Here is a 144179-nt window from a genome sequence, read left to right as displayed (position 1 = left end):
CATATCAGCAGGGGATAAATCCCACAGGGATGTGCTAAATATATGTTAAAAACATGATGTCCCTGTACCAAGAAGGCACATCCGCCACCCATATTAGTCGATGGATGCGACATTAAATTCAATATTAAGGCCAAACGGTTGTAGGGACCTGAGGGTATGGATCCATTTAATCTCCTTTTTCCTCAGGATTCCCTTTCTGTCACCCCCACGCCTTAAATATCCCACGCTATCAGTGGCCCGAAATCTCAATTGATTAATAGAGTGTTTAAATTCAATAAAATGTTTTGCCACCGGTTTGTCGAGTTCACCTGTTCTTATTGTACTTTTATGTTTGTTGATTCTTTCCCTCAGTTCCATCGTGGTCTCCCCCACGTATATCAAACTACATGGGCACTGTATCATGTACACCACATCCGTGGATCTACACGTATAGTGTCCTTTGATTTTGAACCGCTTACCGCTATATGGATGTGTAAAACCGTCACCTTTCATGATGCCACCGCAGTTGCAGCATGAAAGGCAAGGGAAATTACCACTCCTCAGCGGTGCCAACCTTTTCTGTCTCTCAGTGTCCTTCCCCCCTATGTCAGCCTTTACTATTCTGTCACGCAGATTGGGGCACCGTTTGTATGCCATCATTGGGGGAACAGTAAATTCAGTGACTGTAGGCAATCCTTTCTGTAAGATCTGCCATTCCTGTCTGAGGATAGTGGCAATATTGCCGCTGTCACTCCCAAAGACGGAGACAAAGGGAATCTGAGGGGTATTCTGCTTCTGTATTTTTCTTGTAAAGGTGGAGCTACGCTCAATGGATACAATCTTTTGTTTGGTACAGTTAATCAATTTTTTGGGGTACCCCCTCTGAAAAATTTATTACACATTTCATCAACTCTGTGTCCAAAAAGGGTGTCATCGGATACAATGCGCCGTACCCTGAGTAATTGACTCCATGGTAGGGAGTTTACCATATTCTGGGGATGGCTGCTGTCATACATCAACAAGGTATTCCTATCTGTAGGTTTTTGGAAAAGATCAGTAAGGATCTCTCCGTCCCGCACCTGAATTCGGACGTCAAGGAACTGCAGCTCACGGACAGAATGTGTCACAGTGAACTGCAGGTCCCGGACCCCAGAATTCAGGTGCGCGTGAAACTCATTTAAATCCGATGCAGTACCCATCCAGATCAGGAAAATGTTGTCGATGTAGCGCCACCAGCACAGAACTCTCTCAAAAATTGGGAGCGATATACCAGCCGATCCTCGACCTCCGCCATAAAGATGTTTGCATAGGTGGGGGCCACATTGGACCCCATCGCCACACCACGCTTTTGCTGGTAGAAGGCGTCCCCGAAGAGGAAATAATTCCTCCTCAGGACCACCTCCAAGAGGGCGAGGATCAGCCGGCGTGCCCCAAGAGAGAGGTCTGTGCTGGCCAGGGCCACATCGACGACATTAAGACCATATGAGTGATCGATAGATGTATACAGGGATACAACATCAAAACTCACAAGTAGAAAATCCGCCGGTAAATCAAGTGATCTCAACTTGGTTAAAAAATGGCCAGTATCCCTGATATAGGAGGGGGCCGTGGTCGCGTGGATCCGCAACACCTTATCTAGAAAGATTGATACAGTATTGAAGATGGAGCCCCTGCCCGACACAATGGGTCGGCCAGGAGGATCCACCAGACTCTTGTGGATCTTTGGTAATACGTATATCAATACCTGCAAATATATTGATGAGATCAAAAGACAAGTAGAAGACAATAATGTCTATGAGATTTTGACTAGGGATCCTAAATTTGACATAGCGGATATCATAGGGGTGATATTGGATGAGGCTCTGAGCCAAGGAATCATCGATGATGAGCTAAATAGTTATTTGCGTGTGAGCCATCCTATCACCCCTGTGATATACGTATTACCAAAGATCCACAAGAGTCTGGTGGATCCTCCTGGCCGACCCATTGTGTCGGGCAGGGGCTCCATCTTCAATACTGTATCAATCTTTCTAGATAAGGTGTTGCGGATCCACGCGACCACGGCCCCCTCCTATATCAGGGATACTGGCCATTTTTTAACCAAGTTGAGATCACTTGATTTACCGGCGGATTTTCTACTTGTGAGTTTTGATGTTGTATCCCTGTATACATCTATCGATCACTCATATGGTCTTAATGTCGTCGATGTGGCCCTGGCCAGCACAGACCTCTCTCTTGGGGCACGCCGGCTGATCCTCGCCCTCTTGGAGGTGGTCCTGAGGAGGAATTATTTCCTCTTCGGGGACACCTTCTACCAGCAAAAGCGTGGTGTGGCGATGGGGTCCAATGTGGCCCCCACCTACGCAAACATCTTTATGGCGGAGGTCGAGGATCGGCTGGTATATCGCTCCCAATTTTTGAGAGAGTTCTGTGCTGGTGGCGCTACATCGACAACATTTTCCTGATCTGGACGGGTACTGCATCGGATTTAAATGAGTTTCACGCGCACCTGAATTCTGGGGTCCGGGACCTGCAGTTCACTGTGACACACTCTGTCCGTGAGCTGCAGTTCCTTGACGTCCGAATTCAGGTGCGGGACGGAGAGATCCTTACTGATCTTTTCCAAAAACCTACAGATAGGAATACCTTGTTGATGTATGACAGCAGCCATCCCCAGAATATGGTAAACTCCCTACCATGGAGTCAATTACTCAGGTTACAGCGCATTGTATCCGATGACACCCTTTTTGGACACAGAGTTGATGAAATGTGTAATAAATTTTTCAAGAGGGGGTACCCTAAAAAATTGATTAACTGTACCAAACAAAAGATTGTATCCATTGAGCGTAGCTCCACCTTTACAAGAAAAATACAGAAGCAGAATACCCCTCGGATTCCCTTTGTCTCCATCTTTGGGAGTGACAGCGGCAATATTGCCACTATCCTCAGACAGGAATGGCAGATCTTACAGAAAGGATTGCCTACAGTCACTGAATTTACTGTTCCCCCAATGATGGCATACAAACGGTGCCCCAATCTGCGTGACAGAATAGTAAAGGCTGACATAGGGGGGAAGGACACTGAGAGACAGAAAAGGTTGGCACCGCTGAGGAGTGGTAATTTCCCTTGCCTTTCATGCTGCAACTGCGGTGGCATCATGAAAGGTGACGGTTTTACACATCCATATAGCGGTAAACGGTTTAAAATCAAAGGACACTATACGTGTAGATCCACGGATGTGGTGTACATGATACAGTGCCCATGTAGTTTGATTAACGTGGGGGAGACCACGATGGAACTGAGGGAAAGAATCAACAAACATAAAAGTATAATAAGAACAGGTGAACTCGACAAACTGGTGGCAAAACATTTTATTGAATTTAAACACTCTATTAATCAATTGAGATTTCGGGCCACTGATAGCGTGGGATATTTAAGGCGTGGGGGTGACAGAAAGGGAATCCTGAGGAAAAAGGAGATTAAATGGATCCATACCCTCAGGTCCCTACAACCGTTTGGCCTTAATATTGAATTTAATGTCGCATCCATCGACTAATATGGGTGGCGGATGTGCCTTCTTGGTACAGGGACATCATGTTTTTAACATATATTTAGCACATCCCTGTGGGATTTATCCCCTGTTGATATGACAATTATATATTGTAGGTCATGTCTATCAAGGTACTAATATGGTATGTATATGTATCATGCTAGATACACCTTTGATGCAGATGATTGATGTGCACCAGATGTTGTGGGACATACGTCTCCTCCACCATTGCTATATGTACTGCTATATGCGATGAACTGCGATGTTTCTGCAGAAAATATTAATGTGGTGAGGACGTGTATGTCATAGTATCACTGATCGGAAGTATTGCATATATATCTGCTATATGTTTGCTATATAGGGATTGAGTTTCGCTCACCTATGTGTATATGAAGTTACCATGATGGATGCGTCATCGTTACCATATCACCGGCGCCTGCGCTGCACTGACGTTGGATGCGGGCACTCACGTGATTCCAGGTGATGACGCACAGACGTGCGCATTCTGATGACCTTTGTAATGAGGTCGCATCACTAACGACGTCAGCGGCCATTCGCGACCATTGATTGGTTGAAGGTACGGGCGCCGCCGGGTACCATGGAGACGAGTGACACATCCGGTGACGCAAATATATTGAGACGCAGCTGCGCATTACACACTGGAGAACGGCGATTTCAACAACATGACAGCAGCGGATTTACAACCAGGTGCAATCTAGTTTGTGGACATGTGCATCCCATTATGTATTCTACATTGATGATGTTAAGGGGCGTGCATTTTATGTGGGGGGGGAATATATATGCCTAAGGCTTTTGGTGTCATTAGGCTTGACAAAGACTGCTTGGCAGTCGAAACGTTGCTGTATTGTGTCTTGAGGTTACAATAAAAGAATATTGGATGTTGCGGAATGCTGCCGGAGCCATTTCTTCTTTTCTATGTTCCAGTGGTGGGTGACGTGAAGCCTGATTCTCTGCTATGACATGAAGACTGATTCTCTGCTGACATGAAGCCTGAATCTCTGTTACGGGACCTCTCTCCTCTGCCTGGGTGCCAGGGCCTAAATATCTGACAATGGACTGTTACAGTGTTGGGTGACGTGAAGCCTGATTCTCTGCTATGACATGAAGACTGATTCTCTGCTGACATGAAGCCTGAATCTCTGTTACGGGACCTCTCTCCTCTGCCTGGGTGCCAGGGCCTAAATATCTGACAATGGACTGTTACAGTGTTGGGTGACGTGAAGCCTGATTCTCTGCTATGACATGAAGACTGATTCTCTGCTGACATGAAGCCTGAATCTCTGTTACGGGACCTCTCTCCTCTGCCTGGGTGCCTGGGCCTAAATATCTGACAATGGACTGTTGCAGTGTTGGGTGACGTGAAGCCTGATTCTCTGCTATGACATGAAGACTGATTCTCTGCTGACATGAAGCCAGATTGTCTGTTACGGGACCTCTCTCCTCTGCCTGGGTGCCGGGGCCTAAATATATGACAATGGACTGTACCAGTGGTGGCTGACATGAAGCCTGATTCTCTGCTATGACATGCAGACTGATTCTCTGCTGACATGAAGCCAGATCCTCTGTTACGGGACCTCTCTCCTCTGCCTGGGTGCCGGGGCCTAAATATATGACAATGGACTGTTAAAGTGGTGGGTGAAGTGAAGCCTGATTCTCTGCTATGGGACCTCTCTCCAATTGATATTAGTTAATTTTTATTTATTTTATTTTTATTGTTATTCATTTCCCTATCCACATTTGTTTGCAGGGGATTTACCTACATGTTGCTGCCTTTTGCAGCCCTCTAGCCCTTTCCTGGGCTGTTTTACAGCCTTTTTAGTGCCGAAAAGTTTGGTTACCCATTGACTTTAATGGGGTTCGGGTCGAAGTTCAGGTCGGGTTCGGATCCTGAACCCGAATATTTCCGAGAAGCTCAGCCGAACTTCTCGAACCCGAACATCCAGGTGTTCGCTCAACTCTAGTGGTGACGTCAGATCACATGCTCCAATCACATGATCCATCACCGTGATCATCATCCTGAACATATTCCATATGTTTGGATTTCTCTCAATGTGGAGGAGTGAAGCGCTGAGATCTCTGTCCACTGTCCTCCAGATATCATAGTGGACGTATCGTTCACATCAACCTCATGCTATACAGGGAGTGCAGAATTATTAGGCAAATGAGTATTTTGACCACATCATCCTCTTTATGCATGTTGTCTTACTCCAAGCTGTATAGGCTGGAAAGCCTACTACCAATTAAGCATATTAGGTGATGTGCATCTCTGTAATGAGAAGGGGTGTGGTCTAATGACATCAACACCCTATATCAGGTGTGCATAATTATTAGGCAACTTCCTTTCCTTTGGCAAAATGGGTCAAAAGAAGGACTGACAGGCTCAGAAAAGTCAGAAATAGTGAGATATCTGGCAGAGGGATGCAGCACTCTTAAAATTGCAAAGCTTCTGAAGCGTGATCATCGAACAATCAAGCATTTCATTCAAAATAGTCAACAGGGTCGCAAGAAGCGTGTGGAAAAACCAAGGCGCAAAATAACTGCCCATGAACTGAGAAAAGTCAAGCGTGCAGCTGCCAAGATGCCACTTGCCACCAGTTTGGCCATATTTCAGAGCTGCAACATCACAAGGTGTGCAATACTCAGAGACATGGCCAAGGTAAGAAAGGCTGAAAGACGACCACCACTGAACAAGACACACAAGCTGAAACGTCAAGACTGGGCCAAGAAATATCTCAAGACTGATTTTTCTAAGGTTTTATGGACTGATGAAATGAGAGTGAGTCTTGATGGGCCAGATGGATGGGCCTGTGGCTGGATTGGTAAAGGGCAGAGAGCTCCAGTCCGACTCAGACGCCAGCAAGGTGGAGGTGGAGAACTGGTTTGGGCTGGTATCATCAAAGATGAGCTTGTGGGGCCTTTTCGGGTTGAGGATGGAGTCAAGCTCAACTCCCAGTCCTACTGCCAGTTTCTGGAAGACACCTTCTTCAAGCAGTGGTACAGGAAGAAGTCTGCAAGGTAAGAAAAACATGATTTTCATGCAGGACAATGCTCCATAATACGCGTCCAAGTACTCCACAGCGTGGCTGGCAAGAAAGGGTATAAAAGAAGAAAATCTAATGACATGGCCTCCTTGTTCACCTGATCTGAACCCCATTGAGAACCTGTGGTCCATCATCAAATGTGAGATTTACAAGGAGGGAAAACAGTCCACCTCTCTGAACAGTGTCTGGGAGGCTGTGGTTGCTGCTGCACGCAATGTGGATGGTGAACAGATCAAACACTGACAGAATCCATGGATGGCAGGCTTCTGAGTGTCCTTGCAAAGAAATGTGGCTATATTGGTCACTGATTTGTTTTTGTTTTGTTTTTGAATGTCAGAAATGTATATTTGTGAATGTTGAGATGTTATATTGGTTTCACTGGTAAAAATAAATAATTGAAATGGGTATATATTAGTTTTTTGTTACGTTGCCTAATAATTATGCACAGTAATAGTCACCTGTACACACAGATATCCCCCTAAAATAGCTAAAACTAAAAACAAACTAAAAACTACTTCCCAAAATATTCAGCTTTGATATTAATGAGTTTTTGGGGTTCATTGAGAACATGGTTGTTGTTCAATAATAAAATTAATCCTCAAAAATACAACTTGCCTAATAATTCTGCACTCCCTGTACAGTGACCCATAATTACAAGTGTCTACACAAAAACATCTTACTTGTAGTTTTCAGATGAGATCCTGACACAGTATTACCCATGACAATAACCCCAAGTAGATGAGAACCCACCTGTGTCCTCTGTCCCTGCATCTTATATCTAAGAAGAAACCACAAATATCTGATACAAACTAAAGCTTTTATTCTAGTATTATGGTCAAGAAGCAAAATCAAGAGGGACAAGTCCCAGGAATCAGGATCCTGGAGCCTTCAGCTTAGGTCCTCGGCATCTTCAGGGTGTGAGGTCTTTTTTTTTTTTTCTTTATTGTTTTCTTAGCCAAATATATAAATTTTTATTACATACAATCTAAATATAACAGATAAAATTACAATAATCAATATAATTGACCCCATTTACCCACCCCCCTTCTTGATTCACTGCTGCACGGCCCGACTGCACCCTCGTTACCACTTGCTATCAATTTCCCATGCTATAAATGACCGAAATCTTAGGAGCGAAATACCCACTCTTTCAACCATTATTCTGATTTTCTTGCTATTCTTCTATAGGCATCGATGGTGCCTAATATTTCCAGCATAAAACAACAATTTAATTTAATCTTATATCTCCTATATAGTTCTTCGTAAATGCTGGTCCAGAAACCACCTATCTCAGGACAATTCCATAACAAGTGACTTAGACCAGCACCTTCTGCCGAACACTTCCAACACGTATCTTTCTTTTCCTTATAGATTTTGGCGAGGAAGGCGGGGGAGTAGTATAGTCGATGTACAATTTTAAACTGCATCAATCTATAGTTTTGGGAGATCAATACTTTTTTTATGTTTTGATAGACTATATTCCAGTCCAAATTGCTCCTATCGCCCAGTTCAGCTTCCCAGCCTTCCTCGCTTTTGAATGTTGTTATTTCCCCTAGACAGTCCCGAAATCTGTGATATATTTGAGAAAGGGTGAGTTGTGTATCCTAAAATTTAAAACAGTAATCCAAAAAATAATTTGCCCTAATAGTCAAAAGACTTTTATCCCGAGTGCTCATAAATGCATGACTAATTTCTGAATATCTATATCTGTCTAAAAAAGTCACATTTGTATCCTTCATGGTAAGCACCCGACTGTATAAGGAGGGTGATTAGGGACTGATGGTCCCCCCTCCTCTTTCCCTCCTTAGGGCGTTAGTGAGCTGGCCCCATTACATTAGTGCTTAAGAAGGTGGTTGTTTAGGGCCATTAAGGGTTAATGCACTGGGGAGCCTTCTTAGACAGGATGTGGGCGGTTCAGGGGATCCTAGAGATACATATACTCCCTCCTGGTGCTGGCACTTCCTCTTGCCAGTGGAAGCAGATTGGCCCTCCCTCCCTCTGTGGTGATCCTTGGGAGACAGATCAGGGTTCAGGGTTATGTTTGGCTATGGAGACTTGGTTATTCTGTTTTGTTTTTTTCTATTCTTAAGAATCCACGCTGGGAGTCCAGCATTTTGGACATCGCTCCGATGATTACAGCTTTGGAGAAAGACGAATTATGGTCAAGTTTATGAAGTCACAGCTGGCGGCATTTGAGTTCAGCAGAGATATGGTGGTGGCAGATGGCGTACTTGCCCGCTGTAATGACCGGTGTCACGCACAGGGAGGAAAACAGGGAAAGCCCTGCCTAAGGGAGAGGGAAAGGTGGTGACCCCTAACTCACCTTGCGGCTGGCACCTGACTGCCCTGACGTCCCTAGACGGGTTCCTCACCCGTGCGGCGATCACGTGCCTAAACCCTGGCTTTCCCTGAAATGAGCCCTAGATAGTGAACGGGCCGGTGGAATCGCTAGTCCTCACCACTGCACTAAGAGGGAAACACCAGGGAGAGGACAGACAAACACAGACAAACACAAACACCCAGGTGGACGACAACAACTGTCCACAAAGGTCAAACAGGGATCCGGAGGGTAGCGTTCTGAATCAACAGTCAGAGAACGCAGCAACACAGCTCCAGTGGGTCAGGATAGATGTCCAGGCAGGAAGCTCTATCTCTGGCAACCAGAGAAGTGTGAGAGAGGAATATAAGGAGGTTTGGGAGTGCTGGACAAGGAACAGCTGAGGAGAAGGAGCTACGGATCCCTGAGTGAGCCAAAAGGGTTTGCAAAGCAAACCCAGAAAGCTACCATAAGGAAAACAGCCCTATCTTAAATAGAGCGTGCAGCCAACCGCTGCGACTTCCTGACCCCGGGTATAACGGAGTCAGGCGTGGTTCTCGATACCCTCGTGACAGTACCCCCCTCTCTACGAGGGGCCTCCGGACACTCAGGACCAGGTCTCTCAGGATGAGAGGCATGAAAAACCCGAACTAACCTGTCGGCGTTTACCTCAGACGCAGGAACCCACATTCTTTCCTCGGGACCGTAACCTCTCCAATGCACCAGATATTGAAGAAAGCGGCGGACCCGACGAGAATTAACAATTTTGGATATCTGAAATTCTAGATTACCATCCACGACAACAGGAGGGGGTGGCAGCGGTGATGGTTCTAGAGGTGGAACATATTTTTTGAGTAACGACTTATGAAAAACATTATGAATTTTAAAAGTCTGAGGTAACTCCAGGCGAAAAGCCACGGGGTTGATGATGGCTACAATTTTGTAAGGGCCAATAAACCTAGGACCCAGTTTCCAAGAGGGAACCTTCAATTTAATATTCCTAGTAGACAACCACACATAGTCATTCACTCCTAGGTCCGGACCTGGCGACCGTCTCTTATCAGCCATGCATTTGTATTTACCTCCCATATTTTTCAAGTTAGCTTGCACCTTCTGCCATACCAATGAAAGAGATGACGAAAAACGTTCCTCTTCGGGAACCCCAGAAGACCCCCCCTCTTTGAAAGTACAGAATTGGGGATGAAAACCATATGCACCAAGAAATGGTGACTTACCAGTGGATTCCTGACGACGATTATTTATGGCAAACTCAGCTAACGGTAAATATGATGACCACAACTCTTGGTTTTCAGACACAAAACATCTTAGATATGTCTCAAGGTTTTGGTTGGTTCGCTCAGTCTGTCCATTCGACTGAGGATGGAAAGCTGAGGAAAAGGACAAGTGTACCCCCAAACGGGAACAAAAAGCTTTCCAAAATTTAGAAATAAACTGGGTACCCCGATCCGAAACAACATCGGAGGGGACCCCGTGAAGCTTCACGATTTCACTGACGAATACCTGAGCAAGAGTCTTAGCATTAGGTAGTGCGGGTAACGCAATGAAGTGTACCATTTTGCTAAACCTGTCCACTACTACCAAAATCACTGTTTTACCCGCAGACAAAGGTAAGTCAGTGATAAAATCCATTGACAGATGTGTCCACGGTCTATTGGGAATGACGAGTGGTAATAGAGACCCTGCAGGACGTGTATGTGAAACTTTTGCGCGCGCACAGGTAGAACAAGAAGACACAAAATCCAATACATCCTGACGCAACCTTGGACACCAAAAACGACGAGACAATAGCTCCAAGGTTGCTTTACTACCCGGGTGCCCAGCAAGTGCCGAATTATGATGTTCCTTTAATAATTCGAAACGTAGGTTCAACGGTACAAACCATTTCTCTGAGGGGCAAGAGACCGGGGCGTCCCCCTGGGCCTCTAACACCTTTCCCTCTAGAACAGAGTGTACCGCAGAGACAACCACTCCTCTTTGTAGAATGGGTACCGGATCACTAACATTACCCCCTGCAGGGAAACAACGAGATAGTGCATCAGCCTTGGTGTTCTTTGCCCCAGGACGATAGGTAATAACAAAGTTAAACCTGGTAAAAAATAGCGACCACCTAGCCTGTCTAGGGGTGAGACGCTTAGCTGATTCTAGGTACAGGAGATTTTTGTGGTCCGTAATCACAGTGACGGGGTGGACTGCCCCCTCTAAGAAGTGGCGCCACTCCTCAAACGCAAGTTTAATAGCTAACAGTTCCCTATTGCCAATATCGTAGTTCTTTTCTGCTGCAGATAGTTTTTTCGAAAAGAAAGCACAAGGGCGCCATTTGCCAGGAGACGGACCCTGAGACAGCACTGCCCCAACTCCCACCTCTGACGCATCGACTTCAACAATAAAAGGCTGAGAGACATCAGGTTGGACTAGTACAGGTGCCGAGGTAAACCTCTCTTTTAGAGAGGAAAAAGCAACTTTAGCGGCGTCAGACCATTTAGAAAAATCAGTCCCCTTCCTAGTCATGTCAGTAAGCGGTTTTACAATAAGTGAATAATTTTTAATGAATTTCCTATAGAAATTCGCAAAGCCCAAGAACCGTTGTAGTGCTTTGAGGTTCTCAGGAAGATCCCAATCTAAAATTGCCTGGACCTTCCTAGGATCCATACGGAAACCTGAAGCAGATAAAAAATAACCCAGGAATTGTATTTCCTGAACGGCGAAGACACATTTTTCAATCTTAGCATATAATTCATTCGTCCGTAGGACCTGCAGTACTTGTCTGACATGCGCCTCATGTGTTCTCAGATCAGACGAACAAATTAAGATATCATCTAGGTATATTACCACAAACCTGCCGATTAGATGACTAAAAATGTAACTAACGAAATGTTGGAAGACGGCAGGAGCATTGGTCAGACCGAAAGGCATAACTAGATTTTCATAATGCCCCTCAGGGGTGTTAAACGCTGTCTTCCACTCATCCCCCTCCTTAATACGAATCAGATTGTAGGCCCCCCTAAGATCAAGTTTGGAGAACCACCTAGCACCCGCAATCTGGTTAAACAGGTCAGGAATGAGAGGAAGAGGGTATGGTTCTCGGATGGTTATCCGATTTAATTCGCGAAAATCTAAGCAAGGACGCAGGCCCCCATCTTTCTTTTTAACGAAGAAAAACCCTGCAGCCACGGGTGAAGAAGAGGGCCTGATGTGTCCCTTAGCCAAGCTCTCGGAGATATAATCTTTCATGGCTTGTCTCTCTGGACCCGAAAGATTATATAACCTGGTCTTGGGTAATTTTGCGCCGGGAATAAGGTTAACCGGGCAATCATAAGGACGATGAGGTGGTAACTTCTGACAACCCTTTTCAGAAAAAACGTCCTCAAAATCCGAAATAAATGTAGGTAGGGTAGTTATGGAGGCGACTAAGCAATTGCTATTTAAGCAATTTTCTCTGCACGGCTCACTCCACTCCAATATCTCCCTGGCCTGCCAATCCACCACTGGATTCTGCGCTACCAGCCAGGGAAGGCCCAGCACTACCGGAGTGGGAAGCCCCTCCAGAACATAACATGAAAGCATCTCGTTATGGTGGTCCCCTACCCGAAGGTGTAAATTATGAACGATGTGGGTGAGGTTTCTCTGAGACAGAGGAGCAGAATCTATAGCAAATATGGGAATGGGTCTCTGTAACGTACAGAGAGACAAACCCATAGTGCAGGCAAAATGGGCATCTATCAAATTTACCCCTGCTCCACTGTCTAAAAAGAAAGAAATAGTCTCTGTCTTATCACCAAAAACAATAACCGCTGGCAACACAAATTGCGATGTACGTATGGAGGAGACGTATACCCCCCGGCTGACATCCTCCACACAGCCTGGGGTTAGTAGTTTTTCCGACGGTCTTTTGTTTCTGAAGAAAGAAGGACAGACATTAATGAAATGACCCCTCTCCCCACAAAAAAAACAAACCCCATGCCTACGGCGAGCCTCAGGAGGACGGACCTGACGAGTGGTTCCTCCTAGCTGCATAGGCTCGTCTAAGTCCGTACAGACTAACTGCTGCTTGAGAGGAGTTACCTATTTCTCCGGTTCTTTCAACCTGTCCCTAAGGCGTCTCTCTATACGGATAGAAAGGGACATAACCGCATCAAGGGAAAAGGGGGTCTCATACAATGCAAGCGCATCCTTAACCCTTTCGGATAACCCAGAGCAGAACTGACTCCTGAGAGCCGGGTCATTCCATTGGGTATCCGTAGCCCACCTACGGAATTCAGAGCAATACTCCTCTACCGGCCGCTCTCCTTGTAGGATTCTCCGTAATCTTGATTCAGCCAGTGCTACTCGGTCAGGGTCGTCATATATGAGACCCAAGGCCCCGAAAATCTCATCCACTGACTGAAGAGCCTGGGAATCAGTAGGTAAAGAGAACGCCCAGGACTGCGGGTCCCCCTGCAGCAGGGAAATAACAACCCCCACCCGCTGATCTTCATTACCAGAGGAGTGAGGGCGCAGTTTAAAATATAACTTACAGGCCTCACGGAATGCCAAAAACTTGTCCCTTCCCCCAGAAAATCTGTCAGGGAGAGGGACCTTGGGTTCCGCAACAACCTGGTTACCAGTAGCAACCGCTGGGCTTGCGGTCAGTTGTAATTGCTGCTGTTGCTGGAGGACCGACGCCTTCAATCCTACCACCTCCAAAGACAGGCCATGAAATTGCTTGGACAGAGCAGCAATTGGATCCATACTGGATTCTAAGTAGGTAAAAAAAAAGTAATATAAATATATATATTTTTTTATTTATTTATTTTTTTACCTACACAAAATAAGGGCCAGAGATAAATGTAATGACCGGTGTCACGCACAGGGAGGAAAACAGGGAAATCCCTGCCTAAGGGAGAGGGAAAGGTGGTGACCCCTAACTCACCTTGCGGCTGGCACCTGACTGCCCTGACGTCCCTAGACGGGTTCCTCACCCGTGCGGCGATCACGTGCATAAACCCTGGCTTTCCCTGAAATGAGCCCTAGGTAGTGAACGGGCCGGTGGGATCGCTAGTCCTCACCACTGCACTAAGAGGGAAACACCAGGGAGAGGACAGACAAACACAGACAAACACAAACACCCAGGTGGACGACAACAACTGTCCACAAAGGTCCAACAGGGATCCGGAGGGTAGCATTCTAAGGCAACACTCAGAGAACGCAGCAACACAGCTCCAGCGGGTCAGAATAGATGTCCAGGCAGGAAGCTCTATATATGGCAACCAGAGAAGTGTCAGAGGGGAATATAAGGAGGTTTGGGAGTGCTGGACAAGGAACAGCTGAGAGAAGGAGCTACGGATCCCTGAGTGAGCCAAAAGGGTTTGTAAAGCAAACCCAGAAAGCTACCATAAGGAAAACAGCCCTATCTTAAATAGAGCGTGCAGCCAACCGCTGCGACTTCCTAACACCGGGTATAACGGAGTCAGGCGTGGTTCTCGATACCCTCGTGACACCCGCTGGGAGTACAGCGGTTGGCATACTGCTCTGATGATTACGGTTTAACTTGCCCGCTGGGAGTCCGGCGTTTGGCATACCACTCCGTTATTATGGTTTATTAAGGTTTGCCGCTTTATTAAAGAAGCTGTGGCCGATCACCAACCAGCAATAAAAGTGACACAGTTGTCAATGTTTTTGTTATGGGTCAAGGTTGGGTAAAAGGGCCAGAGGTGAGTAAATGGTGGTCCCCTTCCCCTTCGTCCCTAGATACCAGAAGTCTTAATACATCTATAGAAATAATACTACCGTGTGATATTACATGAGTTAAGCGGTTAATACCGCGTGCATTCAAATATTTATAATCTTCAATCAACATAAACTCTTTCAAATTATTTTTGTGCCGAAGTGGAGTAAAATAAGTGGGACTTCTTACACCCAGTATCTAACGTATCACTGATTAAACACAGTTTTTTCCTTTTCCCCGGATGTTCAGTCTCCAGAATAGAAAAAATATCTCCATACGGCCCCTGAAAATCCCTTGATATAATACTTGTAACAGATCTCCTGGCACCCCGACCGGGTACCTCCGTTAATAGATGCTCCTAGTGCTTTCCGAGGACTCCAAGCACTCCACTTGACACCATACGCACTGCAGACCCCACGAACCGCTGAAGCTTGGTTGAGGTCTCACCGTCTCCTACCCCCCTGGACCTACGACAAGGCTCCAGGCTCCAGTGGGTGAACCTCTCCTAAAACCAAAGAGCAGGAACAGCTCTTACAAGAGCTAGTAGTTATGCCAGGGGAGTATTGCAAATCTTCAGCGTATAGCAATCGCTCAGTGTCGATCAGTTACCCAAACACCAGCCTCAACTTGGTAAAGGGTAAAAACAGGAACTCTTTATTTGAACACACAGCATTGATTTATACACATCTTCCAACAAGGTTACCACACACAGGGTTTTGTAAAAACAGCCAATCACATGGATTTACAGTATTGACACCTTCCCAGCAATTGTACACAAAACCCTTCCCTCTGTCTGTAACACAATCAACAAAATACAATGAGCATTGTCTTTGATGCAATTAACTAACACACTGGCATTGTCTGAGACGCAATTAACTAACACACTGGCCTTGTCTGAGACGCAATCAACAAAATACAATTACCAATTGTAATGGGCTAACTTAATCACTCACAGACAGAAACAAAACATTTTTCCGAAAACACCTCAAAACCCCACATATCCCCATAATGTATACATCCATGGATAGCTCTGATCTGGGTGAACAACATATCCAAAAATCACCCAGATCCGAGCAGGGGTTCCCGAATTCCATGGAAGTCAAATTTGGCCGGCCACAAGCATGGCTTTCCTGCCCAAAACATTTCCACAGATTTAAGCTGTGCGGCTGGTCTGTCTTCTCCTTCAAAGTTAGTATAGGCCATAATCCTGGGGCAAGAGACTGGCAAACAGGCCCCTCCAAAACCAAGTGACGAGGTTGGTTTCGCCACAATACTCATCAGCGTCGCAGACTGGTGGTCTCCCCCTCGTCCAACCCACCACGTTATCTGAGCTGCAATATAGTAACCCTGAAGGAATGGAAGGGAAAGACCGACATCTCTCTCAGAGAGCCAAATATATTTTTGCTTGATCCTAACCCTTCCCCTCCCCCAGATTAACTCATTCAGTAATCTATCCAGCAGACCAAAGAATGAATCATCAATCCATATCGGACAAACTGTCAAGGGGTATAGAACCATGGGGAGAACCACCATCCTAACCAATGCAATCCTTTCTACCTGTGACAGAGGCAACTTCTGCCAAGTGCGAATCTTCTCCCTCAGCTTATTAATCATAGGAGTTATATTTAGAAGATTATATCTAGTCAAATCTGCACTAATTCTAATACCCAAATATCGTATAGAGTCGGTAAGACTGAGTGGCCTGATACCTAAAACACCATCGGGGGGTATTCGAGAAAGGGGAAGAAATTCAGACTTATCCCAATTTACTTTATAGCCTGATAGTAAACCATATCCTTCCAAAATATTCATAACAGATGGAACAGCTTTCCACCCCTGCCTCAAAAAAACTAGAATGTCATCCGCATACAAGCAAATTTTATCTTCCTCTCCTCTCCCTCCAAAGCCAACAATCTCTTTAGACTGTCGGATTCTACATGCGAGTGGCTCTAGCGCCAGGGCAAATATCAGGGGTGAAAGGGGACATCCCTGACGAGTGCCTCGCTGTAGGGGGAACTGTTCGAAGTCAGTACCATTTATCTTTACACTGGCAGTGGATCCACAATAAAGCAACTGTATCCATTTAATGAAGTATTCGCCCAGGTTCATTCTGTTCAGGGTTCCCCATAGGAAGGGCCACTCCACCCTGTCAAAGGCCTTCTCGGCATCCAAAGACAGGATGGAGCGGTCCTCCCCCTCTCCAACATATTAGATTGTATGTTTCGTTTTGAAATGAAACCCGTCTGATCTGGATGGATCAGACAGTGTATAACCCCCCTCAGCCTATTAGCAAGCAGATTAGCCAATATCTTGTAGTCGGTATTAAGTAATGAAATTGGGCGATACAACCCAACTTCGGTCTTATCTTTATCCTTCTTCAAGATTAGAGAAATAGAAGCTTCCCTCAAGGACGGAGGGAGTAAACCACTCCTCCAAGATTCAGTAAACATTTGAAGAAGGAGAGGCAATACCATTTTACGATATACTCTGTATAATTCAAAAGATAATCCGTCTCGGTCCGGGGCCGTATTGCTTTTTATACTATCAACGGCAGACTCCAACTCTTCAAGAGTGATTGGAGAATTTAATTTTAAACGATCTTGTTCGGAGAGGCGAGGGAGAATCAGGCTATCCAAAAAAGATGCCAAGGCTCCATCTTCCACCCCAAGCTCCGACTGATATAATTTAGAAAAATGTCCTATGAAGGTAGATTGGATATTTAAATAATCGTTAGTTAGCACACCAGAAGACAGCTTAATTTGCTTTATTGGGATTTGGGTCTTTTGATTAGCGACTACAGATGCCAGCATTCTGCCCGTTTTCCCTTTTTCAAAGAAGCCACGCTGTCCCGCAAAAAAGGATTTGTGTCGCGCTTTTTCATATAGGAAGGTCTGATATTCCCTCTTAGCCTCCATTAATAATAATCTAGCATTTTCCCCGTTCTGTCTGGCCAAATCTACCTGCAAAACCCCAACCCTCTGCCAATTCCTTTTCAGTGTTAGCATATTCCGCCCTTTTTTCCCTGATTCTCTTCCAATATACCCCTCTTATCATAGCATTCAGGGAGTCCCACACAAAGTGTATATGTGTGGACCCGTAGTTTAGTGCCCAAAATTCAAAAAATATCTTCCCTAATTCTTTCTTGGTCACCGACAACCTGGATCCAATGTGGATTTAGCCTAAAGGGTTTTCTCCACTTTAAAGACACAGTATCAGCCATCGACAATGTAACGGACCGTTTTAGCAGACAAGGGGTTAAAATCCGTTTAGGCGATATGCCCCTTTCTGAGAGACAGGCACAGCTACTGCAGAACACCAAACTCCCGAACTGGATACAAAATAGGACTCCAAACTGGCACCTCGCGAATAGCTGCTAGCAGACGAACAGGAAAAGCATACAATCAGCTTACACTCCTGGCAATCGGTCTCCAACAGCATACAGGGAATCCCCCCAATAACGAGACAAGGCTCCGTGTTGAGGGTCAAGCAGTGATCTGACGTGCTGGCACACCCAGCCTGGTTTTTATTACTGTTGTTGCAAATACAGAACAGATACAACACATCCCCACAATGCATCACGGTTTCCTCCTCTCTGTCCCGGAGACAACCGAGGGCAATCCAATTATCTCTCAGGACAAAGCGAGATCGCCAATACACATGTGGAGACAACAGGACAGACATCACCATTTAAACACACAATGGGACAATAGAAACACACCCACACAAAATCCTCCCCTCTGCCGGTGATGATTATTGAACACAAGGGCGAATATAATTATCAAAGGCAGAGAAATACAGTTTTATAAAACATATCACAGGAACCCCAAAACATGCAATATCCCCATAACCAATATATCCTCGGAACCGGGGGATCTGGGTTAACCACATATCCAAAATTCACCCACATCCATTCAGTAGTTTGGAAGATACAGTTTTATGCCAGTTACATCGAAAATATACAAGTTATACAGAAAATAGTCACTAATAAATGTGTCCCCTGTTTGATAGTTTTTTTTTTTTTGATTTAAAATTTTTTATTTTTCAACATGAAACAGGGGATTACAAAAATCAAGGTATCAAAGCATAGGCATGCAAGCCTTTACATATCTGGGCATTTAAAGAGACAGGTATTATGCAGGTGTATGGGTGATACAGCAAGGGTCCAGACAGGACACATAAAGCATTTTATAACGACCTCTAGGCGACACAGAAAGGTGAGGAACAATGTTATGGGGACAATTGAAGCATTGCTGGAGGAATGGGTTCTTCTGGACAAGCGGGTCTTTAGCTCGGGAGCCAAGAGGTCAGACAATAGTGCTTACAACTCTCTAGTCCGGGTTTCTGAAGTTCCACCATGGTGACCATTTTTTGAGGAATTCCTTATGGGATCGCTTTTCCCAGGAGGAAAGTTCTTCAAATCTGTGGAGTTGGTCCATTTTTTGGATCCAATCCTCCAAGGTTGGGACTTGGGCCTGGAGCCAGTAGGTGGGAAGCAATAGGCGGGCAGCTATTAACATTTGCATAAAGAGATATGATGGTTTTACCTTCTGATCTGCAGTATGAAGGGATAGGAGGGCTAGTTGTGGAGAGGGTAGGACAGTTGACCCACAGATCTTATTAGATGATGCAAAGATCTCCATCCACCACTTGTGTATGTTGGGACAAGACCACCAGATGTGTAGGAAAGTGCCTTTATCCCCACAGTGCCTCCAGCAGGCGCCCGAAGCGGTGTCAGAGTAGAGTGATGTTTTATCGGGCGTGTTATACCATCTGGTTAGAATTTTATAACAGTTTTCCTGAATTCGAACACAGCGTGAGGCACCATGGGGGTAACTAAGGAGACCATGTAAACTATCAAACGAGAAGACTATGTTGAGGTCTTTCTCCCAGCTACTCACGAATGAGGGTTTGGCAAGTAAAGGTGGTAGATGTAACTTGCTATAAATAAGTGAAATTAATTTCTTAGGAGTAGATTTTTGAGATATAATTGATTCGAACCAGACTATGGGTCGAGTTAAGTCGCCTATATTAATGTGTTGTTTCAAGTAAGCTCTTAAATATGCTATGGTAATGATATCGCATGGATGCGGATTTAAGATAGAATTGAGTGCTTGTAGGTCGAGCCATTCTCCCGAGGGGAGAGTCAAAGTGTTTATCTGAATGGGTGAAGATTTAAGAGCCTGGGAGGTTGCAGATTTTAATGGTGAGGGGGCTGTATCAACTATATCCCTTACCGTCAGGAGGGGAGAAGGGAACGGTATGGCGCAGTGTGAAGAGGAGAACCATTTCCAGGCTTCTAATGTAGCCTTTATTAATGGATAGTGGGAAAATTGCCCCGGGAAAACTGCCTGGTTACCAAGCAACAGCGCTTTAGGGGATTTCTGCAGGATATCTAACTCCATGTCAACTAGGAGGGAGGGCGTTGTGGGTCTCAACCAGGCCACTGCTCGAGTCAAGAGGATAGCCCTGCCATAGATTTCGGGATTAGGTAGCCCGATCCCCCCCGCGTGTCTAGGTTTGGTGAGTAGAGAGAATGGGAGTCTCGCTCTCTTGCCGTTCCAGATAAATGACCTAAATTTTTTAAAGACTTGGTCATAGTAATGTTTGGGAACTGGGATAGGTAGCACTTGCTGGAGGTAGGTAAGGCGAGGAAGGATCAGGGAGGTAAGTAGGTTTTTGCGTCCAAACCACGAGAGGGTTGGGTTAGATCTAGCTAGGTTATCAATAGCCTCAAAAATGGATTCCCTGAGAGGGGTATAGTTAAGAGAGAAGAGGTCCTGTATGTTTGGACTCAATTTGACTCCTAGGTAAGTGATTGTTGTTGAGGACCAGTTAAATGGTGAATCTACCATAAGAAGATTCTTTGTGGGGTCGGGAATTCCCATGCACAATACCAGAGATTTGCCAGCATTTATTTTAAAATCGGAGGCTAAGCTAAAACAGTTGAGATAGCTCTGGATCCGAGGTAAGGAAGTTTTGGGGTTCGTGGTCATCATTAGGACGTCATCGGCGAATGCTGCCACTTTTTGTTCCTTGCCTCCCAAACACAGACCTGAAATCTCCCCGTCCAATCGCACGTTAGCAAGAAGCGGTTCGAGTGCCAGGATGAAAAGGAGGGGTGAAAGGGGGCAACCTTGTCTAGTCCCATTGCTTATTGGGAATGGGGCGGACAGATTTCCATTGACTTGCACCCTTGCTGACGCCTGTTCGTACATGGCAAAAGTGGCTTGTACAAAGGGACCAGGTAGGCCAAACCTCACCAGGGTGTGTTTTAGGTATTGCCAATTGACCCTGTCGAATGCTTTCTCCGCATCAGTACTAAGGAGAAGCAGTGGGGAGGAAGTTCTTTTGGCGTGGCATATGGTGTTGATCACCCTGGCTGTGTTATCTTTCCCCTCTCTGGTGCGGATGAAGCCAACCTGGTCCCCGTGGACAAGGGAGGGGAGGAGGAGGGCCAATCTATTAGCTAGCATTTTGGCCTGGAGCTTGAGGTCTGTGTTTAGGAGGGATATGGGCCTATAGTTGGAGCACTGTGCGGGATCCTTCCCTTCTTTTGGAATGAGGGAGATATGTGCCGTGGTCATGTCTCTGGAAAGGGGGTGGCCCAGCAGTGACTGGTTACAGACATCTAGGAGGTAGGGGAGGAGTATCTCCCCGAAGGTTTTGTAATATGAAAGGGGAAGGCCATCCGGGCCTGGGCTCTTTCCTGATGGAGTTTGTGACATGGCACTTTTGAGTTCTGTTATGGTGAAAGGGGCTTCCAGACTCAGTCTTTGATCGGAGGAAAGGTGAGGTATTTTGGATGAATCCAGGAAGCTCCCTATAGCAGACGTTCTCTCCTCGGGTGTCTCAGGGGGGGGGGAGATTGTAGAGGGTGTTATAAAAGGTCCGAAACTGGTCAGTGATCTGGGATAGGGAGAAAATCGGTTTACCATCCGGTGTGGCTAGTTGATGGATATAGTTGGAGGACCGTCTCCCTTTAATCCTGCTCATCAGAAATTTGGTAGCTTTGTCACCATGAGCAAAAAACTTATGCTTAGTGCTCATGTAGTATTTAGCCGCCCTAGAGGAAAGAAGGGATTTTAGTTTCGCCCTATTTTCTGATAGCTCTTTAAAATTGGGGTCTGAGGCAGAGAGTTTATGGCGGGCTTCTAGACATTGAATTCTTTTGAGGGTTTCATCTAGGGCTTTGTCATGAAGTTTCTTTTTATAGGATCCAATGCTTATGAAATGGCCTCTGACGACCGGTTTGTGGGCGTCCCAGAGGGTGTTGGCAGAAATCTCTGAGCTTTTGTTTAGAGAGAAGTAGTCTGTTAGATGCTTGGAGATCTGTTCCGTTGAGTCCTGGAAGCCTAATAAAGACTCATTTAGGCGCCAGCTAAAACAGGAGGGGCTTTTTGTAGGGGCTAGTATTTGGATAAAAATAGGGGAATGGTCCGATAAATGTATAGAGCCTATCGTGGAAGTACTACATAAATGAAGGTGTTCTTTGGAGATAAATAAGTAATCCAATCTATGATAGGTGGCATGGGTGGAAGAGTAGAATGTGTAGTCAAGAGTATCAGGATGATGGGCACGCCAGGAATCAACCAGGTTTAGGCTCCAAATGTTATTTCTAATGGATTTAAGGGCTCTGCCTGAGAGGGATGACTTGTGGGATGAGGCGTCTAATTGTGGGAAAAGTGTAACATTTAGGTCTCCGCCCAATACCACTATACCCTCTTTAAAGGGGGTTATAATTGGGATTAGGCTTGACAACCACTGAGATTGGTTGGAGTTAGGGGCGTATAAATTTGCAAAGGTGTATATTTGCTGGCCAATTGAGCTTTTTATGAGGATGAACCTTCCGTCTGGGTCGAGTTTTTGGTCAATGAGTTTAAATGGAACTTTTTTATGGAACCCTATGTGTGGCGAAACCAACCTCGCCACTGGGTTTTGGAGAGGGCTGTTTAAAAGCCTCTTGCCTCAGGATTATGGCCCATAGTAACTTTAAAGGAGAAGACAGACCGGCCGCACAGCTTAAATCTGTCTGTAGAATTGTATTTTATGTTATTATGCGTTCGGTTAAATTGTATGTTATGTGAGGGCACCCAGATAGCTAATATTATTGTATTCGTGTATTCTGAGTGCCATTCACCTAATGATATGCACTCAGACTTGAGCTATCTGGGGATATGTTAAATGTCTGTGTTTGCTGTGGGGGTGTGCCATTGTGTGTTTGGGTGGTGATGTCTGTCCTGTTGTCTCCACATGTGTATTGGCGATCTCCCCTTTGTCCTGAGAGATAATTGGATTGTCTTTGGTCGTCTCCGGGACAGAGGGGAGGAAACCATGATGCATTGTGGGGATATGTTGTATCTGTTCTGTGTCGCAGTCTCCATTCTGGTCCTCTAGGGGGCGGGAACGATTGGTTGCTGTATTTACATTGTGTGTGTTGTGAATTACTGATTGGTTGGATTTCAAACCCCTGTGGGCAGTGCTATGTATGTTTTTTGTCAATAAAAGGGGCTGTACTTGAAGTACAGTCAGATCACTGCTTGACCCTCAACACGGAGCCTTGTCTCGTTATTGGGGGATTCCCTGTATGCTGTTGGAGACTGATTGCCAGGAGTGTAAGCTGACGGATACGCTTTTCCTGTTCGTCTGACTGACAGCTACTTGTGAGGTTCCAGTTTGGAGTGCTATTTTGTATCCAGTTCGGGAGGTTGGTGTTCAGCAGTAGCTGTGCCTGTCTCTCGGAAAGGGTCATATCGTCTACACGGATCTTAACCCCTTGTCTGCGGAAACGGTGCCGTTACATTGGTGGCAAGCAGTGGGATCGTTCCTACAGCCAGAAGGACAGCTACAGGAGACACCATTTCTGTGGATTCTACAATTTAAGGGCAACGCATGTCTCAGTACAGTGACCCTAAAAGCACCAGGATGGAACCAGCAGTGGAGTACAGATATTCTGTGGAGGAATTTGACCGTATGATGTGGTTGCGGCTGAACTTCTTCGGACCCAATCCAGCTGAGAAATACGTGAAGTTCGTGAGGAATCTAGTGTCTAAGACCCTACTATACCGGGCAGAAGGTGACGGTCAGCTGCCACGTTGGGTGGACCTCCATCGGAGGTTACGGTTGCGGGACAGTGGGAGCCTAGTCTCCATTCCCCAGCGACAGTGTGAAGTGCAGGGAGAGGAGAGCAGCGGCCTCCCTCCCCAGCGGCAGGCTGAGTTACAGGGGGCAGAGGTAGTTGTTCCTGCCCCCCAGCAGCAGCATGATTTTTGGGGAATTGGGAGCCTAGTCTCCATTCCCCAGCGGCAGTGTGAAGTGCAGGGAGCGGAGAGCAGCGGCCTCCCTCCCCAGCGGCAGGCTGAGTTACAGGGGGCAGAGGTAGTTGTTCCTGCCCCCCAGCAGCAGCATGATTTTTTTGGAATTGGGAGCCGAGTCTCCATTCCCCAGCGGCAGACGGAGTTACAGGGGGCAGAGACAGTCGGTCCTGTCCCCCAGCGGCAGAGTGTCCTACAGGGAATAGAGAGCCCAGTCTCCTTTCCCCAGCAGCAGGACACTGTATTGGGAGCGGAGGCGGTCGGTCGCCCTCCCCAGCGGCTGGAAGTATGTATGGGAGAGGAGCTTGTTACCCCCTCTCCCCAGCGGCAGATTAACGCACCAGGGGGAGACAGTAAGCCCCACAACTGTGCAGATGGGACCGTGGTCTCTGCACTTACAGCACAGGGGGTAGGGACAGTCGGTCCTGTCCCCCAGCGGCAGAGTGTCCTACAGGGAATAGAGAGCCCAGTCTCCTTTCCCCAGCAGCAGGACACTGTATTGGGAGCGGAGGCGGTCGGTCGCCCTCCCCAGCGGCTGGAAGTATGTATGGGAGAGGAGCTTGTTACCCCCTCTCCCCAGCGGCAGCTTAACGCACCAGGGGGAGACAGTAAGCCCCACAACTCTGCAGATGGGACCGTGGTCTCTGCACTTACAGCACAGGGGGTAGGGACAGTCGGTCCTGCCCCCCAGCAACAGGACTGTTTAGCCAAAGGGGAGACAGTCAGTTTCCCCCTCCAACAACCAGACTCCAACCAGGCTTCTTCCGTGGTAACGCTGGCACCAGGGCAGAGTACCGCTGATCCCTGCCCACAAAGCAACCTCCACTCCAAGCCAGGGAGCAACTCAGAGACCGGGAGTACCAGCTACAAATATAATCTTGGTGGATTCACTGGACAGAGACAGGCTACGAAATTCAGCAGGTCCAGTATTTTGTTGTGGGTGGGCTGCCAGACTAACTCAGGTACCGACCGGCGTGAGGTCAGGTATCTGGTTAGTCTACACTGGGGGGGGGGGAGATGTGTGGCGAAACCAACCTCGCCACTGGGTTTTGGAGAGGACTGTTTAAAAGCCTCTTGCCTCAGGATTATGGCCCATAGTAACTTTAAAGGAGAAGACAGACCGGCCGCACAGCTTAAATCTGTCTGTAGAATTGTATTTTATGTTATTATGCGTTCGGTTACATTGTATGTTATGTGAGGGCACCCAGATAGCTAATAGTATTGTATTTGTGTATTCGGAGTGCCATTCACCTAATGATATGCACTCAGACTTGAGCTATCTGGGGATATGTTACATGTCTGTGTTTGCTGTGGGGGTGTGCCATTGTGTGTTTGGGTGGTGATTCCTGTCCTGTTGTCTCCACATGTGTATTGGTGATCTCCCCTTTGTCCTGAGAGATAATTGGATTGTCTTTGGTCGTCTCCGGGACAGAGGGGAGGAAACCATGATGCATTGTGGGGATATGTTGTATCTGTTCTGTGTCGCAGTCTCCATTCTGGTCCTCTAGGGGGCGGGAACGATTGTTTGCTGTATTTACATTGTGTGTGTTGTGAATTACTGATTGGTTGGATTTCAAACCCCTGTGGGCAGTGCTATGTATGTTTTTTTGTCAATAAAAGGGGCTGTACTTGAAGTACAGTCAGATCACTGCTTGACCCTCAACACGGAGCCTTGTCTCGTTATTGGGGGATTCCCTGTATGCTGTTGGAGACTGATTGCCAGGAGTGTAAGCTGACGGATACGCTTTTCCTGTTCGTCTGACTGACAGCTACTTGTGAGGTTCCAGTTTGGAGTGCTATTTTGTATCCAGTTCGGGAGGTTGGTGTTCTGCAGTAGCTGTGCCTACATCTCGGAAAGGGGCATATTGCCTGAACGGATCTTAACCCCTTGTCTGCTGAACGGTGCCGTTACACTATGCTAACCCCACACGATGCAGACGAATTGCCTCCGCAGTGAAACCAGTCCGAGAAGTGGGAGAACTGCATGTTGGGGTAGTGGTTGAAGCGGTAGTGAGTCTCCTGGAGGAGCACAACCTCTACTTTAGCTTTTCTTAGAATGGTAAAGACTTGGCTCCTTTTTGATGGGGAGTGGAAGCCTTTAACATTGTAAGATGCAATGTGAAGGTCAGCCATTTGGTGAGGTGTGAGTGGAAATACCTCTGAGCTGGAAGTGCCTCCTCCAGGAGAGATAGCAGGGAGTGTGCGGGCTCATCTCCAGGTGCACAATCCGGGTCCGAGCGGTGTTGGGGTCTCTTATAGCCAGTTTGGGTACGACATACCTTGAGGGAAGAACAGGGTAAGAACATAGAACAAAACATAAGAGTACAAACAAACAATAAATCAGCATTAAGGAGCATGCTGCATACATGTGGGGGGATAGGATGGTCTAGAGACCAGTGAGGAGGTCGAGATAACACCTCAAGTGAGGCCAATGGACTATTGGGGAGAATGGGTCAGCCTAAACGACAAAGCAGGTGACTTTACACCGGTGGGAATCCAGCGCTAAGACAGATTAATCGCATGAAAATAGCAGTCTAGATCAAATTAGGGAGTTCAAGCAGTTATAACGATAGAAGGTAAAGAGTTCCTATGGTTTACTTAATGTTCCTGAGAGAGGCTTCTAGGAGTTAGTTGCATGCTTCTCTTCTTGGATCTGGAGGATTTCGGGGTACGAAGGACTTCAAATGGAACCAGCTTGGGGAGGTCCGGAAGATCGCGCAGGTCCTGGAAAAGTTCCCAATTCTCGATCGGCAGGGGATCTATATTCAGCAGGCTGTAGGTGGCTTGGAGATCAGTGAAGGACTTGATAAAGAACTTGTTCCCTGCAGCCGAAAACGCAAGTCCAAAAGGGTAGGACCAACGATATGGTATTTTATTGGATCGGAGCCAGTCGGTCAGGGGTTTGAGCACCCTGCGTTTCTTTAAGGTAGAAGGCGCCAGGTCTTGGTAGATCTCCAACCTTGAATCTTCATAAGTCAGGTCGGCTGTGTTGCGGGCAGCTTCTAAGATGGCGGATTTCGTCGGGAAGTGTAGGAACTTGCATATAACATCCCTGGGCGGGTCGGAGGGCTTGGGTTTAGGGCGGAGGGCTCTATGGGCCCGTTCTATGACCACATCTTGCGGGAAGTCGGGGCCTAGTAGCGAGCTGCAGATTGCAAGAACGGCCGCCGGTATATCTCCGGGCAAAACCGCCTCCGGGATCCCACGAAACCAGAGGTTGTTCCGGCGCCCTCTGTTTTCTTGATCTTCAATAGTGCTGTGCATCTCGTTGAGATAAGTTGAGCAGCGGCGAAGGGCGTCCGACACAGCTGAATGGTGGTTCAGGGACGCTGCCTGATGTAGTTCCAGGGTCTCTACCCTGTCTCCTATTTGCCGCACCTCCTGCCTGAAGGCTGAGAGTTCGGAGAGGATGGGCTCCATAACAATATTTAGGGCACGGTCCAGGTATTTCCTCGTTAGAGGTAGGTCGGTGCTAACCTGTGTATCCTCTGTTTCGCTCTCGTCGTCTGAGAGGGTAGGGGCCCGCTTCGGCGCCTTAGGATGTGCTGCCGGCGCCATCTTTGTCTCCCTCGCTGCGACCGTGGCTGCAGCCTTTTTGAGGAATTTCTCCATATCGCCGGTAGTAATCTGACCCTTGGAGTTAGCGGGGTGGTCTCCTTGTTTCTGGTTGCCAATTTTCACCATTCTCGGCCGAGTGTGCTACTGTAAGCTGGTGTTATATTCGATTCTCCTAGGAGAGCAGCGGACTATGCAACCATCACGGTTCGGCGCTAGCTCCGCCCCCCCCCCCCTGTTTGGTAGTTTCAAACTACTGAATGATGTCTCTGTGCACCAAATACAGGCAAGATAGCACCATGTTGAAAAGTCAGAACAGTGTCTGTGAGTTACAATGGCCGCTATCTATTGTTCTCACCATGTGCTTCATCCATTGTTCTCACCATGGGAATAGTAAAATCCAAGCAAGTAAGGCAAAGGATGCAATCCAGGGACAGAGGGCTCCGTCCCAAGTGCCTTAAGACCCAATAACTTAAGGGACCATAATCCCAGGGCAGGAGGCTGGCAAACAGCCCACTCCAAAACACCGTGGCGAGGTTGGTTTCCCCACACATCCCCCCCCCCCCCCAGGGAAGACTAACCAGATACCTGACCTCACGCCGGTCGGTACCTGAGTTAGTCTGGCAGCCCACCCACAACCCAATACTGGACCTGTTGAATTTAGTAGCCTGTCTCTGTCCAGTGAATCCACCAAGATTATATTGGTAGCTGGTACTCCCGGTCTCTGAATTGCTCCCTGGCTTGGAGTGGAGGTTGCTTTGTGGGCAGGTATCAGCGGTACTCTGCCCTGGTGCCAGCATTACCATGGAAGAAGCCTGGTTGGAGCCTGGTTGTTGGAGGGGGGAGACCGACTGTCTCCCCTTTGGCTAAACAGCCCTGTTGCTGGGGGACCGACTGTCCCTACCCCCTGTGCTGTAAGTGCAGAGACCACGGTCCCATCTGCACTGTTGTGGGGCTTACTGTCTCCCCCTGGTGCGTTAAGCTGCCGCTGGGGAGAGGGGGTAATGAGCTCCTCTCCCATACATACTTCCAGCCGCTGGGGAGGGCGACAGACCGCCTCCGCTCCCAATACAGTGTCCTGCTGCTGGGGAAAGGAGACTGGGCTCTCTATTCCCTGTAGGACACTCTGCCGCTGGGGGACAGGACCGACTGTCTCTGCCCCCTGTAACTCTGCCTGCCGCTGGGGAATGGAGACTGGGCTCCCAATTCCCTGTACATCACACGGCCGCTGGGGAATGGAGACTGGGCTCCCAATTCCCAAAAAATCATGCTGCTGCTGGGGGGCAGGAACAACTACCTCTGCCCCCTGTAGCTCAGCTTGCCGCTGGGGAGGGAGGACGTTGCTCTCCTCTCCCTGCATTTCACACTGCCTTCCCGGCATATCACTCTGCTGCTGGGGGGCAGGAACAACTACCTCTGCCCCCTGTAACTCAGCCTGCCGCTGGGGAGGGAGGACGCTGCTCTCCTCTCCCTGCATTTCACACTGCCTTCCCGGCATTTCACACTGCCTTCCCGGCATATCACTCTGCTGCTTGGGGGCAGGAACAACTACCTCTGCCCCCTGTAACTCAGCCTGCTGCTGGGGAGGAAGGACGCTGCTCTCCTCTCCCCGCACTTCACACTGCCGCTGAGGACTGGAGACTGGGCTCCCTCTGTCCCGCAACTGTAACTTCCGATGGAGGTCCACCCAACGTGGCAGCTGACCGTCACCTTCTGCCCGGTAGAGTAGGGTCTTAAACACAAGACTCCTCACGAATAGGGATGAGCGAACCCGAACTGTATAGTTTGGGTTAGTACCGAATTTTGGGGTGTCAGTGACACGGACCCGAACCCGGACATTTTCATAAAAGTCCGGGTTCGGGTTCGGTGTTCGTCGCTTTCTTGGCGCTTTTTGAAAGGCTGCAAAGCAGCCAATCAACAAGCGTCATACTACTTGCCCCAAGAGGCCGTCACAGCCATGCCTACTATTGGCATGGCTGTGATTGGCCAGAGCACCATGTGACCCCGCCTCTATTTAAGCTGGAGTCACGTAGCACCGCCCGTCACTCTGCTCTGATCAGTGTAGGGAGAGGTTGGAGCTGCGACAGTAGGGCGAGATTAGGCAGATTAACTCCTCCAAAAGACTCCATCCATTGATCGTTCTGCAGCTGTGGATGATTGAGCTGCTGCTATTGAATTGCTCACTGTTTTTAGGCTGCCCAGAGCGTTTGTCAGTCACTTTTTTCTGGGGTGATCGGCGGCCACCTTGTGTTGCGCCAGCACAAGCTGCCACCAAGTGCATTTAACCCTCAATGGTGTGGTTGTTTTTTGGCTAAAGCCTACATCAGAGTTAAGCTGTCACACCAAGTGCATTTAACCCTCAGTAGTCTGGTTATTTTTTGGCTAAATCCTACATCAGGGCAAGCTGCGCCTGTCACCAAATGCATTTAACCCTCAATGGTGTGGTTGTTTTTTGGCTAAAGCCTACATCAGGGTGAAGCTGTCACACCAAGTGCATTTAACCAGCAATAGTCTGTTTATTTTTTGGCCATATACTACATCAGGGGCAAGCTGCGCCTGTCACCAAGTGCATTTAACCCTCAATGGTGTGGTTGTTTTTTGGCTAAATCCTACATCAGGGTCAAGCTGTCACACCAAGTGCATTTAACCAGCAATAGTGTGGTTATTTTTTGGCCATATCCCAGTCTAATTCTGTCAGTAAACGTATACCTGTCACCCAGCGCCTAAATACTAGGCCTCAAGTTTATATCCAGCTAAATCTGTCGTTACTGGTGTGGCTGGTCAAGTTATTTAGTGTCCGTCAAAGCACATTTTTTGTTCTGGGTTGAAATACAATTCCCAATTTAGCAATTTCCTAATTTAGTGGTTTCTGCTGTATCAGAGCTATTTTATATCTATCCCTAAAAGGGTATATAATATTCAAGGTGCTGATAGGGTCATTCTTAATAACTTCACACACGCTACTGTGCATATCCCAGTCTAATTCTGTCCGTAAAACGTATACCTGTCACCCAGCGCCTAAATTCTAGGCCTCAAATTCATAGTCAGCTAAACCTGTCATTACTGCTGGGCCTGTATTAGTGTAATACGGTACCTAAATATATGCCAGATAGTGTTTGGTGTCTGTAAAAAAAGGCCTGAATTTGAATTCAATACATTGGGCCAAATAATATTTTTGTTGTTGTGGTGAACGATAACAATGAGGAAAACATCTAGTAAGGGACTTGGACGTGGACATGGTCGTGGTGGTGTTAGTGGACCCTCTGGTGCTGGGAGAGGACGTGGCCGTTCTGCCACAGCCACACGTCCTAGTGTACCAACTACCTCAGGTCCCAGTAGCCGCCAGAATTTACAGCGATATATGGTGGGGCTAAATGCCGTTCTAAGGATGGTAAGGCCTGAGCAGGTACAGGCATTAGTCAATTGGGTGGCCGACAGTGGATCCAGCACGTTCACATTATCTCCCACCCAGTCTTCTGCAGAAAGCGCACAGATGGCACCTGAAAACCAAGCCCATCAGTCTGTCACATCACCCCCATGCATACCAGGGAAACTGTCTCAGCCTCAAGTTATGCAGCAGTCTCTTATGTTGTTTGAAGACTCTGCTGGCAGGGTTTCTCAAGGACATCCACCTAGCCCTTCCCCAGCGGTGGAAGACATAGACTGCACTGACGCACAACCACTTATGTTTCCTGATGATGAGGACATGGGAATACCACCTTAGCACGTCTCTGATGATGACGAAACACAGGTGCCAACTGCTGCGTCTTTCTGCAGTGTGCAGACTGAACAGGAGGTCAGGGAGGAAGACTGGGTTGAAGACGATGCAGGGGACGATGAGGTCCTAGACCCCACATGGAATGAAGGTCGTGCCACTGACTTTCACAGTTCGGAGGAAGAGGCAGTGGTGAGACCGAGCCAACAGCGTAGCAAAAGAGGGAGCACTGGGCAAAAGCAGAACACCCGCCACCAAGAGACTACGCCTGCTACTGACCGCCGCCATCTGGGACCGAGCACCCCAAAGGCAGCTTCAACGAGTTCCCTGGCATGGCACTTCTTCAAACAATGTGCTGACGACAAGACCCGAGTGGTTTGCACGCTGTGCCATCAGAGCCTGAAGCGAGGCATTAACGTTCTGAACCTTAGCACAACCTGCATGACCAGGCACCTGCATGCAAAGCATGAACTGCAGTGGAGTAACCACCTTAAAAACAAGGAAGTCACTCAGGCTCCCCCTGCGGCCTCTTCTGCTGCTGCCGCCTCGGCCTCTTCTGCGGCTGCCGCCGCATCGGCCTCTTCCTCCGCCTCTGGAGGAACGTTGGCACCTGCCGCCCAGCAAACAGGGGATGTACCACCAACACCACCACCTCCGTCACCAAGCATCTCCACCATGTCACACGGCAGCGTTCAGCTCTCCATCTCACAAACCTTTGAGAGAAAGCGTAAATTGCCACCTAGCCACCCTCGATCCCTGGCCCTGAATGCCAGCATTTCTAAACTACTGGCCTATGAAATGCTGTCATTTAGGCTGGTGGACACAGACAGCTTCAAACAGCTCATGTCGCTTGCTGTCCCACAGTATGTTGTTCCCAGCCGCCACTACATCTCCAAGAGAGCCGTGCCTTCCCTGCACAACCAAGTATCCGATAAAATCAAGTGTGCACTGCGCAACGCCATCTGTAGCAAGGTCCACCTAACCACAGATACGTGGACCAGTAAGCACGGCCAGGGACGCTATATCTCCCTAACTGCACACTGGGTAAATGTAGTGGCAGCTGGGCCCCAGGCGGAGAGCTGTTTGGCGCACGTCCTTCCGCCGCCAAGGATCGCAGGGCAACATTCTTTGCCTCCTGTTGCCACCTCCTCCTTCTCGGCTTCCTCCTCCTCTTCTTCCACCTGCTCATCCAGTCAGCCACACACCTTCACCACCAACTTCAGCACAGCCCGGGGTAAACGTCAGCAGGCCATTCTGAATCTCATATGTTTGGGGGACAGGCCCCACACCGCACAGGAGTTGTGGCGGGGTATAGAACAACAGACCGACGAGTGGTTGCTGCCGGTGAGCCTCAAGCCCGGCCTGGTGGTGTGCGATAATGGGCGAAATCTCGTTGCAGCTCTGGGACTAGCCGGTTTGACGCACATCCCTTGCTTGGCCCATGTGCTGAATTTGGTGGTGCAGAAGTTCATTCACAACTACCCCGACATGTCAGAGCTGCTGCATAAAGTGCGGGCCGTCTGTTCGCGCTTCCGGCGTTCACATCCTGCCGCTGCTCGCCTGTCTGCGCTACAGCGTAACTTCGGCCTTCCCGCTCACCGCCTCATATGCGACGTGCCCACCAGGTGGAACTCCACCTTGCACATGCTGGACAGACTGTGCGAGCAGCAGCAGGCCATAGTGGAGTTTCAGCTGCAGCACGCACGGGTCAGTCGCACTGCGGAATAGCACCACTTCACCACCAATGACTGGGCCTCCATGCGAGACCTGTGTGCCCTGTTGCGCTGTTTCGAGTACTCCACCAACATGGCCAGTGGCGATGACGCCGTTATCAGCGTTACAATACCACTTCTATGTCTCCTTGAGAAAACACTTAGGGCGATGATGGAAGAGGAGGTGGCCCAGGAGGAGGAGGAGGAAGAGGGGTAATTTTTAGCACTTTCAGGCCAGTCTCTTCGAAGTGACTCAGAGGGAGGTTTTTTGCAACAGCAGAGGCCTGGTACAAATGTGGCCAGCCAGGGCCCACTACTGGAGGACGAGGAGGACGAGGATGAGGAGGAGGTGGAGGAGGATGAGGATGAAGCATGGTCACAGCGGGGTGGCACCCAACGCAGCTCGGGCCCATCACTGGTGCGTGGCTGGGGGGAAAGGCAGGACGATGACGATACGCCTCCCACAGAGGACAGCTTGTCCTTACCCCTGGGCAGCCTGGCACACATGAGCGACTACATGCTGCAGTGCCTGCGCAACGACAGCAGAGTTGCCCACATTTTAACGTGTGCGGACTACTGGGTTGCCACCCTGCTGGATCCACGGTACAAAGACAATGTGCCCACCTTACTTCCTGCACTGGAGCGTGATAGGAAGATGCGCGAGTACAAGCGCACGTTGGTAGACGCGCTACTGAGAGCATTCCCAAATGTCACAGGGGAACAAGTGGAAGCCCAAGGCCAAGGCAGAGGAGGAGCAAGAGGTCGCCAAGGCAGCTGTGTCAAGGCCAGCTCCTCTGAGGGCAGGGTTAGCATGGCAGAGATGTGGAAAAGTTTTGTCAACACGCCACAGCTAACTGCACCACCACCTGATACGCAACGTGTTAGCAGGAGGCAACATTTCACTAACATGGTGGAACAGTACGTGTGCACACCCCTCCACGTACTGACTGATGGTTCGGCCCCATTCAACTTCTGGGTCTCTAAATTGTCCACGTGGCCAGAGCTAGCCTTTTATGCCTTGGAGGTGCTGGCCTGCCCGGCGGCCAGCGTTTTGTCTGAACGTGTATTCAGCACGGCAGGGGGCGTCATTACAGACAAACGCAGCCGCCTGTCTACAGCCAATGTGGACAAGCTGACGTTCATAAAAATAAACCAGGCATGGATCCCAGAGGACCTGTCCGTCCCTTGTCCAGATTAGACATTAACTACCTCCCCTTAACCATATATCATTGGACTCCAGGGCACTTCATCATTCAATCCTATTTTTATTTTAATTTTACCATTATATTGCGAGGCTACCCAAAGTTGAATGAACCTCTCCTCTGTCTGGGTGCCGGGGCCTAAATATATGCCAATGGACTGTTACAGTGTTGGGTGACGTGAAGCCTGATTCTCTGCTATGATATGCAGACTGATTCTCTGCCGACATGAAGCCAGATCCTCTGTTACGGGACCTCTCTCCTCTGCCTGGGTGCCGGGGCCTAAATATATGACAATGGACTCTTACAGTGGTGGGTGACGTGAAGCCTGATTCTCTGCTATGACATGCAGACTGATTCTCTGCTGACATGAAGCCAGATTCTCTGTTACGGGACCTCTCTCCTCTGCCTGGGTGCTGGGCCTAAATATATGCCAATGGACTGTTGCAGTGGTGGCTGACGTGAAGCCTGATTCTCTGCTATGACATGCAGACTAATTCTCTGCTGACATGAAGTCAGATCCTCTGTTACGGGACCTCTCTCCTCTGCCTGGGCGCTGGGCCTAAATATATGCCAATGGACTGTTGCAGTGGTGGCTGACGTGAAGCCTGATTCTCTGCTATGATATGAAGACTGATTCTCTGCTGACATGAAGCCAGATTCTGTGTTATGGGACCTCTCTCCTCTGCCTGGGTGCCGGGGCCTAAATATATGCCAATGGACTGTTGCAGTGGTGGCTGACGTGAAGCCTGATTCTCTGCTATGACATGCAGACTGATTCTCTGCTGACATGAAGCCAGATTCTCTGTTACGGGACCTCTCTTGTCTGCCTGGGTGCTGGGCCTAAATATATGACAATGGACTGTTGCAGTGGTGGCTGACGTGAAGCCTGATTCTCTGCTATGACATGCAGACTGATTCTCTGCTGACATGAAGCCAGATCCTCTGTTACGGGACCTCTCTCCTCTGCCTGGGTGCTGGGCCTAAATATATGACAATGGACTGTTACAGTGGTGGCTGACGTGAAGCCTGATTCTCTGCTATGACATGCAGACTGATTCTCTGCTGACATGAAGCCAGATCCTCTGTTACGGGACCTCTCTCCTCTGCCTGGGTGCTGGGCCTAAATATATGACAATGGACTGTTCCAGTGGTGGGTGACGTGAAGCCAGATTCTCTGCTATGGGACCTCTCTCCAATTGATGCTGGTTAATTTTTATTTATTTTATTTTTATTTTTATTCATTTCCCTATCCACATTTGTTTGCATGGGATTTACCTACATGTTGCTGCCTTTTGCAGCCCTCTAGCCCTTTCCTGGGCTGTTTTACAGCCTTTTTAGTGCCGAAAAGTTTGGGTCCCCATTGACTTCAATGGGGTTCGGGACGAAGTTCGGATCGGGTTCGGATCCCGAACCCGAAATTTTCCGGGAAGTTCGGCCGAACTTCTCGAACTCGAACATCCAGGTGTCCGCTCAACTCTACTCACAAATTTCACGGATTTCTCAGCTGGATTGGGTCCGAAGAAGTTCAGCCGCAACCACATCATACGGTCAAATTCCTCAACAGAGTATCTGTACTCCACTGCTGGTTCTATCCTGGTGCTTTTAGGGTCGCTGTACTGAGACATGCATTGCCCTTAAGTTGTAAAATCCAAAGAAGTGGTGTCTCCTGCAGCTGTCCTTCTGGCTGTAGGAACAATCCCGCTGCTGCCACCAATTGTAACGGACTGTTTCAGCAGACAAGGGGTTAAAATCCGTTTAGGCGATATGCCCCTTTCTGAGAGACAGGCACAGCTACTGCAGAACACCAAACTCCCGAACTGGATACAAAATAGGACTCCAAACTGGCACCTCGCGAATAGCTGCTAGCAGACGAACAGGAAAAGCATACAATCAGCTTACACTCTTGGCAATCGGTCTCCAACAGCATACAGGGAATCCCCCCAATAACGAGACAAGGCTCCGTGTTGAGGGTCAAGCAGTGGTCTGATGTGCTGGCACACCCAGCCTGGTTTTTATTACAGTTGTTGCAAATACAGAACAGATACTACACATCCCCACAATGCATCATGGTTTCCTCCTCTCTGTCCCGGAGACAACCGAGGGCAATCCAATTATCTCTCAGGACAAAGGGAGATCGCCAATACACATGTGGAGACAACAGGACAGACATCACTATTTAAACACACAATGGCACAATGGGACAATAGAAACACACCCACACAAAATCCTCCCCTCTGCCGGTGATGATTATTGAACACAATGGCGAATATAATTATCAAAGGCAGAGAAATACAGTTTTATAAAACATATCACAGGAACCCCAAAACATGCAATAACCCCATAACCAATATATCCTCGGAACCGGGGGATCTGGGTGAACCACATATCCAAAATTCACCCACATCCGTTCAGTAGTTTGGAAGATACAGTTTTATGCCAGTTACACCGAAAATATACAAGTTATACAGAAAATAGTCACTAATAAATGTGTCCCCTGTTTGGTAGTTTCAAACTACTGAATGATGTCTCTGTGCACCAAATACAGGCAAGATAGCCCCGTGTGGGAAAGTCAGAACAGTGTCTGTGAGTTACAATGGCCGCTATCTATTGTTCTCACCATGGGAATAGTAAAATCCAAGCAAGTAAGGCAAAGGATGCAATCCAGGGACAGAGGGCTCCGTCCCAAGTGCCTTAAGACCCAATAACTTAAGGGACCATAATCCCAGGGCAGGAGGCTGGCAATCAGCCCCCTCCAAAACACCGTGGCGAGGTTGGTTTCGCCACAGACAACAACATTGGAGTATGGTCGGATATGCCATGTGGCTCATACTTCTATTTTTGTATCCGTACCAAAAATTCAGGGCTCGCCAGGGATAGGTCTATCCTAGACATGACCCTGCAGGATCTGCTAAAACAGGAGAAGGGGATTTTTTTGCCATACAGATTCTGCCACAAGTCCGTGAGGCCCAACTCCTGACAGATCCTTCTAAGGGTCGTAGACTGATCACTGGCGCCCCCCCCCCCCTCCACTAATCACTGATACGCTATCCTTATTATCCATTACGGAGTTAAAATCTCCCTGCACTAATATGGGGCACGGATCCCTCTTACAGACGTATTCCGCAAGTTTTCTCAATACCTCAGAAGAGAAAGGGGGAGGAATATATACAAACGCGAGTACGCACCCCAGTCCCTCCACCGGCCATGTAAAAATACAAATCTTCCCTCTTTATCAATCCATTGGTCATATGGATCATAATCTACACTTCTATGGATAAATACACTTACTCCTCGCGAGTAGCCGAATAGTGGGAGTGGTACTCGTACTGTGTCCATAATTTTAGCATATAATACATTTTTTCTGCAGTTTAATGGGTCTCAAGTAGCGCCACAATAGCGGGTAAATGTCTGGAAATTATATCGTAGACCACCCTCCGTTTAACCTTGTCCGCCAATCTGCGGACATTCCATGTCAGAATACGTGACATTTACTCTGCAATGGTGGGTGGTCAGTATTATCTGCTCCCTTTCCGGTTCTGCATCGGGTCCCGCAGCAGTGAACCCACCCTCCCCCCTCCTCCCCATGGTGCATAGGGCAATTAAGACCCATGCTCCTCTTACACATTGCCCTATGACGTATTTTATCCATATCGTCCCTAATGAGAGAGATATCAGTTTGCATTGAGCACACGGTAGTTGTCAATGTTCCTAAGGCTTGATTAGTAATTTTTTAAGTATCCAGAATATCCCCAAATTTTTGCTCAATTATTTCCATACGTATATATATCCGGGTATCCGTAGCCTCCTTATCGCTGTTATCGCTGTTATCAGGAGGCATTACAGCTTTCCTAAGTTCTTCCTTCTCCTCCGGGCGGGCAGTGGGTTTCGATGTACCTCTTGTGTTTGTAGGGGACAATCTTAAGTACCTCTCTATATTGGCTCTAGGGCTTTTATTTTCTGACCCTTTTGGGGACATAGCGCCCAAAGATTTCCTATTTTGTGTTTTAGGGGCCATATTCACCCTTTTAAGCTACCACAGTAATCTCAACCCGGGAAGTGACTCCAAACACTGAGAACCTTCAGAGGTATACAACTTGTTAATGTTTGTTTGTAGACTAATCAGTGTAACCCCTGGGTTAGAGGCCTTTTAACATACAGTTCAGTTAGTTGGGTGTTAAAGACACAATTAAAGGGTTAAGCAGGTAGCAATCACACTTGCCCATCAGGGGATCATTCAATCGATAGGTCCAAATCAACGAGGTGGCTCCAGGCCAGGGATCAGGTAAGCAGAGGAGATAGGCAGGGATTTCAAGGGCTCATCATAATTTTTCTGCCTCATAGCTCAGATAGGCCTTCAGAGATTTCACTGGACCACTCAAGCCTGCTTCGGTTTCATGGGGCACCTCATCTCCTGTGATGCAGACAATGCTGCGCCCACTGATTGTGGCACCATCACCATATGATCCCCTCCGGCGTAATACTGCCATTTTTTGTTTGGTTGTTCTAGTGAACTTTTAAGCGACCAGAACTGTTGGGCTATTATAATTACCTATGGATTTATCTGCCCCCCGATGACTTGGCTTATCACTTGGCCATTGAAACTCGTCAGGTCAAGTGTTTTTGGTATTTATGTGTGTGACCCCTGTTGTGTGTTCTTCCCTGACGAAGCTGGGCAGTCATCGCCGCAATTTAAAATAGACCCCCAGGGACATACAGAGAGGGTATGAGTGAGAGTTAGAATGTAGGGAGATATAGGGGAAGAGACCCGGCATCTGTCTCCCTCTTGATTTATATCCCTATTTCTCTAACTCGCCCTCATAGCATTTGTGAACATCCTACATCTGCCTATACTTTCACCATCTGGTGTTGCATGGTCACTGATGCATGCATGTTTTAACTTGATTATTGTTTATGGGCCTATTATATTAGGTTTAACTATTACAAGTTAAGTGTTCAGGTAACATTTCTTTGTAGTTGGCCTCAGAGTACACGATCCAGGTTCCACTATTAACTCTAAGGGATCTGACGTCAGGCCGGCTGCTGACAGACTTATAATCGGACGTGTCAATTGCGTCGTTTTCAGAAGACCCAGTAAAGTCTTCTACAGCATACAGCATGATCGCGCTCATCTTGGCTCTTGTTCTGGCTTCTGGAGTATCAGTGAAGGCTTCAGCTTGGAGTGGTTGCTGGTCCACGGGGAGTCTGGCTTTCTATTGGGTGCTGGGGATACACCTCTACCCTGAGTCACAATTCACTGGAAGAAGTTTATGATTTATAAGATAAGTAATTACACAACATGGTGGGTGGAGGTGATGCTTCTGCCTTTATTACTTTCCTGTTTACTTTGGCAATGTGTCCTTCTCCTCACTAGTTGGCCATGAGGACGAGAAGATATCTGGTTGTATATCTGAGACCTTCCATGAACTCTGTAGCGTGAACCATTTCACATTTAGGTTTATTTGCCTGTGATGAACGTCTTCTATGTTGGATCTCCTTCTCTCCTCTCATCGTCCTTTGATTCACCCTCTGCATCGGACCTCAGCGAGGAGAAGATCTAGATACAGCAGGACTCAAACATGGAGCTATCAATTCCAAGATTAAGACACTGTCCCTGGATGAATGAGAAGATTGAAAGGGACGAAAAAGCTGATTAATATCTTGGGTTCTGCAGTGTGTTCAGTGGTGGGTTACTCCATTACCTCTGTACCCTGTATACCGCCTGGTGGCTGCAGTGTGTTCAGTGGTGGGTTACTCCATTACCTCTGTACCCTGTATACCGCCTGGTGGCTGCAGTGTGTTCAGTGGTGGCTTACTCCATTACCTCTGTACCCTGTATACCGCCTGGTGGCTGCAGTGTGTTCAGTGGTGGGTTACTCCATTACCTCTGTACCCTGTATACTGCCTGGTGGCTGCAGTGTGCTGGGTGGTGGTGGGTTACTCCATTACCTCTGTACCCTGTATACCGCCTGGTGGCTGCAGAGTGTTCAGTGGTGGGTTACTCCATTACCTCTGTACCCTGTATACCGCCTGGTGGCTGCAGTGTGTTCAGTGGTGGGTTACTCCATTACCTCTGTACCCTGTATACAGCCTGGTGGCTGCAGTGTGTTCAGTGGTGGGTTACTCCATTACCTCTGTACCCTGTATACTGCCTGGTGGCTGCAGTGTGTTCAGTGGTGGGTTACTCCATTACCTCTGTACCCTGTGTACCGCCTGGTGGCTGCAGTGTGTTCAGTGGTGGGTTACTCCATTACCTCTGTACCCTGTATACCGCCTGGTGGCTGCAGTGTGTTCAGTGGTGGGTTACTCCATTACCTCTGTACCCTGTATACCGCCTGGTGGCTGCTGTGACATTAGAAGAATTCTGATATCTCTGACTGTTAGTCTAACCAGACCGTCTGTTACTCTGTAATTCCTCTAGCGCCGTTCTATGGAAACAGTATTATTATTATTTTTTTATAATTCTCTTTGTTTTCTAAAACATATCATTCATCTCTCATCATATTAACTTTTAACTTATTACACATTACAGTTAAATCATCATAATATACATATTACCCCTCCCCCCCCTCATATCTGCCGTCTCCGTGGAAAAGCACAAGGGAAACACACACAAAAAAAAAAAAACTGAACCCCCCCCCCCCCCTCCGCTCTCGCCTCCTCGCCTCATATGAACCATCTCCTCCATTGCTTTTTAAACACCCGTTTTTTACTCTGGGATGTAATACTATATAATTCACAGGTAATTGCACATTTTTCTTGGTTCTCCCATTCTCTCAAAGTGCGAGATCTTTTTTTACCCAATGTTTAATTATGGATCTCCTTGCCTGAAATAGTAATTTAGTCACAATCTCCTGAGATATTCTATCGCCTTCACTTCCTACTTATCCCAAAATGCATTCTTCTATATTCCTAGTGATTTTAACCCGATACTCTTGTTCTATCTGCAAAATCACCATATTCCAAAATGCCTGAATATGGGCACATTCCCATAATAGCTGTACATCGTCTACCCCCTTTTCCCCACATTTCTGACATCTAAATTCTTTGTTCTTATAGATCCACATAAGCATTTTTGGGGAATAATATAAACAATGCATCGTTCTATGAGAAGGGTTTCTTGTGAGTCTCCTTGTAGCCCCCACAATCTGACCCCATCTTTCTTCACCCATTTGTGCATTATCCACCTCCCACTTTTGCTTTACATTTATTATCCCTATTCTCTCCGATCTTTGGGATATGAATATATTATAAACTCTTGATATCTGCTTCCCTTCTCTTGGTAAATGTAGTATCTTTATTAATGGTTGAGGGAGTCTATTGATTTTATTCCCCTTCCCTATTTTCTCTCTTAATGCATGTCTCCGCTGGAAATAATCTATGATTTCCCTATCCAGAAAACCATACCTTTCTTCAGTTTCTTGGAGTCCTATCATATCCCCGTTTTCCCATACCTGTCCTAAGCTGAAGACTCCATGTTTCATCCATATTTCCCTATCTATTGTATCGAGTTCTTCCAACCTAGAATTATACCATATCAGGGAATCATCATGTATCGAGTTCTCATGCCAGGGATTTTACCTCCTGACAGCTTTTGGCCATTCATTTTATTGTAGGGGATTTTGGAAACTGATATTTTAAAACCACTCCTGCCTCCAATAAAGAACAAATATTACACTTTATCATTGTTTTATTAATTATTGCTATACTTGATCTATACATCTGGAGAGCACTATATTCTTGAATCTTCTTTATTTGACCTGCCAAAAAATAAAGTTTTAAATCCGGAACCGCATTCCCCCTTTTTCTTCTGGGCATTGCAATATTTGTTTCCTAAGTCTGGGCTTCCGTCACCTCCATATTAGTTCACCCAACAGATTCTCTATAATCCTAAAGGTTCTCCTTGGAATCTCCATGGGGGAATTCCAGAGTACGTAATTAGTCATTGGCTTCCAGCCATGGAGGGAGGGATCCTTTTCCACACCTTTATTTTACTTTTAATTTTATTAATAAGGGGGTCACGTTTAATCTTATATAATCTTGTACAGTACAGACCAAAAGTGTGGACACACCTTCTCATTCAAAGTGTTTTCTTTATTTTCATGACTATGACAATTGTAGATTCGCACTGAAGGCATCAAAACTATGAATTATCACATGTGGAATTATATACATAACAAAAAAGTGTGAAACAACAGAAAATCTGTCATATTCTAGGTTCTTCACAGTAGCCACCTTTTGCTTTGATTACTGCTTTGCACACTCTTGACATTCTCTTGATGAGCTTCAAGAGGTAGTCACCTGAAATGGTCTTCACTTCACAGGTGTGCCCTGTCAGGTGTAATAAGTGGGATTTCTTGCCTTATAAATGGGGTTGAGACCATCAGTTGCGTTGTGGAGAAGTCAGGTGGATACACAGCTGATAGTCCTACTGAATAGACTGTTGGAATATGGATTATGGCAAGAAAAAAGCAGCTAAGTAAAGAAAAACGAGTGGCCATCGTTACTTTAAGAAATGAAGGTCAGTCTGTTCCGAAAAATTGGGAAAACTTTGAAAGTGTCCCCAAGTGCAGTCACAAAAACCATCAAGCGCTACAAAGAAACTGGCTCACATGCGGACCGCTCCAGGAAAGGAAGACCAAGAGTCACCTCTGCTGCGGAGGATAAGTTCATCCGAGTCACCAGCCTCAGAAATCGCAGGTTAACAGCAGCTCAGATTAGAGACCAGGTCAATGCCACCCAGAGTTCTAGCAGCAGACACATCTCTAGAACAACTGTTAAGAGGAGACTGTGTGAATCAGGCCTCCATGGTAGAAGATCTGCTAGGAAACCACTGCTAAGGACAGGCAACAAGCAGAAGAGACTTGTTTGGGCTAAAGAACACAAGGAATGGACATTAGACCAGTGGAAATCTGTGCTTTGGTCTGATGAGTCCAAATTTGAGATCTTTGGTTCCAACCACCGTGTCTTTGTGCGACGCAGAAAAGGTGAACGGATGGACTCTACATGCCTGGTTCCCACCGTGAAGCATGAAGGAGGAGGTGTGATGGTGTGGGGGGGCTTTGCTGGTGACACTGTTGGGGATTTATTCAAAATTGAAGGCATACTGAACCAGCATGGCTACCACAGCATCTTGCAGCGGCATGCTATTCCATCCGGTTTGCGTTTAGTTGGACCATCATTTATTTTTCCACAGGACAATGACCCCAAACACACCTCCAGGCTGTGTAAGGGCTATTTGACCATGAAGGAGAGTGATGGGGTGCTGTGCCAGATGACCTGGCCTCCACAGTCACCGGACCTGAACCCAATCGAGATGGTTTGGGGTGAGCTGGACCGCAGAGTGAAGGCAAAAGGGCCAACATGTGCTAAGCATCTCTGGGAACTCCTTCAAGACTGTTGGAAGACCATTTCAGGTGGTGAATGCCAAAAGTGTGCAAAGCAGTAATCAAAGTAAAAGGTGGCTACTGTGAAGAACCTAGAATATGACATATTTTCAGTTGTTTCACACTTTTCTGTTATGTATATAATTCCACATGTGATAATTCATAGTTTTGATGCCTTCAGTGTGAATCTACAATTTCCATAGTCATGAAAATAAAGAAAACTCTTTGAATGAGAAGGTGTGTCCAAACTTATGGTCTGTACTGTATATTCAGTACCGTTGTAGCTGGCGAGCGTTATTCATTTACTCTCGCTGGTTGGGCAACTTTACTTATCTAAGTCCTTCAGTGTACTTTGCTTCAGGCTGTTAAATCGTTCCTCCTCCGAAGATGTCCCGGTGGTGGTCTGGATGTTCTAAGTGCAGGGAAGCATCTCACTGCTGCCACCAAATGTGACGGACTCCCTGATACCCCGACTGGGCACCTCCTTCAGTGATATGGCTTCCCAAATGGAACGTATTCCAACCGCTGTTACCATTACCCCAAGAATCAGGCGGCACTTATTTTGAGTTACTTTTAAGAACTTTATTAACACAAAGTATTTGAGTTTTACAGAAAGAAACCCACCCCCTCCTGGTCTAGAAGAACCGGCATCAACCACTTTGTAGGAGTCTGATTGTCCCAATACACATTTCGCGTTAACAGGGCAAACACCATGACACAGACTCTAACAATGTCTGATTAGTTTAACAGATCAATGTGGATGGGGGATGGGAGGGTAAACTAAGAGACATACACACAGTGCGTTCCCCCGCACCCACAATGAGCAGCATTCCCCAGCATTAGCAATACTCATCCTGGATTTTTCACACCCACCACCACCCAGAACACTGCAGCCACCAGGCGGTATACATGGTACAGAGGTAATGGAGTAACCCACCACCACCCAGCACACTGCAGCCACAGGGTACAGAGGTAATGGAGTAACCTACCAACACCCAGCACACTGCAGCTACCAGGCGGTATACAGGGTACCAGTGGCGTGCCCGGGGGGTGCCAAAGCCTAGAAGCAATTAGCGCTACCATCAATATACAGATGTAGTACAGTTAACACTCATGCTTTATTAGATGTGTGTCTAAACTAAATGCGTTAAGCAAACACCTTCAATTGCTTTTTTAATGGCTTTTGTTTCAAGATAACGCGATGAGTTACACAATTTGAGTTAAGAGTTTGAGTGGTAACCCTGCTACATCTGTAGATGGAAGCGTTCATTGCTGGAGCACAGGGGGCTGCGGTCCTGTCACTCAGCTCCCTGCGCTCTGTCTCTCCCGCACTGAATGGTGAAGCAGGAAGACTACTTCCCGCTCCACCATTCAGCCTGCAGACATAGATCTTGCTACTGGCATGTGTGGGTGGAGCCTGCAGCCCGGAAATCTGCATAAGCTCCGCCCACACAGTGCTGCAGAGCGATCTGTGTCTGTAGGGGAGAGAGGACTGTGAGCTTCTGGAACGGGACAAGGTGAGTAGGTACAAGAACGGGACAAGGTGAGGAGGTATAAGAACGGGACAAGGTGAGTAGGTACAAGAACGGGACAAGGTGAGTAGGTACAAGAACGGGACAAGGTGAGTAGGTACAAGAACGGGACAAGGTGAGTAGGTACAAGAACGGGACAAGGTGAGTAGGTACAAGAACGGGACAGGTGAGGAGGTATAAGAACGGGACAAGGTGAGTAGGTACAAGAACGGGACAAGGTGAGTAGGTACAAGAACGGGACAAGGTGAGTAGGTACAAGAACGGGACAAGGTGAGTAGGTACAAGAACGGGACAAGGTGAGTAGGTACAAGAACGGGACAAGGTGAGTAGGTACAAGAACGGGACAAGGTGAGGAGGTACAAGAACGGGACAAGGTGAGTAGGTACAAGAACGGGACAAGGTGAGTAGGTACAAGAACGGGACAAGGTGAGTAGGTACAAGAACGGGACAAGGTGAGTAGGTACAAGAACGGGACAAGGTGAGGAGGTACAAGAACGGGACAAGGTGAGGAGGTACAAGAACGGGACAAGGTGAGTAGGTACTGTGTTTTTATTTATTTAACAGAGGGTATTTCTACCATGGTGGGGCACAGAGGGTATTTCTTCCATTGAGGGAGCACAGAGGGCAAAATTACTACAAAATAGGCACAGAGGGCATAACTACTACACAAGGGGCACAGAGGGCATTATTACTAGTTCAAAGGGGGCACAGAGGGCATTATTACTACAAAGGGGGCACAGAGGGCATTATTACTACAAAGGGGGCACAGAGGGCATTACTACTACAAAGTGGGCACTGAGATAATACTACTACAAAGGGGCACAGATGGCAATACTACTACAAACGGGGCACAGAGGGCAATACTACTACAAAGTGGGCACATAGTGCATTACTACTACAAAGGGGGCACAGAGGGCATTACTACTACAAAGGATGCACAGAGGGCATTATTACTACAAAGGGGGCACAGATGGCATTACTACTACAAAAAGGACATAGACTTTTAGTCTAACCAGAGTGTCTTTTACTCTGTAATTCCTTAAGCGCCGTTCTATGGAAGCAGTAGGTGTAAAGAGCACATCAAACACTTGAAATAACTTCTTTATTAACTTCAACTTTTCTTCATAGATAACACGGCCGCCTCCGCAGCAGATAGTCCTTGTGCATAACACGTGTTTAATAAAGTATCACACAATGGCGGTATGCATAAGATGGGGGTTCAACTGTTTAATCTTGTCATTCAACATAAACTGGTGGATATATTTCTCTCTTCAGTATCTGTACTCTCACTTAAAGTTATTTAAGCACTTTATGATCTCTCTGAGAGGTATATCTGAGGTTAACCAATAGTTCACTTGCTCTACTTGGTTTGCAGTTTGCTCTATACAATTGCTTATGATTTGGTATGAGCAGTTCGCATTTGCATGCCATTTGTTTGGATTGTATGATTGTATGGCTCTGTAGTTAATAAGTATGGTGGAACTGTAAGTAAACACACATATAACTGGTTCAGTATACAGTTGTAATCACTATATTAACAGTAGGAACATTATATAACATTTTTCAATACATATTTGGCCTCTTGCTTCCATAAAACACAGGTCTTAGTGGAGTGAATGTCTGTTTAGCTCCTCTCTCTGGTAAATAATGATTCCAGCAGCTCCTGCTAGGGGAATTTCCCACACAGGCTATGTGTGAGGCCGGCTATGATTGGTCAAGACTAGGGTTGAGCGAACCCAAACTGTAAAGTTAACTGTCTGACCTTAGAAGCCATCACAGCCCTTCCTACTAATGGCATGGCTGTGATTGGCCAGAGCAGCATGTGACCCAGGCTCTATATAAGCTTGGGTCACGTAGCGCCGCACGTCACTCTGATGTTACTAGTGTAGGGAGAGGAAGCTGCTGGACTTGTGATTTCAGGGAGAGAATAGGAGAGAATCGAACTCAGCGATCTACAGACAAATAGTTGTGTGGGTGCAGGGCACAATCGTTTTACCCTGCCCTGAGGCCATTGACCCAAATTTTTTTCTTATAATTCTGTTATTTAGGTGGGTGGCTTCGGCGGTGGCCATTTCATGCAAGCTCAGTGCACCAGCACTTCATCTGAGCTTTTGGGACATTGCAAATCACCATTTTGGGGAAAACTACAACATCTGGATTAGTCAGTGTGCAATTTAAGCTAGAAATACACCCATCATTTTCTGGGGTTTGAAAAACACACTTTTTTTTTTACAAAAAACACTATTTTCAGGCCTTGCAGCATCAGCACATGTGAAATTACAGGCTTATATACTGCTGTCAAATTCAGTTGTTAAACAAACAGTCGTTTGGGCACATTTTTTTTGTTGGCAGCCTTTGATGAAGATGTCATTGTGAGATACACCCTTAATACATTTGGGTTACATTCAGAGATTTTAAATACCGCCATTTGGTGCGCCAATATTGGATTTAGGCCTACACTGATTCAGGCCCTGTGAGATACCCCCTCTACATACAGGGGTTTGATTCAGGTATTTGAAATACAGCCATTATGGGCAAAGAAATATTTACTTCAGGCCTACACTGGTTCAGGCCCTGTGAGATACTCCCTCTACATTCTGTCATTCTATTCTACTATTAATTAAAAACACCCATTTAGGGCAAGATCCTAAATTAAAAAGATATGAGGAGAGCGTCAAACAAGGGACGTGGCCCAGGTCGTGGTGCTGCTGGTGGAGCTCCTGTTGCAGGGAGGACGTGGTCGATCTGTGCCAGCTACACGCACAAGTGAACCCCTTCCTCAGGTGTGAGTAGGCGACAGAACCTGCAGCGGTATTTGGTCGGGCCTAATGCGGCTCTACGAATGGTGAGGCCTGAACAAGTACAGGCGATAGTAGATTGGGTTGCTGACAGTGGATACAGTTCCTTTACATTGTCTCCCACCCAGTCTCCTGCTGGAGGATGAGGAGGAGGAGATGGAGGAGGAGGAACCATGTTCACAGCAGGGTGGCACCCAGACCAGCTCATGGCCATCACTGGTGCGTGAATTGGGGGATACAGAGGACACAGACGATACACCTCCTACAGAGGACAGCTTTTCGTTGCCTCTGGGCAGCCTGGCACACATGAGGGATTACATGCTGCAGTGTCACAGCAACAACCGCCGAGTTGCCCACATGCTAACTTGTGCTGATTACTGGGTGGCCACGCTGCTGGATCCCCGTTACAAGGGCAACATACAGTCCTTATTTCCTTCACTGGAGCGTGATCGTAAGATGCGTTAGTTCAAGCGCACACTGGTAGACGCGCTGCTGGTGGCATTACCACCTGACAGCAGGGGCACAGTGGAAGCACAAGGCGAAGGCAGAGGACGAGGAAGAGGTCGCCAACGCAGCTGGGGCACCGCCAGCACTTTAGAAGGCAGGGTTAGCATGGCCGAAATGTGGACAAGCTCACGTTCATTAAAATGAACCAGGCATGGATCCCTCAGGACTTGCCCGTACCTTGTGCAGATTAGACATGTTTACCGGCCTTAACCAGCTATTGTTACACTGCAGCGCAGATGTTTGTATTTTGGATATTTCACACTCTTTTGGAGTGTACCCTAATTTAAAAAAATGTAATTAAAACCAAAAACCTGTGTTGGCTACCTCGTCCTCCTCCACCGTCGCTTCCACCTATTCCGCTACGTCCACTGCCTCCTCAAACTCCTACTCCATATGGAACTTCACCTCATAAATCAATTTTTTTTTTTTTGTACGTGTTTTATTTTATATAATTTCACTACATTGTCATTAACATTTTCGGGTGAAATTCAACAAGTTTTTGGGTGTTTAGTACCACTGCTATACCTAGTAGACTGGAAAAGAATTACATAAATTGTCTGTTACATTTTCTGGTGAAATTCACCAATTTTTGGGTCTCGAACATCACGGGGACGTGGTGGGGGAATATGTGTGCTCACGCCTACACGAACTGACTGACAGCGGTCAGCCCCTGCAACTTCTGGGTCCCCAAACTGGGCACATGGCCTGAGCTTGCCCTTTACCATTGGAGGTGCTGCCCTGCAGCCGGTGCACTGTCTGAACGTGTGTTTAGCAGGACTGGAGGGGGTTATCACAGGTTATATTTCCCAATGTTTTGCGGTGGACCCTAATTTAAAAAAGATAAAAATAAATTTAAAACCAAAAAGCAGTGTAGACTACCTCCTCCTCCGCCACCTACACCGCCACATCCACCGCCTCCTCAACCTCCTACTCCATATGGACCTCGTCCTCCTAGACCAAGAATAATACTTTTTATTTTTACGTATTTTATGTTTAAGTCATTTCCCTGTCCACATTTCTTTGCAGAGCACTCGCCAGGCTCTTAACCACATTTTTACAGCCATTTTAGTGCTCAAAAGTTCAGGCCCCCAAGTTCGGGTCAAGTTCGGGTCCCGATCTCAAACTTTTTTGCAAAGTTTGGCTGAAGCCGTTGAACCCGAACATCCAGGTGTCCTCTCAACTCTAGTCAAGACTCCTCCCCAGCAACAACAGTTTAAGGGTCCAGTCACACGTCTATTATAGTGTCTGTGTTGTGCGGTTTACAAATTGCAGATCGCACTTTGCAGGTGTCTGTGTTTTGCGGATCCGCAAAACACTTACGGACGTGTGAATGGACCCTTACTCTATGCTTTCTGCTGTGTCTGCTGTGTCACTGAGCTTACCTCACATCCATATAATGAGTCTTAGAGGCTTATTATCTGTTCTGCTTCTGTGAACACAATATATAACAGTTATATGGCGTCCAAACACGAAGTCACTGGAAATAACTGTAAACATAGGAACCGTATCAAGGTTATTGTCAGGTCCAGCTGTATAAACATATAAGCTATACTAGCAACCTAGGACAGGTCAGAGATATCAGAATTCTTCTAATGCCACAGCGCAAAAGGCTCTTCATATTGCTGCACCTGCCACATCAGCCACCAGGCGGTATACAGGGTACAGAGGTAATGGAGTAACCCACCACTGAACACACTGCAGCCACCAGGCGGTATACAGGGTACAGAGGTAATGGAGTAACCCACCACTGAACACACTGAAGCCACCAGGCGGTATACAGGGTACAGAGGTAATGGAGTAACCCACCACTGAGCACACTGCAGCCACCAGGCGGTATACAGGGTACAGAGGTAATGGAGTAACCCACCACTGAACACACTGCAGCCACCAGGCGGTATACAGGGTACAGAGGTAATGGAGTAACCCACCACTGAACACACTGAAGCCACCAGGCGGTATACAGGGTACAGAGGTAATGGAGTAACCCACCACTGAGCACACTGCAGCCACCAGGCGGTATACAGGGTACAGAGGTAATGGAGTAACCCACCACTGAACACACTGCAGCCACCAGGCGGTATACAGGGTACAGAGGTAATGGAGTAACCCACCACTGAACACACAGCAGCCACCAGGCGGTATACAGGGTACAGAGGTAATGGAGTAACCCACCACTGAACACACTGCAGCCACCAGGCGGTATACAGGGTACAGAGGTAATGGAGTAACCCACCACTGAACACACTGCAGCCACCAGGCGGTATACAGGGTACAGAGGTAATGGAGTAACCCACCACTGAACACACTGAAGCCACCAGGCGGTATACAGGGTACAGAGGTAATGGAGTAACCCACCACTGAGCACACTGCAGCCACCAGGCGGTATACAGGGTACAGAGGTAATGGAGTAACCCACCACTGAACACACTGCAGCCACCAGGCGGTATACAGGGTACAGAGGTAATGGAGTAACCCACCACTGAACACACTGAAGCCACCAGGCGGTATACAGGGTACAGAGGTAATGGAGTAACCCACCACTGAGCACACTGCAGCCACCAGGCGGTATACAGGGTACAGAGGTAATGGAGTAACCCACCACTGAACACACTGCAGCCACCAGGCGGTATACAGGGTACAGAGGTAATGGAGTAACCCACCACTGAACACACAGCAGCCACCAGGCGGTATACAGGGTACAGAGGTAATGGAGTAACCCACCACTGAACACACTGCAGCCACCAGGCGGTATACAGGGTACAGAGGTAATGGAGTAACCCACCACTGAACACACTGCAGCCACCAGGCGGTATACAGGGTACAGAGGTAATGGAGTAACCCACCACTGAACACACTGCAGCCACCAGGCGGTATACAGGGTACAGAGGTAATGGAGTAACCCACCACTGAACACACTGCAGTCACCAGGCGGTATACATGGTACAGAGGTAATGGAGTAACCCACCACTGAACACACTGAAGCCACCAGGCGGTATACAGGGTACAGAGGTAATGGAGTAACCCACCACTGAACACACAGCAGCCACCAGGCGGTATACAGGGTACAGAGGTAATAGAGTAACCCACCACTGATCACACTGCAGCCACCAGGCGGTATACAGGGTACAGAGGTAATGGAGTAACCCACCACTGAACACACTGCAGCCACCAGGTGGTATACAGGGTACAGAGGTAATGGAGTAACCCACCACCACCCAGCACACTGCAGCCACCAGGCGGTATACAGGGTACAGAGGTAATGGAGTAACCCACCACTGAACACACTGCAGCCACCAGGCGGTATACAGGGTACAGAGGTAATGCAGTAACCCACCACTGAACACACAGCAGCCACCAGGCGGTATACAGGGTACAGAGGTAATGGAGTAACCCACCACTGACACACTGCAGCCACCAGGCGGTATACAGGGTACAGAGGTAATGGAGTAACCCACCACTGAACACACTGCAGTCACCAGGCGGTATACAGGGTACAGAGGTAATGGAGTAACCCACCACTGAGCACACAGTCAGCCACCAGGCGGTATACAGGGTACAGAGGTAATGCAGTAACCCACCACTGAACACACAGCAGCCACCAGGCGGTATACAGGGTACAGAGGTAATGGAGTAACCCACCACTGAACACACTGCAGCCACCAGGCGGTATACAGGGTACAGAGGTAATGGAGTAACCCACCACTGAACACACTGCAGTCACCAGGCGGTATACAGGGTACAGAGGTAATGGAGTAACCCACCACTGAGCACACAGCAGCCACCAGGCGGTATACAGGGTACAGAGGTAATGGAGTAACCCACCACTGAGCACACAGCAGCCACCAGGCGGTATACAGGGTACAGAGGTAATGGAGTAACCCACCACTGAACACACTGCAGCCACCAGGCGGTATACAGGATACAGAGGTAATGGAGTAACCCACCACTGATCACACTGCAGCCACCAGGCGGTATACAGGGTACAGAGGTAATGGAGTAACCCACCACTGATCACACTGCAGCCACCAGGCGGTATACAGGGTACAGAGGTAATGGAGTAACCCACCACTGAACACACTGCAGCCACCAGGCGGTATACAGGGTACAGAGGTAATGGAGTAACCCACCACCACCCAGCACACTGCAGCCACCAGGCGGTATACAGGGTACAGAGGTAATGGAGTAACCCACCACCACCCAGCACACTGCAGCCACCAGGCGGTATACAGGGTACAGAGGTAATGGAGTAACCCACCACTGAAAACACTGCAGCCACCAGGCGGTATACAGGGTACAGAGGTAATGGAGTAACCCACCACTGAACACACTGCAGAACCTAAGATATTAAGCAGCTTTTTTCTTCCCTTTCAATCTTCTCATTCATCCAGGGACAGTGTCTTAATCTTGGAATTGATAGCTCCATGTTTGAGTCCTGCTGTATCTAGATCTTCTCCTCGCTGAGGTCCGATGCAGAGGGTGAATCAAAGGACGATGAGAGGAGAGAAGGAGATCCAACATAGAAGACGTTCATCACAGGCAAATTGTTGAGGAACGGTTGAGACGTATGCATATGTATCCATGCATGCCTGCAAACACGTGCATACATATAGACATAGCATCATGGGACGATGTGCGCAGATGTGCCCAGCATCTGCGCACGCCTGCCCATGGTGATCCCCAGGGGCTCATGTTGGCCCCTGTGGGAAATATGTGTCCCCTGGGAGCCGTGCCCCCTGATAATGTAGGGGCTTGTGATGTGCTCCTTATTGTATGTGGCCCCTCATATAATCCCCCTTAGATATGATTAATGTATACATGTGTATGGATGTGCCCCAAGCATCAATACACATGTATATTCATATAAAGCCCCCTTGTCATATCCCCATGGCATATATAATCCCCCCTCCTACACCTGAAACCAGGTGCATCGGTGTGAATGTGCCCCAAGCATTTAAACCGATGCAATCTGGCTAATTACATCAGAATGGCCGGACGAGGGTCCGGTCATCCTGATGGATACAAAGAGCTCAGATTCAACAGAATCGGAGCCCTTTGTTGTAATTATCTCCAGCGCCGCTGGAGATAATTACGCATGATAGAAGAAGGGGAGAAGCTTCCCCTCCTCCTATTATGCGCATTCCGACAGTGCGATTACTATCGCACTGTCCGGAATGCTAAGGGCAGCAGGCGGGAGATCAAAGGCATCTCCCGCCTGTCTGCAGCGCGTCCCCGATGTGCGGGCCGGCGCAGTGACGTCATATCACTGCGCCGGCCCACGTGGATGATGGGGGCGCGCGCGCGCCCCCTGGTGGGCGGCGCAGCGCGGGAGTGCGGGCGGCCGGGTTTAAATATCCGGCGGCCCGGCACTCAGTAGGTGAGTTAGGGTCAGGACCCACATGAAGAGGAGAGCGCGTCCTGCGCTCCGGACGAGTCAGGACCCCCCAGGAAAGCGCATCCTGCGCTAAGTTAGTTGGAGTGAGGGCACCCTCGTGGAAAGGAGCGCATCCTGCGCTTAGCCGGGCGCCTGACCGGACCCCCCCTCTGCCGTGACCGGACCTCCCCCCCTGGAGGAGAGCGCATCCTGCGCTCAGGAAGAGAAACCCCTGGACACGAGCATAAGTATCACCACCCTATCCCACCAACTCCATTATCCTGACCCATCCCTGATTAACCCCTGCTCTGGCCCACCAACGCTATACCCCCCCTATGTCCTGCTGCCCTGCAGCACAGAATTAACCCCTGCTGAGGCCCTGGCAGATAACCCCCTCACTGCCAGTTCCCTGGTCCCAGCTGCACCCCCTCACCTAACCCTTCTCCTACACCCCTGACCCCCTGGTAAACCCTTGTGGTCCCCCTATCGCCACCCTGTGTATAACCTACTGTACACCCTGGTGGCCCTGATTCCCCTGGTTAACCCCTGCATTGCTGTGCTGTTGAGCATGCAGGTGCTCTGCAAACAATATTTCATGGCCTGCAAGTATTAACCCCTGCAGAGCCATTGATGTGTGTATTGTCTTGTAACCCCGTAGGGACAGTATAGAGCTAGGCGGGTGGGTTGTTATACTTGTATGTGTGTATTGTATAGTTAGTTTATGGGTGGAATTTGGGAACGTGTAGCGTAGTTTGAGTATTGTATATGTGTAGTGCTGTGTAATTACTGTATTGCGTGCTTAGTGTGTTAAATAAATACCGTTATATTTGTACCCTTTGTGTAGCGTGTACTTGTTAGCGGTAGCGAGTTAGTAAGGCGCATGCAGCTAGCATTAGTGATTAGTGTAAAGCATAGCGAAAGTATTGTGTATTTATTATATAAAGGCATAAATAGGCGGAGTCATCACCAGGTGGCTCCTCCTATTTAGGAATATTAATTATCGATATTCGCATAATATTGGTGATTAATATTCCCCCTTTACACAAATAAACCTAATTGTAAACGGTTCACGCTACAGAGTTCATGGAAGGTCTCAGATATACAACCAGATATCATCTCGTCCTCATGGCCAACTAGTGAGGAGAAGGACACATTGCCAAAGTAAACAGGAAAGTAATAAAGGCAGAAGCATCACCTCCACCCACCATGTTGTGTAATGACTTATCTTATAAATCATAAACCTCTTCCAGTGAATTGTGACTCAGGGTAGAGGTGTATCCCCAGCACCCAGTAGAAAGCCAGACTCCTCGTGGACCAGCAACCACTCCAAGCTGAAGCCTTCACTGATACTCCAGAAGCCAGAACAAGAGCCAAGATGAGCGCGATCATGCTGTATTCTGTAGAAGACTTTACTGGGTCTTCTGAAAACTACGCAATTGACACGTCCGATTATAAGTCTGTCAGCAGCCGGCCTGACGTCAGATCCCTTAGAGTTAATAGTGGAACCTGGATCGTGTACTCTGAGGTCAACTACAAAGGAATGTGACCTGAAAACTTAACTTGTAATAGTTAAGCCTAATATAATAGGCCCATAAACAATAGTCAAGTTAAAACATGCATGCATCAGTGACCATGCAACACCAGATGGTGAAAGTATAGGCAGATGTAGGATGTCCACAAATACTATGAGGGCGAGTTAGAGAGATAGGGATATAAATCAAGAGGGAGACAGATGCCGGGTCACTTCCCCTATATCTCCCTATATTCTTACTCTCACTCAAACCCTCTCTGTATGTCCCTGGGGGTCACTTTAAAATTGCGGCGATGACTTCCCAGCTTCGTCAGAGAAGAACACACAACAGGGGTCACACACATAAATACCAAAAACACTTGACCTGACGAGTTTCAATGGCCAAGTGATAAGACAAATCATCGGGGGGCAGATAAATCCATAGGTAATCACAATAGCCCAACAGTTCTGGTCGCTTAAAAGTTCACTAGAACAACCGAACAAAGAATGGCAGTATTACGCAGGAGAGGATCATAGCTGGGCCATGGACATCTATACACGGAGGGCTGAGGATCTGCGGAAAGCAATTTAATACTGCCATTTTTTGTTCACACATTACAGACGTGTGAATGGACCCTGATTGTTTATGGGCCTATTATATTAGGTTTAACTACTAAAAGTTACGTTTTAAGGTAACCTTAGTACTTAATGTGATTTTTATAGTTTTTGATTGGGTGCCTATAATACGACACATTTTTGACTGGTGCACATTCCGGTTGTGTGAATACTTACAACTACAAAGGAACCATCGCTGTCTACAAGGCAGGGGGTATCCATCTGGTCTAAAGATCAAAACAATTCGATCTTTCTGGATACTTTCCGGAACACTGGAGAATCATGAGATCACTGTGTTTCAGCAAATCAACTACCAAGGACCACAGAAACTATTTAAAGAGGTTAACTACTCAAATGTGCCGACCCCCATTACGTATCACAAAGTCGTCAATGGAGTTTGGATCCTGAGTGATGGTGCCACAATCAGTGGGCGCAGCATTGTCAGCATCACAGGAGATGAGGTGCCTAATGAAACCGAAGCAGGCTTGAGTGGTCCAGTGAAATCTCTGAAGGCCTATCTGAGCTATGAGGCAGAGAAATTATGATGAGCCCATGGAATCCCTGCCTATCTCCTCTGCTTACCTGATCCCTGACCTTATTATCTGCAATCTCCAGAGCCTCCAGAGAAGGACCTTCCAGACATCATCTGACCAGAGATATTTCATCAGTCCTGTCCTCACACCATCACTGAGGCCTCATACATGATGTTGGAGAACCAGCCATCTAGAAACTAGATAGACATTGCGCTCCACCTCACACCATGAAAATGCCGAGGACCTAAGCTAAAGGCTCCAGGCTCCTGATTCCTGGGACTTGTCCCTCTTGATTTTGCTTCTTGACCCTGATACTAGAACAAAAGATTTTGTTTGCATCAGATATTTGTGGTTTCTTCTGAGGTATAAGATTCAGGGACAGAGGACACAGGTGGGTTCTCATCTACTTGGGGTTATTGCCATGGGTAATACTGTGTCAGGATCCCATCTGAAAACTACAAGAGGTTTTTGTGTAGACACTTGTAATGATGGGTCACTGTATAGCATGAGGTTGATGTGAAGGATACGTCCACTATGATATCTGGTGGACAGTGGACAGAGGTCTCAGCTCCTCACTCCTCCACATTGAGAGAAATCCAAACATATGGAATATGTTCAGGATGATGATCCGAGAACTGGGATGGTTAATAGGGGGGCAAAAATTCCTGAAAACCAATGAAAATGGGCAAAATAATTAGTCACTAATGCAGTATAAGTGATCAGTGGGGGTCCGACACCCAGGACCTCTGCCGATCAGCTGTTTGAGAAGGCACCACTTCTCGCAGTATCTCCATGGCCTTCTCTTATCTTTCGCCAGGCCAGTGATGTCACATTCATTGGTCATGTGGCCTAGGAGCAGCTCAGGCAGACTGGAGTGAATGGAGCTGAGCGAGATACCAAGCACGGCCACTATACAATGTACAGCGCTGTGCTCGGTGAGCTGAGAGAAAGCTGTGGAGCTCAAACAGCTGATCGGGGGGTTCCAGGTGTTGATCCCCCACTGACCAGATACTAATGATCTCCCCTGAGGAGAGCTCGTTAGTATAGAAGGAAAAAGCTGAGACCAGTGAACACTGACAACTCCGGTCCTCGGGACAGACACCTTCAGTCCCCGAACACTGACACCTCCAGTCTCCTAACACTGACACCTCCAGTCTCCTAACACTGACACCTCCAGTCCCCGATCACTGACACCTCCAGTCCCCGATCACTGACACCTCCAGTCCCCGATCACTGACACCTCCAGTCCCCGATCACTGACACCTCCAGTCCCCGATCACTGACACCTCCAGTCCTTGACCACTGACACCTCCAGTCCGCTATCACTGACATCTCCAGTCCCCGAACACTGACACCACCAGTCCCCGATCACTGACACCTCCAGTCTCCGAACACTAACACCTCCAGTCCCCGATCACTGACACCTCCAGTCCCTGACCACTGACACCTCCAGTCCACTATCACTGACATCTCCAGTCCCCGACCACTGACATCTCCAGTCCCCGCACACTGACACCTCCAGTCCCCGAACACTGACACCACCAGTCCCCGAACACTGACACCTCCAGTCTCCGAACACTAACACCTCCAGTCCCCGATCACTGACACCTCCAGTCCCTGACCACTGACACCTCCAGTCCACTATCACTGACATCTCCAGTCCCCGACCACTGACATCTCCAGTCCCCGCACACTGACACCTCCAGTCCCCGAACACTGACACCACCAGTCCCCGACCACTGACACCTCCAGTCCCCGACCACTGACACCTCCAGTCCCCGAACACTGACACCTCCAGTCCCCGAACACTGACACCTCCAGTCCCCGAACGCTGACACCTCCAGTCCCCGAACGCTGACACCTCCAGTCCCCGAACGCTGACACCTCCAGTCCCCGAACGCTGACACCTCCAGTCCCCGAACGCTGACACCTCCAGTCCCCGAATGCTGACACCTCGAGATACAAGATAGCACAAGATACAATTATATATTTAATCGCCTTAAGGGCACACTAGATATAACACTATACACAGAGACTATATACAGTGGTCTGAGGTTACAGATACAGGTTATGTAGGTACAACAAGGTTAAGCAGAGCAAAAGTCAGTTACAGGGTAAGATTAAAGTTCCTTTCGGTTGTGGTGTGTTCTTTGCTTTAGTCACACGAAGGGCAATGATCTCAGCTAGTTCCTGGGTCCCCCTAAACACATTACACAATGTGACCCTTCTTCAGAGAAAGACACGCCCGCTTGCTGGCACAAGCCTTTTAACCTGTAGCCGGCCCCTCCCCTCCCGGCCTTTGTGAGGGGTCCACCCCCCCTCTGCTGGACTAGCTGCAAATGACCCACAAAACCCTTTAGGGTTCATAGCTCCAGTCCAGAAGGTCACAGGGAGATGGTTTTGGGACCAACGGATCCCCCTGGGTTTTGGCTACAACTAGAGTCCAAACATGGTACCGTTAGTTGGTTTCTGTGGGGAGATATGTATATCTTCATTCCCTGGCATCCCACTAAAAAACCAAGAACATGGGCACCGGGACACAAATATGTATCCGGTTTGCGCCTTTGATGGCCGGGCAAATCATAATTCCTTATAAAATGTAGGTGCCAACATGTCTGGGAGGTAGCATTGATCCTGGCAAGGGCTGATACCTCCTGCTGGGGGGTTTTCCTGCAGGATCCATGCTGTCTGACTGGAGGTGTGAAATGTAACAAAGGGTGGCCTGCTAGGAGTTTTCTACTAACTGGATTCACCTTTGAAGCAGGGCCCCCCGGTGGAGCTTGATTTTCTCTGCCATCTTTCAGCAAATGGTGGGCTGACAGTAAATATTTATCCATATTCCTCACACCTCCCTCTTTTAGAGGGCACTAGGGGAAGCATATTTCTGTATTTACCCGTGCGCCCATCTGCACCCTCTCTCTGGTGGCGAATGGCAAAGTGGTACGGCTGGAGCGCCAGGCTCCCGCGTATGCACCTCCCATTAGTATCTGAGTCATTGAGTCACCCGGACTGAGCCTGACACTGAGGACACAATTACTGACATCAGTCGGTACTATAAACGGCCATGCAAAGTCGGCTGCTTGTAGTACCGGGAACCTAGAAAGGGCGTCCTCGAGTGCCTGGAAGGCCATCTTGCAGTCGTTTGTCCAATTGACTGCAGAGGGCAGCTTCTTCCTGGTGCGGTCCATCAGGGGCCTCCCAGGCTACTATAGTGGGGTGCGAACTCCCTAAAGTACCCGGCGGTGCCTGGGGAGGACTAAATCTGGTGCTTGTCCCTGAGGGTGAGCCCGGACTGTGTTTCGAAGCTTCCCCGTCTGCCCGGGCCCCTCACTCACGCCCAGCTGGCACTTTCCTGGTGTAATGGTCAAGCCTGCCTGGCATATCTGCCCAAGCATCTGCGCCAGATATTTCTGGGGGTCCTCCCCTGTGGGACCGAACATGGCAACAATCTCCAGGTACATGGCCTTGTACCCTTCGAGTGCCTTAAGCAGGTGAACCGATACATTTATGAGGGGGCAGAGTTAGCGTCGGTAGTGTTCGGTCGCATGCAGCAGTAGCTTCGGTCATTATATCGCCCAAACAGTTTGTTTTTCCAGCCTGTCGGATCCAAGATGGTAAAGATAGGAGGTTCTAAAGCAGCCGATTCCTCCAACCAGCACAGATCCTCATCGAATGAAGGAGAAATCGATAAATTCTTTAAAAAAGCAGCCTCTGCATATGCTGCCAGGGAAACCAAGATGGCGCTGACCTCACCGCATGCCGCTGCACACAAACTGACAGAGACCTCTGGCACGTCTCAAAGAGATGAGGTAGACACTGACTCCCTTTTAGAGTTGAGCGAACACCTGGATGTTCGGGTTCGAGAAGTTCAGCCGAACTTCCCGAAAATGTTCGGATTCGGAATCCGAACCCGACCCGAACTTCGTCCCAAACCCCATTGAAGTCAATGGGGACCCGAACTTTTCGGCACTAAAGAGGCTGTAAAACAGCCAAGGAAAGGGCTAGAGGGCTGCAAAAGGCAGCAAAATGTAGTTAAATCCCCTGCAAACAAAAAAGAATAGGGAAATGAATAAAAATAAAAATAAAATAAATAAAAATTAACCAATATCAATAGGAGAGAGGTCCCATAACAGAGATTCAGGCTTCATGTCAGCAGAGAATCAGTCTTCATGTCATAGCAGAGAATCAGGCTTCACGTCACCCAACACTGGAACAGTCCATTGTCAGATATTTAGGTCCTGGCACCCAGGCAGAGGAGAGAGGTCCCATAACAGAGATCCAGGCTTCATTTCAGCAAAGAATCAGACTTCATGTCATAGCAGAGAATCAGGCTTCACGTCACCCAACACTGGAACAGTCCATTGTCAGATATTTAGGCCCCGGCACCCAGACAGAGGAGAGAGGTCCCATAACAGAGATTCAGGCTTCATGTCAGCAGAGAATCAGTCTTCATGTCATAGCAGAGAATCAGGCTTCACATCACCCAACACTGGAACAGTCCATTGTCAGATATTTAGGCCCTGGCACCCAGGCAGAGGAGAGAGGTCCCATAACAGAGATTCAGGCTTCATGTCAGCAGAGAATCAGTCTTTATGTCATAGCAGAGAATCATGCTTCACGTCACCCAACACTGGAACAGTCCATTGTCATATATTTAGGCCCCGGCACCCAGGCAGAGGAAAGAGGTCCCGTAACAGAGAATCTGGCTTCATGTCAGCAGAGAATCAGTCTTCATGTCAAAGCAGAGAATCATACTGCATGTCACCCAACACTGGAATAGTCTATTGTCATATATTTAGGCCCCGGCACCCAGACAGAGGAGAGAGGTCCCATAACAGAGATTCAGGCTTCATGTCAGCAGAGAATCAGTCTTCATGTCATAGCAGAGAATCAGGCTTCACGTCACCCAACACTGGAACAGTCCATTGTCAGATATTTAGGCCCAGCACCCAGGCAGAGGAGAGAGGTCCCATAACAGAGATTCAGGCTTCATGTCAGCAGAGAATCAGTCTTCATGTCACCCAACACTGGAACAGGCCACTGTCAGATATTTAGGCCCCGGCACCCAGACAGAGGAGAGAGGTCCCATAGCAGAGATTCAGGCTTCACGTCACCCAACACTGGAACAGGCCACTGTCAGATATTTAGGCCCCGGCACCCAGACAGAGGAGAGAGGACCCATAGCAGAGATTCAGGCTTCATGTCATAGCAGAGAATCAGGCTTCATGTCACCCAACACTGGAACAGGCCACTGTCAGATATTTTTAGGCCCTGGCACCCAGACAGAGGAGAGGTTCATTCAACTTTGGGTTGCCCCGCAATATAATGGTAAAATGAAAATAAAAATAGGATTGAATGAGGAAGTGCCCTGGAGTACAATTACAGGTCCTTCTAAAAAAATTAGCATATTGTGATAAAGTTCATTATTTTCTGTAATGTACTGATAAACATTAGACTTTCATATATTTTAGATTCATTACACACCAACTGAAGTAGTTCAAGCCTTTTATTGTTTTAATATTGATGATTTTGGCATACAGCTCATTAAAACCCCAAATTCCTATCTAAAAAAATTAGCATATCATGAAAAGGTTCTCTAAACGAGCTATTAACCTAATCATCTGAATCAACTAATTAACTCTAAACACCTGCAAAAGATTCCTGAGGCTTTTAAAAACTCCCAGCCTGGTTCATTACTCAAAACCGCAATCATGGGTAAGACTGCCGAACTGACTGCTGTCCAGAAGGCCATCATTGACACCCTCAAGCAAGAGGGTAAGACACAGAAAGAAATTTCTGAAAGTATAGGCTGTTCCCAGAGCGCTGTATCAAGGCACCTCAGTGGGAAGTCTGTGGGAAGGAAAAAGTGTGGCAGAAAACGCTGCACAACGAGAAGAGGTGACCGGACCCTGAGGAAGATTGTGGAGAAGGACCGATTCCAGACCTTGGGGGACCTGCGGAAGCAGTGGACTGAGTCTGGAGTAGAAACATCCAGAGCCCCCGTGTACAGGCGTGTGCAGGAAATGGGCTACAGGTGCCGCATTCCCCAGAAACAGCGGCAGAAGCGCCTGACCTGGGCTACAGAGAAGCAGCACTGGACTGTTGCTCAGTGGTCCAAAGTACTTTTTTCGGATGAAAGCAAATTTTGCATGTCATTCGGAATTTAAGGTGCCAGAGTCTGGAGGAAGACTGGGGAGAGGAAAATGCCAAAATGCCTGAAGTCCAGTGTCAAGTACCCACAGTCAGTGATGGTCTGGGGGCCATGTCAGCTGCTGGTGTTGGTCCACTGTGTTTGATCAAGGGCAGGGTCAATGCAGCTAGCTATCAGGAGATTTTGGAGCACTTCATGCTTCCATCTGCTGAAAAGCTTTATGGAGATGAAGATATAATTTTTCAGCACGACCTGGCACCTGCTCACAGTGCCAAAACCACTGGTAAATGGTTTACTGACCATGGTATTACTGGGCTCAATTGGCCTGCCAACTCTCCTGACCTGAACCCCATAGAGAATATGTGGGATATTGGGAAGAGAAAGTTGAGAGACGCAAGACCCAACACTCTGGATGAGCTTAAGGCCGCTATCGAAGCCTCCTGGGCCTCCATAACCCTCAGCAGTGCCACAGGCTGATTGCCTCCATGCCACGCCGAATTGAACCAGTCATTTCTGCAAAAGGATTCCCGACCATGTATTGAGTGCAGAACTGAACAGAATTATTTGAAGGTTGACTTTTTTTGTATTAAAAACACTTTTCTTTTATTGGTCGGATGAAATATGCTAATTTTTTGAGATAGGAAATTTGGGTTTTCATGAGCTATATGCCAAAATCATCAATATTAAAACAATAAAAGGCTTGAACTACTTCAGTTGGTGTGTAATGAATCTAAAATATATGAAAGTCTAATATTTATTAGTACATTACAGAAAATAATGAACTTTATCACAATATGCTAATTTTTTGAGAAGGACCTGTATATATGGTTAAGGGGAGGTAGTTAATGTCTAATCTGCACAAGGGATGGACAGGTCCTGTGGGATCCATGCCTGGTTCATTTTTATGAACGTCAGCTTGTCCACATTGGCTGTAGACAGGCGGCTGCGTTTGTCTGTAATGACGCCCCCTGCCGTGCTGAATACACGTTCAGACAAAACGCTGGCCGCCGGGCAGGCCAGCACCTCCAAGGCATAAAAGGCTAGCTCTGGCCACTTGGACAATTTAGAGACCCAGAAGTTGAATGGGGCCGAACCATCAGTCAGTACGTGGAGGGGTGTGCACACGTACTGTTCCACCATGTTAGTGAAATGTTGCCTCCTGCTAACACGTTGCGTATCAGGTGGTGGTGCAGTTAGCTGTGGCGTGTTGACAAAACTTTTCCACATCTCTGCCATGCTAACCCTGCCCTCAGAGGAGCTGGCCGTGACACAGCTGCCTTGGCGACCTCTTGCTCCTCCTCTGCCTTTGCCTTGGGCTTCCACTTGTTCCCCTGTGACATTTGGGAATGCTCTCAGTAGCGCGTCTACTAACATGCGCTTGTACTCGCGCATCTTCCTATCACGCTCCAGTGCAGGAAGTAAGGTGGGCACATTGTCTTTCCACGTTAAAATGTGGGCAACTTTGCTGTCGTTGCGCAAGCACTGCAGCATGTAGTCGCTCTTGTGTGCCAGGCTGCCCAGAGGTAAGGAGAAGCTGTCCTTTGTGGGAGGCGTATCGTCATCGTCCTGCGTTTCCCCCCAGCCACGCACCAGTGATGGGCCTGAGCTGCGTTGGGTGCCACCCCGCTGTGACCATGCTTCATCCTCATCCTCCTCCACCTCCTCCTCATCCTCGTCCTCCTCGTCCTCCAGTAGTGGGCCCTGGCTGGCCACATTTGTACCTGGCCTCTGCTGTTGCCAAAAACCTCCCTCTGAGGGGCGGAGCCTACGCTGAGAACGGATGGTTGTGTGAAGCGTCGCTCTGCTACTCCATCTAGCCTTCACAGCCTTTAATCATAAGCAGACCAGGCCGAAAATGGTCAAGATCGGCGGACAAAAGAACACTGATCTCCCTGCTCCCATCAAAGCGGCGACTCAGCCCGGAGAAATGGACAAATTCATTAAAAAGGCTGCCGCTGTGTACGTGGCTAAAGAAACTAAAATGGCGCCCGGAACTCCGAAGGCCGCCGGCCACAAACAACATGCTGTCGCAGGTGCGGAAGGACGCAGAGAAACATCCCTTAGCCCAGATGCTCTGCCGATATCCAGAGGATTCCTCAAAGAATCGCTCGCTGAAGCCCTGGAACCCCTCAGCTCTGAGTTGGCTGCAATTAGGGGCGACATCCGCCATATCGGAGCCAGAGTGGAAACTCTGGAAGAAAACCAGCAAAAAATCGCTGCGCATCAAAAAGAAGTGGCCACGAACCTGGCTGATCATGAAGCACACATAAATCTCCTGTACACGGCGTTGGAGGATCAGGAGAATAGGGGACGAAGGAATAATCTCCGGTTTAGAGGTATTCCAGAATCCGTTGGCCCCGGTGATATTCCTGAAACCATAACGCAACTATGCCTCCAACTGCTGGGCCCGGACACTGCGCATGAAATTACTATTGAAAGAGCGCATAGAGCTCTGAGGCCCAAACCGAATCCTAACGAACCCCCTCGTGACATCATATGCAAGTTTCTCTGCTTCCCGGTCAAAGAAGCGATATTATCCTTGCGCCAGGAACAACACTCGCTGATGTGGGAAAATAATGAAGTCGAAATCTATCAGGACTTAGCGCAATCTACTCTCCGAAAGCGCAGAGCGCTTAAGCCCCTCACGGACTGGCTGCGCTCCCAGAGGATTCCTTACCGTTGGTCTTTCCCCTTCGGCCTTTCATTCTCCCATAATGGCCGCCGCCTATTCCATCGCTTCCCCCAAAGACCTGGAAATATCTATGCGCACCTCCAGATTCAGCCGCTCCCAATAGACAACTGGGACACGTTCCAATCTGCAATTACTCTGCCTGCTCTACCTGTCTTTGCTCCATGGGAACCTCCTTGTACCCCAAGAATGCAGAGGGGAAGAAGACCGAAAACTCCCACACCGAGGAGACTGCCACTTACCGATGACTGAGGTGGACTACCAGCGTGGTATCTACTGTAGATTTTTCCCCCTTAATACGTTAGGTTAAACCTTATTCTAATTAATACAGAGTTGTCAGGGACTCTCAGAGACTCGATTCAGGAACGAATCCTGGGAGGAGACGGTATGCCTCCTTTGTTGTTTATTATGGACACTTATTTAAATCGCCCCTCACATGTCCGTTCAACATGATATAGGCCTAGTTAGCTTTCTGTATAAGATCATTACTTACTGCATAATATCCACACTGTCTGGTCTTCATTATCCTGTAGAAGGTTAGATGGAGGAAATTTAAAAGGAGTGACTCTCTTTCCCCCCCAGTATTGGCAGAACCTTAGGACCCTGCCGTAATGTTATATTCCTACTACTGTGCGGTTAATACTGACACTCCTTTTTATTGTCTTCCTTTCCCCCCACCTATGTTCTTCCATGGGAATATTCGTATTCTCTTTCATTTTTCTGGTTTTAAGTTACATTTTATTCTTATGTTATGTAGATGTCCCTCATACTGTGTCTATGCCTCAAATATCTCACAAAAGCAGTTATTTACAATCACCCTGTCATTACATGTGTTTCCAGCTTTGCAAACGGTAGGAGCTTCGGATCGGCAATGGTGCTACCCACAAACGGAAGCGATATGGCGGATCTTATAGTAACTTCATTTAATGTTAAAGGATTTAATGCTCCGGCTAAAAGGTGCCAAATTTTCTCCTTACTAAAAAAGAGGAACACCTCTATTTTGTTTTTACAAGAAACTCATTTTAAGTTTAATAGGTATCCAGATCTCTCCCGTTCCAGTTATCCTGAGTGGTACCATTGCGGATCGGGCTCCTCTTCCTCTAAAGGGGTCAGTATAGGGTTTAGCAAGCATACACCATTTCAATATTGTTCTCATTTACAAGATGTGGAGGGAAGATATTTATTGTTAAAGGGAACCATAGCTAACCAGCTATATACCTTAATCAACATATACGCTCTAAATGTTAATCAGGCGTCCTGGCTTCAAGGATATCTACCCTATTATAGAATCTTTCCAAGAAGGTATAGTTATAATGGGAGGAGACTTCAATGTCGCCATGAACCCCATCTTAGATTCCTCAACAAAAAAGTCTGTTCTCTCACAGAAATCCCTACACTCCATTAGTGATACTCTCTATAATTTGGGCCTGGTGGACGTGTGGAGAGTGCTCAATCCCACTGAGAAGGACTACACATTCTTCTCCTAATGCCCACGGTTCTTACCAAAGGTTGGACTACCTTTTTCTTTCCAAAAAACATCTCCAACTATGCCCCAAAGCCCACATAGACTCTATCCATTTATCTGACCACTCCCCGATTTTCCTCACCATATCTACCTCCCAATTCATCCCCCAAAGTAACTAACTGGAGACTTAATGAACAACTTATCTCCTCTAAAGAAAATAAAGACATTATCCAGAAGGCTATTACTGAGTTCTTCTCCTTAAATGCCCTCCCAGGTACCTCCCCACACGTCCTTTGGGATACCCATAAAGCATACATAAGGGGCCAACTCATTAGCCTAGGATCCCATCTTAAAAAGCTGAGAAAGGCCAGAATAGACAACCTTCTAAAGGAAATAAAAGATCTTGAACGAGCCCACAAAAAATCCCTCTCTGACCTCCATCTCTCCAGACTCAACGACCTCCGCTCTGAACTTAAAAACCACCTGAATTCCATGTCAGCCAAATTTTATCTAAATTCCCAATTTAAATATTTTGCTCATGGTGATAAGGCGTCTAAATTTGTTATGAACAGAATAAAGAGAAGGAGAAACCACAACCACATTTGTAAAATCCTTAAAAGCGATGGTGATTTGGCCTTAACTTCTAAAGATATTGCTTCTCAATTCCAAGCCTTCTATCAAGCCCTATACAATATACCCCAACATACTCATGCGGCCAACCCTGCTTCCAATATAGAAGCCATAAATAGCTTTCTTGAGGGAATATCACTCCCTAAACTTCTCCCCTCCCATATACAGACGCTAGAATCCCCCTTTTCTTTAGAAGAACTGAAGGACGCCATTAAACGACTGCCAATAAACAAAGCCCCAGGCCCTGACGGCCTCTCAGCCCTTTACTATACCACATTTAGGGGATTCCATCTCCCCCTATCTCCTGTCTATATGCAATCACTCGCTTAAGGCACGCCACTTACCTTAGACATGACAAGGGCTCTTATCACCATCATACCCAAAGAGGGTAAAGACCCCTCACACTGTGCCAATTACCGCCCCATTTCCCTACTAAACCTTGATTTAAAAATTTTGGCCAAGATGCTAGCTAACCGACTCTCCCCAATTCTCCCGTCACTGATTCATGGCGACCAGACAGGCTTCGTGATCGGCAGGGAGGAAAGGACAATTCAGTTAGAATCCTCAATGCCATTCATTACTCCACCAGAATTTCATGTCCTTTAAGTTCTCCTCAGCACCGATGCCGAAAAGGCTTTTGATAGAATCAGCTGGGATTTTCTACCCCTCACTCTGCTTAAATTCGGCCTACCAGCACCTTTCATTGAGGCAGTTTTTTCCATGTATACTAATGCCTCGGCATCGGTGCTGGTGAATGAAACCTCCTCCCCCCCCTTCCCCATAAGAAATGGTACACGCCAGGGGTGCCCACTCTCCCCCTTAGTTTTTGTTTTAACTATGGAACCTCTCCTTCAGTCTTTCCGCCAAAATGATAAAATTAAAGGTATTAAACTAGGTACCCATGAACACAAGGTTGCAGCATTTGCTGATGACCTTCTAATCCTTACATCCAACCCTAAGATATCCCTACCTTTAATATATGATACACTTGAAAAGATTAGCCCGTTGTCCAACCTCAAGATCAATATGAAGAAATCCCATATATTAAGTCTGGGTCTGAGTGCTCAAACCAAAAAAGCCCTTGCAGCACAGTCTCCATTCAATTGGGACACCCCCTACATAACGTATTTGGGAGTTAAGATTGGAGTCGATCTCACCAAATTATTCCAACTTAATTACATTCCTCTTTTACAAAATATGCAAACCCAACTAAACAATCTTCACCTTCAAACATTCTCCTGGTTTGGTCGAAAGAATTTATTCACTTCACTGATCCTCCCTAAACTGACCTACCTGCAACAGGTCCTACCGCTCCCTATTCCAGATTCCTTCTTCCAATCCCTTAATAAAGAGATTAGATCTTTTATATGGAGTCGTAAGAAAGCCCGCATAAGACTCCCCATCCTACAAAGCCCGAAAACCTTTGGAGGCATTAACCTCCCGAACCCTCCGCTCTACAACACCGCTATCCTGCTGGCCAGGGTATTAGACTGGTTCAGAGAACCCCCCCATAAATCCTGGACTAGTATGGAATCTGCCCTTAATAACACCTCTTTTAGGACTCTTCTAATTCTTTCTCCAACAGAATGAATTAACCGCAAGAATGGTAGCCCGGTTGTGCAAGCGACCTTAGAGGCCTGGGACAAATTTCAAAATTCAGCCAACGGTATCCTCTACCTCCCCACTTATCAAGGTGACAGATCTGATTAATCTAGCCTCACCAGAGTTAAGACAAAGCCTTCCATTATCTGTCAGGAATTCTGAAATTGGGGTTATCTCCCTCTTTGGGAGGAATGGCAAAATACTCCATAAAGAACATCTAGCTTCCATTTTTCCCGAGATCAAGTCGTTCCCCTCCCTATACTCCTTTATACACTCTAGTCTAACGAAATTTATCCCCTATCAAGCCCTTTTGAGGCCCCTGACCTGGTTTGACAGCCTTATTACTCAGAACCCTATCCCAAGGAAAATCATTTCCCAGCTCTATAGAAGACTAAGCACTCCTATCTGCCCTCCTAAATTAGCCTTCATTGGCGCCTGGGAGAAAGGATTTAGGGGACTTCGTTCTCCACAACTGACCTACTGAAACTTTTTAAAGAACCTCATAAATCCTCCAGATGTGTCAGAATACAAGAAAACGGCTATAAATTACTCTCCAGGTGGTATAAAACACCCGATATTACCTGCAGATATAATGAAACGGTTCTGACGCATGCTGGAGGTGTGGAAATGAGGGTGGCAAATTCTTCCACATTTGGTGGTCTTGTCCACCTCTGCTTAAATGGTGGTCTGAGATTTTCAATCAATGTAATACCATCTGCAAGTCTAAAATTCCGGCCTCACCCCAGCTGGCTCTATTAGGCCTCTCCCCTCCCTCCACACACATTACTGTTACATTACTGTTCAAAAAACTGATATCCGCAGCTCGCCTCCTAATCCCTAGACATTGGCTGTCGCCTGATCTCCCCTCATTAGATCATCGGATCAATAAGGTGGATGCCATTTATAGATTTGAGGACCTGGCTGCTTGGGAGAACCGTTCCCATGGTAGCTTTTCTGCTCTATGGAAACCATGGGAGACCTATAGGCACTTTAATACTGCTACCTGAGACTCTTCCGGTTTACTTCACTATGGCAAGTAATGAGGCACGAATATCCATGCTAACCTTGTGTGACCACATAGGAGATCTACTATGTTTGATTTTGCTGGAATAACGGTAGCCAAGTACTGTGATATTGTATACTCTGTATGCTGATGATTGATGTGTAATTACTTGTACTACTGTTTTATTACTTAATAAAACGTTAAAAAAAAAAAAAAAAATAAACCTCCCTCTGAGTCACTTCTAAAAGACTGGCCTGAAAGTGTTAGAGATGACCCCTCTTCCTCCTCCTCCTCCTCCTCCTCCTCCTGGGCCACCTCCTCTTCCATCATCGCCCTAAGTGTTTTCTCAAGGAGACATAGAAGTGGTATTGTAACGCTGATAACGGCGTCATCGCCACTGGCCATGTTGGTGGAGTACTGGAAACAGCGCAACAGGGCACACAGGTCTCGCATGGAGGCCCAGTCATTGGTGGTGAAGTGGTGCTGTTCCGCAGTGCGACTGACCCGTGCGTGCTGCAGCTGAAACTCCACTATGGCCTGCTGCTGCTCGCACAGTCTGTCCAGCATGTGCAAGGTGGAGTTCCACCTGGTGGGCACGTCGCATATGAGGCGGTGAGCGGGAAGGCCGAAGTTACGCTGTAGCGCAGACAGGCGAGCAGCAGCAGGATGTGAACGCCGGAAGCGCGAACAGACGGCCCGCACTTTATGCAGCAGCTCTGACATGTCGGGGTAGTTGTGAATGAACTTCTGCACCACCAAATTCAGCACATGCGCCAAGCAAGGGATGTGCGTCAAACCGGCTAGTCCCAGAGCTGCAACGAGATTTCGCCCATTATCACACACCACCAGGCCGGGCTTGAGGCTCACCGGCAGCAACCACTCGTCGGCCTGTTGTTCTATACCCCGCCACAACTCCTGTGCGGTGTGGGGCCTGTCCCCCAAACATATGAGATTCAGAATGGCCTGCTGACGTTTACCCCGGGCTGTGCTGAAGTTGGTGGTGAAGGTGTGTGGCTGACTGGATGAGCAGGTGGAAGAAGAGGAGGAGGAAGCCGAGGAGGTGGCAACAGGAGGCAAAGAATGTTGGCCTGCGATCCTTGGCGGCGGAAGGACGTGCGCCAAACGGCTCTCCGCCTGGGGCCCAGCTGCCACTACATTTACCCAGTGTGCAGTTAGGGAGATATAGCGTCCCTGGCCGTGCTTACTGGTCCACGTATCTGTGGTTAGGTGGACCTTGCCACAGATGGCGTTGCGCAGTGCACACTTGATTTTATCGGATACTTGGTTGTGCAGGGAAGGCACGGCTCTCTTGGAGAAGTAGTGGCGGCTGGGAACAACATACTGTGGGACAGCCAGCGACATGAGCTGTTTGAAGCTGTCTGTGTCCACCAGCCTAAATGACAGCATTTCATAGGCCAGTAGTTTAGAAATGCTGGCATTCAGGGCCAGGGATCGAGGGTGGCTAGGTGGGAATTTGGAAGGCAGGTTTTGCTGGACTGGTTTTTTTGACACCATGTCCCATTTGAAGCCCCCCTGATGCACCCCTAGAGTAGAAAATCCAAAAAAGTGACCCCATTTTAGAAACTACGGGATAGGGTGGCAGTATTGTTGGTACTAGTTTAGGGTACATATGATTTTTGGTTGCTCTATATTACACTTTTTGTGAGGCAAGGTAACAAAAAATAGCTTTTTTGGCACCGTTTTTTTTTGTTATTTACAACATTCATCTGACAGGTTAGATCATGTGGTACTTTTATAGAGCAGGTTGTCACGGACGCAGAAATAACTAATATGTATATTTTTTTTTTATTTATGTAAGTTTTACACAATGATTTCATTTTTTAAATAAAAAAATCATGTTTTAGTGTCTCCATAGTCTGAGAGCCATAGTTTTTTCAGTTTTTGGGCGATTATCTAAGTTAGGGTCTCATTTTTTGCGTGGTGAGATGACGGTTTGATTGGCACTATTTTTGGGGTGCATATGACTTTTTGATCGCTTGCTATTACACTTTTTGTGATGTAAGATGACAAAAAATGGATTTTTTTACACAGTTTTATTTTTATTTTTACGGTGTTCATCTGAGGGGTTAGGTCATGTGATATTTTTATAAAGCCGGACGATATGGACGCGGCGATACCTAATATGTATACTTTTTTTTATTTATGTAAGTTTTACACAATAACAGCTTTTTTAAAACAAAAAAAATGATGTTTTAGTGTCTCCATATCCTGAGACATAAATTTTTTTTTGGGGCGATTGTCTCAAGTAGGGGCTCATTTTTTGCGGGATGAGCTGACGGTTAGATTAGTACTATTTTGATGGGCGTACGCCTTTTTGATCGCTTGCTGTTGTACTTTTTGTGATGTAAGGTGACCAAAAAATTGTTTATTTAGCACAGTTTTTTTTGACAGTGTTCATCTGAGGGGTTAGGTCATGTGATATCTTTATAGATCTGGTCGATACGGATGCAACGATACCTAATATGTCTATATGTCATTTCCCTATTTTTCTTTTACTATTTTTATTTTATTTTTGGAAATGACGCTTTTTTAATTATTTTTTACTTGAACTTAAATTTTTTTTGTAAAACTTTAATTTTATTAACTTTTTTTTCACTTTATTTTTTTGTCCCACTATGGGACTTTAACATTACAGGGTCTGTTCCTTGTTTCAATACAGCACAATACATCTGTATTGTGCTGTATTGAACTGTAAGACACTAACAGTTGCCTAAGGCCCCGCTCACTCGGGCGAGTATTCCGCGCGGATGCGATGTGTGAGTTGAACACATTGCACCCGCACTGAATCCCGACCCATTCATTTCTATGGGGCTGTTCACATGAGCGGTGATTTTCACTTATGAGTTGCGTGAAAATCGCAGGATGCTCCTCTTTGTGCGTTGCGGTGCGATAATCCACGCAACGCAGGCCCCATAGAAGTGAATGGGGTTGTGTGAAAATCGCAAGCAAGTGCGGATGCGGTGCGATTTTCACGCACGGTTGCTAGGAGACGATCAGGATGGAGACCCGATCATTATTATTTTCCCTTATAACATGGTTATAAGGGGAAATAATAGCATTCTGAATACAGACTGCATAGTACAATAGCGCTGGAGGGGTTAAAAAAAAATAAAACATTTTTTAACTCACCTTAATCCACTTGCTCGCGCAGACGGCATCTCCTTCTGTCTTCATCTGAGCTTTGTGCAGTAACAAGGACCTTTGGTGACGTCACAGTCATCACATGGTCCATCACATGATCCATCACCATGGTAAAAGATCATGTGATGACCGGAGTGACGTCACCACAGGTCCTGTTCATGTAATTATTGCTCACCCCAGGTCCTGTTCAGCAAAGGAGCCAGAAGGAGATGCCGGCTGCGCGAGCAAGTGGATTAAGGTGAGTTAAATTTTTGAATTTTTTTTTAACCCTTCCAGCGCAATTTTACTATGCATTCTGTATTCAGAATGCTATTATTTTCCATGTTATAAGGGAAAATAATACAATCTACAGAACACTGATCCCAAGCCTGAACTTCTGTGAAGAAGTTCGGGTTTGGGTACCAAACACGCGCGATTTTTCTCACGCGACTGCAAAACGCATGACAATGTTTTGCACTCGCGCGGAAAAATCGCGGGTGTTCCCGCAACGCACCCGCACGTTTTCCCGCAACGCCCGTGTGAAATGGGCCTAAGAGACCCAGCCTGGGGGCTGGGCCTCTTAGGCTTCCGTAGTTAACAGGCCCCAAGCCTCGGAATGGCTTGGGGGTACCATGGCAACGATCGAGTCCCCACCACAGCACAGCGGGGACCCGATCCATCAGGTGAAGAAGCGCAAACCTCCCATATGCCGCGGTCAGCGATGACCGCGGCATATGAGGGGTTAATCCACTGGCATCGGCGTTATCGCCGATGCTGGTGGATGCAGCAGGGATCCGGCGGTCAGTAACCACCGGATCTCTGCTGCTGACCGGGGGGACTGCACGCGGGGGGAGGGGCGACTCCAGGACGAGAGCGCTCGTCCTCAAGCGCTAAGTGCCGGCGTTTGAGGACGAGCATTCTCGTCCTGGGGCGTTAACGTGTTAAGGTTATTGTCAGGTCCGGCTGTATAAACCTATAAGCTATACTAGCAACCTAGGGCAGGTACTAGCTGGCCCGCTACACAGCTGAACCACCATCTTATGCATACCGCCATTGTGTGATACTTTACTAAACACGTGTTATGCTCATGGACTCTCTGCTGCGGAGGCGGCCGTGTTATCTATGAAGAAAAGTGGACATTAATAAAGAAGTTATTTCCAGCATTTGTTGTGCTCTTTACACCTACTGCTTCCATAGAACGGCGCTAGAGGAATTACAGAGTAACAGACGGTCTGGTGAGACTAACAGTCAGAGATATCAGAATACTTCTAATGTCACAGCGCAAAAGGCTCTTCATAGCGCTGCACCTGCCACAGCAGCCACCAGGAGGTATACAGGGTACAGAGGTAATGGAGTAACCCACCACTGAACACACTGCAGCCACCAGGCGGTATACAGGGTACAGAGGTAATGGAGTAACCCACCACTGAACACACTGCAGCCACCAGGCGGTATACAGGGTACAGAGGTAATGGAGTAACCCACCACTGAACACACTGCAGCCACCAGGCGGTATACAGGGTACAGCGGTAATGGAGTAACCCACCACTGAACACACTGCAGCCACCAGGCGGTATACAGGGTACAGAGGTAATGGAGTAACCCACCACTGAACACACTGCAGCCACCAGGCGGTATACAGGGTACAGAGGTAATGGAGTAACCCACCACTGAACACACTGCAGCCACCAGGCGGTATACAGGGTACAGAGGTAATGGAGTAACCCACCACTGAACACACTGCAGCCACCAGGCGGTATACAGGGTACAGAGGTAATGGAGTAACCCACCACTGAACACACTGCAGCCACCAGGCGGTATACAGGGTACAGAGGTAATGGAGTAACCCACCACTGAACACACTGCAGCCACCAGGCGGTATACAGGGTACAGAGGTAATGGAGTAACCCACCACTGAACACACTGCAGCCACCAGGCGGTATACAGGGTACAGAGGTAATGGAGTAACCCACCACTGAACACACTGCAGCCACCAGGCGGTATACAGGGTACAGCGGTAATGGAGTAACCCACCACTGAACACACTGCAGCCACCAGGCGGTATACAGGGTACAGAGGTAATGGAGTAACCCACCACTGAACACACTGCAGCCACCAGGCGGTATACAGGGTACAGAGGTAATGGAGTAACCCACCACTGAACACACTGCAGCCACCAGGCGGTATACAGGGTACAGAGGTAATGGAGTAACCCACCACTGAACACACTGCAGCCACCAGGCGGTATACAGGGTACAGAGGTAATGGAGTAACCCACCACTGAACACACTGCAGCCACCAGGCGGTATACAGGGTACAGAGGTAATGGAGTAACCCACCACTGAACACACTGCAGCCACCAGGCGGTATACAGGGTACAGAGGTAATGGAGTAACCCACCACTGAACACACTGCAGCCACCAGGCGGTATACAGGGTACAGAGGTAATGGAGTAACCCACCACTGAACACACTGCAGCCACCAGGCGGTATACAGGGTACAGAGGTAATGGAGTAACCCACCACTGAACACACTGCAGCCACCAGGCGGTATACAGGGTACAGAGGTAATGGAGTAACCCACCACTGAACACACTGCAGCCACCAGGCGGTATACAGGGTACAGAGGTAATGGAGTAACCCACCACTGAACACACTGCAGCCACCAGGCGGTATACAGGGTACAGAGGTAATGGAGTAACCCACCACTGAACACACTGCAGCCACCAGGCGGTATACAGGGTACAGAGGTAATGGAGTAACCCACCACTGAACACACTGCAGCCACCAGGCGGTATACAGGGTACAGAGGTAATGGAGTAACCCACCACTGAACACACTGCAGCCACCAGGCGGTATACAGGGTACAGAGGTAATGGAGTAACCCACCACTGAACACACTGCAGCCACCAGGCGGTATACAGGGTACAGAGGTAATGGAGTAACCCACCACTGAACACACTGCAGCCACCAGGCGGTATACAGGGTACAGAGGTAATGGAGTAACCCACCACTGAACACACTGCAGCCACCAGGCGGTATACAGGGTACAGAGGTAATGGAGTAACCCACCACTGAACACACTGCAGCCACCAGGCGGTATACAGGGTACAGAGGTAATGGAGTAACCCACCACTGAACACACTGCAGCCACCAGGCGGTATACAGGGTACAGAGGTAATGGAGTAACCCACCACTGAACACACTGCAGCCACCAGGCGGTATACAGGGTACAGAGGTAATGGAGTAACCCACCACTGAACACACTGCAGCCACCAGGCGGTATACAGGGTACAGAGGTAATGGAGTAACCCACCACTGAACACACTGCAGCCACCAGGCGGTATACAGGGTACAGCGGTAATGGAGTAACCCACCACTGAACACACTGCAGCCACCAGGCGGTATACAGGGTACAGAGGTAATGGAGTAACCCACCACTGAACACACTGCAGCCACCAGGCGGTATACAGGGTACAGAGGTAATGGAGTAACCCACCACTGAACACACTGCAGCCACCAGGCGGTATACAGGGTACAGAGGTAATGGAGTAACCCACCACTGAACACACTGCAGCCACCAGGCGGTATACAGGGTACAGAGGTAATGGAGTAACCCACCACTGAACACACTGCAGCCACCAGGCGGTATACAGGGTACAGAGGTAATGGAGTAACCCACCACTGAACACACTGCAGCCACCAGGCGGTATACAGGGTACAGAGGTAATGGAGTAACCCACCACTGAACACACTGCAGCCACCAGGCGGTATACAGGGTACAGAGGTAATGGAGTAACCCACCACTGAACACACTGCAGCCACCAGGCGGTATACAGGGTACAGAGGTAATGGAGTAACCCACCACTGAACACACTGCAGCCACCAGGCGGTATACAGGGTACAGAGGTAATGGAGTAACCCACCACTGAACACACTGCAGCCACCAGGCGGTATACAGGGTACAGAGGTAATGGAGTAACCCACCACTGAACACACTGCAGCCACCAGGCGGTATACAGGGTACAGAGGTAATGGAGTAACCCACCACTGAACACACTGCAGCCACCAGGCGGTATACAGGGTACAGAGGTAATGGAGTAACCCACCACTGAACACACTGCAGCCACCAGGCGGTATACAGGGTACAGAGGTAATGGAGTAACCCACCACTGAACACACTGCAGCCACCAGGCGGTATACAGGGTACAGAGGTAATGGAGTAACCCACCACTGAACACACTGCAGCCACCAGGCGGTATACAGGGTACAGAGGTAATGGAGTAACCCACCACTGAACACACTGCAGCCACCAGGCGGTATACAGGGTACAGAGGTAATGGAGTAACCCACCACTGAACACACTGCAGCCACCAGGCGGTATACAGGGTACAGAGGTAATGGAGTAACCCACCACTGAACACACTGCAGCCACCAGGCGGTATACAGGGTACAGAGGTAATGGAGTAACCCACCACTGAACACACTGCAGCCACCAGGCGGTATACAGGGTACAGAGGTAATGGAGTAACCCACCACTGAACACACTGCAGCCACCAGGCGGTATACAGGGTACAGAGGTAATGGAGTAACCCACCACTGAACACACTGCAGCCACCAGGCGGTATACAGGGTACAGAGGTAATGGAGTAACCCACCACTGAACACACTGCAGCCACCAGGCGGTATACAGGGTACAGAGGTAATGGAGTAACCCACCACTGAACACACTGCAGCCACCAGGCGGTATACAGGGTACAGAGGTAATGGAGTAACCCACCACTGAACACACTGCAGCCACCAGGCGGTATACAGGGTACAGAGGTAATGGAGTAACCCACCACTGAACACACTGCAGCCACCAGGCGGTATACAGGGTACAGAGGTAATGGAGTAACCCACCACTGAACACACTGCAGCCACCAGGCGGTATACAGGGTACAGAGGTAATGGAGTAACCCACCACTGAACACACTGCAGCCACCAGGCGGTATACAGGGTACAGAGGTAATGGAGTAACCCACCACTGAACACACTGCAGCCACCAGGCGGTATACAGGGTACAGAGGTAATGGAGTAACCCACCACTGAACACACTGCAGCCACCAGGCGGTATACAGGGTACAGAGGTAATGGAGTAACCCACCACTGAACACACAGCAGCCACCAGGCGGTATACAGGGTACAGAGGTAATGGAGTAAATCACCACTGAACACACTGCAGCCACCAGGCGGTATACAGGGTACAGAGGTAATGGAGTAACCCACCACTGAACACACTGCAGCCACCAGGCGGTATACAGGGTACAGCGGTAATGGAGTAACCCACCACTGAACACACTGCAGCCACCAGGCGGTATACAGGGTACAGAGGTAATGGAGTAACCCACCACTGAACACACTGCAGCCACCAGGCGGTATACAGGGTACAGAGGTAATGGAGTAACCCACCACTGAACACACTGCAGCCACCAGGCGGTATACAGGGTACAGAGGTAATGGAGTAACCCACCACTGAACACACAGCAGCCACCAGGCGGTATACAGGGTACAGCGGTAATGAAGTAACCCACCACTGAACACACTGCAGCCACCAGGCGGTATACAGGGTACAGAGGTAATGGAGTAACCCACCACTGAACACACAGCAGCCACCAGGCGGTATACAGGGTACAGAGGTAATGGAGTAACCCACCACTGAACACACTGCAGCCACCAGGCGGTATACAGGGTACAGAGGTAATGGAGTAACCCATCACTGAACACACTGCAGCCACCAGGCGGTATACAGGGTACAGAGGTAATGGAGTAACCCACCACTGAACACACTGCAGCCACCAGGCGGTATACAGGGTACAGAGGTAATGGAGTAACCCACCACTGAACACACTGCAGCCACCAGGCGGTATACAGGGTACAGAGGTAATGGAGTAACCCACCACTGAACACACTGCAGCCACCAGGCGGTATACAGGGTACAGAGGTAATGGAGTAACCCACCACTGAACACACTGCAGCCACCAGGCGGTATACAGGGTACAGAGGTAATGGAGTAACCCACCACTGAACACACTGCAGCCACCAGGCGGTATACAGGGTACAGCGGTAATGGAGTAACCCACCACTGAACACACTGCAGCCACCAGGCGGTATACAGGGTACAGAGGTAATGGAGTAACCCACCACTGAACACACTGCAGCCACCAGGCGGTATACAGGGTACAGAGGTAATGGAGTAACCCACCACTGAACACACTGCAGCCACCAGGCGGTATACAGGGTACAGAGGTAATGGAGTAACCCACCACTGAACACACTGCAGCCACCAGGCGGTATACAGGGTACAGAGGTAATGGAGTAACCCACCACTGAACACACTGCAGCCACCAGGCGGTATACAGGGTACAGAGGTAATGGAGTAACCCACCACTGAACACACTGCAGCCACCAGGCGGTATACAGGGTACAGAGGTAATGGAGTAACCCACCACTGAACACACTGCAGCCACCAGGCGGTATACAGGGTACAGAGGTAATGGAGTAACCCACCACTGAACACACTGCAGCCACCAGGCGGTATACAGGGTACAGCGGTAATGGAGTAACCCACCACTGAACACACTGCAGCCACCAGGCGGTATACAGGGTACAGAGGTAATGGAGTAACCCACCACTGAACACACTGCAGCCACCAGGCGGTATACAGGGTACAGAGGTAATGGAGTAACCCACCACTGAACACACTGCAGCCACCAGGCGGTATACAGGGTACAGAGGTAATGGAGTAACCCACCACTGAACACACTGCAGCCACCAGGCGGTATACAGGGTACAGAGGTAATGGAGTAACCCACCACTGAACACACTGCAGCCACCAGGCGGTATACAGGGTACAGAGGTAATGGAGTAACCCACCACTGAACACACTGCAGCCACCAGGCGGTATACAGGGTACAGAGGTAATGGAGTAACCCACCACTGAACACACTGCAGCCACCAGGCGGTATACAGGGTACAGAGGTAATGGAGTAACCCACCACTGAACACACTGCAGCCACCAGGCGGTATACAGGGTACAGAGGTAATGGAGTAACCCACCACTGAACACACTGCAGCCACCAGGCGGTATACAGGGTACAGAGGTAATGGAGTAACCCACCACTGAACACACTGCAGCCACCAGGCGGTATACAGGGTACAGAGGTAATGGAGTAACCCACCACTGAACACACTGCAGCCACCAGGCGGTATACAGGGTACAGAGGTAATGGAGTAACCCACCACTGAACACACTGCAGCCACCAGGCGGTATACAGGGTACAGAGGTAATGGAGTAACCCACCACCACCCAGCACACTGCAGCCACCAGGCGGTATACAGGGTACAGAGGTAATGGAGTAACCCACCACTGAACACACTGCAGCCACCAGGCGGTATACAGAGTACAGAGGTAATGGAGTAACCCACCACTGAACACACTGCAGCCACCAGGCGGTATACAGGGTACAGAGGTAATGGAGTAACCCACCACTGAACACACAGCAGCCACCAGGCGGTATACAGGGTACAGAGGTAATGGAGTAACCCACCACTGAACACACTGCAGCCACCAGGCGGTATACAGGGTACAGAGGTAATGGAGTAACCCACCACTGAACACACTGCAGCCACCAGGCGGTATACAGGGTACAGCGGTAATGGAGTAACCCACCACTGAACACACTGCAGCCACCAGGCGGTATACAGGGTACAGAGGTAATGGAGTAACCCACCACTGAACACACTGCAGCCACCAGGCGGTATACAGGGTACAGAGGTAATGGAGTAACCCACCACTGAACACACTGCAGCCACCAGGCGGTATACAGGGTACAGAGGTAATGGAGTAACCCACCACTGAACACACAGCAGCCACCAGGCGGTATACAGGGTACAGCGGTAATGAAGTAACCCACCACTGAACACACTGCAGCCACCAGGCGGTATACAGGGTACAGAGGTAATGGAGTAACCCACCACTGAACACACAGCAGCCACCAGGCGGTATACAGGGTACAGAGGTAATGGAGTAACCCACCACTGAACACACTGCAGCCACCAGGCGGTATACAGGGTACAGAGGTAATGGAGTAACCCATCACTGAACACACTGCAGCCACCAGGCGGTATACAGGGTACAGAGGTAATGGAGTAACCCACCACTGAACACACTGCAGCCACCAGGCGGTATACAGGGTACAGAGGTAATGGAGTAACCCACCACTGAACACACTGCAGCCACCAGGCGGTATACAGGGTACAGAGGTAATGGAGTAACCCACCACTGAACACACTGCAGCCACCAGGCGGTATACAGGGTACAGAGGTAATGGAGTAACCCACCACTGAACACACTGCAGCCACCAGGCGGTATACAGGGTACAGAGGTAATGGAGTAACCCACCACTGAACACACTGCAGCCACCAGGCGGTATACAGGGTACAGCGGTAATGGAGTAACCCACCACTGAACACACTGCAGCCACCAGGCGGTATACAGGGTACAGAGGTAATGGAGTAACCCACCACTGAACACACTGCAGCCACCAGGCAGTATACAGGGTACAGAGGTAATGGAGTAACCCACCACTGAACACACTGCAGCCACCAGGCGGTATACAGGGTACAGAGGTAATGGAGTAACCCACCACTGAACACACTGCAGCCACCAGGCGGTATACAGGGTACAGAGGTAATGGAGTAACCCACCACTGAACACACTGCAGCCACCAGGCGGTATACAGGGTACAGAGGTAATGGAGTAACCCACCACTGAACACACTGCAGCCACCAGGCGGTATACAGGGTACAGAGGTAATGGAGTAACCCACCACTGAACACACTGCAGCCACCAGGCGGTATACAGGGTACAGAGGTAATGGAGTAACCCACCACTGAACACACTGCAGCCACCAGGCGGTATACAGGGTACAGAGGTAATGGAGTAACCCACCACTGAACACACTGCAGCCACCAGGCGGTATACAGGGTACAGAGGTAATGGAGTAACCCACCACTGAACACACTGCAGCCACCAGGCGGTATACAGGGTACAGAGGTAATGGAGTAACCCACCACTGAAAACACTGCAGCCACCAGGCGGTATACAGGGTACAGAGGTAATGGAGTAACCCACCACTGAACACACTGCAGCCACCAGGCGGTATACAGGGTACAGAGGTAATGGAGTAACCCACCACTGAACACACAGCAGCCACCAGGCGGTATACAGGGTACAGAGGTAATGGAGTAACCCACCACTGAACACACTGCAGCCACCAGGCGGTATACAGGGTACAGAGGTAATGGAGTAACCCACCACTGAACACACTGCAGCCACCAGGCGGTATACAGGGTACAGCGGTAATGGAGTAACCCACCACTGAACACACTGCAGCCACCAGGCGGTATACAGGGTACAGAGGTAATGGAGTAACCCACCACTGAACACACTGCAGCCACCAGGCGGTATACAGGGTACAGAGGTAATGGAGTAACCCACCACTGAACACACTGCAGCCACCAGGCGGTATACAGGGTACAGCGGTAATGAAGTAACCCACCACTGATCACACTGCAGCCACCAGGCGGTATACAGGGTACAGAGGTAATGGAGTAACCACCACTGAACACACTGCAGCCACCAGGCGGTATACAGGGTACAGAGGTAATGGAGTAACCCACCACTGAACACACTGCAGCCACCAGGCGGTATACAGGGTACAGAGGTAATGGAGTAACCCATCACTGAACACACTGCAGCCACCAGGCGGTATACAGGGTACAGAGGTAATGGAGTAACCCACCACTGAACACACTGCAGCCACCAGGCGGTATACAGGGTACAGAGGTAATGGAGTAACCCACCACTGAACACACTGCAGCCACCAGGCGGTATACAGGGTACAGAGGTAATGGAGTAACCCACCACTGAACACACTGCAGCCACCAGGCGGTATACAGGGTACAGAGGTAATGGAGTAACCCACCACTGAACACACTGCAGCCACCAGGCGGTATACAGGGTACAGAGGTAATGGAGTAACCCACCACTGAACACACTGCAGCCACCAGGCGGTATACAGGGTACAGAGGTAATGGAGTAACCCACCACTGAACACACTGCAGCCACCAGGCGGTATACAGGGTACAGAGGTAATGGAGTAACCCACCACTGAACACACTGCAGGCACCAGGCGGTATACAGGGTACAGAGGTAATGCAGTAACCCACCACTGAACACACAGCAGCCACCAGGCGGTATACAGGGTACAGAGGTAATGGAGTAACCCACCACTGAACACACTGCAGCCACCAGGCGGTATACAGAGTACAGAGGTAATGGAGTAACCCACCACCACTCAGCACACAGCAGCCACCAGGCGGTATACAGGGTACAGAGGTAATGGAGTAACCCACCACTGAACACACTGCAGCCACCAGGCGGTATACAGGGTACAGAGGTAATGGAGTAACCCACCACTGAACACACTGCAGCCACCAGGCGGTATACAGGGTACAGAGGTAATGGAGTAACCCACCACTGAACACACTGCAGCCACCAGGCGGTATACAGGGTACAGAGGTAATGGAGTAACCCACCACTGAACACACTGCAGCCACCAGGCGGTATACAGGGTACAGAGGTAATGGAGTAACCCACCACTGAACACACTGCAGCCACCAGGCGGTATACAGGGTACAGAGGTAATGGAGTAACCCACCACTGAACACACTGCAGGCACCAGGCGGTATACAGGGTACAGAGGTAATGGAGTAACCCACCACTGAACACACTGCAGCCACCAGGCGGTATACAGGGTACAGAGGTAATGGAGTAACCCACCACTGAACACACTGCAGCCACCAGGCGGTATACAGGGTACAGAGGTAATGGAGTAACCCACCACTGAACACACTGCAGCCACCAGGCGGTATACAGGGTACAGAGGTAATGGAGTAACCCACCACTGAACACACCCCAGCCACCAGGCGGTATACAGGATACAGAGGTAATGGAGTAACCCACCACTGAACACACTGCAGCCACCAGGCGGTATACAGGGTACAGAGGTAATGGAGTAACCCACCACTGAACACACTGCAGAACCCAAGATATTAATCAGCTTTTTCATCCCTTTCAATCTTCTCATTCATCCAGGGACAGTGTCTTAATCTTGGAATTGATAGCTCCATGTTTGAATCCTGATGTATCTTGATCTTCTCCTCGCTGAGGTCCGATGCAGAGGGTGAATCAAAGGACGATGAGAGGAGAGAAGGAGATCCAACATAGAAGACGTTCATCACAGGCAAATAAACCTAAATGTAAACGGTTCACACTACAGAGTTCATGGAAGGTCTCAGATATACAACCAGATATCTTCTCGTCCTCATGGCCAACTAGTGAGGAGAAGGACACATTGCCAAAGTAAACAGGAAAGTAATAAAGGCAGAAGCATCACCTCCACCCACCATGTTGTGTAATGACTTATCTTATAAATCATAAACTTCTTCCAGTGAATTGTGACTCAGGGAAGAGGTGTATCCCCAGCACCCAATAGAAAGCCAGACTCCTCGTGGACCAGCAACCACTCCAAGCTGAAGCCTTCACTGATACTCCAGAAGCCAGAACAAGAGCCAAGATGGGCGCGATCATGCTGTATGCTGTAGAAGACTTTACTGGGTCTTCTGAAAACTATGCAATTGACACGTCCGATTATAAGTCTGTCAGCAGCCGGCCTGACGTCAGATCCCTTAGAGTTAATACTGGAACCTGGATCGTGTACTCTGAGGTCAACTACAAAGAAATGTTACCTAAAGGGCTTAACTTGTAATAGTTAAGCCTAATATAATAGGCCCATAAACAATACTCAAGCTAAAACATGCATGCATCAGTGACCATGCAACCCCAGATGGTGAAAGTATAGGCAGATGTAGGATGTTCACAAATACTATGAGGGCGAGTTAGAGAGATAGGGATATAAATCAAGAGGGAGACAGATGCCGGGTCTCTTCCCCTATATCTCCCTATATTCTAACTCTCACTCAAACCCTCTCTGTATGTCCCTGGGGGTCACTATTAACCCCTTAAGGACACAGGGCGTACCGGTACGTCCTGACTTAAAATCGGCATTCCGGCGCCGCGGGGGTTAATCGGAACGGGATTTCATTCCATTCAGCCGGCATCCCGTAACAACGTGGGGGGTCATTTGACCCCCCCCCCCCCCCCCCGTATCGACGATCGCAGAAAACCGCAGGTCAATTCAGACCTGCGGTTTTCTGCGTTTCCGGTCCATTCGGGTGTCCGGTGACCCGATGAACCGGAAAAAGACTGCGATCGGTGGCGTAATTATACACCACCAATCGCAGTCCGAGGATTTGAGGAGGCGGTGCTGGCCCTGGTGCTGAACACTGCTGTCCAGGGTGCTGATTGGTGCAGGGGAGAGAGGCGCGAGATTCAAACTTCCTGCGCTCCTCTCTCCCCTCCTCTTCCTGTTCTGCACGAGCACCCGGCAGCATCGTCCAGCACCAGCTCCTGTGTCCCCCTAATCGCCATCCATCACCCTCCTGCACCCATCGCCACCCAGGTAGGTTAGGGTCAGTGAGGGAGAGGCACCATTAGGAAGGGAAAGAAGGGAAAAGTTAGTTAGGAAAAAAAAAAAAACTTTTAACTTTTACACAAAACTTTTTTTGATCCATCTATCAGACCCCAGACCCCCCCCTGCCACTTGCCCCCCCAACCAGCCCCCCACCACCACCAGCCCCCCCACCCCCTCCACCCATCCCCCCACCACTCCCCCCAACCCCCCCCCCCCCACCACCACCACTAGCCCCCTCACCACCACCACTAGCCCCCTCACCACCACTTTTTTTTCTGCGTTCGCTGACTGGTCGGCACTTTTTAGCGTCCGTCCACTGTTAGCGCATCGCCTGCCCCACCGCTGATCAGCGTTGTACCGCTAATCAGCAACTTTTTTTTTTCCTAACACTTGCCCTTTTTTCCTTTTTTTAGTACGCGAACACCCGTTGCCCCCACACACACGCACATATAATAAAGTTTTACACACACGCACACCTACACGCACACACACCCATGGCCCGCCGGGTGTTCTCGGCCGAGGAGGCATATGCCCAGATTGCCTCCGACTCCGAGAGCCCCAGTGAGGATGAGGATGACCCCACATTCCTCTTATCATCAGCATCCTCCTCATCATCATCGGATGACGATGAGCCACCAAGGCAGCGGAGACGCCGCCAGGCGGAGCCAGGGGCCGCACATGCTAGGGATCCTGTGGCCCACCCTAGTACGAGCCGCCCTGGGGTTCGTACTGGTTTCCCGGCCCACCAAATAAGTTCACCGGAGCCCCCTGCCGATGAACTTAGCTGGTGTCCCCCAGTGGACTTTGAGCCTGAGATTCCGGATTTCGCTGGCAATCCTGGAATCCAGATTCCCACAGTGGGGTTTACTGAAATAGACTATTTTAGTTTTTTTTTCAGTAACCCACTGGTGAATTTGATGGTGGAGCAGACGAATCTGTACGCCCAACAGTTCGTCGCTCAAAACCCAGGCTCAGTTTTGGCTAGACCCGGTGGCTGGACGCCGGTCAGTGCAGCCGAGATGAGGACATTTTGGGGCCTCGTGCTGCATATGGGTCTAGTCCAAAAACCCAGTGTCAGGCAATACTGGAGTGGGGACATACTCTACCAGACCCCACTGTACAGTATGGTCATGACACGCTCCCGGTTTGAGGCCATCCGGAAATGTCTGCATTATTCCGATAATGCAGCATGTCCACCCCGAGGTGATCCTGCCTATGACCGGCTGTATAAGATACGGCCTGTCATCGATCACTTTGGGGCCACATTTCAGCAGGCCTACGTACCTGGAAGGGAGGTCGCGGTTGATGAGTCGCTCATTGTGTTCAAGGGGAGACTCAGTTTCCGCCAATATATTCCCACAAAGCGAGCGAGGTATGGCGTGAAGCTATACAAAATTTGTGAGAGTACCTCAGGGTACACTTACAAATTTCGTGTGTACGAGGGGCGAGATTCCCGTATTCAACCCCCAGAATGTCCCCCCACTCTGGGTGTTAGCGGGAAACTCGTGTGGGACCTTATGTACCCACTGCTGGATAAGGGTTACCACTTGTACGTGGATAACTTTTATACCAGCATTCCCTTGTTCAGGTCCCTTGCCGCCAGATCTACGTTCGCTTGTGGGACCGTGCGGAAAAATCAGCGCGGCCTCCCTGCCTACCCCCTCCAGGTACCTATCCCCAGGGGTGAGACCCGTGCACTTACCAGTGGAAACCTGTTGCTGGTCAGGTATAAGGACAAGAGGGATGTCCTTATGCTGTCCACAATCCACGGTAACGGCACCACCCCAGTCCCTGTGCGAGGTACCGCGGCAACGGTCCTCAAGCCCGATTGTATCGTCGACTACAATCGGTATATGGGAGGAGTTGATCTCTCGGATCAAGTCCTCACGCCATATAACGCCATGCGCAAAACCCGGGCATGGTACAAAAAAGTTGCGGTCTACTTGGTGCAGGTTGCCATGTACAACTCTTTTGTACTATCCCGAAGCGCTGGCAGCACAGGGACATTCCTCCAATTCTATGAGGCAGTCCTCAAGGACCTGATCTTTTCGGACCGGGAAAGAGCAGGCCGGAGTACCTCGGGAACTGGAGGCGCCCGGATCGTCCCTGACCAACACTTTCCAGGTGTGGTCCCCCATACTGGAAAGAAGGGACGAACCCAAAAAAAGTGCAGAGTGTGTCGCAGGAGGGGGATATGGAAGGACACCACCACTCAATGTGACACGTGCCCCGATCATCCGGGCCTCTGCGTTATCGATTGCTTCAGGGAGTATCACACTTCCATGGAGTACTAAATTTTTATAATCCCCAACAGTTCACTAGAGAACATAAAACACTATGGCTCTCAGACTTTGGAGACACGAAAACAATTTTTCTTTCCCCAAAAAGTATTAGTTTTAGTGCAGGCATCCTCAAACTGCGGCCCTCCAGATGTTGTAAAACTATAACTCCCAGCATGCCCAGACAACCTACAGCCATCATCAGGGCATGGTGGGAATTGTAGTTTTACAACATCTGGAGGGCCGCAGTTTTAGGATGCCTGCTTAGTGTCTCCAAAGTCTGAGAGCCATACATATTGGGCATCGTCGCGTGCGTAAAAGTCGTCGCTATAAAAATAACTTTTGACCAAACGCCTCGGATGAACGGTGTTAAAAATATAAAATAAAAACGGTGCCAAAACACCTATTTTTGGGCAAAATTTCAATTTAAATCCATTTTGCCGGTAATAAAAGCAAGGGTTAACAGCCAAACAAAACTAAATATTTATTGCCCCGATTCTGTCGTTTGCAGAAACACCCCATATGTGGTCGTAAATGGCTATATAGCCGCACGGCAGGGCATAGAACGAAGGGAACGCCATACGGTTTCTGGAAGGCAGATTTTGATGGACAGTTTTTTTTTTGACACCATGTCCCATTAGAAGCCCCCCCTGATGTAGCCCAGACTAGAAACTCCAAAAAAGTGACCCCATCTAAGAAACTACACCCCTCAAGGTATTCAAAAGTTACTTTACAAACTATGTTAACCCTTTAGGTGTTCCACAAAACTAAATAGCGAATGTAGAAACAATTTTAGATTTTAATTTTTTTGTTACATTGCCTCAAAAAAGAGTAATATAGAGCAACCAAATATCAAATTTACCCCAAAAATAGTCCCAAAACAACAACCACCTTATCCCGTAGTTTCCTAGATGGGGTCACTTTTATGGAGTTTCTACTCTAGGGGTGCATCAGGGGGCTTGAAAGGGTACATGGTGTAAATAAACCAGTCCAGCAAAATCTGCCTTCCAAAAACCATATGGCGTTCCCCTTCTTCTATGTCCTGCCGTTTAGCCAAATAGTAGTTTACCACCACATATGGGGTGTTTCTGCAAACTACAGAATCAGGGCAACCCATTTTGAGTGTTGTTTGGCAGTTAACCCTTGTTTTACTCCTAGAAAAAATTGATTATATTGGAAAATTTTCCAAAAAATTGAAATTTCATAATTGTTTCTCCATCTGCCATTAACTCTTGTGGAACACCTAAAGGGTTAACAAAGTTTGTAAACCCAGTTTTGAATACCTTGAGGGGTGTACTTTCTTAGATGGAGTCACTTTTTTGAAATTTCTATTCTAGGGGTGCAACAGGGGGCTTCAAATGGGACATGGTATAAACAAAACCAGTCCTGCAAAATCTGCCTTCCAAAACCCATATGGTGTTCCCCTCCTTCTATGTGCTACCGTTCGGCCAAACAGTAGTTTACGACCACATATGGGGTGTTTTTGCAAACTACAGAATCAGGGCAACCCATTTTGAGTGTTGTTTGGCAGTTAACCCTTGTTTTACTCCTAGAAAAAATTGATTATATTGAAAAATTTTCCAAAAAATAGAAATTTCAAAATTGTTTCTCCATCTGCCATTAACTCTTGTGGAACACCTAAAGGGTTAATAAAGTTTGAAAAAAATGTTTTGAATACCTTGAGGGGTGTAGTTTCTAGAATGGGGTCATTTTTGGGAGGTTTCTATTATCTAAGCCTCACAATATGACTTCAAACCTGAACTGGTCCATAAAAAGTGAGATTTTGAAGATTTCTCAAAAATTTGCTTCTAAACTTCTAAGCCTTGTAACATCCCCAAAAAATAAAATATCATTCCCAAAATGCTACAAACATGAAGTAGACATATGGGGAATGTAAAGTCATCACAATTTTTGGGGGTATTACTATGTATTACAGAAGTAGAGAAACTGAAACTTTGAAATTTGCAAATTTTTCAAAATTTTTGGTAAAAAATTTATTTTTTTATGCAAAAAAAATAACTTTTTTGACCCAATTTTAGCAGTGTCATGAAGTACAATATGTGACGAAAAAACAATCTCAGAACGGCCTGGGTAAGTCAAAGCGTTTGAAAGTTATGAGCACTTAAAGTGACACTGGTCAGATTTGCAAAAAATGGCCCGGTCCTTAAGGTGAAAATGAGCCCGGTCCTTAAGGGGTTAAATTGCAGCCATGACTGCCCAGCTTCGTCAGGGAAGAACACACAACAGGGGTACACACACATAAATACCAAAAACACTTGACCTGACGAGTTTCAATGGCCAAGTGATTAGACAAGTAGGGATGAGCGAACCCAAACTGTATAGTTCAGGTTCGTACCGAATTTTGGGGTGTCCGTGACACGGACCCGAACCCGGACATTTTCGTAAAAGTCCGGGTTCGGTGTTCGTCGCTTTCTTGGCGCTTTTTGAAAGGCTGCAAAGCAGCCAATCAACAAGCGTCATACTACTTGCCCCAAGAGGCCGTCACAGCCATGCCTACTATTGGCATGGCTGTGATTGGCCAGAGCACCATGTGACCCAGCCTCTATATAAGCTGGAGTCACGTAGCGCCGCCCGTCACTCTGCTCTGATCAGTGTAGGGAGAGGTTGCAGCTGCGACGTTAGGACGAGATTAGGCAGTGATTAACTCCTCAAAAACACTTCATTCAGAGATCGATCTGCAGCTGTGGATGATTGAACTGCTGCTATTCAACTGCTCACTGTTTTTAGGCTGCCCAGAGCGTTTTTCATTCACTTTTTTCTGGGGTGATCGGCGGCCATGTTGTGTTTTGTGGTGCGCCAGCACAAGCTGCCACCAAGTGCATTTAACCCTCAGTAGTGTGGTTGTTTTTTTGGCTAAATCCTACATCAGGGTCAAGCTGTCACACCAAGTGCATTTAACCATCAATAGTGTGGTTATTTTTTGGCCATATACTACATCAGGGGCAAGCTGCGCCTGTCACCAAGTGCATTTAACCCTCAGTAGTGTGGTTGTTTTTTGGCCATATCCCAGTCTAATTCTGTCAGTAAACCTATACCTGTCACCCAGCGCCTAAATACTAGGCCTCAAATTTATATTGAGCTAAATCTGTGGTTACTGCTGTGCCTGTATTAGTGGAATACGGTACCTAAATAGATGCCAGATAGTGTTAGGTGTCTGTAAGAAAAGGCCTGAATTTGAATTCAATACATTGGGCCAAATAATATTTTTGTTGTTGTGGTGAACGATAACAATGAGGAAAACATCTAGTAAGGGACGCGGACGCGGACATGGTCGTGGTGGTATTGGTGGACCTTCTGCTGCTGGGAGAGGACGTGGCCGTTCTGCCACAGCCACACGTCCTAGTGAACCAACTACCTCAGGTCCCAGTAGCCGCCATAATTTACAGCAATATATGGTGGGGCCCAATGCCGTTCTAAGGATGGTAAGGCCTGAGCAGGTACAGGCATTAGTCAATTGGGTGGCCGACAGTGGATCCAGCACGTTCACATTATCTCCCACCCAGTCTTCTGCAGAAAGCGCACAGATGGCGCCTGAAAACCAACCCCATCAGTCTGTCACATCACCCCCATGCATACCAGGGAAACTGTCTGAGCCTCAAGTTATGCAGCAGTCTCTTATGCTGTTTGAAGACACCGCTGGCAGGGTTTCCCAAGGGCATCCACCCAGCCCTTCCCCAGCGGTGGAAGACATAGAATGCACTGACGCACAACCACTTAAGTGAGGCCGGACAAGAAGCGCAGCGGTAAGGGGAGGCCGGCCATGAAGAGTGTATGGCTGAGAGGGGAAAGGTGAGTGAAGGGTTAAGGTGCAGGGAAGTTAGAAAGGGCGCGGGTAGTCATGAGAACGGGGGGAGGGGCTGCTGGTCAGAGTGAGGAGGAGGCGGGGGGCAGAGGCATTCGGCCAGGAAAAGAAAACGGAGCTGCAGGAGCATGTCGGAGCTGCCGTTATCAGTGGAGGAGATGCTGGAGTTGCTGCGCAGGGAGGCGGAGGTGCGGGGGCCTGGCTGGTTGCAGGAGCAGGTGGGTGCGTGCGTCATTGCCCCTGCTTCTGCAGCCACCCCCACTGTGAGGGCTGTCCGGCCGCGGCGGGGTATCCCACCGGCGCGCCTTAGTCCTGACTGCACCCCCAGGGTCCGGCGCCGAGTGGGGAGCCCCTCCAGGGACCCTCCGCGGTGGAGAGGGTCTGCTCAGCCTTCAGCAGGGCGCTCTCGTCGCGGGAGGAATCCCAGTACACGGCGGGGCCCGGAGCGGAGTGGGACGCCCCTTCCCCCACTCTCACCTGCTAGTCCTGAGGATGCGGGACCAGGAACGGTGGACCGGCCCAGTCCAGGTCCCAGCGGGCAGTCTACTCAGCGGTGTGAGGAGATCCACGTGCGGAGGGTTGCGCAGTCGGAGCAGGAAGAGCTGTGCAGGCCCAGTGTAGAAGCGGGAGCGGCGGCAGTGGACCGGAGGCCAGTCAGCATCATACAGCGGGCAGTTCAAGACGTCCGGGAGGAGTCGCCTTCTACGTCCAGGAGGAGCACCGAAGTAGAGGACGTGCGGCGGGAGTCAGGATCTGCGGCAGCGGGAATCACAGCGCCCGTGGTGCCTGGTGAGACTAATTGGGGTCCCTTATTAGCGCAGGGTTTCCCAGTGGGAAGTGTTGGGGGGGGTGGCCATGGGTGATTTAGGAAAGGGTTTGGGGCAGTTGCTGGGGGGTTTGGCGGGGTGGTTGGCTAGTTTGGGGTCCGCGGGCGGGTCGCCATTACCGGCGTGGGGGGTGGTGCCGGGACCAGTGGCCGGGTCGAGTGGGGGAGCGGTGTCGGTGGAGACGCAAGTTGGGGGTGAGGAAGAGGGGCAGAGGTTGGATGATAGAGTGCGTGGGGAGGTGTATGTGTGCTTTGAGGGCCCGTTGGGGGCCCATTTGAAGCAGGAGGTAAAAGAAAAAATCTGGAAAGGGGAATATGTGGAGATTTTTTCCTTGCTTCCTTTGGAACGGTTTAATTTGGATAGGGGGAAGAAGGATGAGGGAAAGAAAGAGGATGAGGAGAAGCGGCGGCATAGGTTGATTCCCCGCACATTTGCTAATTGGCTGCAAGCGTTTGCCATATTAGCGAGTGTCATTGGGGAGAAGGCTCCGGAATGTTGTTCGGCGTTGTTCTGTTACCAGGATGCGATAGGGGAGGCGTATCGGGTATACGGCGGTGTGGGGTGGCTCCGTTACGACGAGCAGTTTCGGCAGCGTAAGGCGGTTAGGTCAGATATACGGTGGGACCACAAAGACATTGGGTTGTGGTTGAAGGTGACGGCACCGCCTAAGGCTGGGCAGTCCTTTCGGGCAGAGCCTGGGGGATCATCCCCGGGGGCATTGGCGGCAGCATCCGCAAAAGGGTTATGTTTCCTCTTTAATGAGGGGAACTGCAGATTTGGAGCTAAGTGCAAATTCAAGCATGAATGCTCAGGGTGTGGAGGGGCACATGGGGTTAGCCGTTGCTTTAGGGGCGGAAGGCAGAGGGGGGGGATGGTGTTGGAAAGAGGTCGGACGCCGATGCGGGTGGAAAGAATGCAGGGATTTCTAGATAGGTACACGGACCGGGCGGCGGCCAGGCTATTGGGGGATGGTTTTAGATGTGGTTTTCGCATCCCGGCGGAGGTGACGGCGGGGCCTGTGGTTCATAAGAATCTTAGGTCTGCGCTTGAGCATGCGGATGTGGTGACCGAGAAGTTGAATAGGGAAGTTGCGTTGGGGCGGATGGCGGGCCCGTTTAAGGTGCCGCCGCTTCCGAACCTTAGAGTGTATCCTTTGGGGGTGGTGCCCAAGAAGGAGCCGAATAAGTTTCGGCTCATTCATCATTTGTCTTTCCCGAAAGGTGCGTCGGTCAATGATGGTATAGATCCTGAATTGTGTTCGGTGGTGTATACGTCATTTGATGCGGCTGTTCGGTCGGTGAGACGGTGTGGGCAGGGGGCGTTGTTGGCAAAAGTTGATGTTGAAGCGGCATTTCGGCTGCTTCCGGTTCATGTGGAGAGCATGGGTTTGTTGGGATGTTATTGGGGTGGGGAGTATTTTGTGGATAGGTGTTTGCCTATGGGGTGCTCTCTCTCGTGTGCGTATTTTGAGACGTTCAGCTCATTTTTGGAGTAGGTGGTGGTAGAGGTTTCGGGTTGTGCGTCGGTTATTCACTATTTAGATGACTTTTTGTGTTTGGGGCCGGCAAATTCTCGGGTATGTTCTTTGTTGTTACACACGATTCAGTCGGTTTTTGCGCGTTTTGGGGTGCCGCTAGCGATGGAGAAGACGGTGGGTCCTGTTACCGAGTTGTGTTTTGTTGGGATTGTTATAGACACGGTAAGGATGGAGTGTCGGCTTCCGGCGGGCAAGTTGCTGGATTTGAGGCGCGAAATCAGTCAGGCCATAGGGAGGGAGAAGATTAGGTTGCGGGAGCTGCAGTCATTATTGGGGAAGCTTAATTTTGCATGTCAGATTATGCCGATGGGGAGGATTTTTTGTAGACGGCTGGCTGCCGCTACAGCGGGGGTGTCTGCGCCGTATCACTTTGTTAGGTTGCGAAAAGAGTTGAAAGGCGATTTAAGGGTTTGGGCGGAGTTTTTGGAGCGTTATAATGGTAGGACGTTGGTTATGGGGGAGGTTTGTGATGTTGCGGATTTTGAGTTGTATACGGATGCGTCAGGGGGTGTGGGTTTTGGTGCTTACTGTCAGGGGCAGTGGTGTGCGGGCGGCTGGCCGGAGTCGTGGGTGGAGCGCGGTTGGGTGACGAATATTGCACTGTTGGAGTTGTTTCCTATTGTAATGGCGGTGGTGTTGTGGGGGGATAGGTTTGCGAATAGGAAGGTGCGCTTTAATTGTGACAATTTGGGGGTTGTTCAGGCTATTAACAGCTTGTCAGCATCCTCCCCTCCGGTGGTTAGGCTGTTGCAGTTTTTGGTGTTGCGGTGTTTGTCAATTAATGTTTGGGTGGTGGCGAAGCATGTGGCGGGAGTGACTAATTCTGTGGCGTACTCTCTTTCTCGTTTACAGTGGGACCGGTTCCGGCTTCTTGTGCCAGAAGCGGAGTTGGAGGGTCTGGAGTGTCCGTCGTGGCTGTGGGGGATCTTGGAGGAGAGGTGATGGGGTTGCTTAGGGATTCGCTGAGCCCTGGTACGTGGAAGGAGTATGGGAAGGCGTGGGAAATCTGGGAGAGGTGGATTGGTGACTGGGGTTCGGGTGGGGAAGATGGGGGGGTCAAGCTGGTGATGTTGTTAGGGCATTTGAAAGGGGAGGGGTGGTCGGTGTCAAAATCAGTCGGTTGATTGCAGGTATAGCTTTTGGTTTTCGGCTGCGGGGATTGGTGGATTTAACTAAATGTTTTTTAGTGAGACAGGTTTTGAAAGGCTGGCGTAGGGGGGCGGGTAGGGTGACAGATAGTAGGAGACCGGTGTCGTTTGAATTGTTGGTTCAGATGGGGGAAAAGTTGTGCGTGGTGTGTAGCTCAGGATGGGAGTTGGAGTTGTTTAGGGCGGCATTTGCGTTATCATTTTTTGGGGCGTTCAGGTTGGGTGAGTTGGTGAGCGGCAGTGTTTGTCGTGCGGGAGGATTACTTAGTGAGGACGTGGAGATTAGGGAGGATAGGGTAATTGTGCGGATTCGCCGGTCTAAGACGGATCAGGAGGGCAGGGGTCGACAGGTTACGTTGTTTTCTGTTACGGGTTGTGGTATGTGCCCTGTTCAGTGTTTAGGGAGGTACTGGTCAGGCAGGGAGACGGATGGGTTGCCGTTTTTTCGTCACGAGGACGGTTCGTTTCTGTCGAGATTTCAGTTCTTAACGGTGTTTAAGAAATGTTTGAGGAGTTTGGGGGTGCATGATAAGGATTATTCTGGGCATTCGTTCCGGATTGGTGCTGCGACTGAGGCGGCAAGATTGGGGGTCAGTGATGAGGTTATTATGAGGATTGGGCGTTGGGAGTCGGCGCGATTCAGGTCCTATATTAGGCTGGGTCTTCTGTAGTTGTTGATAAGTAGTTGGGGGGCTGTGTTAATTTTGTTTTTGTTTGTTTGCAGGTTTTCCGGTGGCCTTGGTCTGGATTTTAGGACATTCATATGTGTTCTGGGGGGCGATTAGAGCAGATGTTAGGCCGAATGGCCGCCAGCTGGGGTTGAGCTTGGCGGTTGCTACGGTCAGGTGGTTAGGGGTCAGAGGAATGTTGTGGGGAGGGGTTTTGCGGGAGGTGCAGCGGTTTTCGCGGTTGGACAGGCCTCCGGATGTGTTGGTACTTCATGTGGGGGGCAACGACTTAGGGAGGCGGCCGTTTAGGGAGTTGGTGCGAGATGTGAAGTTCGACCTGCTGAGGATTTGGGCATTATTTCTGGGTGTTGTTACAGTGTGGTCTGACATTGTACCGCGTAAGTCGTGGAGGGAGGCCAGGTCGGTGGAGAGCATTAATAAAGCCCGGATCAAGGTGAATAGGGCAGTGGGCAGGTTTATGGCACGGAATGGGGCTGTGGCGGTACGTCATGAGGAGTTGGAGAAAGGAGTTGGTGCATTTTGGAGGGCGGATGGGGTGCATTTGAATGCGGTGGGGACTGATCTGTGGTCTTTGGGGATCCAAAATGGAGTGGAGGTAGCGTTACGGATGTGGAGGGACGCGCAGGCTTGAGGAGGTCAAGCTGCGCGTTCTTGGAGGCGGGGGAGGTCCTGGAAGTGGAAAATATGGTGGTATCTGAGGATGGGAGGGCCCCGCGGTAGGGGCTGTACTCTCATGGAGGAGCCGGTACTAACGAACTAGGCGTCCATCAGTTGCTGCCTCCGAGCTGGGTTCAACGGCTGGGGGCAAGATGGAGTCGCAGGTTTGTTACGGTGTTTATGAGGTCATTGGGGCTTCTAGGACCTCCCTCGTCATTGGTTAATTTATTAAGTTATGTTATGTATTTAATTAATAAACGGCTGCTGTGGCCGATTAAATCCAAGCAGTTGTGTTGTGTGGTCATTGATATGGGGTTGGGAGGGAGTTACGTATTATGTGGGGATGAGGGACTGAGCATATAGCCAATACCCTCTTCATGTTTCCTGATGATGAGGACATGGGAATACCACCTCAGCAAGTCTCTGATGATGACGAAACACAGGTGCCAACTGCTGCGTCTTTCTGCAGTGTGCAGACTGAACAGGAGGTCAGGGATCAAGACTGGGTGGAAGACGATGCAGGGGACGATGAGGTCCTAGACCCCACATGGAATGAAGGTCGTGCCACTGACTTTCACAGTTCGGAGGAAGAGGCAGTGGTGAGACCGAGCCAACAGCGTAGCAAAAGAGGGAGCAGTGGGCAAAAGCAGAACACCCGCCGCCAAGAGACTCCGCCTGCTACTGACCGCCGCCATCTGGGACCGAGCACCCCAAAGGCAGCTTCAAGGAGTTCCCTGGCATGGCACTTCTTCAAACAATGTGCTGACGACAAGACCCGAGTGGTTTGCACGCTGTGCCATCAGAGCCTGAAGCGAGGCATTAACGCTTCTGAACCTGAGCACAACCTGCATGACCAGGCACCTGCATGCAAAGCATGAACTGCAGTGGAGTAAACACCTTAAAACCAAGGAAGTCACTCAGGCTCCCCCTGCTACCTCTTCTGCTGCTGCCGCCTCGGCCTCTTCTGCTGCTGCCGCCTCGGCCTCTTCCTCCGCCTCTGGAGGAACGTTGGCACCTGCCGCCCAGCAAACAGGGGATGTACCACCAACACAACCACCTCCGTCACCAAGCATCTCCACCATGTCACACGGCAGCGTTCAGCTCTCCATCTCACAAACATTTGAGAGAAAGCGTAAATTCCCACCTAGCCACCCTCGATCCCTGGCCCTGAATGCCAGCATTTCTAAACTACTGGCCTATGAAATGCTGTCATTTAGGCTGGTGGACACAGACAGCTTCAAACAGCTCATGTCGCTTGCTGTCCCACAGTATGTTGTTCCCAGCCGCCACTACTTCTCCAAGAGAGCCGTGCCTTCCCTGCACAACCAAGTATCCGATAAAATCAAGTGTGCACTGCGCAACGCCATCTGTGGCAAGGTCCACCTAACCACAGATACGTGGACCAGTAAGCACGGCCAGGGACGCTATATCTCCCTAACTGCACACTGGGTAAATGTAGTGGCAGCTGGGGCCCAAGGCGGAGAGCTGTTTGGCGCACGTCCTTCCGCCGCCAAGGATCGCAGGGCAAACATTCTTTGCCTCCTGTTGCCACCTCCTCCTTCTCGGCTTCCTCCTCCTCTTCTTCCACCTGCTCATCCAGTCAGCCACCACACTTCACCATCAACTTCAGCACAGCCCGGGGTTAAACGTCAGCAGGCCATTCTGAAACTCATATGTTGGGGGACAGGCCCCCACCGCACAGGCGTTGTGGCGGGGTATAGAACAACAGACAGACGAGTGGTTGCTGCCGGTGAGCCTCAAGCCCGGCCTGGTGGTGTGCGATAATGGGCGAAATCTCGTTTGCAGCTCGGGACTAGCCAGTTTGACGCACATCCCTTGCTTGGCGCATGTGCTGAATTTGGTGGTGCAGAAGTTCATTCACAACTACCCCGACATGTCAGAGCTGCTGCATAAAGTGCGGGCCGTCTGTTCGCGCTTCCGGCGTTCACATCCTGCCGCTGCTCGCCTGTCTGCGCTACAGCGTAACTTCGGCCTTCCCGCTCACCGCCTCATATGCGACAGTGCCCACCAGGTGGAACTCCACCTTGCACATGCTGGACAGACTGTGCGAGCAGCAGCAGGCCATAGTGGAGTTTCAGCTGCAGCACGCACGGGTCAGTCGCACTACAGAACAGCACCACTTCACCACCAATGACTGGGCCTCCATGCGAGACCTGTGTGCCCTGTTAGCGCTGTTTCGAGTACTCCACCAACATGGCCAGTGGCGATGACGCCGTTATCAGCGTTACAATACCACTTCTATGTCTCCTTGAGAAAACACTTAGGGCGATGATGGAAGAGGAGGTGGCCCAGGAGGAGGAGGAGGAGGAAGAGGGGTCATTTTTAGCACTTTCAGGCCAGTCTCTTCGAAGTGACTCAGAGGGAGGTTTTTTGCAACAGCAGAGGCCAGGTACAAATGTGGCCAGCCAGGGCCCACTACTGGAGGACGAGGAGGACGAGGATGAGGAGGAGGTGGAGGAGGATGAGGATGAAGCATGGTCACAGCGGGGTGGCACCCAACGCAGCTCTGGCCCATCACTGGTGCGTGGCTGGGGGGAAAGGCAGGACGATGACGATACGCCTCCCACAGAGGACAGCTTGTCCTTACCTCTGGGCAGCCTGGCACACATGAGCGACTACATGCTGCAGTGCCTGCGCAACGACAGCAGAGTTGCCCACATTTTAACGTGTGCGGACTACTGGGTTGCCACCCTGCTGGATCCACGCTACAAAGACAATGTGCCCACCTTACTTCCTGCACTGGAGCGTGATAGGAAGATGCGCGAGTACAAGCGCACGTTGGTAGACGCGCTACTGAGAGCATTCCCAAATGTCACAGGGTAACAAGTGGAAGCCCAAGGCAGAGGAGGAGCAAGAGGTCGCCAAGGCAGCTATGTCACGGCCAGCTCCTCTGAGGGCAGGGTTAGCATGGCAGAGATGTGGAAAACTTTTGTCAACACGCCACAGCTAACTGCACCACCACCTGATACGCAACGTGTTAGCAGGAGGCAACATTTCACTAACATGGTGGAACAGTACAGTGTGCACACCCCTCCACGTACTGACTGATGGTTCGGCCCCATTCAACTTCTGGGTCTCTAAATTGTCCACGTGGCCAGAGCTAGCCTTTTATGCCTTGGAGGTGCTGGCCTGCCCGGCGGCCAGCGTTTTGTCTGAACGTGTATTCAGCACGGCAGGGGGCGTCATTACAGACAAACGCAGCCGCCTGTCTACAGCCAATGTGGACAAGCTGACGTTCATAAAAATGAACCAGGCATGGATCCCACAGGACCTGTCAGTCCCTTGTCCAGATTAGACATTAACTACCTCCCCTTAACCATATATTATTGGACTCCAGGGCACTTCCTCATTCAATCCTATTTTTATTTTCATTTTACCATTATATTGCGAGGCTACCCAAAGTTGAATGAACCTCTCCTCTGTCTGGGTGCCGGAGCCTAAATATATGCCAATGGACTGTTCCAATGTTGGGTGACGTGAAGCCTGATTCTCTGCTATGACATGCAGACTGATTCTCTGCTGACATGAAGACAGATTCTCTGTTACGGGACCTCTCTCCTCTGCCTGGGTGCCGGGGCCTAAATATATGCCAATGGACTGTTCCAGTGGTGGGTGACGTGAAGCCTGATTCTCTGCTATGACATGCAGACTGAATCTCTGCTGACATGAAGACAGATTCTCTGTTACGGGACCTCTCTCCTCTGCCTGGGTGCTGGGCCTAAATATCTGACAATGGACTGTTCCAGTGGTGGGTGACGTGAAGCCAGATTTTACCACATGACAGGAGGCTTCGTATTTTGCATTAAACTCTCTTTACTTACTCCACATAGCAGTAAAGAAACAGTTAAAACAGTAACCAATCAAAATGCAATAGGAGGTAATATATTCTGAGCCGTGAGACTCCTCCTCCTCTTTCTTTACTGCTCCATCAGACAGACAGACAGGTCAGAGTTTCTGCTCTCCCAGTTATAAGGCTTTTGGGGTTACGTATTTCCATTTGACTGTTTTTCTATCTATCCTTGTGGTAATATTTAATGTCTACTACTACATTTTGGGGGGTTTGTGGCTCAAGCAAAAATTTTTCTCCTCAGTTGGTCTCCCGTCCCTGTCTGGCCTTCTCACTCGGACGTGGAGGATAAGCTTTACTAGCCAATTTATTTATTTACTGGCACCCCCCCCCCCAAAGGATTATGGTGAGGGGTAACGTTCACCCCATCTGCAAATATCGCGTCGCTATCTTTTCGCCGCGAATTTTCGGTGAAAATTTTCGCCGCGCATTTTCGCTCGCGGCAACGGCGGGAATTATACTCGCATCTCGCGAGAACTGTGGCCGCCATTTTGGATAGAGACTCCATGTCCTCAGTGCTCGGCTTTTGCGGTAAGTCCATTACAACCATTTCCTCTTACTATTTGCTATTGTGCTCCGTGTCAGAGCCCTCACTGTGTCTCTCCTCCTTCACAGCTCGGATTGCATAAGCCTGTCAGACGACCAGGCAGGGCTCTCAAATCTGTGGCCGTTTGTCCAGGCCTCACCACTGCAGGGTTCATTCCCTGGGCTTTGGGGTGTCGCCCCGAAATTGCTGCTGCTACAGAGGTGTCAGACATACATCCTCTATTCCTGGGTGCTGCCCAGTGTAAAAATCCCAATTTACCCTGCTGGGGTTATAGGTACTGCTGGTACCATCTCTATATACTTTATACTACCCTGTGCCAGGGGGTTGTTGGACAATGGACCAGAACGCTGCTCAGCTTCAGGCCATGATTAATGAGGCAGTTGCTGCCTCGATGGAGAAGGCTTTCTCCAGAATTATGACGGCGGCTGATGGGCCAGATAACCTCGCTGAGGTACCGCAACAGGACTACGATTCCGAGGCTTCGGAGTCACAGGTTCGTGCCGACTCTCGGCCACAAAAACGCCATTGGAAAGGAGAGAAGGGCTCTGCTAATCCGGACAGGGGCAAGGCCCCCGCCAAGCGCGATAAACCGTCTCCTCTCGCTCCCTCGCCTGAACATCAATACTCCTCGGACGAGGAGGATAAGCTTTCTCCCTCCATGAATATTCTGGACTCGTGGCAGGCCGCGGACTCCGACGTTCCGGAGGACGCCTGGGGCTCAGATGAGGGCGCGTTTTCCGGTGACCAAAAGGGCACCTTTCTCGACACCGCCCAGCTACCCGACGACTCGGCGCCACCGCTGGAGGATGAGGAAACCATCCTGGACCCCTCCGGCCAACGTCTCTTCGATCCGAGAAACATCCGTCATCCACGTTCTGGGGACTGGACGCCTCCGGATCACCTCGCAAAGTTTATGCACCTATGGCTACGCAAACCTATGGACAAAACGGTTCGCAACCGTTTACGATCCGAATGCCCTCGCCCTCTGTTACCCGACTTCGTGGCGCAAACTCCGGAGTTCGACCAGATCATGACCACCTTTATGTCTAGGGGTGGTCGGGACCCTCGCAAAGGGGTTGAGAAGGCATTCCACGGCGTGCAGGATAAGCTGTTGGACTCCATTGGTCCACTTTCCCGCATTTTGTATTTGGCGGATGATGCCCTAGCGCGATCAGAGGAGTTTGACGCTAATATGGTTCGTGAATGGGCTCACGACATTAGAGAATGGGCTCAACGGTGCTTCTGCTTTGTAGGCAACGCCAACGTAGCCCTCTCTTCTGAGAGGAGGAAAGCAGCATTACTCCGTCTTGACGGAAAATTGGTGGAATTGGGCACCAAAGAACTAGGACCCCTGGCACAGGGCAAGCTATTTGGTGAGACTTTTCTGAAGGAGCTCAATAGACATGTGAATGTCTTTACCTCGCTTAACAAAGCACAGACCTCCATGAAGCGGGTCTTCCGAGCCAACTCCCAAAGGGGTGTTTTTGGAAGGGCTGGCCGCCACAGAGGCCGAGCAGCCAGCCGATTCTGGCCTTCGGGCCCCAGTTCTCAAAGGCCTCAACCGTTCTACCCAGAAACAGGCTATAGACAGCCTTTCTCCTTCACCAGAGGAGCCGACAGAGGTCGTGGATCACGTGCCCGGGGCAGGGCTCGCTTCAACTCCACCGGTAAGTCGTCACCTGTTGCAGGTACCTCTTCTCACTCATACAGCAGGTCGTATTTCCCTTTGTTTTCAGAACTGGGCGGCTATATCGTCGGACGCATGGATACTCCAGACGGTGCAGGGTTACGTCATAGACTTCGTGGGACGTCCAGACCAGTCGATCATGCCACATCCTTTTCTCTGCTCCGCAGAGGACTACAGGTTGATAGCAAACGAGCTACTAGACCTCCACTCCAAGGGTGCGGTGGAGCCCGCACACGACCAGGGAGGCTTTTTCAGCAATCTTTTCTTGGTGAAGAAAAAGACCGGGGATTTCAGACCAGTCTTAAACTTAAAAAAGCTCAACTCCTACGTGCGATACAGGCACTTCAAGATGGAGGGCATACACCTTCTGAGGGACCTCCTTCGAGACGGAGATTGGTTCACGAGACTGGACCTCAAAGACGCGTACTTGTCAGTACCGGTCCACTTGACCTGCCGACGTTTCCTCAGATTCCTGTGGCAAGGTCGGCCGTGGCAGTTCACGTGCCTCCCTTTCGGCCTCAGTTCAGCCCCGTGGTGTTTCACCAAGTTGCTGAAGCCTGTGGTCGCACATCTTCGTGCTCAAGGGATTCGGTGCATTATATACCTGGACGACCTGCTTCTGTTTTGCGACGACAGGTTCGGACTGACTCGGCACACACGTTTTACCGTCGACTTCCTGACCTCCCTAGGGTTCGTGGTGAACTTCTTGAAGTCGGAGTTGTCCCCGACTCAGACTGTCCAGTTTCTGGGATTCGAGATAGACTCCAGGTCCAGCACACTACGCTTACCAGCGACGAAGATCGCGGCTATCAAGAAGGAATTGCGCAGAGTCATCCGCTGCTTCTCCATTCCACTCCGTACTCTGGCTCGGATCGTAGGTCTACTATCCGCTTCCATTCAGGCCATTTTCCCGGGACCGCTCCACTACAGGGCGATGCAACGTCTGAAGACCTATTTTCTCCATCGGAATCCTTCCTACGATCAATCGATCCCGATAACGGAAGAGGTCAGGGAGGAATTCAGATGGTGGCTAGACAGCATGGAGGCTTGGAACGGCCGAGCCATCTTCGGGAGCTCTCCCGACGTCGTTTTGGAGTCGGACGCCAGCCTTTGGGGCTGGGGCGCGACGGGCGGAGGCAGATCAACAGGAGGCGCCTGGACCGCTCAAGAGAGTCTTCTCCACATCAACTGCCTGGAACTGTTGGCGGGGTCGTTCGCTATCCGCAGTCTGGCGAAGGACAAGTCACATTGCTGTATTCTCTTGCGGATGGACAACATCTCGGCGGTCCGCTATATCAACCGCCTGGGCGGAGCCCGTTCCCGTCTACTGTCGGAGGTGACGAAGGAGATCTTCGACTTCTGCCTTCCCCGCAACATTTCACTCAAGGCGGAATACCTTCCGGGGGAGACGAATCTGACGGCAGACTGGTTCTCACGTCACTGGAGGGACAGCAGCGACTGGAGATTGGATCCTCAGGTCTTTCAACGACTCTCGGTCAGGAGGGGCCCCTTCCGACTGGACCTATTCGCTTCCCGCAACAACAGGCAGACTCCGGCCTACTTCAGCTGGCTACCGGATCCGGAGAGTTTAGCGGTGGACGCGTTTCTCCAACAGTGGCCAGCCAAGGGAGCGTACGCCTTTCCCCCTTTCAGCATGATCGCACGGACAATTCAATTCCTGAGGAATCAACGCATTTCTCTCCTGCTCGTCGCTCCGCTTTGGCGGAGTCAACCGTGGTTCCCGGACCTTCTGGAGCTCTCCTACATCGATCCGTTGCTTCTACCGTCTTTCCCGATGCTCCTCACGGACCCGAAAGGGAATCCGCATTCCCTGGTACTCGAGGGCCGTCTCCTTCTGGTGGCTTGGGCTCTTTCCGGGGAGCCTGGCAGACCAGCGATTTATCGCAGGCAGCTAGAGACCTCATATGGGACTCCTGGGCTCCTGGAACTAGAAGATGTTACTTATCAGCTTGGGATTCCTGGTCCTCTTGGTGCTGTGAACGGGACTTCGATCCATTTACGGCACCTGTGACCGCCATATTGAATTTTCTGTCACATTTGTTCTCTTTGGGCCGCTCCTATCGTTCTCTCAACGTGGTGCGCTCCGCTATTTCGGCGGCGCACGTTCCCTCTCTTGGTATCCCAATCGGTAGGGATCCACTTGTTTGCCGTTTACTTAGGGGTATAAGGTTGCAGAGACCTCCGGGCCCCAGATATTCTCGTCTCTGGGATGTGGCCTTGGTTCTTCAGTTTCTGAGAGATTGGCCGACTAATACCTCCCTCTCTCTAAGACAGCTGTCGGCCAAGTTGACCTTTGTTACTTTGCCTCGTTTCCTTTCGTCGAGTTTCGGACGTACGGGCTTTCGACGTCGACGCCTTTTCGGTCTCTCCGGAGGGAGTTACCTTTCGGGTGTCTAGACGTACCAAGTCCAACTCTACGTCAGTCTTTTATCCCTTCTTTGCCTCAGAACCGCAACTTTGTGTCGTTTCTACCCTTACTCGGTACGTTGAGGTCACTTCCGCGCTTCGAACTTCTGCCTCGGGACAGCTTTTGGTGTCCTACGTTCGGCCTCACGTTCCCGTCTCAACTACTACACTCGCCAGGTGGATACGGTGGCTTCTGTCTCTGGCGGGCGTGGACCCCTGTTTTGGGGCACATTCAGTTCGTGGGGCGGCTGCTTCCTCGGCCTTCTCGGCAGGCGCTTCTCTGACAGACATCCTACATTCGGCGGACTGGTCGAGGGAGTCTACCTTCAGGACATTCTACTTTCGTCCAAGCACGGGGGCGGCTATGTGTCTTGTGAATCAGCGTTAAAAAATGCAAAATACGAAGCCTCCTGTCATGTGGTAAAATTGAAGATTATGCTAGCGCTAGTGTACTTATAATCTTAATTTTAGTAATGACAGGAGGCGAGTATTTTCCCACCTCTTTCCCACCCTTGGTAAGTGCTCGTGGGTAAGTATATGGTTTCATTCCCTTTTGCGTTTTAGCAGCCAAGATCCTTTTAAGTGATGTCATTTACTGTCATTTTATGTGGGTCATGCCTGCATGCAGGTTCAGTTTCGGTTCCTAACCCATTTCATATTGTTTTTCAGTATAAATGCTTGAAGTTTCCGGTCCAACTTCAGGGAGTTTCTTCGTGTCGATCGGACTTCGTCTCACGGAGATCTGAATGCGGACAGAAGGTCTTTTGATTCCGGTTACAGTTCATTCCGGATTTTCTTCATGCCTTACAGTTACAGGACAAGGAGTTCGTTCGGTGGTTCGTGGTTTAAGAGACATTGACTTTAGTTTATCCAGTTTTTTCTGATGTCGCATGCGAAAGAGGAGGAGGAGTCTCACGGCTCAGAATATATTACCTCCTATTGCATTTTGATTGGTTACTGTTTTAACTGTTTCTTTACTGCTATGTGGAGTAAGTAAAGAGAGTTTAATGCAAAATACTCGCCTCCTGTCATTACTAAAATTAAGATTATAAGTACACTAGCGCTAGCATAATCTTCAATTCTCTGCTATGGGACCTCTCTCCAATTGATATTGGTTAATTTTTATTTATTTTATTTTTATTTTTATTCATTTCCCTATCCACATTTGTTTGCAGGGGATTTACCTACATGTTGCTGCCTTTTGCAGCCTTCTAGCTCTTTCCTGGGCTGTTTTACACCCTTTTTAGTGCCGAAAAGTTCGGATCCCCATTGACTTCAATGGGGTTCGGGTTCGGGACGAAGTTCGGATCGGGTTCGGATCCCGAACCCGAATATTTCCGGGAAGTTCGGCCGAACTTCTCGAACCTGAACACCCAGGTGTCCGCTCAACTCTAAAGACAAGTCATCGGGCGGCAGATAAATCCATAGGTAATCACAATAGCCAAACAGTTCTGGTCGCTTAAAAGTTCACTAGAACAACTGAACAAAGAATGGCAGTATTACGCAGGAGAGGATCATAGCTGGGCCATGGACATCTATACACGGAGGGCTGAGGATCTGCTGAAAGCAATTTAATACTGCCATTTTTTGTTCACACGTTACGGTCGTGTGAATGGACCCTGATTGTTTATGGGCCTATTATATTAGGTTTAACTACTAAAAGTTACGTTTTAAGGTAACCTTAGTACTTCATGTGATTTTCATAGTTTTTGATTGGGTGCCTATAATACGACACATTTTTGACTGGTGCACATTCCGGTTGTGTGAATACTTACAACTACAAAGGAACCATCGCTGTTTACAAGGCAGGGGGTATCCATCTGGTCTAAAGATCAAAACAATTGGATCTTTCCGGATACTTTCCGGAACACTAGAGAATCATGAGATCACTGTGTTTCAGCAAATCAACTACCAAGGACCACAGAAACTATTTAAAGAGGTTAACTACTCAAATGTGCCGACCCCCATTACGTATCACAAAGTCGTCAATGGAGTTTGGATCCTGAGTGATGGTGCCACAATCAGTGGGCGCAGCATTGTCAGCATCACAGGAGATCAGGTGCCCAATAAAACCGAAGCAGGCTTGAGTGGTCCAGTGAAATCTCTGAAGGCCTATCTGAGCTATGAGGCAGAAAAATTATGATGAGCCCATGGAATCCCTGCCTATCTCCTCTGCTTACCTGATCCCTGACCTTATTATCTGCAATCTCCAGAGCCTCCAGAGAAGGACCTTCCAGACATCATCTGACCAGAGACATTTCATCAGTCCTGTCCTCACACTATCACTGAGGCCTCATACATGATGTTGGAGAACCAGCCATCTAGAAACTAGATAGACATTGAGCTCCACCTCACACCCTGAAGATGCCGAGGACCTAAGCTGATGTCTCCAGGCTCCTGATTCCTGGGACTTGTCCCTCTTGATTTTGCTTCTTGACCCTGATACTAGAACAAAAGATTTTGTTTGCATCAGATATTTGTGGTTTCTTCTGAGGTATAAGATTCAGGGACAGAGGACACAGGTGGGTTCTCATCTACTTGGGGTTATTGCCATGGGTAATACTGTGTCAGGATCTCATCTGAAAACTACAAGATGTTTTTGTGTAGACACTTGTAATGATGGGTCACTGTATAGGATGAGGTTGATGTGAAGGATACGTTCACTATGATATCTGGTGGACAGTGGACAGAGGTCTCAGCTCCTCGCTACTCCACATTGAGAGAAATCCAAACATATGGGATATGTTCAGGATGATGATCCGAGAACTGTGATGGTTAATAGGGGGGCAAAAATTCCTGAAAACCAATGAAAATGGGCAAAAGAATTAGTCACTAATGCAGTATAAGTGAGCAGTGGAGGTCCGACACCCAGGACCTCTGCCGATCAGCTGTTTGAGAAGGCACCACTTCTCGCAGTATCTCCATGGCCTTCTCTTATCTTTTGCTAGGCCAGTGATGTCACATTCATTGGTCATGTGGCCTAGGAGCAGCTCAGGCAGACTAGAGTGAATGGAGCTGAGCGCGATGCCAAGCACGACCACTATACAATGTACGGCGCTGTGCCCGGTGAGCTGAGAGAAAGCTGTGGAGCTCTAACAGCTGATCGGGGGGTTCCAGGTGTTGATCCCCCACTGACCAGATACTAATGATATCCCCTGAGGAGAGCTCGTTAGTATAGAAGGAAAAAGCTGAGACCAGTGAACACTGACAACTCCGGTCCTTAGGACTGACACCATCAGTCCCCGAACACTGACACCTCCAGTCCCCGAACACTGACACCTCCAGTCCCCGAACATTGACACCTCCAGTCCCCGGTCACTGACACCTCCAGTCCCCGAACATTGACACCTCCAGTCCCCGAATACTGACGCCTCCAGTCCCCGAACACTGACACCTCCAGTCCCCGATCACTGACACCTCCAGTCCCCGAACACTGACACCTCCAGTCCCCGAACACTGACACCTCCAATCCCCGATAACTGACAACTCCAGTCGCCGAACACTGACACCTCCAGTCCCCGAACACTGACAACTCCAGTCCCCGAACACTGACACCTCCAGTCCCCGAACACTGACACCTCCAGTCCCCGAACACTGACACCTCCAGTCCCCGATAACTGACAACTCCAGTCCCCGAACACTGACACCTCCAGTCCCCGAACACTGACACCTCCAATCCCCGATAACTGACAACTCCAGTCCCTGAACACTGACACCTCCAGTCCCCGAACACTGACACCTCCAGTCCCCGAACACTGACACCTCCAGTCCCCGGTCACTGACACCTCCAGTCCCCGAACATTGACACCTCCAGTCCCCGAACACTGACACCTCCAGTCCCCGAACACTGACACCTCCAGTCCCCGAACACTGACACCTCCAGTCCCCGAACACTGACACCTCCAGTCCCCGAACAATGACACCTCCAGTCCCCGAACACTGACACCTCCAGTCCCCAATCACTGACACCTCCAGTCCCCGATAACTGACAACTCCAGTCCCTGGAACTGATCAGCAGAGCACTGGTTCTGTGTAATAGATACGTTACTGGTCCGGAGATTAACTCCTTATCAACCAGTCTCCTATCATCTATGTATAAATGTAAAGGGCAAAATATTTTACTGCGGCATCTAACCCACCACCACCCAGCACACTGCAGCCACCAGGCGGTATACAGGGTACAGAGGTAATGGAATAACCCACCACCACCCAGCACACTGCAGCCACCAGGCGGTATACAGGGTACAGAGGTAATAGAGTAACCCAGCACCACCCAGCACACTGCAGCCACCAGGCGGTATACAGGGTACAGAGGTAATGGAGTAACCCACTACCACCCAGCTCACTGCAGCCACCAGGTGGTATACAGGGTACAGAGGTATTGCAGTAACCCACCACCACCCAGCCCACTGCAGCCACCAGGCGGTATACAGGGTACAGAGGTAATGGAGTAACCCACAACCACCCAGCACACTGCAGCCACCAGGCGGTATACAGGTTACAGAGGTAATGAGGTAACCCATTACCACACAGCACACTGCAGCCACCAAGCAGTATACAGGGTACAGAGGTAATGGAGTAACCCATTACCACCCAGCACACTGAAGTCACCAAGTGGTATGCAGGGTACAGAGGTAATGGAGTAACCCATTACCACCCAGCACACTGCAGCCACCAGGCAGTATACAGGGTACAGAGGTAATGGAGTAACCCACCACCACCCAGCACACTGCAGCCACCAGGCAGTATACAGAGTACAGAGGTAATGGAGTAACCCACCACCACCCAGCACACTGCAGCCACCAGGCGGTATACAGGGTACAGAAGTAATGGAGTAACCCACCACCACCCAGCACACTGCAGCCACCAGGCGGTATACAGGGTACAGAGGTAATGGAGTAACCCACCACCACCCAGCAGACTGCAGCCACCAGGCGGTATACAGGGTACAGAGGTAATGGAGTATCCCACCACCACCCAGCACACTGCAGCCACCAGGCGGTATACAGGGTACAGAGGTAATGGAGTAACCCACCACCACCCAGCACACCGCAGCCACCAGGCGGTATACAGGATACAGAGGTAATGGAGTAACCCACCACCATCCAGCACACCGCAGCCACCAGGCGGTATACAGGGTACAGAGGTAATGGAGTATCCCACCACCACCCAGCAGACTGCAGCCACCAGGCGGTATACAGGGTACAGAGGTAATGGAGTAACCCACCACCACCCAGCACACTGCAGCCACCAGGCGGTATACAGAGTACAGAGGTAATGGAGTAACCCACCACCCAGCACACTGCAGCCACCAGGCGGTATACAGGGTACAGAGGTAATGGAGTAACCCACCACCACCCAGCAGACTGCAGCCACCAGGCGGTATACAGGGTACAGAGGTAATGGAGTATCCCACCACCACCCAGCACACTGCAGCCACCAGGCGGTATACAGGGTACAGAGGTAATGGAGTAACCCACCACCACCCAGCACACCGCAGCCACCAGGCGGTATACAGGATACAGAGGTAATGGAGTAACCCACCACCACCCAGCACACCGCAGCCACCAGGCGGTATACAGGGTACAGAGGTAATGGAGTATCCCACCACCACCCAGCAGACTGCAGCCACCAGGCGGTATACAGGGTACAGAGGTAATGGAGTAACCCACCACCACCCAGCACACTGCAGCCACCAGGCGGTATACAGAGTACAGAGGTAATGGAGTAACCCACCACCCAGCACACTGCAGCCACCAGGCGGTATACAGGGTACAGAGGTGAAGGATACCACAGGCTCCGGTAACCTCACCAGATGTTCCACTGATATTGAAGTAACCCACTGCTCCAAAACCACAAAAACCTGACAAGCCTACAACAGTGGATTTGCAGAATTACCTCTATCATCTGGAGACGGCATATTTGTACTGCTGCAGCTGAAAGACACCTAAAGTAAAAGCTGTGAGTTGCACTTTACCACTGTCTACCTCATTATTACTACTACTGGTTGTACCACCATTACCGGTACTGGCGTCACGACAAAAACCATCAAGGGACTCAGCCACAACAAGCACCCTAAGCACCCCTAACATCAAGGGCACCTCATCCTCCATCTAGGCTGGTGCTTCCTACCGCAGAGCGTGCCCCGGAGGATTTCGTGCCGTCCACCTCAACACTGCGCTGCCGGCCCCGGGAGGCTATCTGCTAACCGGGAGTAACCTGATGATCTGTGTGTTATACCATTTACCCCTCATCGGTCCACCGTGAACCTCACGTGTCCCCCCCTGCGACTGGCTGCATAACTTTGGCGTCACGAACAGGATAATTAACCCTTGCGCCATATTTGAGAGACTGTCGCATGTGAATAAGCCCCTTTATTTGCTTGAGAGACTTTTGCTTTCTGTGCGCTGTTTTGAGGTCCAGATCTGTTTAAACTGATTGCAAAGTGTATGGAGGCGCTATACTAGTCCCCAGCATCAAAACCGCAGTGTCAAAAGTGGGGAAATTCAACATTTGTGTGTCACTGTAACTGCTTGCTGTCAGTGAATAGATTGTTACTGTTCAACTAATATGGCCGCCGGAGCTCCGATTTAAAAAATAATACTGCGCCATCACTGTGCTAATTGGCGACACCCCCTGCAGAGCGGGAAACCAGTGTGCCGCCCCTTTATGCAAAGTTCTCCGGTTCAAGCCCATCCTACCTGCACTGTGTGGGTTCTGAGAGGCCGGCCCTGCATGCGAGCGCCGCGCCGCCTCCTCTGCTTGTGGCCACATCAAAGGGAGACGCCGCGCACGGGAGGACGGTGTGACGTGCGCGCATCCCCAAGGTATCGCGAGATTTACACCGGCAAGCATTGCCTGTCTGCCCCCAAGTAACCACCGCAGACTGTATATTACTATTGCCCCCTGAGAGTGAAGCCCCGCCAGCCAGGAGCGCCATTAGGAATCCAAATAAGCGCTGCCTGAGTATTGCACTCAGCTGACATTGAACATTTAAAGGGCTATACACCGGAAATAGCTGTTGCCCATAGCAACGTTAAGTAAAGAGTATTGCCAGCCACAATGAACCTATCTGACTGTAACCCATCTATTGTCAGCATGTCTGTGCAGGAAGATAACGTGCAGGCTGACCTCCGCGGACCCCCTGCGGCAGCCGCAGCCGATCCCAGCGCAATGCCAACTGCTGCAGCACCAAGCGTAATGCCTTTAACAAAGCCTTATTATTTGGGGCCCCCTGGTTCCCACGTTATTCCGGTGAAATTCACACTTTAAGGGACTTTAAAGAGAGAATTCTTGCTGTGTTCAGGTTGTACCCGGTATCCCCAGAACAGCAGATGGAGATTCTCCTTGTGCAGTTGGAAGGAGCTGCCCTCAGAGAAGTGAAGACCTGGCCGAGCTCAGAGAGGAGGACACTGGAGCAGATATGTGAACGTCTCTTCACCACCTTTGAACCCAGGACCGTGTTCGAGGTCAAGATGAGGTTCTTCAGTAAGAAGCAGCAATCGGGTGAGTCCCTCAGAGACTTTGCATTATCTTTGCAGGAAGCCCTTAGAGCTGTTGTCCAAGTAGACCCCGTGAGGCCGAGAATCAGGACAAAACCTGGAAAGAACAGTTTATTGAAGGTGTTAATACAGACCATTTAAAGAGCCAGCTAAGAATGTTAGCCGCCCAGCATCCAAGTGCTGCTTTCTTAGACTTCAAAGAACTAGCTATCAGTATCCTGGGAAAAAGTTCACCAACAGAACCCGCTGGATCCGCTGTAGTGCCAGTAACGCAGCCGGTCACCCCTGTCAAAGCTTTCCTGTCGTCAGTCAGGCAACTCAAGCTCCAATTCCTGACGCAGTTGCTGCCCTCACTGAGCAAGTCCAATTCCTGACTAAAAGTCTGGAGAAAGTTCACAAAAAATTGGAACAATGGGAAAAGCCACTATTACTAGAGGATGAGAAACCTGTATCCAGAAGGCTCTTCTCCCATGATTACAAAGGGACTTACTCCAGAAATTCAGGCGGACCCCCACCTGACCGCACTAGTACCCCCAAGCGGGCTATTTGCACATACTGTCACAAGCCAGGCCATACTGAAGCCACCTGCTGGCAGTTAAACTGGCGACCCCAGAGTGATTCTCACCAGTGAACCAGGTAGGGGGAATGGGTGGGGGGGGGGGTGGGGATGGTTGGGCACGTTGGGGGGCGGGAGGGGCTGGACAAGGGGTATTATTGGGGCACGGCCACGGCTGTCACTGAGTGGCGAGGGAGGGCTCTATGACTATTTTAAGACGTAATGAATGATAAAGTTCTAACATGGAATGTACGCGGGCTTGGGGATAGAACAAAGCGGGTAATAGTTTTCGACTTGATTTCTCGACATCTCCCCGCAATAATTGCGCTATTGGAAACTCATGCAGCCCCTGAGATCCCCGCTTATTTAACAAAAAATGGGCGGGACACCAGTTCCACTCCAGCTGCTCGTCATACTCCTGCTGGGTCAGCGTATATGTCCACGGAAATTTGGACTTTGTCCCCTTGGAACAACAGATCGACGCCGACGGGAGATACATTTTTCTCTATGGTCGATGGAATGGCCGAAATTGAATACTGGCCTTTGTGTACATCCCCCGCCCCCCTGTTTGCTATGAGAGTCCTGAACCATTTGGTCACGTTTGTTTATGGTAAAGAGCGGTGCCCGGTGCTGGTAACAGGGGACTTCAATTGTGTACTAAACCCTGACTTAGATAGAATATCCAACACAGAAAAACATAACCAGAGAAAACAATCACTACTTTGAGATTTCTGTGAGGAAACAGGGCTAATGGATGTCTGGCGGGCGCTGTATGGGAACAAGCAGATTTTCTCTTGTTTTAGTAAGACATACAGCGCCATGTCCAGAATTGACATTGCCCTGGCCAATAGTGAGATGACTGCTCTAATTTTCAAAATGAAATATGAGATCCATGGAATCTCAGATCACTCACCTATATTTTTAGCCCTCAAAGTAGGCGGACAACCCGCCAGTGTCAGACCTTTTAGATTGAACCCCCACTGGCTAATCGTTATAAAGGACCAAGAGAAAATAAATAGGGAGTTGACTCAATTATGGCGAGAAAATATCGGCACAACCCACATCCATTTGTGTGGGATGCAATGAAGGCATATCTCCACGGGTTAGATTACGGTATAATTAAATCTAAAAGAACAGAGTTTTTTAAAGAAGAAAAAAGATTGGAAGAAAATGGACGATACCTAGAAGGTAGGATTAGCATAAATAACAATGTCAATATGCGGGACATGCTCAAAATAGCCAATGACAGCTATATAAAACATATGACGAAAAAGGCACAGAATAAATTGTTCTTTCAAGGATATGATCAGTTCTGTGAGGCAGGAACCCAAGGAAAACTATTGGCTTCCATAATATCCAACCAAAAGACCAACCCAGGGATCAGACAGATCGTAACCTGCGATGGCCGTAAATTAGACAAAGCATCGGAAATCGAGGGAGAATTTGTAATATATTTTAACAACTTATACCGCTCTGAGGTAAACGATATACAGTGAGGAACAGAAGTATTTGAACACCCTGCGATTTTGCAAGTTCTCCCACTTAGAAATCATGGAGGGGTCTTAAATTCACATTGTAGGTGCATTCCCACCCCGAGAGACAGAATTTTTTTTAAAAATTCAGGAAATCACATTGTATGATTTTTAAAGAATGTATTTGTCTTGCACTGCTGAACATAAGTATTTGAACACCTGAGAAACAGCAAGAATTCTGGCTCTCAAAGACCTGTTACTGTGCCTTTAAAAAGTCCACCTCTACTCCACTCATTAATCTAACTTAGTAGCACCTGCTTGAGCTCTTTAAAGACCCCTGTCCACTCTACAGTCAGTCAGACGCCAACTACTACCATGGGCAAGACCAAAGACCTGTAAAAAGACACCAGAGACAAAATTGTGGACCTCCACAAGGCTGGAAAGGGCTACGGGGCAATTGCCAAGCAGCTTGGTGAAAATAGATCAACTGTTGGAGCAATTGTTAGAAAATGGAAGAGGCTAAAGACAACTGTTAGTCTCCCTCAGACTGGGGCTCCATGCAAGATCTCAGCTCGTGGGGGATGACTGATGATAAGAAAGGTGAGGAATCAGCCCAAAACTATAAGGAAGGAGCTGGTCAATGACATGAAGAGAGCTGGGACCACAGTTTCAAAGGTCACTGTTAGTAGAACACTACGCCGTAATGGTTTCAAATCATGCATTGCACGGAAGGTTGCCCTGCTTAAGTCATCACATGTCCAGGCCCGTCTGAAGTTTGCCAATGACCATCTGGATGATCCAGAGGAGACATGGGAGAAAGTCATGTGGTCAGATGAGACCAAAGTAGAACTTTTTGGTTTAAACTTCACTCGTTGTGTTTGGAGGAAAAAGAAGGATGAGTTGCATCCCAAGAACACCATCCCTACTGTGAAGCATGGGGGTGGTAACATCATGCTTTGGGGGTGCTTTTCTGCGAAGGGGACAGGATGACTGAACTGTATTAAGGAGAGGATGAATTTATTGTAAGATTTTGAGCAACAACCTACTTCCCTCAGTCAGAGCATTGAAGATGGGCCGTGGCTGGGTCTTCCAACATGACAACGACCCGAAGCACACAGCCAGGATAACGAAGTAAGTGCTACGTAAGAAGCATATCAAGGTTTTAGAGTGGCCGAGCCAGTTTCCAGACCTAAATCCAATAGAACATCTTTGGAGGGAGCTAAAACTCCATGTTGTTCAGCGACAGCCCCGAAACCTGACAGATCTAGAGGAGATCTGTGTGGAGGAGTGGGCTAAAATCTCTGTTGCAGTGTGTACAAACCTGGTCAAGAACTACAGGAAACGTTTGACCTCTGTAATTGCAAACAAAGACTTCTGTACCAAATATTAACACTGATTTTCTCAGGTGTTCAAATACTTATGTTCAGCAGTGCAAGACAAATACATTCTTTAAAAATCATACAATGTGATTTCCTGATTATTATTTTTTTAATTCTGTCTCTCAAAGTGGGAATGCACCTACAATGTGAATTTCAGACCCCTCCATGATTTCTAAGTGGGAGAACTTGCAAAATCGCAGGGTGTTCAAATACTTCTGTTCCTCACTGTAGAGTCTCCCATAGATGATTTCTTGGAACAAATTAAGATTCCGGCACTTCCTAATTCAGACTTGATTCTGCTGAACTCCCCTATTCTTCTAGAGGAACTACGAGAGGTCAAACTGGGAATTCAGGGGTCTTCGGTCCCTGGCTCAGATGATCTTCCGTTTGGTATATATAAGAGCCATGCGGAGACCCTGTTACCTGGGTTACTAGAGGTACTGAATGAATCCGGTATTATCGGGAAACTTCCCCCGTCCTTAATGGAAGCAACTATTACACTCATCTTAAAGAAAGGGAAGGACGATAATAAAGTCCTATCGACCTATATCATTATTCAACACGTACTATAAAATTGTCGCTAAAGTCCTCACAAACAGATTAAAAAACGTAATCGCAAGGCTAGTACATATAGATCAGACGGGATTCATCCGTGGACGCCAAAACAGACAAACATACGGCGGGCCTTTCTGAATGTACAGATTGGGGGGGGGGGGACCGCTCCATCCTGTCCTTGGATGCCGCTAAGGCCTTCGACAGGGTGGAGTGGCCCTTTCTCTGGCAGACTATGTACAAGATGAACTTGTTAAATGGGTCAAAATGCTATATAACGGCCCAGTGGCCAGAATTAATATAAATGGAGTAATTTCCCCTTCTATTAGCCTACAACGAGGTACTAGACAGGGTTGTCCACCCTCTCCATTACTTTTTGCAATCTTCATGGAACCCTTAGCCTGCAGGATTAGAGCCGATGAGGGAATTGTGGGATTTGGAGGAAGGGGAGCGGAGGATAAGATCAGTTTGTATGCAGAGTTCAGCCGGGCGGCTGGATATGAGATAAACTGGTCTAAATCCGTCCTCTTTCCCCCACAAAATGCGTTAAAAGTAAAAGTAATATCTCCACGGGATCATTTGGTATATTTAGGGATAAAGATAGGCAGTTCAGTAAGGGACTATAACAAATTAAATATCACTCCTCTGATAAACAAAGTAAAAGAGAAGAATAAGGTTTGGCAGAAACTCCCTCTCTCACAGATCAATAGAATGGCATTGACTAAAATGATACTGTTGCCCTGGATATTGTACGTGATTGGTCCCTGCCCCATATGGATCGATGATGGGTTTTTTAACTGGATTGACAGACTGATCAACGATCTGATATGGGGCAGGAAAAGGGTCTGCATTAAGTTACGATATCTGTCCTTGGCGGAAACTGAGGGCGGCCTTGGTCTGCCATATTTTCAAGGTTACTATCTCGCCTCTAAATTGCAATGGTGCATAATGCGGGAGACGGTATGTTGCTACCATACCTTGCCAAACAACAGACGCGCCCTATCTTGAACATTCTTTGTTCATTGGAAACTGGACTTTTAGGTGGGTGCCCGGTAAGTTCAATGTTACAGAGGATGTGGAACAAGACTAAATCTATCCTGCAGATTACGCATGCTCAGGAATTTACTCCGCTATGGGATAACCCCTCCCTAAATGAACTTCTTGCCCTAAACGATAATAATTACTGGACACGAAGAGGGATTACGATGTTGTCACACATTTGCAGTTTTGGTAAACTAAAACCTATAGGGGAAATTTTTCACAAGACGCCCATTACGGCATTAAATCACTATAGATACGCGCAACTTAAACATGCACTTGCATATATGCGAAATAAAATTTCACAAACACCTACCACGCAGACACTGTTATGTTTCTGTTATAACTCATATGGGAAAAAAGTTAGGGTCTCACAAATTTATATTAGATTTAGAAAGGAATTAAGTACTGTTCTTAAATTTAAGAGTGTTGATAAATGGGAAGCGGATTTAGGAGCGGGTAACCTTTTACAGTGGCAGGAGGCATACAAAAATATTAAGATAGCTTCTCTTTCGCGCCAGCACCGGTTGACACAATTTTAAATAATACATCGGCTATATCTCACCCCGGGTCTTTTGTCCAAAATGTACGGGAACAAAGAACAAGAATTTTGTTGTTTGAAATGCCTTTGCCCTGCGGCTGGATATATCCATATGTTATGGAGCTGTCCGGCTATAAAAAAATTTAGGCAAAATATATTACAGGACATGGAGCTACTAAAGGAAAATAGTCGATCTTTAACGATCGAATTTGTTATACTTGGGATAATCCCTCTAGAGCTCAAGTCCAGTGTATTGAAGAGTGTTCAGAGGCGTTGGTTGCAGGGATTTTTGGTGGCCAAAGTATTAATTCTTAGGAACTGGGTGACAGATAGGGCCCCTACACTATTAGAGTGGGAAAGACTAATGTACAGAGTCAGGGAATTTGAGGAGATGAAATTTAAAGGGGAGAGACGCTGGAGACAGATGGGGGAGAGTGGCTGGAGTGGAACTGATAATTAAAGACAACCGGGGAAGCCCGGATGGGAGTACATTTGTAGAATGGTAGGATCTATAATGCATTGGGTATAATAAGAATTAGACTTGAATGGTGGCGGGAGCCTCCCGCCGCGCCTGTGATAGCCATGGCCCCGGCCTGGGTGGGGGTGGGAAAGGGGGGGGGGTAGATTGGAGTGGATCTGTTGCTGACGGAAGGAGGAAGATGAGTAATCTTCTTTGGCATATATTGGGTCCCTGATATAGGTCGGTTTTTACTGACAATCAATGTAGTATGGCAGAATTTTAATCAGTCCATATATCATGAGGGCCTCATATGTAAAGATGATCTTATATATGTATTATGCTCCTCCTCTTTTTTGTATTGATTTTGTATATTGTATCGTTTGTGTCGATTCTGAGAAACTTAATAAAGAATAAGTTGAATTTAAAAAAAAAGAAATTCAGGCGGACGCCCACCTGACCGCACTAGTACCCCCAAGCGGGCTATTTGCACATACTGTTACAAACCAGGTCATACTGAAGCCATCTGCTGGCAGTTAAACTGGTAACCCCCGAGGTCAGGGACCACCCTCGGGAGGTAGATCAATAGGTCTAGAAGATCCTTATTGGATGCCAAGATTTATAGGATCCTGTCCAGAAGTGACACTTCAAATAAATGGAGTTCCTTTTGTTGCCCTAATTTACACAGGATCCAAAGTCAATACCATACAACAAACAGCATTTGAGAAATACTGGGACCAAAATCAACTTACCCAGCCACCAGAATCCTGGCTGAGTCTCATAGCCAGCAACTCCAAACCTGTACCAATACTGGGAACCCACAATCCAAATTGGAAGAACCATCCTATCCCAACAAGGCATTATTGCAGTGCAAGTGAAGGCAAACAATAACAACCCTCCTATAGTCCTAGGAATGAATGTCCTTAGGAATTGCTATGTTGAAATGTTGGAAGCTTTACACCAATTAGTGCCTGCTGCTTCTTTTGCTTCTAAGAAGGTAATCCAGCAAACTGTGCTGAGTACGCAACAGAGATTCGCTAATAAAAGAGGAGAAATTTGCTGTGTCCGCATCCGAAATAATCAACCAGTGATTCTCAAGCCCAACACTGAAACTCTCCTATGATGCTGACCTGTAGTCGGAATTCAAGGTCAAGACTACCAAGCCTTGGTGGAACCAGTTGTTTTGGAAGACTATCCTTTAGTCAGAGCTGCAAGAAGCCTGGTAACTGTCACTGAAGGTAAAGTGCCTATTCGTCTCCTCAACTTAAGTGATCACAATGTCACATTAGCCAAGTACCGTCCTATTGCACAGCTGATCCAAATCACCTTTCAAGACATCATCAGTGTGACTATGGATCTCAAGAAAGTACACACACAGGGCCAAAACTTAAACACCCCCTGGTGGAAAGAACTTCATGTGGGAGATGCCTCCAGACCAGAACACCAAATAGATGGAGTATTGCAGGTCGTGAAAGAACATCACTGTGCCTTCAGCAAACATTCTACAGACTATGGAGAAGTAGACATTATAAAACACTCCATTCCTACAGGTTCACACCCACCAATCAAGGAAAGGTATCGGCCTATACCACCTACTATGCACCAATCCGTCAAACAAATGATTCAAGAAATGATAGACTCAAAAATCATCAAAGACAGCCATAGCCCATGGGCTGCAACACTAGTCCTAGTCCGTAAAAAAGACGGCAAAATCAGATTCTGTGTGGACTACAGAAAAATCAATAAATTACCCACAAAGATGCTCATCCTTTGCCACGCATAGAGGAATCCTTGACAGCTTTTGGATCTTCAGCCTACTTCTCTACTCTTGATTTAACCAGTGGATACTGGCAAGTACCAATGGCACCAGAAGATCGTGAGAAGACTGCATTCACCACCCCTATGGGCCTATTTGAGTTCAATTGCATGCCCTTTGGACTTTGCAATGCGCCTGGAACTTTTCAGAGACTCATGGAGCGTTGTCTGGGCCACAAAAATTTTGAAAGCGTCCTGCTGTACTTAGATGACATCATCATCTATTCCAAGTCTTATTAAGACCATTTGAAACATCTGGCCGAAGTTTTCCAAGTTCTAATTAAGTACGGACTTAAAGTTAAACCATCCAAGTGTCATCTACTGAAGCCAGAAGTTAAATACTTAGGGCATATCGTCAGCTCTGAAGGTGTTAAACCGGATCCAGAGAAGATAGCCGCAGTCCGTAATTGGCCTACTCCCACTACGGTGAAGGAGGTAAGACGTTTCCTTAGCTTCACAGGATATTACAGACGTTTCATCCCTCACTTTGCCCAAATTGCAGAGCTAATATTGGAACTTTTGAGAGGGCATCCTAAAAGATACCAGAAGACTCCCATACCAGTGGAATGGAACACTGAAAGAGGAATTGCCTTTCAGCTCCTGAAGAAGAAATTAACCGAACCACCAATCTTAGTTTATCTGGATTATCAACAGCCATTTAATCTTTACACAGATGCAAGTAAGAAAGGCCTGGGAGCTGTTTTGTCACAAGTACAAGAAGGTAAAGAAAGAGTCATTTCCTACGACCAAAACTACAGTTCCTTCAAGTTGGAATTCCTCGCACTTGTGTGGGTTGTTACAGAAAAATTTAAAGACTATCTTGCCGCAACACCCTTTGTGGCCTTCACTGATAACAATCCACTAGCACATCTCAACACCGCCAAGTTAGGAGCATTGGAACAATTATGGGCCTCACGCTTTGCTAACTACAACTTTACTGTAAAATACAGAACAGGAAAAGCAAACGAAAATGCAGATGGTTTATCCCGTCTGCCAACCAAGGAAGACCCTACTTCACAAGAAGACATTTGGGAAGAAGTAGAAATGCCATCCTTTTATAACAACTTTGCCCATCAAGACATCATCACTGTTAGGCCTCATGCACACGACCGTTGTGTGCATCCGTGGCCGTTGTGCCGTTTTCCGTTTTTTTTTCACGGACCCATTGACTTTCAATGGGTCCGTGGAAAAATCGGAAAATGCACCGTTTGGCAGCCGCATCCGTGAGCCGTGTTTCCTGGCCGTGAAAAAAATATGACCTGTCCTATTTTTTTCACGGCCAACGGTTCACGGGCCCATTCAAGTCAATGGGTCCGTGAAAGAACACGGATGCACACAAGATTGGCATCCGTGTCCGTGATCCGTGGCCGTAGGTTGCTTTCATACAGACGGATCTGAAGATCCGTCTGCATAAAAGCTTTTTCTGATCTAAGTTTTCACTTCGTGAAAACTCATTTCCGACAGTATATTCTAACACAGAAGCGTTCCCATGGTGATGGGGACGCTTCTAGTTAGAATACACTGCAAACTTTGTACAAGACTGCCCCCTGCTGCCTGGCAGCACCCGATCTCTTACAGGGGGATATGATAGTACAATTAACCCCATCATATCCCCCTGTAAGAGATCAGGGCTGCCAGGCAGCAGGGGGCAGACCCCCCCCCCCTCCCCAGTTTGAATATCATTGTGCGGCCACCCCCCCCTGTTGTTAACTCGTTGGTGGCCAGTGTGCGCACCCCCCTCCCTCCCTCCCTCTATTGTTTTAATACATTGGGGCCAGTGTGCGCGCGCCCCCCCAACCCCCCCTCCCTCCCTCTATTGTTTTAATACATTGGGGCCAGTGTGCGCGCGCCCCCCCAACCCCCCCTCCCTCCCTCTATTGTTTTAATACATTGGGGCCAGTGTGCGGCGCGCCCCCCCAACCCCCCCTCCCTCCCTCTATTGTTTTAATACATTGGGGCCAGTGTGCGCACCCCCCCCCAACCCCCCCCCCCCCCTCCCTCCCTCTATTGTAATCATCATCGGTGGCAGCGGAGTAGAAGATTTTCATACTTACCTGGCTGCTGGCTGCTGCGATGTCTGCGTCCGGCCGGGAGCTCCTCCTACTGGTAAGTGACAGCAATGCGCCGCACAGACCTGTCACTTACCAGTAGGAGGAGCTCCCGGCCGGACACAGAGATCGCAGCAGCCAGCAGCCAGGTAAGTATGAATCTTCTACTCCGCTGCCACCGATGATCGGGGGGGGTGCGCACACTGGCCCCAATGTATTAAAACAATAGAGGGAGGGAGGGGGGTTGGGGGGGCGCGCACACTGGCCCCAATGTATTAAAACAATAGAGGGAGGGAGGGAGGGGGGTGCGCACACTGGCCACCAACGAGTTAACAACAGGGGAGGGGGGGCCCACTGGCCACCAATGAGTTAAAAACAGGGGGGGGGGGGGGTCTGCCCCCTGCTGCCTGGCAGCACCTGCCAGGCAGCAGGGGACAGTCATGTACACAGTTTTTTTTGTATATTCTAACCTGAAGCGTCCCCATCACCATGGGAACGCCTCTGTGTTAGAATATACTGTCGGAAATGAGTTTCACGATGTAGCTCATATCCGACAGTATATTCTAACATAGAGGCGTTCCCATGGTGATGGGGACGCTACAAGTTAAAATATACCATCGGATTGGAGAAAACTCCAATCCAATGGTATAACAGAACTCCAGACTTTACATTGAAAGTCAATGGGGACGGATCCGTTTGAAATGGCACCATATTGTGTCAACATCAAACGGATCCGTCCCCATTGACTTGCATTGTAATTCAGGACGGATCCGTTTGGCTCCGCACGGCCAGGCGGACACCAAAATGACTTTTTTTTCATGTCCGTGGATCCTCCAAAAATCAAGGAAGACCCACGGACGGAAAAACGGTCACGGATCACGGACCAACGGAACCCCGTTTTGCGGACCGTGAAAAAAAACGTCCGTGTGCATGAGGCCTTAAAGGAAAAAAGGTCTTCAATTCTCAACTGCAAGTGGATTCAAAATCTCATGTAGACAATGAAAGATGGATCAAGTTACAAAATGAAATCAGAGTGTTAGGAGAATTGCAAGATTTCTTCACCAGTGGAAGAACCCCAGAAAGAATTCACAGAAAGAATGCAGATTTAGAATTGTCCAAATTATGGAGACATAGAAAACACCTCTTTCTACAAAAAGGCCTACTACTAAGAAGAACTCTAGACCCAATTACATGGGATTGTCTTTATCAAATCCTAATACCACGCTGTGATGCAAGAATCATGTACCATGACCAATCAGGACACTTTGGTGTGCAGAAAACAGAAGCCACCATCCGTAGAAGATTTTACTGGATCGGAATGAGAGGAGACATTGAGAAATGGTGTTGAGAATGTTCCACCTGTGCTGTTGGAAAAGATGAGAAGCATGACCAAAGAGCTCCCTTACATTCCATTGTAAGCAGAACCCCATTGGAAATAGTCGCAATCGACCATGTGAAATTGGAACCAAGTAGCTCAGGTTATACAAATGCTATGACCATCATTGACCACTACACACAATTTGTTGTAGCTGTGCCTGTAAAAGACTTGACCGCAAAAACAACTGCAGATGCTTTCTGGAAACATTTCCTGTTACTATATGGGTGTCCAGAGAGACTCCTCACAGATCAAGGATCTGCCTTTGAATCCCAAGTCTTTAAAGAACTATGTACTTTTCATAATTGTCAAAAAATCTGGACCACAGCGTATCATCCCCAAGGGAATGGACTTTGTGAGAAGATAAACCAAACTCTTATTAAAATGTTAAGAGCAGTCCCACCTGCTACTAGAAATGATTGGCCTACTTTATTGCCTCAGCTGATGTATACCTACAACAACACTGTCCATTGTTCTACTGGGTATACACCCTACTACCTTATGTTTGGCCGACAAGGTATCTTACCTGCTGATCACACTTTGCGCGTACAAGTGCCTGATGCAATCAACCCCCTACTAAAGACTGATTGGGTGGCTGAAAAGGCGTTTGATTAACGCGAAGAAACTGTTCAACAAAATATGGGACATGCCCATGAAAAACAACAGAAAGACTAATACCAATCTGCCAAGGCAGAACCACTCAAAATTGGTGATCGTGTCTGGTTAAAAAATAACCATAGAACCAGCAAACTTGATAGCAAATGGGAGAGAGAACTTTATACCATTTCTGCTATTCTGAATCCAGAAACTGACACATATGAGATTACCCAAGAGGATAAATCCCATGTAGTACACAGGAATCGACTAAAGTTGTGCCTTAAAGAAGACACCCCAGCAGAGACTTCTCTAGAAGAAGCTGTTCCAGAGGAAGTTCAACCCATTGAGCCAGAACTGGAAAAACCCAACTAAGCCAGAGGGAACAATACAGTCCTTGGGAAAAACATTGCTAGCTTCTGACCCTTTGCAATGGTTCTTAACCCCATGGCTTAACATTCTAGTGCCTGCTAAAACTAATACCCCAATACTTCAACCAGAAACTGAAGTTATTGCAATTCAGGAAACCCCAATTTCCCGGAAAAAGGTCTGAAGAATAACAGCCACTTCGAGATCTGAAAGGAGTACCAGAGGACAACTTCCAGTCCGTTATGGAGAATTCCTGCTCCAGCAGCCGAGAAGTTAAGATCCCAGCCATGTTAATTCAGAAAAAGGACTAATATACTGTTTATCATGTTCCATTTGCCTTAAAGGACTTTTTAAGGGACTGTTTGTCTGTTTTGCAACGTTCAAGTCCGCACCCGGAGATAGACTTTCACGTACCTGAGCTTCCGTGCTATTCCACTTTGATATTTATTGTGCCCAGGGAAAGGACTCATACCCTGTGAGCCTCCTGAGATATTTTATTGTGTTTTCCTCATCGTTATGGACTATTTTTTAGTTGCCGGTATCTTAGCAGTATGCAGATAAAATAATGTGTATTACCCCATTTGATACATTTCGTTGTTGCCTGAGATATGCTTGCCCAACCCGTTTTATTCATAGGTACAAGAAGTACAAGAGTGTGAGTTATGGCATTATTTCCCTATGCATGCATGCGTCTCCTTTTTTATATCTTTCAGGATGATACAACATCGAGTCAAGAATGTGTCGAGGTCGACTTACATTTTACCATGGGGGTATGCAGCGTCCCACTACGTGGAGGTTGTCATGTATAAATTTGCATTTGTGTATCTTCAAAATCCCTTTTAACAGGTCTATTAGGTACAATTTATACATTCCACCACTAGATAGGGATAAAGCTTAGGTCTTATATATATATAACCTGGCCAGGCCTAGTGAGGGGGAGGAGATCAGATTAGTTCAGGTCAGTGGTTAGTGGAGAACAGTTCAGCTGAGACCACAGGTCAGTGTGAAGATCGTTGTGTATATTGACACTGAGAGAGTGAAAAGGTCCAGATCCAGCACTTCAGCTCTAAAGAAAAGTTTTAGTCCAGAAAGGGACAAGAGAAAAGGAAAGATTCAACTTCATCCAAAGGATAAAATCCATAAACCAGGCATAAAGGACCTTTGGGATATTTTAGGTGTAGGATACCACAGCCTCCGGCAAGCTCACCAGAAGTTCCACTGATATTGAATTAACCCACTGCTCCAAAACCACAAAACCTGACAAGCCTACAACAGTGGATTTGCAGAATTACCTCTGTATCATCTAAAGACTGCATATTTGTACTGCTGCAACTGAAAGACACCTAAAGTAAAAGTTGTGAGTTGCCTCTTACCACTGTCTACCTCATTATTACTACCTATGGTTGTACCACCGTTAACGGTACTGGCATCACGACAAAAAACATCAAGGGACTCAGCCGCAACAAGCACCCTAAGCACCCCTAACATCAAGGGCACCTCAACCACCATCTTGGCTGATGCTTCCTACCACAGAGCGTGCCCCGAGGGTTTCGTGCTGTCCACCTCAATACTGTGCTGCCAGCCCAGGGAGGCTATCTGCTAACCGTGAGTAAACTGATGAACTATATACTAATTGACCCCTTATCGGTCCCCAGTGAACCTCACGTGTTCCCTCTGCAACTGGCTGGCTGCATTAATACTGGGGAGCGAGGGGGGATTAAGGACACACTGCCAGCAATTATTAATTTTGGGGAGGGAGAGGGGATTAAGGGCGCACTGCCACCAATGATTGTAATACTGGGGAGAGAAGGGGGATTGAGGGCGCACTGCCAGCAATGATTTATACTGGGGAGGGAGGGGGGATTGAGGACACACTTCCAGCAATGATTAATACTGGGGAGGGAAGGGGGATTGAGGGCGCACTGCCACCAATGATTAATACTGGAGAGGGAGGGGGGATTGAGGGTGCACTGCCAGCAATGATTAATACTGGGGAGGGAGGGGGGATTGAGGGCGCACTGCCACCAATGATTAATACTGGGGAGGGAGGGGGGATTGAGGGTGCACTGCCAGCAATGATTAATACTGGGGAAGGAGGGGGGAATGAGGGCGCACTGCCACCAATGATTGTAATACTGGTGAGGGAAGGGGGATTAGGGCGCACTGCCTATGAATGGTTTTAATAGTGGGGGGGGGCAGAGGGGGGGTGCACTGCTGCCCGGCGGCACCCGACCTGTGACAGGGTGCTGTGATCCGCGCAATTAACCCCTCAGGTGCGGCACCTGAGGGGTTAATTGTGTGGATCACAGTGCCCTTTTAGAGGTCAGGTGCCGCCAGGCAGCAGGGGGCCAGTATGTACGCGCCGGTTGGTATACTCTACTTTCAAGCATCCCCATCACCATGGGAACGCCTCTGTGTTAGAATATACCATTGGATTTGAGTTTTCACGATCTAACTCAGATCTGATGGTATAGTCTACCCACCAGGCATTCCCATGGTGACGGGGACGCTTGTGGGGAGGAGTATGCCACAGGGGTTTAACTGTACTGTTTGGAGGAAAAAAAAGTCATGATTCCTCCCTGCTTCTTGCTTGTGGGCCAATGACTCATTGACCACAAGCACTTTAAGCAGGGAGGAATCATTTGTTCAGATGGAAAAAATGACGAATATTCGATATAACAAAGATAAAGCAGTATATTCGTAATATTCGCAAATTATCGAAGTTGCGATATTCGCGACTAATATTAGGGTTAAGGTTATTCGCGCTCAACACTAGTTGCTATATTGGTGTGCTCGGCCAAGCACCCGAGTATAATGGAAGTCAATGGGAGACAACAAGGCTCCCCCTTCTCTGAAGAGGGGAGGGTTCCTGGTCCATTGGAAAAGGCCAGAAAGTGACAGAAACACCATCGAAATGGATCGGGAACAGCATGGGGACGATGTCTGGATGCATCTTGGACTCCCAGGTCGCTGCTGGGAATCATGTTGTCCGAGTTGTACGCCACTTTAACAGACTGACAAAAATACGCACAAAACCCTCCCCCAAAAAAACTATTTTACAGGAAAAATTGTTAGGAAATATCCTTTCCTGTATATTCAATTGTATATAAAGTGCAAGTACTGCCAAAAATTACAAGCAAGAGGCACTTGCGGTACAATTGTTCAGGTACTGGGACTCCTGCACTCATAAAGCCTATGTACTAAGTGAAAGGGCTGCCAAAAATTACAAGGAACCGGCGCTCCGATACACCCTTTATTACACATAAAGGAGGGCATTATACACACCCTTGAAAAATTATGATTGATGGCCTGCTGGTGACCCTCAAAAACATTTGGAACAAGGGCCTGCTGATTTGACCATCTACAACAATATGGGTGAGGGCCTGCTGCTGCTTTGGGGACTCTAGATAACCTGGGGCCAATCGCACATCCCCGTGAGGGCGGTGATCCATTTGGATGTCTGGCCTATTAACTTTCGATGTTACTTTCAGCCCAAACTATGTAGACTACAGGTAACGGGGGAATCATGGTTCTATTCTGAAGATGGAGTCTGAGAAATAGCTACGGCTACCACATCCAAGCAAGGCAGCATGCGTGCAAATTACCTATTAGGTATAATTAGGTGAGGGCCTGCAGGTGAGCTGACCCTTTTAAAGATTTTAGGTGCGGGCCTCCAGGTGAGCTGACCCTGTAAAATATTTTAGCTGCGGGCCTGCTGGTGGGCTAAATCTGTAAAAATGATATGTGAGCACCTGCTGGTGAGCGGACCCTGTAAAATATTATATGCAAGGGCCTTCAGATGAGCTGTCCCTGTAAAATATTTGAGGTGCGGTCCTGCTGGTGATCTGACCCATTAAATGATTGTAGGCGAAGGCCTGCAGGGGAGCTGACCCTGTAAAAAATTATATGTGAGGGCCTACTGGTGAGCTGACCCTGTAAAAACATTATATGCAAGGGCCTGCAGGTGAGGTGATCCTCTAAAAAATTATATGTGAGGGCCTTCAGGTGAGCTGACCCTGTAAAAGATGTTAGGTTCAGGCCTGCAGGTGAGCTGACCCTGTAAAATATTAAATGCAAGGGCCTTCAGTTAAACTGACCCTGTAAAAGATTTTAGGTGCAGGCTAGCTGGTGAGCTGACTCTGTTAAACGATTGTAGGTGAAGGCCTGCTGGTGAGCTGACCCTGTGAAACATTATATGTGAGGGCCTGCTGGTGAGCTGACCCTGTGAAACATTATATGTGACGGCCTTCATGTGAGCTGACCCTGTAAAACATTATATGCAAGGGCCTGCAGGGAGGTGATCCTCTAAAAAAAATATATGTTAGGGCCTTCATGTGAGCTGACCCTGTAAAGTATTTTAGGTGCAGGCCTGCTGGTGAGCAAACCCAGTAAAAGATTGCTTAATTTTATATTGCCTGTAGTGTATATTCTTTCAATGTACTAATCCAAATTCTAGATCATCCACGGCCTGATTACTTACCTAGTTTACCCTAAGATACCTCCTTCGTCAGGGATACTCTCTGCTTTATATTTATCTCCCCTGGTTCAAATGACCTGAGGATGTATTTTGGCTCATTTTCCCTTCCTAGAGTTTTTTTTCCTTACCCTCGCTCCTATATCCTTATCCCTCCCCACCACCTCCTATACCCTTCTTACCCACTTGTCTTCTCCCCTATCTTTCTCCTTATAGCTTCAGACTAGATAACCTATTAAGGGAGTTTATGGTCCAATGTGCCCATACCCATTTATCGCCTACACCATATAGCTTCAGCCTTCCAGCTTTTATAATACTTACAATAGACAGCCGGGTCCGTAATTGGCAAATGCCACTTTCCCCCTCTCTCCAGGTCCCTCAGGACTCCTATGTTGTGTTTGCTCACATTATTCTTTTATTAATTTTGTGTTTGTTTTACAGTTTTTTCTCCAGGTCTCTCAATATTCAGCGATGTATCCATCCGAGACGGGTCATTTCATTACCAAGATTACGACCTTCATTTCTATCAATCCGTCTAAACGTTAAGTACCCTAGTACAGCTCACTGATGTAACAAGCTCTCATGCTCACATAACTCAGCAATTTACCTCTCATCTTCATCCCCATGATGGCTATTAGAATCACCTCTTATAACGTTAAGGGCTGCAACTCCCCATCTAAGCGGAGCCAGCATTTTTGGGATATTGAGGAAAGATGAAGCGAATATAATTTTCCTGCAGGAAATACACTTCAAGATCCACCACTTCCCTAACCTATCTTTTAATTTTACCCTACATGGTATCATTGTGGTTCCCCCACATCAAACTCTAAAGGAGTGAGCATTAGCTTTCAGAGCAAGGTTCCCTTTATCTTAGATGATCAATTATGTGACCCTGAGGGTCGTTTTATAATGATCAAAGGTAAGATGGGTCAGCACCTTTATACCTTTGCGAATATTTACGCCCCAAACTGACGCCAGATACCCTGGCTAAAATCAGTTTTACTAAAATTGAATCCTTTAGAGAAGGCATTACAATGTTAGGAGGAGACTTAAATCTTGTCTTAAACCCCCTCATCGATTCCTCTTCCCATAAATCTGCTCAATACCAAAAGGCCATTCGCTCCCTGCTACGAACTTTAGCCAAAGCTCACCTGATTGATGTCTGGCATACCATGCACCCAGATTCTAGAGATTATACCTTTTACTCATCATTGCACAGGTCATATCAACGCTTAGACTATTTATTTGTTTCAAAGGAAAATCTCCAATTGTGTTCCAGGGCTGAAATGGGATCCATAATCCTTTCAGATCTTGCCCCCATATATCTCCACATGAAATCTCCCCTTAACCATAGACCCACTAGCCACTGGTGATTTAATGAACAGCTCACTAGCTCGCCAGATATAAAATCTAAGCTGAAACACCTTTTAGAAGATAACTTTACTACAAATTGCACCCCTGAGGTCACACCCCAAACAGTTTGGGATGCCCATAAAGCATTTATAAGAGGGCCCCTGTATCAGCCTCAGGTGCTCACCTTAAAAAGAGAGACAAAAACAGATAGATTCCCTTCATGAAAAAATCTATTTCCTAGAAAGTGCTCATAAAAGATCTCTGTTAGAATCACATCTACAGGAATTGTCCTCGTGTAGGGCCTCCCTCAAAAACCTCATGAATGTGGCATCTGCCAAGCTCTTCGTACACTCTCAATACAAAGTATTTGTGCATGGTAATAAAGCTTCCCGCTATATGATGTCCAGGCTCAAACGTCGGAAGCTAAATAACTATGTTCATAAATTGAAAACCCCAGAGGGTGAATTAACCTTCGAATCGAGCAAAATAGCTTCCCTATTTAGGGATTACTATGAATCGCTCTATAACCTCAACTCACCGCAATCTCTCTCGGGTAACACAGAACCTACACCGTCTTTTAGATCGTATTTAGATAAATTAACCCTCTCTTCACTCTCAGAACAAGACCAAAACCACTTATCTTCCCCCTTCTCCTCTGATGAGCTTCTTGGCGCCATTAAAAATTCCCCCAGGGGGAAATGCCCAGGTCCTATCGAGCTCCCTATACCCTATTACGTGTCTTTTCATGAAGTACTGATCCCACACCTTCTCCCAGTATATAATAATACTCTGCAGGGTGTGCCATTATCTATCGATATGACTAGAGCCCACATTACGTTAATTCCCAAGGAAGATAAAGATCACTCTTTATGCCCCAACTATAGACCCATTTCCCTTCTTAATATTGATTTAAAACTTTTGGCCAAGATGCTTGCAAACAGATTGGCGAAGCTCCTCCCCTCACTAATCCACAGGGATCAAGTAGGTTTCGTTAAACAAAGAGAGGGGAAGGATAACACGGCCCGAATACTCAATATCATTCACTATGTCAAAAGGAAAGGCCTCCCCTTAGTCCTTCTCAGCACAGACACGGAGAAGGCCTTCGACAGAGTCAACGGGTTCTTTATGTATTCAGCGTTGCGTTATCGCAACTTCCCCTCTCCCTTCATACATGCAATAGAAGCTATGTACTTTCATGCCTCAGCATCCGGGTAAACGATACCCTGTCTGACCCCTTTAAGATACACAATGGTACCCGTCAGGGTTGCCCCCTATCCGCCCTCCTTTTTGTCCTCGCCCTAGAACCTCTTCTGCAGACCATCCGGATGGATAGTGACATCCAGGGAATAACTCTTGGTGACCAGCAGCACAAAATTGCAGTTTTTCGCGGATGACCTGCTTTTAATGGTGAGCAATCCTGAAACAGCTCTTCCAAAGATTTATGGCCACCTGGAAACATATGGGGTATTTTCCAATTTCTAGGTGAATCACACCAAATCACTGATAATTTCCACTGGCCTTAAAAAGTCCTTAAGGAATCAACTAGAATCATGTTCACCTTTTAATTGGTCATCCCCTTTTCTAACCTACCTAGGTGTGAAAATGAGCACAGACCCAAACCAACTCTTTAACTTGAACTACATCCCTCTCCAGAATAAACTGGCTGATGACTTAACTTCCCTTGATGTCCCTACACTCTCGGGTTTGGGAGGAAAAATATCCTGCTTTCTCTCATTATTCCTAAACTTACCTATCTTCAACAGACCTTATCGATTCCAGTTCCCTCCACGTACTACTCTTAACTTCGGTCCATGTTCCGATCCTTCATATGGAATAAGAAAAAGGCGAGAATGTCCTACAAATCTCTGTCTTACCCGAGAGAGAGGGGGGGTATATCACTGCAAGACCCAGAAATATATGGTAGAGCGGTTTTTCTTACTAGAGTAGTAGACTGGATGACTGCCCCTAAACAGAAATCCTGGGTCTCGATGGAGGAATTCTTACTTGGACTTCCATTCAGAGCGGCTCTATTAGGACGCATGTCCCAGTTAGCTCTCCATCCAAATATCACCCCGGTCATGAAAGCTACCCTACATGCGTGGAACGCTTTTAAAAATTCACCCCTTAACTGCCCACTCCTGTCTACTATTCTTAGAGTAGAAGAAGTATTCCACTTGGCTCCTCAGGCCTTAAAAAGCAGCATTCCTATCGAGATTAGTCATTCTAAGACAAGATTGGTAGATCTTTCTAGCAATGGCCAGCTACTATCTATAAATGAAATGTGTGATCTTTTAAATGTACCTCACTCCAGCTTTAATGGGCTTCACTTTCTGAGGGCATACATGTATCAAAACGCCCACCTGCACACATTGTTACGCCCTATAACTTAGTTTGAGTACACTATTTCTCAAAGTTCTACCCCACATAAATTGATCTCACAATGGTGTAACAGGTTGAGGACTCCTCCTTTCGCTCTTACGCCGGCTTTCATTAGATTATGGGAAAAAGATCTGGATAGATGTCTCTCCCCGGAGGACACCCTCAATATTTTTAACTCTTCACATAGGGCTTCGAGATGTGTTAAGATTCAGGAGAATAACTATAAAATTATCACACGTTGGTATAAAACCCCTGACAAGACATGCTTTTACTCAGCTTCAGCATCCGACACATGTTGGAGATGCTCAAAGCAGAGAGGTACTTTCTTCCACATATGGTGGACGTGCCCGATTTTACAACAGTGGTGGGAGAAGATTTTTCAAACATGTAATAAGATATGTGGGTCCACTATCACCCCGACACCAGAAGTTGCCCTCCTGAATCTTTTCCCTCGTGACCCCCCTCCTCCTAATTTGGCACTTTTTAAATATCTAGTGAACGCTGCCAAATTATTGATCCCACTATTATGGCTATCCGCCGATGTTCCTTCCATGGAACAATGGTTCCATAAAATTGACTAGATATACCGATTAGAAGAGTTATCCTCATGGGAATTGAGATCTCACCACAAATTTCTAAAAATCTGGAATCAATGGATCTCCTTTAGAGGTTACTAGATAAACTGTCCTGCAGATAGTGGAGACCCAGTGACCCTATTTATGCGAGGTCACTGCACCTAACTTCCTTCTCCATTCCTACTACCTCCTCTTCTATAAGTGCAACAGAATGAACTATCATCCCCACTCTGACCTGTCTCGGATGAGCTATACGGCGGTGCTGCGACACTAATGGCGAAGACTTCTGTCCACCTTCTCCAATTGTCTTCTTAGTATTGACCTGCCTCAGTGGTTATGCTGCATTATATGTTATGTGCTTGACAGACCTGTATTCTGTTCTTGACCTGTGCATGAGTTGTGGAGAGTTGTCATTCCTCCACTGTTCTATTCTTGTAATGTATTGATTCGCTCAATAAAATTTGTTAAAAAAAAAAAAAAAGTTTAGGAACATACCTCCGAAACCCCCCCAAAACAGAAATCCAACATGAACTCAGTAATGAGTAGCTCCGCCGTTATTGTTTATCACTTAAAAAATTTGTTTCAGCATGCTTGATGCAAGCGTTTCCATGAGGTGAGTGGGAACTTAATTTGGGTCGAGGACCGTCCAGTGTCTTGACGGACAGCCAATTGAATCCTCTGGCTCAGTGCTGGTGGAATTTTTTTGGGTCTTCCACTTGACTTTTTTGCTACATAACCTTCAGGATCATTTAAGAAATTCCAAATGACTGTCTTACTGCGTCCCACCTCAGCAGCGATGACGCGCGGTGAGAGACCCTGCTTATGCAGTTCAACCACGTTCAAAAAGGGAGATTTTTTTTGCCTTTGCCATCACAACGTGTGACTACCTGACAGAAAATGACAATGAATCCACATCTTTGCAAAGATTTGGCCTTTTAAAGGCATGTGCCCCTAAACTTTTGATGTTTTGTCTCACTCCCATTTCTTCTTGTTGCATGTTGAAGCTCCACTTGGAACCTTGTTAAGATCCAACAATGTAAAATATGTTTTTTTTTTTGCCATTTTTCAAGTGGTCTTAAACTTTTGATCAGGACTGTATATATACCTAGGCCAGGCCTAGTGAGACAGATTAGTTGAGACCAGGAGGGAGTTGAAATTAGTCAGATAAGAAAATGTAGTCAGAGAAGAGAGCAGATCTGAGGAGGTCAGATCAGATTAGTGGGAGAAAATGTAGAGTGAAGACTTCATGACACAGATTAGTGAGTGGAGCCGACTTCGCTAGGAGGTGATACTCAGATGTGAGGCGCAGAAGAGTGTTTTCCTTCTGTAGCTGGACTATAGACTTGCATCCCTGACCAGTAGGAGAAGAGTTTGCCTCCCTGGAAAAGAAGCAAGCTTTCCTAAGGAATCATCGGTGATAATAGCCGTTATTGAGGGCCACAGGCACCTTTGCATGGTGGAGGATTTATAGCTTTAGGCAGCCACACCAAACTTCTGAGAGACAGTTGAGTTTTCCTGTCTAAATATTCAGCTTGATGGGAAAGACAAGGAATAGGATCCCACACATCTAAAGGAACCAGGTACACCTAACCCACTGCTCCAAAACTAAGAACCTGAAAAGCCTAGAAACGAAGTGGATTTGCAGAATTAACTCTGTACCATCTAGAGACTGCATATTTGCACTGCTGCAACCAAAGACATCTAAAGTAAAAGTTGTGAGTTGCATCTTACTACTGTCTACCTCATTATTAACACTTATGGTTGTACCACCATTAACGGTACTGGCGTGACGACAAAAACCATCAAGGGACTCAGCCACAACAAGCACCCTAAGCACCCCTAACATCAAGGGCACCTCAACCATCATCTTGGCTGATGCTTCCCTACCACAGAGCGCTCCCCGGAGGATTTCGTGCTGTCCACCTCAACACTGTGCTGCCAGCCCAGGGAGGCTTTCTGCTAACCGTGAGACAACTGATGAACAGTGTGTTATATTATTTGGCCGCTCATCGGTCCACTGTGCACCTCACGTGTTGCCGCTGCGACTGGTTGGCTGCACACTAAGCTCCTGCTCTCACGCCCATCTACTGATAGGCAGTTCTCTTCTAGGGGGAAAAAAGTAAGAAGACTCAACCATCAGCAGGTGGGCGGGAGAGCAGGAGTTTACAAATAACTGACTCTTCTCAGGAGGCAGTGACTCTTTTCAAGGCCTGGGCTGCAATGATTATGATGCTGGTTCTCGGCAACCACTTACTTTTAGCTCATGACTGACACACTGCTGACATCAGCTAGTCTATCACTACTTTATGCTGTCCTCCGTGAATTCAGCATAAAGCTGATGACAGGTTCCTTTAAGGGCTCATGCACACGTACATGTTTTCTTTCCGTGTCCATTCCGCGTTTTTTTTTTTGCGGACCGTATGCGAAACCATTCATTTCATTGGGTCCACAAAAAAAACTGAAGTTACTCAATGTGCATTCAGTTTCCGTTGTCTGCATTTCTGTTCTGCAAAAAAATTGAACATACGGACAAGGATAGTACTGTTCCATTAGGGGCAGCTGTTCTGTTCCGTAAAATACGGAATGCACACGGATGTATTTTTTGCGGATCCATTATTTGCAGACCGCAAAATACATATTGTTGTGTGCATGAGCCCTTAAGGTGAGACCCCCAAGGACAAGGGGAGAGAGAACAGGGGCGAGAGGAAAGGGAAGGAGAGGGATGAAAAATAATAATAATACAATAAACATAAAATCCAAAGTTAACTGTCAGCAAAATTGACTCAAACAGATTTCTATGATGATATCGAGCTTGGATTTTTAGAATAGATTCAGGTAGGAACATATCAGGGTAAATGCATGCTCCGGAATTATGTGCAGACAATCCGCGCGGAAATCTGCAGGTGTTTGCAGGGAAATCTGTGCGGTCAATCCTCATCAATTGGTGCAGATTTGATGCAAATTATCCGTATGCAGACTTTACTCTCCCCATTTAAGTGAATAGAAAATAAAATAAATTGACGTGCTGCGGATTTTAAAATCTGCACTGAAAAAATCTGCATTGTGTGCCTTTAGAATTTAACATTTTCATAGAATACAATTCCATGACTAGGTTTGAATGAACCTGAACTATAAAGTTTGAGTTCGTATCGAACTTTAGGATTTTTGGACCCCGGACCCGAACATTTCCGTAAAAGTTTGGATTCGGTGTTCGGCAATTTCTTGACACTTTTTGAAAGGCTGAAGAGCAGCCAATCAACAAGCGTTTAACTCTGTGCCCTTAGAAACCCTCACAGCCATGCCTACTAATGTCATGGCTCTGATTGGCCAGTGTAACATGTGACCCGGGCTCTATATAAGCTGCAGTCACGTAGCGCCGCGCGTCCCTCTGCTGTTACTAGTGTAGGGAGAGGATGCTGCTGCTGTTACTAGTGTAGGGAGAGGATGCTGCTGCTGTGAGGGAGAGAATAGGAGAGAATCTGTGATCAGAACTCCAATTGAACTCAGCGATCTACATAGATTTAGTTGTGTGGGTGCAGAGCACAATCTTTTTACCCTGCCCGGAGCCCAGTGCCAGAGAAAAATAACTTTTATCCGTCTGTTAGTTAGGTGGGCGGTGGCGGCGGCCATTTTATGCAAGCTCCGTGCACCAGCTCCGTGCTTGATGCAAGCGTTTCCATGAGGTGAGTGGGAACATTTCTCCAAGTGGTGAAGACGGCCACACGAAGGCCATCTACTGTCTGGAACTGTTGTCCATTTTTGTAAACTTCCTTTGCCATCCATCCCCAAAGGTTCTCAATTGGATTTAGATCAGGGGAACACGCAGGATGGGCCAAAAGAGTGATGTTATTCTCCTGGAAGAAGTCCCTTGTCCTGCAGGCATTGGGTACTGTAGCGTCGTCCTGTTGAAAAACCCAGTCGTTACCACACAGATGAGGGCCCTCAGTCATGAGGAATGCTCTCTGCAACATCTGGACATAGCCAGCGGCCGTTTGACGCCCCTGCACTTCCTGAAGCTCCATTGTTCCACTGAAAGAAAAAGCACCCCAGACCATTATGGCGCCCCCTCCACTGTGGCGCGTAGAAATCATCTCAGGTGGGATCTGCTTGTAATGCCACTAACGTTGGAAACCATCAGGACCATCAAGGTAAAAAAAATTCTAATCAGAGAATAAAACTTTCTTCCACCTTTTGAATGTCCCATGTTTGGTGCTCTCTTGCAAAGTCCAAACGAGCAATTCTGTGGCGTTCAAGGAGATGAGGTCTTTGAAGCCCTTCAGTCTCAGATGCCGTCTGATGGTTATGGGGCTGCAGTCAGCACCAGAAAGGGCCTTAATTTGGGTCGAGGACCGTCCAGTGTCTTGACGGACAGCCAATTGGATCCTCCGGCTCAGTGCTGGTGGAATTTTTTGGGGTCTTCCACTTGACTTTTTTGTTCCATAACCTTCAGGATCATTTAAGAAATTCCAAATAACTGCCTTACTGCGTCCCACCTCAGCAGCGATGGCGCGCTGTGAGAGACCCTGCTTATGCAGTTCAACAACCCAACCACGTTCAAAAAGGGAGAGTTTTTTTGCCTTTGCCATCACAACGTGTGACTACCTGACAGAAAATGACAATGAATGCACATCTTTGCACAGATTTGGCCTTTTATCCGTCTGTTAGTTAGGTGGGCGGCGGCGGCCATTTTATGCAAGCTCAGTGCACCAGCCCTGCATATGTGCTTTTGTGACATTCAAATCCAAGCTTGAAATACTGCAATAATAATCTGGTTTTGAAAAAACACCCTTTTTTGGCAATATCCAACTTCTGGATTAGTCAGTGTGCAATTTAAGGTAGAAATACAGCTATAATTTACTGGGTTTTAAAAAACACCCTTTTTGGGCAAAATACACAATTTTACAGCCCTTGCTGCATCTGCACGTGTGAAATTCATGCATTATATACAGCTGTCATATTCTGTTAGTAAAAAAAACATCCTTTTTGGGAAAAATACTTAATATTGCAGCCTTTTCTGCATCTCTCATTGTGAGATACACCCTTTAGATACTGTGGTTCTATTCTGCTATCAGAAAAACTTAATCTTACATTGCGGACTAGTCTGCATCTGTACGTGTAAGATACACCATTTAGATACTGTTGTTCTAGTCTATAGAAAAACACCCATTTTGGGCAAGATCCTAAATTCGAGAAATATGAGGAGATCGTCAAATAAGGGACGTGGCCCAGGTCGTGGTGCTGCTGGTGGAGCTCCTGGTGCAGGGAGAGGATGTGGTCGATGTTTGCCAGCTACACCCCTTCCTCAGGTGCGAGTAGGCGACAGAACCTGCAGCGGTATTTGGTCGGGCCTAATGCGGCTCTATGAATGGTGAGGACTGAACAAGTACAGGCGATAGTAGATTGGGTTGCTGACAGTGGATACAGTTCCTTCACATTGTCTCCCACCCAGTCTCCTGCTGAAAGACCACAGTTGGCACCTGCAGCCGATGTCGATCAGTCTTTCACCTCACCCCCTTGCACATCAGCCAAGCAGTCTGAGCCCCAAGTCATGCAGCGTCTCTTCTGCTTTTTGATGACTCTGCTAGCAGGGTTTCCCAGGGCCATCCACCTACCCATGCCCCCGTAGTGGAAGAGATGCCCAACCACTTATGTTTTAAGATGAGTACATGGGAGGACCATCGCAGCACGTCTTGGATGATGACGAAACACAGGTGCCAACTTCTGGGGCTTTTGAAAGTGTGCACAGACCGACAAGGAGGACAGGGATGAAGACTGGGTGGAAGATGATGAGGTCCTCGACCCCACATGCAATCAAGGTCATGCGAGTGACCTATGTAATTTGGAGGCAGAGGCGATGGTCGCACAGAGACACCAGCACAGCAGATGAGGGAGCAGGGTGCAAAAGCGGAGAGGCCATTCCCTAGACAGTACGCCTGCTACTGCCCACCGCAGCAAGGGACCGAGCACACCAAAGACAGCTGCAAGGAGTTCTCTGGCGTGGCAGTTCTTCAGACAATGTGCTGACGACAAGACACGAGTGGTTTGCACGCTGTGCAATCAGAGCCTGAAGCGAGGCATAAACGTTCTCAACCTGAGTACAACCTGCATGACCAGGCATCTTAGTGCAAAGCACCAGCTGCAGTGGAGTAGACACATCAAAAACCAAGAAAGGTCTCTGGCTCCTCCTGCTTCCTCTTCTGCTGCAGTCTCGGCCTCTTCATCCACCTCTGGAGTGAAAGTGCCACCTGCCACCCCGCAAACAGAGGATCTGCCAGCAACACCAACACCTGGGTCACCAAGCATCTCCACAATGTCCCACGGAAGCGTTCAGCTCTCCATCTCCCAAACGCTGGAGCGGAAGAGGAAGTACCCCCCTACCCACCCGCGATCCCTAGCCCTGAATGCCAGCATTTCTAAATGACTGGCCTTTGAAATGCTGTCGTTCCGTCTGGCGGAGACGGATAGTTTTATAGGCCTTATGGCGGTGGCTGTCCCACAGTACATCGTGCCCAGCCGCCACAACTTTTCCAGGCTAGCCATCCCTTCCCTGTACAACCAAGTAGAGGACAAAGGTGTGCACTGCGCAACGCCATCTGTGGTAAGGTGCACCTGACCACGGATACGTGGACCAGTAAGCACGGTCAGGGACGTTATATCTCCCTAACAGCACACTGGGTAAATGCAGTGGAGGCTGGGCCTCAGGCGGATAGCAGTTTGCTGCTTGTCCTTCCACCACCGATGATTGCAGGGCGCTTCAGTTTGCCTCCTGTTGCTTTCTCCTCCTACTCCGCTTCCTCATCCTCTACCGGCTCCTCATCCGGTCAGCGTAACACCTTCACCACCAACTTCAGCACAGCCCGGGGTAAACGACAGCAGGCAGTTTTAAAACGTATCTGTTTGGGGGACAAACCCCACACCGCGCAGGAGCTGTGGACGGGCCTGGAACAACAGACCGATGAGTGGTTTGTGCCATTCAGCCTCAAGCCCGGCATGGTGGTGTGCGATAATGGGCGAAATCTCATAGCAGCTCTGGGACTAGCCGGTTTGATGCACATCCCTTGCCTAGCGCATGTGCAAAATTTGATGGTGCAGAGATTCCTTAAAAATTACCCCGATATGTCAGAGCTGCTGCATGAAGTGCGGGCCTTCAGTGCGCGCTTTTGGCGTTCTCACCCTGCTGCTGCTCGCCTGTCAGCACTTCAGCGTAACTTCAGCCTTCCAGCTCACCACCTCATATGCAATGTGCCCACAAGATGAAACTCCACCTTGCACATGCTAGCCAGACATGCGAGACCTGTGTTCCTTGTTGCGCTGTTTCGAGTACTCCACCAACATGGCCAGTGCCGATAACGCCGTTCTCAGTGTTACTATCCCACTTCTATGCCTCCTTGAATAAATGCTGCTGGCAAAGATGGAAGAGGATGTGGCACAGGAGGAGGAGGAGGAAGAGGGATCATTTCATAGGGTTTCTAGCCAGTCATTCACAAGTGGCTCCAAGGGTGGGTTCCTGCACCCACAAACCCAAGGTACACAATTGTCCAGCCAGGTAACAGTTTTGGAGGATGACGAGGTGGAGGATGAGGAGGAGTAGATGGAGGAGGAACCATGTTCACAACAGGGTGGCACCCAGACCAGCTCATGGCCACCACTGATGTGTGGCTGGGGGGATACAGAGGACACAGACGATACACCTCCCACAGAGGACAGCTTGTCGTTGCCTCTGGGCAGCCTGGCACACATGAGCCATTTCATGCAGCAGTGTCTCCGCAATGACCGCTGAGTTGCCCACATTCTAACTTGTGCTGATTACTGGGTGGCCACGCTGCTGGATCCCTGTTACAAGGACAACGTGCCGTCCTCAATTCTTAATTCCGTCACTGGAGCGTGATCGTAAGATGCGCGAGTACAAGCACACACATATAGATGCGCTGCTGGTGAAATTCCCACCTGACAGCGGGGGCACAGTGGAAGCATAAGGAAAAGCCAGAGGAGGAGGAAGAGGTCACCAACGCAGCTGGGGCACCGCCAGCACCTCAGAAGGCAGGGTTAGCATGGCCCAAATGTGGAAAAGCTTTGTCAGCACGCCACAACAACCAGCACCACCAGCTGATATGGAACGTCTTAGCAGGAGGCAGCATTTCACCAACATGGTGGAGCAGTAAGTGTGCACACGCCTACACGTACTAAATGACAGGTCTTCCCCCTTCGACTTCTGGGTCTCCAACTTGGGAGCATGGCCTGAGCTTGCCCTTTATCCCCGTGTGTTTAGCACAACTGCAGGGGGTTATCACAGGTTATATTTCCAAATGTTTTGGGGTGTACCCTAATTAAAAAAAATATTAAAACCAAAAAGCAGTGTAGGCTACCTCCTCCTCCTTCACCGCCACTTCTACCTACACCGCCACATCCACCACCTCCTTAACCTCCCTCTCCATATGGACCTCGTCCTCCTAGACCAAGATTATTTTTTTTTATTTTCACGTATTTTATGTTATTTCAAGTCATTTGCCTATCCACATTTGTTTGCAGAGCACTCGCCATGCTCTTAACCACATTTTGTTGACATTTGCAGCCCTCTAGCCCTTTCTATTACATTTTTACCGCCATTTTAGTGCTCAAAAGTTTGGATCCCCATTGATTTCAATGGGGTTCGGGTTCAGGGTCATGTTCGGGTCCCAAACTCTAACTTTTTTGTGAAGTTCGGCCGAACATCCAGGTGTCCACTCAACTCTGTACATGACCTACGCTGTGGATTTTCCTGCACGCAAGTCCGTGCTGAAAATCCACACGCAATCCTGATGGTGTGCATTTAGCCTAATATACCTTATTAACCAGGAGAGCGTTCCATATAGAGCGACCCAGTTACCAGAGCAGGCAAGCATATTTGGTCATTAACCATGCTCAGCATTTGAACCCTAGAATTTACAATCGGGAGCAAATATAAGGCATATTGACAGAAGAGCTACGAGTAGCTCCGCCATTGGAAAACACCAGTGAGGAAGATAAGAAGAAGAGTGAACAAAAAGAAAAGAGGGAAAAAAAGTCTAAAAAGAAAAGAGAAAATCAAAAAAAGTTCAAAAGATTCCAAGTTTTGAAGTGTTTATTTACTGTAATAATTAATTACTGAAGTTATTCAACAAAGACTCGCGCGACTTTGTGAATAACTAACTTCGGCTCATCGGAGGCTGTACATTCTATCGCGGTATGGAGAAGGATCTCCGTACAGCATTATAATGAATTTTTTAGCGAAGCGACTTTGCTCATGTCTAGTTATGGCGTCACCCTCTGTTCTCCTGGTCTTCAACCAGAGAGTAGAGATTATTGAGCTGGGCCTGGGCGTTTTCTAAATTATGAGATCCCTGCTGATCAAAATCCGTTGCGGCGACTTGTGCGTCCTCTAACGCCTTGACCCCAGAATCCAGCTGATGTACGCCCTGTTTTATTTCTTTCAGGTCTCGAGGTAGGGGTTCTAGTGCTGCAGCTAGTAAGTCTTTCATTAAAGCTCTGGATGATGGCTGCTCAGCTTCCACAGCAATATCATCCTGTTCACTCTCTCTGTCACCATCTGAATCCGCTTCCTCTCTGTCTAGTAGAGCCGCACGCCACAACGGCGCCATCTTGTTTTCTCCTTTACCCTCTGACTTCTTCACAAATCTGTCTTTATCACTTTGGCTAAGTAAAAGTTTTAGTCGACCAGCAGTCTCTTTACCCCTTCCTTTAGTCACTTTGCCCATCACAGCTATTATTTGCCGCTCTAGCTAGGTCTGCACCGGAGCTCACGGAGCTGCGTCCATGCGGCTAGGCTTCTTGAATATGCGCTACAGGGGGATACTGTGTATGGTGGAAGCCACTGGGGGGGGGGGGGGGCATTATTAATGCTGGAAGCCACTGGGGGGATGGGGAAATTATTAGTACTGGAAGCCACTGGGTGGACGAGACATTATTAGTATTGGAAGCCACTGGAGGGGGTGGGACATTATTATTGCTGGAAGTCACTGGGGGGACGGGACATTATTATTGCTGGAAGTCACTGGGAGGATGGGACATTATTAATGCTGGAAGCCACTGGGGGGACGGGACATTATTATTGCTGGAAGCCACTGGGGGGACGGGACATTATTAATGCTGGAAGCCACTGGGGGGACGGGACATTATTATTGCTGGAAGCCGCTGGGGGGATGGGACATTATTATTGCTGGAAGCCACTGGGGGAGGGGAAATTATTAATGCAGGAGGCCACTGGAGGGACGGGACATTAATGCTGGAAGCCACTGGAGGGACGGGACATTAATGCTGGAAGCCACTGGGGGACGGGACATTATTGTTGCTGGAAGCCACTGGGGGGACGGGACATTATTAATGCTGGAAGCCACTGGGGGGACGGGACATTATGCTGGAAGCCATTGGGGGACGGGACATTATTAATTCTGGGGGCCACTGGGAAGACGGGACATTATTAAGGCTAGAAGCCACTGGGGGAACAGGACATTAATAATGCTGGAAACCACTAGAGGGA

Source organism: Bufo gargarizans, chromosome 1 (genome assembly GCF_014858855.1).
Source record: "Bufo gargarizans isolate SCDJY-AF-19 chromosome 1, ASM1485885v1, whole genome shotgun sequence".
Taxonomy (NCBI): Eukaryota; Metazoa; Chordata; class Amphibia; order Anura; family Bufonidae; genus Bufo; species Bufo gargarizans.
The sequence above is the reverse complement of the archived record's forward strand: the minus strand, read 5'-3'. Positions refer to the sequence as shown.